Here is a 136,297-nt window from a genome sequence, read left to right on the forward strand (position 1 = left end):
GCTGGTTTCCCCAGGCCGGAACGCCACGTGGATGGAACTACGCGGCATCCACTCGAGTGTCAGCTTTCTCCTACTCAGCACAGTGTTTTTGAGATCCATCCACATAGTTGGACACATCAGTAGTTAATACTGATGTTTTGAAAATAAGTGTTGGATCAGTCTTTTAAATATATCCAACAAAATCTAAATATTATGGCGATTTAAAACCCACCGTCAACAATTTAAAAAAGACATTTCTTTAACAGGCATAAATTTTTTCTCCTTTACCTGTATTTTCATTCCACGTTGCCCAAAGGGTTTTATCCTAATGTAGTATATTTTGTACTTAAAAGACTTTCATTGATCACCCACCACACTTTCCTGCAATTAAAATATGTGTATAAAGTGAAATGTCACGTTTTATTCTTCAGACGACTTTTAATCATCTTCAAATTTTTTTCCTGGATTTAGTTATTTTTACAGCTATTAGTTCACCATTCATCAAAAACCACAGACCGAGATGTAAATAACATACATTTTGATTAACAGTTGGTAGACAGAAGAAGTAAATTTTCATTGAAAATGCATCTCTTGATGAAATAGATGGGGCTTTTTTCCTTTTGTTTCCACGGATGAGTATCACTTACTGTTAAAAAGACAGCATCAAGCATTGAACTTACCCCTAGTTTGGGGGTTTTAAAGATGTTAGCAGGAAGCAGCTCTGCTCACCTACTGAGTACATGGGGACAAAAGCTTTGTTACAGCGATTCCCAAACTCACATACCGGCATGACCAAAAAGGACCGTGGTGGTCGGCTGACCTTCAGAGCCTTCTGCCGCGCCCCCTCCCCCTGCTGGCGCCCACCGCGTGGGCAAAGGCGGGCGGGGTCGATGCTGCGGGTGGGGGAGGCCTCCCCTCCATCACTGGCATCACTGGAAGTCGAGGTGCTGGACCTCACGCCCCCAAAACTGCGGCGTCCGCCCAGCCCTGGGAGGTCTTCCTGGGCATCCCCAACGCGGAGACCCCAGCCCACCCCGCCTGATTCCGGTCCACCCGTCGGCGCCGACGGGCAGGGTTTTGCCTCCTCTCGCCACCAGAGGGCGCGCCTGGCCCCCAGAAGGACCTGCACCTGCCGGGACCACCCAGCCAACGCCCGGCCCCCTCATCTTAGTTGAGGGGCTCGGCTGGAGGTGCTGGCCAACCCCCTCCTCTCACTGGCCCCCACCCTGGGGCGGGGCCGCCGGGTCTGGGAGGACTGGGGACATCACGAAGTCTTGGAGCTATGGCCCACAGTGGGGGCTCCCCAGAGTTGGGTGGGCCCCAACCCCCACAAAGGCAGGAGCACTCCTGCTGGAACCTAGGCTTGGCCAAGAAGGCCCTGGGGGTGGCCAAGGGTCACGGACACCTGTGCTCCCTTCGGGCATTCTGCAGAGCACCCACCCCAAGCTCCAGGGAAGGGCTCCTGTGCCCCTTCAGGGAACGGCCTGGCTGCCCAGAGTGGTGGACAGAGGGAGGGCTGAGACCTGGGGGTCACCTGGAGCAAGCCCCGATGCGGCCAGCTAGGAGCTGTGTGACCCGGCCGTGGTCACCGCCCAGCCTCTGATGGCCTGTCACAGCTGCCTGTGGATCATAGAAGCTGGGCGGGGGTCAAGGGTGGCCCCAGGCCTGCCAGCCAGCACTAACCCACTCCTCGGCTGGGGCAGGCAGGGGAGTGCTTGGCATGTCCTGAGTCCCCTCTGGTCCCCACCCCTTCCACCCCAGTTGACAGATGAGGCTTCAGCCACGAAGTCTGGAAAGAGGAGGGCACTGGTGGGCGTCTTGGAGCCCATGGCCAAGGCCCAGTCCCCAGTGCAGCCGAGGAGCCATCAGGTGCCGTGGGCCTCTCAGGCCAGGGCAGGGCATCCCCACCCAGAGGGCCTGGGCGCCGGCCTCCCCGAGGCACAGTAGGTCTGGCCTCCACAACCCTCACCACCAAGGCCCTCTCCTTCACAGCCCAGCTCCTCCTGGAACCACCTCACCTCCCCAGGCCTCAGTTTCCCCCTCTGCAGAGCGAGGGTGTTGATGGCTTCTGGTTGGAAGACCAATGAGCCCATGTGCTCAGAGTGTCCTTGGGCTGCCAGCACGCAGGAGGTACCTGGGACAGGGTGTTTCTCCTGCATCACCTCGCCCAGCCCAGGACGCCGTCCAGGGAGGGCCACCAGCACCGTTGGTTGCCTTTGTCAGTGTCACTCCCAGAGGCTGCTGACCACCTTTTGACCAGACCAACTCCACACACCTCGGGGTCTGCCGGGCCCACCCTGAGGACACTCTCCAGCCCCTGAGCTTGTTCTGTGCAAAATGGGCCGAGTCCTCTCCATCCCGGTCAGTGGGGGACCTGGCAAAGCAGCATTTCTACCAGGACCGCGGGCCCCTCGGAAAAGGCCAAGGATGGAAATGTTGACTCCCACCGGCGACCTGATCTGCTGTCAGCAGCCCCAGGCCCACCCCTCCTCTGGAAGTATGTTGAGGCACGCAGAGCCCTGGAAAGAGCCAGCCAAGGCCTCGGGGACTGATTGGCCGGGGCAAGTAGAGCTTTCGCAAGTGTCCCCCACCCTACTGTTTGTGGCAGAAGATCCCGGAGGCCCTGGGAGAGAGGCCCAGCTGTGGGCCTGGCCCGGCCAGGGAGGGCCAGGTCTGGGGGAGCCGATGGATGCAGGAAGGGCAGGGCCCCCAGCCCTCCTGGCCCGTCATTCTCACTGAGCCCCCCCAGGTGAGAAGGGAGGCCCCCGGCTGGGAGGCGGAAGGCCAGGGTTCCCATCCAGCCCTTCCTAGCCTCGTGCACCTGTCTGTAAGATGGAAAGGAAGGCAGCCTTGCTGCCGTCGGAAAGCTTCCAGAAGCTTCCAGGAGCCCAGCACATAGGAGACGCTCATCCAGATTCACTGCTCCCAGGACGATGGTGCTAGCTGAAGGCCGGGCCCCGGACACCAGACTCCCAGGTTCCAAAACACCGTCCTCCGAACGATGCTCAGCTCCGTGCAAATGCACGTGCTCTTCACACACCTGTGCAAAGATTCACACATGGTCTCCACATTTCTGCCTGTAGAAACTTGGTGTTTCAGCCAATCTTGTCACTACAGTGAGGATGCTTGTGCCTTGCAGGGGGTGCCCGTCTGCTCTCCAGGGCGGTCAGCGAGGGATGCTCGCCTCCCCAACCGTTGCCCTCCCCCACTCCCCCCACCATGTGAACTGCCACACCCAGCCCGGTGTGGGGGGGGGGAGCAGGGGGGGCGGTACATTTGGGTAGTGGAAGCTGAGGTCATTTAAGGGTCAGCACCACTCCCTGCCCCGCCCTGGGCAGTCAGGGCTGCCACCTCGGGCTCCTTGTCGGTGGCCCCTTTTCTCCCACATGTCCACCTTGCACGGCCGATGTTTCCAGGTCCACCTGCCTCCCACTCCACCTCCTGGGAGCCCGTCCTCAGAGGGGCCCAGCCCTTGAGGGGTCAGAAGCTCTGGGGTTAGTGTCCCTTGCCAGTGGCTTTAGGTGACTCGGAGACCCAGGAGCCAGGAAGTTGGCTGGAAGCTCTCCACCTCCAGCCGAGGGAGACCGTTGTGCCGTGCTGTGCTGTGCTGTGTTGTGTTGCACTGTGCTGTGCTGGGCTGTGCTGTGTTGGGCTGGGCTGGGCTGGGCTGGGCTGGGCTGGGCTATGCCGTGCCGTGCTATGCTGCACTGGCCTGTGTTGCACTGGGCTGTGTTGCACTGTGCTCGCTGGGCAGACCTGTGGTCAGGGGCAGCCATGAGGCCGCCTCTCGGGTCGCCCCAGCAGCTCCACTCGCTCTGCGGCGTGTGGGGCCCCCGTGTGGTGGGCGCCATCTCCCACAGGCACCGCAGCTCCAACGGCCGGGCCGGGCGCCTTCCAGGATTTCCCTTCAATGTGTTTGGGCCTCCAGGGACCAGGATCCCCCAGGGGAGGCCACCGTTTGGGCAATTTGGAGCAGGCCTTGCAGACAGGGGACCCTAACGGTCCAGAGTCAGGGAGCAGGGGAGGGGGCCCGCGGCCTGGAACAGGGGCGCCCCTGCGGCAGGTCATTCCAGGCTGGAGGCTTGGCGGGAAAGACTCAGGAGGTGGGGAGGGCGTCCTGGAGGTGACAGACAGGCTCAGGGCCAGGCCAGCTGAGACCTCAAAGCTATCTCAGGGGACAGCGGCTTGGGCGACCCGAGGGCAAGGGGAAGGAGAATGGGTGACAAGGGACCGAGGCCCAGAGGCTCATGTCCTTATGTCCTGGCCTTTCCCCACCCCCTGCACTGTGCTCTGGATCCTGCTGACTGCGCCGGATTATCTGGAAATAAAGGCCACAGACCCTGAAACGAAAGGGAAAAGGCAGCCACCTTGTGCGGCTAGCAGGAAGGAGAGAAGAAAGCGTAGGTCGTCCTACACGCGGGCAGAAGCCAGGCAGCAGCCGCCTCCTCCTGCGGTGGGGCACCCCCTGCCGTGAGAACAAGTTTTTCCTTCATTTTCCCAGGTAAGGAGCTTGGAAAGAGGGCAGGGGACTCTGAATGCTTCTGATGATCCAGGCCTCCCCAGACGATAGGAGGGAAAGGAGGCCTGGAGCCCACAGTCCTTCGTTACCCCATCTCTACAGCCGCGGTGTGTCCCCACTGCCAGAGCACGACGGGCCCCTGCCACGCTGTCCTCACACTGCTTCTTCTGTCTTCGTTCCACAGGGAGGCCCCTGTTTACGTCCCCGCCTCCCCCCAGCAGCTGTCTGGAGGGTCCCCCGTGGAGTCCCGTGGAGAGATGGCGGGAACAGCAGCCCAAGCTCTCGCATGCTGATGCCGGAGAAAAGTGAGCCTGAGTGTCGGTCATTCCGGGTCAGTTTCCCCAGGTGTGGGCTGCGTGCGTCCTTTGCACACGTGAGCCTCAGATCTCTTCTGGCCAGGTAGGCTGTCTTGGCGTCTTACCTTCAGTATCTGTTCTGTTCCAATGCTTTCTTTTGTTTTTCCAGGAACTCCTATTAGAGGTATGGCGGTTCCTTTTCTTTCTTTTTTAAACACCTTGATTGAAATATAGTTCACCTGTCATAAAATTCACCCATTTCAAATGTACAGTTCAATGGTTTTTAGTGTATTTACAAGGTTGTGCAACCAAAGCATCACCGTCATCTTCTCTTAGAACATTGTCATCACCCCTAAAAGGAACCCATTAGTACCCGCTGCCCCTGGCAAACACCTGTCTACTCTCTGTGTCTGTGGATTTCCCTGTTCTGGACACTTCATGTTGTTAACCGAAATGAGCAGCTTTCTGAGACAAAGATGAGTTTTAAAGAAAAGAGAGGCTTTATTAAAAGTTTGCAAACCGGGAAAGTACACCTCAGCCCACAAGTTGAAAGGTGAGCCCCTCCCCCGGCCTAGGGGTGGCTGGGTTTTATGTGCAAAAAGGGCAGAGTGTGCAAGGTCCAGGCTGAGTCCTGTTCTGACGAGTCACCCCTCGCAGCTACGGCGTGTCGTGTGCCCGGGGCTTTCCAAACGACGTCCCTGCAGGGAGAGACTGCTGCGTTGTTCTCTGGCTGTCTGGTGATGGTCAAGGTTAAAATGGAATTCTTTATTTCCACCCACAGTTCAGCCTTGAGGCGGTCACAGTAACTGTCATGTCGACTCTGGCCTTGTTCTTATCTCTTTCTTTTATCGATATAAATAGAATCATACAGTATGTGGCCTTCTGTGACTGGCTTCTGTCACTTAGCCTCGTGTCTTCAAGGCTCTTTCGTGTTATGCTTCACTCCTTTATACAGCTGAATAATATGCCATTGTGTAACTACACCACATTTTGTTGATCAGTTGAGAACATTTGGGTTGTTTCCACTTCTGGGCTATTATGAATAATGCTGCTGGGAGCGTTCCTGTATGGGTTTTGTGTGGACGTGTCTTCACTCCCCTTGGGTAGGTCCCTGGGAGTGGAAAGCCTGGGTCATACAGGAACTGTGTTCAACCTCTGAGGAACTGCCAAGCTGCTTTCCAGACCGGCTGCCCCCTCCTACATTCCCACCAGGAGTGTACGAGGGGTCCGCCTTCCCCGCCTCCTCGCCAACACTCGTTACCGCAGCCGTTTTTATCAGCACCATCCCGGTGCGTGTGAAGTGCGCCCCCCATAGCAGCTCTGATTTGCGCTCTGCTGAGCGTGTTTTCATGTGCATGTCAGCGTTCAGACCTCTTATTTTGGAGAAATTTCCACTGGATCTTCATTGCCTGTTTTCTGTACTTGCCCTTTTCTCTTGAATTCTTTTCACGTCTTTCTCTCACAAGGTTTTCTTTTGTGTTTATCCATTCTCATATTCCCTCTGGTTTAATCTCAATTCTGAAATAATTTTCGTTTCATTGCTAATTCTTTTCTAAGTTCCATCACCTCTCTGAGTCTTTCTAATGCTGATGCACACTATTTTTTCATATACTGTATCGTTTTCTTACTGTCTTTAAGCTCCTTTTGAAGCATTAGGTTGTGTCTTCGTCTGGGTGACAGCCAGCCTCCAACAGGCCCGTGAGTCCTGGCTCCCAGCATTCCTGCTCTGTGCGGTCCCACCCACGTTAAAATCAGCCTGACTGGTGTGTTCAGTAGCAAAGGGGGGACGACACACTGGCGACTGCTGGCGCCAGGTCATCGAAGGCCCTGGGGCTTCCCGCGGCGTCTGGGGGCACTCCCACTGGGGAAAGCAGCCACTACATTGTGCAAGGACACTCAAGCAGCGTCACAGAGAAGCACACCCAGACCAGACCCAGCGCGCCCGCCGTGTCATCAGTCCCCTCGGACGGAGGCCCTTGAGCCTCAGTCAAGCCTTCAGATGACAGCAAACCTCTGCTCACCCGAGAGCCAAGGCCGAGCTCCTCGAATGAGCCGCCCCAACGCCAGCCCCCCGCAGCTGGTCACTGGTCGTTGCTGTTCTAACCCTCAGCGTTGGGGGCTGTCACGCAGCAGCAGGTAACCACACAAGCGAGTTTGTGGGCCTCTCTCCCAGCGTGCCGTCGTCTGCAGGGGTGTGGTCCTCCTCAGCGTCCTGTTTGTCTCTGACAGCGTCTCTGTGCAGGATCTGCCTATGATTCACTTCCACTGCTCATTTTCACACAAAATCGCGTTTCCTGGGCTTTGGAAGGGAGGCGTGGTCCAGCGGACTCTCTAGTCCCCGGCCTGGAGCTCCCTCTTGTGCTGCTCTCGGGAAGCGCTCCCCGACCCTGTGGCTCCCCATTCCCTTCCTGCCCCCTCCTGGCCTGGGCCCCTTTCACCTCCATCTGTGTCATCTCTCTGCTGCCCACTTTGGGCCTATTCCCGGCACTTTCTCCTCTGAGGGCCCACGGGGCCGGGCCTGACCCTGCTGATGCTCCCACGCACCCCACTGAGTGTATCCACACCCTACGTCAGCTGCTGCGGCTCAGATTAGCTCCTGAGCGTTTGAGGAAGTCCTTGCCCTGACTTTGAAGCCCTCTGGCCCACTAGATGCCCCCTGCTTCCTTCAGGTTCCTCCTACTCAAAGGTCACAGACGTCACAGCTGTCAGTGGTGTCCTCCTGCCCGCCCAGCCTTGGTTTCCCGCGTAGAGCTGGACTGTGGGACCTGGCATTCTGAGGCCTGTCCCTGACCTTGCTGGGCCCCCCTCAGACATTGACACATCCACAACCCACGTGGAGACCAGCAGGCCCGGCCCGCCCTGAGCATTGTTAGCTGAGGTCACGTGTGTTAGAAACGGCAGGATCTGCTCGTATCCTTCAGGACGAGACAAGAACTTCTGCTTTTATGGGCTGCCGTCTGGGAAGCCAGGGCGGAACCCGAGGCCCGGGGCTTCCTGCCCAGCTGTGGCTTTGATGGCTCACGGGCAGACCCACCAGTCCCCCGGCCCCCACTCTGAAGTCAGCCGACCCGGGGGCCTCCCCCCTCCCACCTCCCCCAGACGCACGGGGCGCCATCCTGGCCACTGCCAAGTTCCATCACCTCCACATCACCCCATGGCCACAGCACCCACTCCATCACCAGCCAGGGAGGCCCCCCCCACTCCCAGGGACCCTCGGCTGTCCCCTGTCTCGTGTCATGAACTTTGAGGGCCTGCCCTACCTCCCACCAAATCGGGCGTCCCTGGAGGACACCTCACAGGGAGGGCAACGAGCACAGGCTCCAGGTTCGCAGGGCCCTGGGTTCAAACCCTGGCCTATGTGCCCTCAGAAAGCTGCCACCCTCCCAGCACCTGCGTCCCTCTGTGAAGTAGGAGGAATGCCCCCCTCGGGGGGCCCTCCAGGACCAGTTCAACGGACCCCATCTCTTGTCAAAGAAAATGTGCAAAGTCACATAGCCAGAGCATGTGCAGAAGAGGAAATCTTGACCTGAAATGACCATGGACCACAGATCCTCCTGCCCACGGAACCCAAGGACCGTGACACGACCGGAACTTGAAAGTCGGACTCTCATCCGAAGCAGGGGGTCCCTCGTTCAGAAGATCCGGTGTTAAAACTCCTTCCCCAGCTCATCATAAATGTTTAGAACCCCGTCGTAAATGTTAAAACCTTACCATAAAAGTTTAGAACCTTACCATAAAAGCCTGAAGCCCAGCAATCAAAGCCGGCCCGCCAGCATTTCCGCGTCCAGCCTGTCCTCGCCGATCTCTTCAGCTTCACCCCAAATCCTGAAGTGGGGAGACAGACCTGAGGACACACACCCCCTGTCCCCCTGCAGATCCATCTCGCAGCATAAAGCTGATCTCTTTTCCCAAAGGCTGATGCTGTGATTAACTGGCTGTTTATCGGCATCGGGCAGAGAACCCCAATTTTGTGCAGTAACCTTGTGACTGACGTGAGCGCAGAGGCCCCTGCAGAACAGAGAGAACTCCAGAAGGCGGCCATCCGTGCCGAGCTTCCCACGGTGCCAGGAACACGACCGCAGCGGGAAGCATCCTGGTGGCACTGGAAGGGCCCTCCCGATCAAATGGGGGACACTGAGGCCCGCCGGGCCGCGACAGGACTTGCCCGTGTGGGCTCTGCAGTCCCAGCAGATGGTGGCAGTGGCCCCTTGTGGCCTCTCACCCTCCACTCTGGCATCCTCCCAAAGGTGGATATCAGCTAGTCAACCTCAGCACCCCAGCACCCGGGAGGAAGGGCCTGTGGGGGCCTCGGTCCCCGCCCCACTCCGCCCAATGCCCTGGGTCTTCCTCTGGCACCCTGACCTCTCCCACTGCCTGCTCTCCAGCTAAGGACCTGCTCCTCCAACGCCTGGTGTTTATGTACCTTAAAATCTGGGAGGAGCAAGCCCCCTTCACTTTTCTTTCCCAAAGCCGTCCTAGCTGGCTGCAAATAATGACAGGTGACCATGTGGGTCACCTTGGGAACGTCCTGGCTCCTCTCCAGGTGTCCCTCTGTCCACAACACCCTCCTTTCAGTTCTGAAAGCTCTCTCCCCCATCTCGCTGCCAGCCCCGGGGGGGGCACTACCCCGTGGGGGTCCCCTGCACTCTGCCCACACCTTTATAAAGCACCCCTTTATTGAGCCCCTCTGCGAGTCACCCAATCTGAGTGTGAATAGCTTTCCTGCAGGACCCAGATAGATCTCAGGGTTTCTCCCAGGGCTTCACATCCGAAACCAATCAGCGCAAATCCCGTATGAAGAGATTACGGGACAAAAGGCATATAATTTTCCCAGGTGATGCAGAGAGAGCATTTCATGCAACTTAACACCTATTTGCGACTTTTTAAAAAAAATCTCTCAGTGGGGGCCGACCCGGTGGCATAGTGTTTAAGTTTGCGTGCTCCATTTTGTGGGCCCAAGGTTCCTGGGTTCAGATCCTGGGCACAGACCTGCACACCGCTCATCAAACCACGCTGCGGTGGCATCCCACATACATAATAGAGGAAGATTGGCAACAGATGTTAGCTCAGGGCTAATCTTCATCACCAAAAAAAAAAAAAAGAGCCATCAATGCCTTTAAAAAAATAAATAAGTAAACAAAAACCATTTAAGAGGTCAGAGCATGGATGGAATGCAGACTATGCCGAGAGAATCTGACCATATCGCTGACGTATGAAACCACCTTACGGAAGCGGGTGGAGGGGAGGGATGCTGACCTCAATAACTTTGGAGACGAGTGGAAACCAGACTGTCAACCAAAGACTGAAGACTGCAAAACTAAAAGAAAAAGAGTCCACAGCACGGTGGTTTCCCGCGGGGACACAGGTTCACAGCTCTGAAGCCACGATCCACGTACACTGGAGTTTGACCACTGAGTGAGGACGGGGGCAGGTGGAGCCTGGTTTCCACTGCTGGAGACTAGAATGGCCGTGCGGCGAGGGGTTCGAGTGGAGACATCAGCGTGAACTCGTGTTCAGCTAAACATAGACAGATGGTCACGTATAGAAATACGCGTAGCGGTGTGTCTGCACGAGTTAGTCCACACACACACACAAACACACACTTCCTTCTCTGCCAGCTGAGGAGGGTGGAAGCAACAACACCCCAGCAGCAACAGGCACGGCTAGTGCCCAGATTTCGGTTCTAGTAGGATTTTTCAATAAAAGGAATCAGGGATCCCCGGAGAAATGGCTGATCCAGAGCTGGGGCAGGAAATACACAGGAGGAGCCCGGAGCTTCTTGTAGGGCCAGAAAGTAACAAAGCGCTCAACAAACACCCACAACGATGGGGCACATCAGAGGACATGGGGGCGAAGGGAAGGGGCTCCCCTTGGCCAAGGCTGGGACAACCTGAACAACAAAATAACATGGTATTGGGTTATAACTCAAAGTGTAAAATAATTAGCCATGGTCCATAAGGATATAAATAAACGACTGAATAAATAAATAATGGGGGCAGAGAGACAAATCTCCCTGAAGAAGAAACCAAATAAGTTATGCTGATGCTCCGCCCTCGCTAGAGGAGGTGGGCACAACTCCCGACTCCTTAGGTGTGGGCTGGGCAGGGACTTCCCTCCAAAGGGACAGTGTGGAAACGAGTCCCTTTACAGAGGGGGAACCTGACAGCACACGGCAGCCGGGTGATCCAGGGCAACGTCCACAGTGATAGGTCACGAGGATACGACGAGCAGGTGATGAAATGGCGCGTCACCTCTGTGGTCTTCCTCCCCAAAACCTGTGACCCCAGTGTAATCACGAGGAAAACAAGGACAAACCCCAACTGCGGGACATTCTCCCAACACCTGAGCCGTCCTCCTCGGAACCGTCGAGGTCAAGCCAGGTCTGAGAAAGAGTGTCTGCGTGAGAACCCTAGGGCAGCGTGGCATCCTGGACGGGTCCTGACTCAGGCTCCTGGCCGGGGGACAGGGCAGAGGGGGGCAGAGAGGGACAGGGAAGCCAGCAGCCTGGCCCCGCTCACCTAATAGGGTCTCTAGGGTTCAGTCTAAGCTCACAAAGGAAACGGACGCTTCATTCCAGGTCACACTTGCCTGGTTTCAGAGTCCAGATTCATTCTGGCCTCAGGAAATGAGCTGGGCAAACTGTTGGCGGCTGTTTTGCCTTCTATGTTCATAAACAATTTGTGTAAGAAAAGACTTGACTATTCCTTTAAAGTTTGGCAGCGTCACCGGTGAACCCGGCTGGGCCTGGCTGGGTCTTTTGGGCGGGGTCTGACTGCCTTTTCCATTTCTTCACTACCTGTTGGTCTATTCAAGGTCCCTGTTTGTTCTTGAGCCAATTTTAGTATTTTATATTTTTCAAGGAATTTACCCATTTCATCTAAGTTTTCAGGTTTATCCTATGAAATAGTAGTATTGTGCATTGTCCTCCTACGATTTTTAATCTAGTGTATTTGCAAAGGGGTTCCTGGACCCAACTCCAGCATGTGTGTGTGAAGGTTTCTCCACACCAGCAAGCTCTTCTCAGGTGACAGCAGAGTGGCCGAGGCTTCAGCTCAGCTCTGACACTCTCAGTCCCACAAGACCGCCCTCCACTTTAGATACCAGTCCAGGTGGTTTCCTGTGCTTCTGACCTCCTGGGGACAAACTGGAGGTTCTGATGACTCCCTCTGACTCAGGGAGCCATTCGCAAGTCCAGGTTGCTGCCTGTCCTTCTGACCAACTGCCCGTAAATCAGAAGTTCCCAGGACCCCCTCCTCGGGTTGTGTTGATTGGCTCACAAAACTCAAGAAAACCCATCTACTCACTAGATTACCTATTTATTACAAAGGATATTAAAGGATAGGGATCAACAGCCGGATGGAGAGACACATAGGGCAAGGTCCAGAACAAAGGAGCGTCTGCCTCGTGGAGCCTGGGGCCCGGCATGGTGGCACCTGGAAGCTTTCTGGTTCCTCTGAAAAGAAGGACCAACGGAGGTTTTTATGGAGGCTTCCAGATTGACAAAGTCATTGGACATTGGCAGTTGATTCAGCCTCGAGTCCCCCTCCTTCTCTGGAAATCAGGGAGTAGGACTGAAAGTTCCGATCCTCTGATCACATGGCTGGTTCTGCTGGCAACTGGCCCCCACCCTTGGATGGAGTCCGAAAGTCACCTTCATTAACGAAAACAAGAAATTTCAAGGATTTTGGGAGCTGTGAGGCAGGAACTGTGGATGAAGACCACACTTATGTGAGAAATATATTTTAATCACCTGAATGACTAAATATATGTATTTCTTTTTTTTTAATAAATGACTCTTTTTTATTTATTTATCTATTTATTTTGGTGAGGAAGATTGGCTCTGAGCTAACATCTACTGCCAATCTTCCTCTATTTTGTATGTGAGATGCTGCTACGGCATGGCTTGATGAGCGGTGTGTAGGTCCACACCCAGGATCCGAACCTGCGAACTCCAGGTTGCCAAAGCAGAGCGCTAACTTAACCACTGTGCCACCCGGCCGGTCCCTATATTTCCTATAAATCATAATATCACAGTATTTTATAAATTTCTCTCTAAGTTCCACACAAGCTGGATCTTACAAATCTTGGCACTTGGTGTGTCCATTACCTAATTCGAAGAACGTCTTATTTCCCCATCTGGCTTCCTGTTGAAGCCGGTGGTCACGCAGCGGCAGTCAGTCCTGCTGTGTGCGGAGGGCTTACCACACGGCGGGCACTTCCCCAAACTCGGGGTGTGCAGGCACTAAGCTCCCCCAACCAACTCTAGGAAGGGAGGTCTAATGTCACCCACGGTGTCGAAGCAGCAACGAAAGCCTTGCTCAAGATGCCACGGCGGGAGTCACGGGTCCTGCCCATGCTGCCCGGCTCCTCGGCGGCATTCACAACTGGGGGAACGAACCTTAGGGCAGGGGGTAGTGAAAATAACGATGTGACTTTTTTCCATCCAAGTTCATGGATGCCCTGGATTCCGTCATCAGTCCGTCTGGGTGTAGAGTTGACACCTGAGCGGATGAGTCCTTGCCTCCTTTCCCTTTGGTCCTCGACTTTCTCAGACCCCTGACACCTGAAGGAGGCATCTGATCGCCTCCCGCCCACCCGCCCCGTGAGCGCGCCTCCTGGATGCATTTCTCCCGGCCGAGTCTTTCCTCCCGGCAGGTTTTCCGCGGGCCCGTGGAGCCGACTTCCCGGGCTCTGAGGACATTTCTGCTGCTCCCTCGGATGTGAGTGGGGACGGAGCAGACACGCACCTCTAGGTCACGGCGCTTCTCCTCAACACTGTGAAAATACTGCTCCCCTCTCTCTCACATCCAGCATTGCTGTTGGGACACTGGGCATCAACCTGTTTTTGTCCTTTTGTAAGGAGTCCTCCCTCTCTTTTTGGAAGCCTTTAGAATTTTCCTTTAGTCTTCAATATTCGGCAACAAAAACATGCCTGGCTGTCCTCGCTTCTCCCACCGCACAGGCTGAGCCCTGTGGGCTCTCCCGACACCGATCCTGGAAGACATGTCTTCCTGATTTTCTCAAACACTTCCTCCCTCCCCTCTGGGACCCGATGTCCAGCCACCGGCACCTGCACTTTCGTCCCCTGTCCTTCAGCTGTCCTTCCACCTGTCAGTCTCACCCCACATGGCTTCCTGCTGTCCTTACCACTGCCCAAGTGCTCGCCAGCACCCATCCTGCTCTTTATTTCACCCACTGGGCTCTTTATGTCAACAGTTAAGGTTGTCAATCTTCACATATCCACTAGGTTCTTTCTTTCATGAATTTCTTCTTGCTTCTTCTTCTTTTTTTTTTTTTTTGAGGAAGATTAGCCCTGAGCTAACTACTGTCAATCCTCCTCTTTTTGCTGAGGAAGACTGGCCCTGAGCTAAAACATCTGTGCCCATCTTCCTCTGCTTTATACGTGGGACACCTACCACAGCATGGCTTGACAAGCGGTGCCATGTCCACACCCGGGATCCGAACCGGCGAACCCTGGGCCACAGAGAAGCAAAACGTGCAAACTTAACCGCTGCGCCACTGGGCTGGCCCCTCTTCTTGCTTCTTATTGATCACATCCTCCTTTGTCTGCTTCCATAGATCCACCCCATTCGCTTCATTTTGGTTGATGTCTCCATGCTTATTTATATTCTTGGTCCACCCATCCCAGTGGTAGTGGGGGTCCTTCAGGAGTTGTCTTTCTTTCTTCCCTGGTGTCGTGCACCTGGCCTGAGAACCCGTGTTCTGGTCCTGGTTCTGGTTCTTGTGGGGCTGCCCTGCCTCCTCAGAGCCCAAGCAAGACGAGTGATGTGCCCCCTGGGAGCCGGTGACTTACAATAATACATATTTGGCCTTTGTCCCCTTCCTGGAGCAGAGCCCCTTAAACCCTTGGAATGTTGTAAGTGAGGAGAGGGACAAAGGTGTGTTTTGTTATGCTAACAAGGTGACTCCTGGAAAGCCCCTAAGTCCCCACGGGATGGGGCTGGTTGCCTTGTGATCAGAGGGTTGGACAGTTCAGTCCCATCCTCTGACTTCAGGGAGGAGAGAGCCTGGAGGTTGCATCCATCACCAACCGCCAATGACTTCATCAATCACGCCTATGAAGCCTCCTGAAAACCCCCAGGACTGCTCCGAGAACTTGCGGGCTGGGGCCACGTGGGGATTTGGGGGAGTGGTGCCCCGGGAGGGGGCGTGGAAGCTCATTCCCCACACCTGGCCCTGTGCAGCTTTTCATCTGGCTGTTCCTGAGTAATAGCGTTTTATAATAAACCTGTGATCTAGTAAGAAACATGTTCTCCAAGTTCCGTGCGCAGCTCTCGCAAATTAATCGAACCCAGGGAGGGGGTCGTGGGAACCTCGGAACTATAGCCGGCTGGTCAGAAGCACAGGGGACGACCTGGACTTGGGACTGGCATCTGAATTGGAGGGGGCAGTCTTGTGCGACTGAGCCCTTAGCCTGTGGGGTCTGACGCCGCCTCCAGATGCATGGTGTCAGCACTGAGTTGACTTGTAGAACACCCAGTGCAGGTGAATTGCTCGGTGTGGGAGAAACCCCACATGGGAACTGGTGTCAGAATCACCCTTCCCCTGTACCCGCCATTCCAGCAAGCCCTCGGGTCAGGGCCTCGCCTCTAACCTCCGCCCCGGACCCCACCGGAGGGCTCGCCCACCCCCCACAGCAGCAGGGTCAGTGCAGCTGCCACACGCACCCCTGAAGCCTGGCTGTGGCACCCGCATCCCGGGAAGAGTAGGAGCAGAGCATCACAGCACCCTCCCTCCTCTCCCTGTGCCCACCCCGTGGGGGCGCCCTCCACCCCAGGGGTCTCCCCAGGGTCTCGCTTGTTTTCGCGGTCCCCTGAATCCCTCCTCGCCTGCCTTCCGCGGTTTCTCCGGGTTGATCAGGGAGCAGCCCTATCAGCCACGAATCCGGACAGGACAGGAGGACAGGCCCTGGGCCTGCCCCCGAGGGGGAAGCCTGCAGCCCCCCAGGAGCTTTGCTCTCCCTCTTCTGACGTCTCAAATGTCACCTTGTAGTGGTGTCTTGGCCTCAGCAGAGTAGGCACCTGTGTCTGGTTATGGGGGGACCTGCCCGGATATGTGGTTGGGGTTATCCCCCCATCCCAAGGCAGGGCGTGGGGAGAGAGAGAAGGTGGCGAGGGCGGCCTGCTGAGGGGGCCTGATGCCACCGCCTCTCGACACACACACACATGCACGCACAACCTTCCCCACTTTCCCGGCACCACCCCCCCCCCCAGTGGCATTTTTCCAAGGCGGGATTCAGGCCCGGAGATCTGGGCTGGAATCCAGGGCAGGGAGAGGCAGACACTCGCCCTGAGGCTTTCGTAGCCCAGATGAATAAATGAGAGCGTGAGAGCGGGAGGTGCTTACAGAAGGCGTTTTCAGGGTTCACTTGGAGCAGAGAAGTCATCCTCCTGCGGCCGGCGTGTTTGCTCTCAGGGTCTCTAGCCGGGCACACGTCCCAGTGCCAGTGGACACTCCGCTTCCAGCCAGCTTGGGCCCTCCCCTCTCCTCAGGCGCGCACCCCCCCCCAGGCCATCCCGTCTGTCCTGGGCTGAGTCATGTCCCACTACGTTCACCTGTGGAGGGCCTAACCTCCAACATGACTGCACCTGGAGATGGGGCCTATGGGGGTGATAACGGTTCACTGAGGCCGTCCGGCTGGGCCCTGATGCCACAGACTGGTGTCCTTCTAAGAAGAGGAGCAAAACTAATTCGGGCTGACCTTGTTTTTCCAAAAGGGCCTGACGTGATGTGGCCTGTGGAGCATGCATTGTACATCCGCAAACACTGAGAATGCCTCAAAGGCAAGAACGAGGCCCTGAAAGACACGGATGGACCTCCCCCCGATCAGAATTCCCTTAGGATGCGCATCTCTCCCTAAAAACTAAGGATTAATTACCAACCTGCTGTGCCCACCTTGTGGCCACTGACCTGCTGACCGCTGACCTGCTGTACCAGCAAAGCATCCCATGACCATTGTAACACAGACATTCCTGTCATACGTGATGTACGCTCTCTGAGGGTACAGAACCACTCTGCACACCCCACTTCTTTGGTGCCCTTCCTGCCTTAGGGAAGGAAGGCCCCGGGCTAGTCCCCAGACCTGGCTTGTAATAAACTCACCCCAATTTTGATTTATAGACCGATTATGAATTACTTGCATCAACAGTTGTTTCAGTCGCTGGGTCTGTGGGATTTTGTCACAGCTGCCCAAGCAGACTGAGACACGGTCCCTGAGGCCAACGGCAGGCCCAGGGGCCCGGGCACTGCGCTTTCCCCAGACTGAGCTCCTCTCTCTGGCCCTGCAGCCAGAGTCGGCCCCACCCTCGCTGGCCACTGCCCATGAGGCTGGTTACAAGTGCTCCCGGAGGCCACTGAGGCCCTAGCCGGGTCCTGAGAACTGGCTGACACGCCACCAGCAGCTCAGAAAGAAAGGCTTTGTGTCCTGGTGCCCCTCCCCCGCAGAAATGCAGCCCGTTCTCCCCTCCCACCCATTACAGGGCAGATGACGACCCAGCACAAAGAAAGGCCTTCTGTCCCTCTGGCCAGGTGGCCCAGAGCTGACACGAGAGCTGGAGGAGTGGCAGCCTCGAGCTGCCACGTGGCTCCCTACACCCCTCCCGCTGCAGGGCCCTGCCCCCACCCTCGCTGGAGGGCACCTGGCACAGGGAGGGGATCTGCGTGCTTTCCCACACCCACCCGGCCGCAGGGCCTCGGTGAGGAGAACCATCCAGGCACGCCTCTCGGAGGCCCCAGGCTGTCCACACAGCTTCTCTCTTCTAGCCTCGACGGACGTTTCCCTGATTCATTTGCTGTCCACAGTACCCTGTAGACCAGAAGGAGGCACGGAGGGACCTCCTGAGGCGGCGGAAATGCTCCCCATCCTGCTCCGGAGGTGGGTTTCACGGGTCCATTTATTCGTCAAACTGCACACTTTAGGTCTATGCATTCTGTTTATAAATCATACCTCAAAGAGACAAAGTCAAAAATAGTCCCTGTTAAAAATCAGAAAATACAGCAGCGATCACCCCCCGAGTCAACGGCTGTAGGATCAAGGACACCTCTCGGCGCAGACGCCCCTCCCCGCCCGCCATGTGCCCACAAAGGTGGCCACACAACATGTCTGCTCCAGATCCTGCCACCTTCTGTCAACAACAAAACACAGCCATGTTTCCATTCACGCCCCCGCAATATTTTTAATGCGTACATGACTTTATATGGTGCGAATAAACCAAATTTTTTTTTGAACAAATTACCTGTTATTGGAAATTCACTCCTTCTCAGGTTTTCCTTTCAATGTTCTAAATAGCACTGCCATCAACGTCCTGGCAGCCTGAGCTTCGAGCACATTCTAAATTCTAGTCTCAAGATGAAGTCTCAGGATTGGTATTGCTGGGGCAAAAGGCAATTGCATTTTAAAGGTTTGGGTTTTTCTTTTCTTTTGCTTTTTCTTAGTTCCAGCTGTAAAGCAGAGATTTCAACAGCTTCCCGTCTGGTCTCTCATTTGTTCTTTAAAACCCCAAGGAGGCTGGTGGATGCTGAGCCTGGAGGGCAGCATCAGCACCATTCTACTTTGGAAATAAGGCCGAACGACGGGGTGCAGACCAGAATGCAAAGAGCAATCAGTGCAGTGATACTTCTACGACCCATGAGGGAAGAGGGATCCCACACAGAGGCCATCACTCCTGCTGACAACAACTGGAGGGGCCGGGTGCATTACGAAAATCTGACTGCTGAGGATCAGAGAGCCCCAGGCGGCCGTGGGGCCATGAGGACTTAATGGCTGAAATTCCAGAAAGAGGAGAACCATCCAGGTGGCTGGTGATTCACAGCCGTCTGTTCCCTGGGGATATTTGTCAGTTCTGGGTGCTGGGCTGGGATTGGGCTTGGCCCCGGCAGGGAGCAGCTGAGGGGCAGAGCCCTTTCCACAGTCACGGGGACAAAAGTGGCAAAACAGGAGACTTCAGGTGTACCCTGGGTCCCAGAACGCTTGTAAAATCTCGGTGCTGTGTGTGGCAGGAGACTATGGCCTGCCAGCCTCTCAGTCAGATCTCCGAAGAGACCAGGCCCCACACCGAGGCAAGCCAGAGCAAGACAGTCTCCCCAACTCCGCCCTGTCCTGCCCCAGGTCAGTCCAGGCCAGCTGGCCGGCTGAGGCACCTGCCCCTCCTCCTTCCCTAATTGCCTGAGGGTTTGCTCCCAGGAACGGCCAAGTGGCTCCAGTTGGACCAACTCTTGTGCAGATAACAACTAGGTTGCTGGACTTGAAGACAACTGTCCAATGGCACCGGAGAGCAGCCCACAGCAGAGACCGCAGAGGATGAACACTGGGGACAAGGGGAGGACGGGGGGGGGGGGGGGGGGCGGGTTCCCATGTCTGTGGTTTTCCATCTGAGGACAGGTCCCGCCTGGGCCCTGCAGGGCGGCTAAAACCCTAATGGAACCCCCAGTCTTGATGACTTGAAAGACCAGAGGGTAGAATTTGGAGAGGCCACAGCAGCTGGAAAGTGAGGGGGAAGTCCCAGAACAGAGAGAGTCACAGAGAGGGAGCCCCTAACCCTGCTCAAACCTCTGGCTGAGTGTGAGCTGTGATTGCCCAGGACGGATTCCAAGAAGCTCAGCTAAGAGAACAGAGATTTCACCTGCCAGCCACCACAGAGAAGACAGCGCCTACAGTGTGAGTTCAGTAATCACTTAATAAAACGAAAATCAAACAGAAAACAAATTAATACTCTTAAACGTGGGGCCAGCCCCATGACCAAGTGGTTAAGTTCGCACACTCTACTTCAGCGGCCCAGGGTTTCGCCAGTTCAGATCCTGGGCACGGACCTGGTACTGCTCATCAGGCCATGCTGAGGTGGCGTCCTACATGCCACAACTAGAAGGACCCCCAACTAGAATATACAACTATGTACTGGGGGGCTCCAGGGAGATAGAAAAAAAAAAGATTGGCAACAGGTGTTAGCTCAGGTGCCAATCTTTAAAAAAAAATCTTAAAGAGAACATAACAGAATCCTGCCTGCCTACAAGATACCATCACAATGTACAGAGTACAACCCAAAATTGGTAGACATGCAAAGAAGCAGGAAAGGGTGACCAACACTCAAGAAAAGAAATGGATGGAAGCCAGAAGACAAAGGAACATATCTTTAATGTGCTGGAAGAAAAACACAGACAAACTAAAATCCCATACCCAGCAAAAATATCCTTCTGAGATGACAGTGAAATAAAGACTTCAGGAAAACACATGCTGTGGTCCCCTTTGAGGAAGGCTAAAACCAAACCAACAAACAACGGGGGCAAATAACACACGGCTGTCTTTGGGTAGGGCTGTTGATGTGAGGGGTGTTTGGGGCAGGGCTGGGGATGGTTTTCTTGATCCGCGTGTTGGTTACAGGGTGGGTTCAGTTTACGAAAAGCCATCGAGCTCTCTGTGTACATCAGAGGCACTTTTCTTTATGTCTATTACACCTCAATAAAAGTGTGCTAAGCATAAGCATTTAACCAGCACATTTGGAGACAGGAGGAGGGGAGGGGAGGAAGCCTGGGAGGGTGCCCCTCCTCGTATTTGCACAGGACTCGGTGGACCTCAACCACTGTAACATATGTGATTACATAAGCATCATGACCCTGAGAGTTTTAAAAACGACTATGGAAAACATACAGATCTTTAGGAATCAGTATCTTTTGTTGCGATAAACATATTTATCTGAAATTCAGCACTTCCTCCCATTTAAATCCAAATGAAATAAAACTTTATATTTTAGAGTAAAGCATTACAGTGTCATCCCATTCTGTTGTTCAATTATTTCCAGCCCCTTCTCTCTACATAGCTGCAAAGCAAGACGTCTGGAATAAGGTCGAGAAATTTAACAACGGTTTTCTCTTAGTGGTTGGGTTTACAGTGACTTTTACAGACTTTCTTTTCTGAAATTTTTAGCATTAATTGATTAATAACAAGTATTTTTCAAAAATATTAAAACTATTCTTTTGTGCTCCTGGTTTAGCCATCACTAGCTGGGTAAACTTGAGCAAGTTTCTTAAACTCTCTGAGCCTCAGTATTTACAACTTCAAAATGGAGAAAATATTACCAAGTTCATAGATTTTTATAGGATTGAATTAAATCATTTTCCAAAGTATAAATGGGTTCCCCATCATTCCCAAGATGGGTTGAATCAAAGGATGCGGAACCTGCGGGTACAGAGGGCCACCTGGGGGACTGGAGCATCCACAGATCTTTTATCCTCGAGGGGTCCTGAAACCAATCCCCCACAGATACGAGGGACGACTGTGCAAGTCCCAAAATACACAGTAGCTGTTATCATTGTGGCCAGGCACGAATGGTATAAAACAACGAGAAGACGGGGCTGGCCCCGTGGCCGAGTGGTTAAGTTCGCGCACTCCGCTGCAGGCGGCCCAGTGTTTCGTTAGTTCGAATCCTGGGCGCAGACATGGCACTGCTCATCAGACCACGCTGAGGCAGCGTCCCACATGCCACAACTAGAAGAACCCACAACGAAGAATACACAACTATGTACCGGGGGGCTTTGGGGAGAAAAAGGAAAAAATAAAATCTTTAAAAAAAATAAAAAAAAAAAAACAACGAGAAGACGAGAAGACGTCGCCCTACTCTTGGGAGATTACGCTCCAGCAGAAGGAGATGCGGCCAAACCCCAAACACAGTCCGACAAACCGCCTGTGCCCCAGGGGGGTGGCCACAAGGGGTGGAGGGCAGGGATAGCAGGGCCAGGAGGCCACGGAGGGATGGGCCAGAGGAAGGGGCTGCCCCAGACCTCCTGAGGACCCTGTGACCACACAGGCTTAGTGGAATCTGAGTTGGTGTCTTGTCCTGGGGGCGTGGAGGGCTCACGGCTGGGCAGGACCCAAAGACCAGAAAGTCAGGAACTCCTGGACCCAGATTCCCCCAGCCTTAAAGAGAGGTGACAGGACGCCAGGCTGGCTTGATCAGCGGAGTGTCCTCGGTGGGCCTGGCTGAAGGAGGGTGAAGGATTGGAAGGCTCCCATGTCCCCAGAGACTTGAATATTGCAAATGAGTGCCTTTGACCTGTGGCCACGCTCTGGTGCCATAGACAACATTCCAGAGAGACTTGAATTCATTTCCTTGCTATTGGAAGAGATTCTATTGGGGAAAGATATGGAAGGTGCAGACAAGAGGTGGCAGGATCGATGGATTAAGACCTGTGAGAAGATAGAAGATGTTTAGTGCACAGGTGGTTCCCTCAGCCAGGTGTGCCCCAACTCTCAGAGGCAGGAAGGGCTGCACCCTCAGAGCGACTGCGGAAGCAAATAGCACCCAGCATCATTTTACCAGCTGACAGTGAGCGCCTCAGGGTGCAGCTACCACAGAAAACACAGAACGCCCAGTTAAATCTGAATTTCAGATAAACAACAAAGTTTCAGTGTAAGTGTGTCCCATGCAATATTTGGGACATACTTATACCAAATATTGCACAGGACATACTCATCTAAAACAGTAGTCATTGTTTACCTGAAATTCAGATTTAACTGGGTGTCCTGTATTTTTATTTACTAAAGCCGGCACCCCTACTCAAAGGTGAGGCTGGGCCTTTGCTTCCCGGGTATAACCAGTGCCAACCCTATGCCCAGCACATGACAGGCTTTCAATAAATGTTGGATGGACAGTTGAATGGAGGGATGGATGGACAGTTAGATGGATGGATGGATGGATGGATGGACAGTTGGATGGATGGATGGAGGAACGGAAAGATGGACAGTTGGATGGATGGATGGATGGATGAATGGATAGACAGCCAAATGGATGGATGGATGGATGGCTAGATGTTGGAGTCTGTAAGGGTTTTAACACTAAGTAGCCTTAAGAATCCCATGATAGACCCAGGATGGGAGTAAAGGAAGTGCCTGCTGATGGGAAGGCCCCCAGCTCTAACACATCTCACCATCTCTGAGACTATCCTGCTCAGATTCTGTATCTGTAAAAGGGAATGCTCTGTTGTACCCAGGACACAAGGAAGCCCAGTGTGCTGGGGCATGGGTTATGCGTCCCTGACGTGGGAAGGGGGGACTTGCTTGCAGGCTTCAAAGCCCTGCTGGGGTCCAACTTCCCGGCCCCCACCCAACTTCATACAAAAGGTGACCTCTCCATTCCCAGCCCCAAGGAGCTGTTCCCAGACAGCTGACCACCCCCATGGCCAAGGCCAAGCTGGCCAGCACGTCCTCAGCAGCCCTTCAGAGGCCTCCTCAGTCCTAGTGTCCAGTCGGATATACCTCTCCCACCTGGGGGCTGGGAGCCACGGGAACCGCGCCTTTCCAGCAAGGCCCACCTCTACCTGCAGGGAAGGGCCACGTCCCAGGGAGGCCCACCTCTACCTGCAGGGAAGGGCCGCATCCAAGGGAGGCCCAGCTCTACCTGCAGGGAAGGCCAACAGCACCTGTGGACGTCCTGCTAACCCGCTCCCGCCTGGCCCCTTTCGGGGAACCGCCCCGTTTGTTGAACCGAGGCATTGTGGAGAAGGTCTTCTGTTCACAGCACCTCTCTCCTAGCCCTCCCACCACAGACACTGGCCAAGCCGGGGTGTGGGGCCCAGACTGTCCGTGAGAGTCGGTCCCCAGGATCCGTCCCACGTGGGGCGTCTTATCATCACCATCGCCCCTCCTCTGAGGGCCCCCAGGCCAGGAGCGGGGAGCGGCAGCTGCGGGCAGACATGGCGCCAGCCTGGGGGAAGACACGCTGACTGCGCAGAGCTGCGACAGGAGACCTGGAGGGGCTGTCCTGACGCTGGCTGCCTCCTGGTGACCTCAGCCGCTCAATTCCTCTTTCTCTCCTTGCCTCCACCAGATGGGGTTTCGGATCCTCAGAGCCAAAGGCTCCTGAATGCTTCCCGGTCCCTGCGAGGAAGACCCCACACTGCCCTCGCCAGGACTGGGCCCAGCCCTGCCGCATCGCCACGGCCCGCAGGGACGCCATCCCCTGACGTCTGGCAGCTGCCTGCTGGCTCTGACACGTGTCAGGCATGGCACAGGGTCACCTTGCACACCCTCTGCCCCTCCAGTCCTATTTTAGAACGGGAGCCCAAAGCCCAGAGAGATGGATACACCAAGAAACAGAGGGGACCCCGCCACAAGTCCGCTCCAGGGTGGTGGGCCAGGGAGGGCAGCCGAAAGCTCAGCTCCCAGGGGTTTGCATCTGCATGAGCTTTCACCTGAACAGAAGTTTCCACCGCTGACAGGCCTATCATCCACCCCCTGGAACCCACTGATCCAGCCCGGCCCCCGTTTTCACTGCTGGGATGCGACTTGAGGCAAGACAGGGGGGTCCGGGAGCCCCTTCCCCTCTCAGGCCTCAGAGCCCCATTCGCACTAACGTGATGGGGGAGACTGTCATGATTCCAGAAGGGTGGGAAGGCAGTGCAGCCTAGGGGGTTGCCCCAGCTACAGAGGGCATCCCCTCCACCCTCCACCCAGCCCCGTGGAGGGGGAGGGGCTGACACAGAGGCAAGAGGAGGGGCGCCCTGCAGAGTCACCCCACGCACACAGAGCCCCCACCTCCACAGCTGCCCAGAGGGGCAGTTCTCAGTAATGTGGGAACTCAAGGCTCAAGGCTGCTCAAAGGGGCTCTGAGCTGAGGTTCCCACAACCCCAGGGGACAGGGACATCGTCACTACAACATATCAGAGGAGAGGGGACCTGGTACTTGGTGCCCTGCATTGTGCTGAACTCAGGAGACCCTGCAGGTTCTGGGGTCTCTGCCCTTGGGCGAGGGAGTCCCCAGGGGGGTCCCCGAGAAGCCCCTTAGCTGGAGCCCCTGGTGTGGCCCAGCTTTGCTATGCAGAGCATTGCACACCCTCCCTGCTGATTCGTGGGGCCCCTCTGGGGCCTGAGGCCTCCCACCCCCACCCCAGTTAGGCCCAGGGAGAGGCAGGAAGAACCAGCCTGAGGTGTCCCCCCCAACCCCCCCAGCCCTGCCCTCCACCCCCTCCCCCAGCTCCTCCTTCTCCTCCTCTCTCTTCCCAAGGAGACAGATGGTGGTGGAAACGGCCTCCTCCATTTTCCGGAGCATGACTCAGACAGCAGCTGCCTCCTCAGCCCCACACAGCAGCCCGCAGCCTGCCCTCCCCCACCCAGGGCCCCCCCGGAACTCCACCCCGGGGAGCTGGAAAATCTCGGCCAGGACCCCCACCAGGCCTGGCTGACCCTGAGGGGGCCCAGCTAGACTCGTTCGGCCCACTGCCCTCCCCCAGCTCCACTTGACAGCTCCAGAAACTGAAGCTTGAGGTCAAGTCCCCTTGCCCAGGGCACAGAGCCAGGGATGGTCTGGGACCCTAGACCCCAGACCTCAGCATAGTTCCCTCCATGGGAACAACCACTCCTGTCGGGCCTGTGCAGGTGCCCAGGACCCAGGATGGGCCAGGCAAGGCCAGGCCTCCTGGTGGGAGGGCTGAGGCTGACCTGAGGGCGACGTTCCAGCCAGGAACACCAATGCTCACATGTCCAGGTAGGTCCCTGGTCCTCCTGTGCCCCCAAGAAGTCCCTATGACAGCTGCACAGAGCCCTGTCTCCCCCCAGCTGGCACGCAGACTCCAGCATCGGCCCACAGTTCCTTCCAGGTTCCCCTGGCCAAGCACGGCTCCCACTCTGAGCCTCAGTTTCTGCAACTGTAGGGTGGGGATAACCAGACCAACCAACCCCAGCCCTCCAGGCCCCCCACCCCCCACAGCTGGTTTTCTCCAAGATGGGAAACGCTTGGCCCTGCCCCATCCCTGCTCACACCCTTTCCATGCCTTGCCCCATCTCGGAGTGAAACGCGCTCTTCTGGCCCAGCAGGACCTCCTCTGCGCTTCTGCCTCTCTCTCCCCATGGCGTGTCCTGACACCACCCCTCCATCTAAAGTGGTTGCCCCCATCCCTGGACTTCAGCCAGTGACTGAAGGGCTGCTTTCCGGCTGCCCCACCTCCCGCCCACACCTGGACGCCACTGCGCTCATTTTTACAGACAACGCGGGCACCGCTCAGAGGGCCTCATACACCTCACCCCATCACCCCTCCAGGAGCACTAGGTGGGACCACCATCTCCATGCCCACTTTATGGGGCCCCGGCTCAGAGCAGCCAAGGCGCCTGCCCCAGGCCAGGCAGCACATCAGCACAGAACCAGGCTCTGGGCCCAGGCTGTCCAGCTACGGTGCCCCTGGGCTGGACCCCAGGGCCACACTGCCCACTGTCCACGGGGCATAACCCGCCTGCAGTGGGGCCTCCCCAGGCAAGCCAGGCCCTGCCAGGTCCACAGCTGTGGAATGAGGCCTGTGGGCGGCACTCCCTGTCTGCACAGGGCCCTGAGGGGAGTGGTCAGACCTCATCCATTTCCCCCACCTCCCATCCCCGAGCCTGCCCATCCCCCCACTAGCCACTCCCCCCTCAGCCTGGCTCCAGGGAGGTGGAGGATGACTCAGGCCTGAGTCGGCAGCTTGGGGAGGACGAGCCCACCTCTAAGCCAACTCAAGAGGGGTGTTTGCCAGAAGGGCCCCCTGGCCAGGACTGACCCAGCCACCCCCGTGCCGGGTACTGGAGCCCTCCTTTGGGGAAAATTTACACACACACACCCCGCCCTCCAGGGGGTGGGTCTGGACCAACCCAGCCCATGGGAGAGGAACCAGACAGTGAGGTGGGGTCTCCTGGCTGGAGGAGCTTCCCTCAGCTCAAACAGCAGCCCACCCAGCACCCCCCCCACCGGAAACTGAGCAACCGCTGACTCACTCGCTCACTCACTCACTCAGCAAACATCACTCTTTCCCTCCGCAGCCAGGCCGGGATAACAAACAGCTTGAGGGGTGTGGGGGGCGGGGCACAGCCGGCGCATCCACAGACTGGAGCGCGCCAAGAAATAGCAGACGCACGCTCTCGAGAAGCTAAAGCAGGGAGGGACGTCTCGCTCCCCCCGCCCCTCTGCACAGGCCTTGAATCCGGATCTCAGGAATGCATTCTGTGTTCAATAAATACATGCATCCAAGTTAGACTGCACCAAAGAGAAAAGAACGTCCTCTTGATAGCCATCGACAGAAAGCCTGGCGCCGCGCGCCTCCCTCCCCTCCGTGGCTCCAGCCATGGCGTTGGTTACAGCCCAGCTGGGCTCACGTGGGCAGGAGATGCGTCCGGGAAGGACGCAGTGTAGAGGGGACTCAGTTCAGCACCCCTCGCGCCCTCCCTAACTTGGCGAGAGGCGCAGCCGGGCGCGAGCGCGCGGTCCAGTTAGCACGAGCTAGCGGTCGCGCTCGGGCGCCGCTAGGCTCATCGGACCAGAACCTGATTTCTAGTTAATTACAAACTACGGCCAAGGTAATAAGGAATAGATGGATGAAAGGAAACAGTGGAAAGGAAATGGAGCGCCTCTCTGGGGAGGGGACAGACGCATAGCGGCTTGGAGAGCCCCAGGGTCCTAACTGAGCGTAGAGGGGGACAGTCTGGGGTTCATTCCGAGGCACCCCCTTGGAGGTTGGGTGGGCCGAGCTGGGGGTGGGGTGGGGGCTGGCGCTCACTGGTGCCCCCGCCTGCAACCTCCACACCCCCACACCCCTGCGGTGGCTCCCACACTGACCCTTGGCCACACCCGCGGGGAACTCAGTCTGATCAGGGAGACTAAGCATACACAGGCCTGGGCAAGGTCAACGTTCAGCGGGAGAGAGGGGAGCACATGTCCCAGAGCCAGGAAGGGCTCTGTGAAGGGGGGGCCTTGGGGGTCCAGAGAGAGTCCCTGGGGTGGATGGACACCCAGGCAGAGCCAACAGACCGTGCAAAGGCGTGCGAAAGATGCTGAGGTCTTAGGCCAGGAATCAACAGGGCCAGTGTATGTATAACCATATTTGGGTTTTGGTTTTTTGGTTATTTTTAACCCTCAAACCTCCTGGCTGCTCTACAATAGAAAAGGAGAACTGTGAAGGGCGAGCAGGAAGATGCTGGGGAGACAGCTGGAGGGGGCGCAGGTGACGCTGGGGACAGAGACCTGTCCCAGGGGCTTTGGGAGCCGAGGGTGCCCATGGGAGCTCAAGGAACCCCCTCCTCCGCCTCTGAGTGAGCTGAGGTGCGAGTGGAGTCTTTTCCACGAGGGTGATGAGGCTCAGAGCCTCCTTCAGGGATGGCTGGGGCAAAACAGAGCCAGACAGGAACACGGGTTATCCTGGGAGGAGCAGGTGGCTGCAGCGTTGGGGGGTCTGGAGTCGGGGCTGGAGGCCGGAGACAGGAGGAGTGGAAGGATTGAATGAGGCAGGGGGCAGGGACCTGCAGGGTCACAGCCACCAGCAGCATCCTCATTCCATTCACAGATGCTCCTGTGACCCACTCAGACCTACGCCGCGTCCCTAAGAAACAGGCCAGTGGCCAAAACCCCCAGCGACGGATTGCAGCCCTGATTGCCTAAGAACACCAGGGAGGGCCCAATTCTTCAGCCTAAAGGTGCCCCCCCGCCCTGCAATTGCATCTCTGCCCCTCAGCCCCCAGGTCCTTCTCCCCTGCCCCCAGCTGTGCCTCTCCAGAGGGGAGAGGGAGACCCAGCCTCACAGTCTGCGGCTTCAAGGCCAAGGGCAGGGTGAGTATGGTGCTGCTGCAGGAGTGCGGACACCAGGTTGGGGCACGGGGGGCTCAGCACCTCCTCACTCCCAGAACTCTAAGGAGCCCCCGAGGGTTCCATCTGGTGTGCCCCCCACACACAGTCCGCCCACATTCCCAAAGCCAGGCCGCAAGGCCCAGTGTTTTCTTGCCTCTTCAGCTGCAGAAACTTTCTTCGAGCAAACGATGCGCAGCGCCCAATATATGAAACCCTCACAGCTGAGCTGCTCTCCACCCCAGCGTGCCTAGTCTGTGCAGAACCAAGCAGAAAACCACCCATCCGTCTAGAACTTCACTGGGCGACAGAGGTAACAAGGGAGGCTGAGAAGGCGAGGGACAGCCCAAGCCTCTCTATGGGTCAGCAGAGGCCCCAGGCCACTGGCTCCCACCTAGCCAGGCTCCTCTCTGCTCTGCAGGCTGCGTCTCCAGCTGTGGTCCCCTGCACTCCCCAGGGCCGGGCGCTAACTGCCTGCAAGAATGCTGGCCCAGCCGGCTCAGAGACGTGCCAGAGGGGAGGCATGCCACAGACACGGGGACCCAGAGCCTGCACAGCAGCCAGCTTTGCCACCACCCCAGCCTCTGTGCAGTGCAGTTTCCTGAGCTGGCCAGGCCATACTGCCCACAGGAAGGCCATGGCTGGACGGGCCTGCAGACACAGGGAGGACAGAAGGAGCAGGTGCCCGTGTGCCGTGCACCCAGCTGCGGGGTCCACCTCCGACCTCAGCCAGCCCCAGGGCACGATGCTTATGGTCTGTAGTCACTGCTAACACTGAATTAGTGAGTATAGGGCCATCCATCACTCCTGGGGAAACAGGGTCAGGTCCTGCCAGCCTCTGGGCACGACACTTCCATCAGCCCATCAAGACCGCCTCATTCAGTGCTTCTGTTCAGACACCTTAGTCAGTACGGATGCATCCACGTCCAATTCACAGCCAGCAGCCTCCAACTCACGCTGCGGGAGGCTCGCCCGACACAGGTGTTTTCCCATGAGGCCCAGCCTGGACTTCCTGGGCTCGAGAACGCCGGCTGGCATTGCAGCACCAGGCCTGGGGCCATTTTAAACAGCGAAATCTCCAACAGAAAGCACCAAAGTGCAGAAAATATGGTACTAAATAGACCAGGAGGACACGTTTATAGTGTGAGATGGAACAAGAAGGCAGAGTGTCCCCTCGTTCCCCTCAGCTGGGGACTCAAAGTTTGTGCTGCTCTGCTCGTGTTGGCAAATCACTGTACAAGCAAGGAGTGACTTCAGGGTTACAAACACATTTTCGAGAGTAGGCTAGTTTCCAAATAAAGAATCTGCACATGATGAGAATCTTCTGTGAGTGTGTGTGGTATGCAAATGAAGAGGGTAGAGATTACTGCCTGATACTGCCTGAGTGATTGAGCTGCCCACTGTCCCTTCTCAGAGCATTTATCTGGTTCTGGCTCCTGCCTCCCTGACCCCAGACCAGGGATGGGCCCTCACTGAGGTCCACCTCCCACAGCCAGGCAGGCACACGTAGGCTGGCACTCAGATGCTCTCTGGAGTTTGAACTGAGAAATGCAGGAGAAATTTGGGGAACTCTGAGAGGCTGCCTGTAGGGTGTTGAGAACACAGTGGCCAAAGCTGCAGGCTACAGAGCAAGGGTGCTGAGGGAGAGGCAGATGTGTCATGAGGCCCAGAGTGGATGGGTGGATGAGTGGGTGGGTGGGTGGATAGGTAGATGGGTGGATGGTGGATGGGTGGGTGGGTGCATGGATGGATGGTGGATGGGTGAATGGAGGATGGATGAGTGGGTGGCTGGGTGGATAGGTAGATGGGTGGATGATGGATGGGTGGATGGGTAGGTGGGTGCATGGATGGATGGATAGATGGTGGATGGATGGATGGTGGATTGGCGGATAGGTGGATGGGTGGATGGATGATGGATGGTGGATAGGTGGGTGGGTAGATATGTGGGTGAGTAGGTAGATGGATGGTGGATGAGTGGATGGATGGATGATGGTAGATAGGTGGATAGGTGGGCAGGTGGATGAATGGATGAATGGGTGGGTGGGTAGATGTGTGGGTGAGCAGGTGGATGGATGGATGGTGGATAGGTGGGTGACTGGGTGGATAGATGGTGGAGAGGTGGATGGGTTGGTGGGTGGGTGGATAGGTAGATGGGTGGATGATGGATGGGTGGATGGGTAGGTGGGTGCATGGATAGATAGATAGATGGTGGAGAGGTGGATGGGTGGGTGGGTGGGTGGGTGGATGAATGGAAGGAGTGTGAATGGATGGGAGGGTGGATTCACTGACTTCATTCTGTAGCAGCATCACAGGTCATCTCAGGGCACCCCAGTAGGATACAAAAGAAAGAACACTTCAGAAGCAAAAAGATGAAGAGCATCCTGGGCGCTGAACTGACAGAGGAAATGAAACCCAGGGCCAGGCGGCTGCTGGATGGGACCTGAGTGGCCCCTCCCGCCCAGAAAGTGCCGGCCCACCCCACTCAGGCTGTCTGGGCTCTGCCCTCTGCATCAGATGCTGGGCTGGGAAGGCTTCTCTCTGAGAAGCGCGCACACCTGCCTGCCTGCTGCTAGCCAAGCTCACGCTGGTGGCGCCAAAGCCTGCTCCCCCTCATCCCAGTCCCCATTGTCTGCTTCCCAGCAGGAGGCAGGGGGCTCTCCCAGGCTCACCAAGTCTCCAGCCTGTCGAGGCGGGGGCACACTCTCTGCGGGTCAGTCTCAGGCCAGCACGTGGGCTTCTGCCGGAGTGTTGGAGGTGGCTGGGGGTGGCCATGTGTTGGACCTCCAACATGTACTTTGTCCTCGCACATCTGGGCGTCCAGAGCTGTGGTGGGTATGTGTGCACCCCCAGCTCCAAGGACAGACCCAGGCCCCTGGATGGGACCCGCCAGGTGGGCGATGGCTTCCTGAAAGAACTTCCGGAAGCCAGATGGGGCCCCATGTGCTGGGCAGTGGCTGCAGGAGGCATTTCTGAGGCCGAATGGGTCCTCCCCTCACCCTCAGGGACAGGAAACCCGCTCAGAATGGGGCTGGGATGGTGGGCTGCCTGGCAGTGCAGAGGGTCAGCAGTAGAGCCCATAAAAGAAATGGGGCCAGGAAGGGAGGTGGCTCTGTAGGTCTCAGAAATGAGTGGTTAGAGTGGGATGAGCTGTGCAAAGCTGAGACCCTGGGCATGGTGGGTCGGAGCCAGAGGCCTGAGGGAAAGCCTCTCTGAGACCAGTGTCCATGCCCACAGCCTGCCAGACCTCTGACTCCGGCCGCGCTCCACACGTGGACGCACGCCACACAGACACACACACAGACATGCATACACACACATGCTCACACACACACGCACCTGCCCAGTCACACACTGACGAACACACGCCCTACCAGAGGCCCCCTGCCGTCTTCGCCCTGCTCCAGCCTGTCACCTGTTGGCCTGTGGTGACCTCACTCACCCTCGGGGTCCAGCGTAGGTGTGCCTCCTCCCTGGCACCTTCCCAGGGCACCAGTCAGACCTAGAGAGCCTGGACTGGGGCCTCTGTCCCTGAGCCCCCACACACACCTAGCAGGTACACAGGGAAGAAAACCCTGGGCAGGAGCCTGCCGAGGGGGCACTGGCCTCCCTCCAGCCTCCCTCTCCTCCAGTCGGGCAGGGGTCCTCATGCCTGAGTCGGCCCCAGAAGGCTGGCAAGATGCCTGAGACACAGACCCTGGCCCACACCAGGCCCGGCTGATGGCTGGAAGGTCACTCCTCACCCTCATCCCTTGCATTTCTCCATCACCGGCTCAAAAACACACCCACTGACCATAGCCAGCTGCAACCAGGCGCCAGCTCGGGACAGTGATGAGTCAGCCACCCGTGCCTCCCACCCCCACCCCAGGTGGTGCCAGCACAGAGAGGCCTGAACCCCAGCTCTGGGGGGAGGGCAGGAAGGCTTCCAGGAGGAGCCAGGTGGGGAAGGCCTGGCCAGCCTTCCAGGCCGAGGCACGCCCCGCCCTTCAAGGACTCGGCGCATTCCAAGAATGGCAGGCAAGTCCTTGCGCAGGAGCAGCCGCCACACTCACACATCCCCAGGCTGCCCAGGCTGGAGGGTGCCCAAGAGTCAGCAGGCACCCTCCTAGGCCGTGCTCCGGGACACACCCGGCACTCAGGGGCCCTCACTGGGCACTGGCCTGTTGCCAGAAGCCGCTCCCAAACTGGGGCTGAGCCAAGATGATTTCCGAGGGCTGCTGGGCTGGGCAGGGGCTGCACTCGCTGGGAGTGGACATTTACAGGCCAGGAGTTCCAGGCCTCACCCCCACCCGACAGAGGGGCACACTGAGCAGCAAGATTGGCCACAGGACTGAAGCTGGAGCGAGCCTGGGAAGCCACCTGGACCCTGGTCTGAAGCATCTGCATCCCGCGTCCTTCCCTCTGCCCAAGGCCCTCCCACCCTCCCCAGCCAGAGCCCTACCCACCCACCAGCCTGCCTGCAATCTGCATGCCGCAGGTCTCCGGAGAGATTCATCAAGACAGAACCAACCAACGGCCACACTTCATCCACATCGGCTCATCTCACCCTCCTTACAACCCTCAGAGGTACTTGTCATCCTTTCACAGATGGGGAAACTGAGGCTTAGCAGTTCACGTCACGACTGAGCCCAAGGTCACACACTCAGAGGGCCGGACCAGGGCCCTCGGGGCAGAGGTTTGTCTCCTTCATCAGCCTGGGGCTGGACCCACCCCCTCACGCACCCATGGCCCCCTGGCCCCCAGGCCTGCTCCCTCTGAGCTCCAAGGGAGGGTTAGATGTCAGAAGGGACTTCCAGAGCTGAGGGCCTGGCTCTCTCCAGCCAGCCAGCCCGGCTTCCAGAGCCAGCTACAGGCAGACCCCACGCTGGGCAGTGTGGAGGTCACGGGTGGGTGGGGCCCTGGCCTGGCAGGATCGTCAAGGCAGGCAGTGAGAGGGGGCGGCAGAGAACTGGTCACAGCACTCAGGCTTCCTGGGGCATGAGCAGCTTCCTCAGGCCTGCTGCCTGCACTGGCCGGCCACCCAGAGACCCCCAGACCCCATCTGGGGGGGGAGGGTGTCAAGGAGGGCTGCAGGGAGGGGGCGTCCAGGGATGCTCCCCATCCCACAAGCCCAGGAAGAGCAATCTCCCACGACCAAACCTCGAACCCCGAGGTGGGACGGTGGAATCAGCTGGTCCCTGCAGGGGTCCCATGCAGGTGGCAGAGGGAGAGGAGTGACCACGCCTGGGAAGCCGGTCCCACCCGCCGGACTTTGTCCGGGAGCCTCAGTGGGCGAGCCGGTCAGAAAGCTCATTGCCAGTGGGCGGTGGACGCGGAGGAGGTAGGGTGGGGAGAGCAGTGTAGACCAGAGATGGAGGCAGCAGTTAGGTCAGAGGTGAGGAGACGGCTTCCAAATGTTTCCCAGGCCCCCGCTCCATGTGTGCCACCCCCAGGGCCACCCCGCCCACCAGGAGCCAGGCCGCCAAGGCGGGGAGGGGCGGACCTCCGGAGGAGGCAGCGGGGGACTTTACAGGCTTGGGGAGAGCCCCCAAAGCCGCCCCGCGGCCCCAGCCGGAGTGGGCGGGGCCTCCCCAGCACCCCCCCCCCCCCAACTCCGCCCCCGGCCCGCTCCCCACGTGGCCGCCGGCGGGCGGGGCGGGGCCGGGCGGCGCCTCCCCTTCCTCCCGCGTGCCCCGCCCGAGCCCGAGCCGAGCGGGAGCCGTGCGGAGCCCGCGGTGGCCGGCTGCCCGCGGCCCTGACCCACAGCACGGAGTGCTGGCCGCGCCCCCGCCCTCGGCCGCCGCCCCCGCCCGGTAAGTCCGCGCCCTCTGGACTCTCCAGGAGCCCCTGGGGAAACTGAGTCCAGGCGGGGGGGGAGGGCGTCTGAGGCTGGGGAGCGGGGAGGAGCAGCGGCGTATGCGCCCCGGTGGCGGCGAGCAACCCCGCGGCGCAGGGCGGCGGGCTCCCGGCTCCCGGGCGGGGACTCGCGGTGGTCGGCCCGGCTTCCGCCCCGCCCGGCAGAATTTCCCCGCCTCGCGGCTGCCACATCCTAACTGCGCATCAGCCACAGTTGTGAAAATAAACTTCAACTTCGGGTCTGCTGCCCAGGTGACACCGCGAGGCGCGCGCCGGCCTGGGGTTCTACCTGTGCTATTGGGTCTGTAGCTGCCCACGCGCAGGTGGGTGCACACCGGGTCCTGCCACCCTCCACAGGCAGGGCTTGCGGGAGCAAACTTCCACCCTGCTCTCTGTCCCTCCTAGGTGGGGCTGGTCGGCCTGGGAGTGGGAGAGGCTGGCCCTGTGCTCCTCCACTCCCACCTCCGGACCCCATTTTAGGGAGGGACCCGAAGAGTGACCATGACCTCAGGAGGGAAGATCCTGGGGAGCACAGGCAGGGGGATCTGTCTGCCTGGTCTCCTGAGGTCCGGCCGCCCAGGGCCCCAGGCTGCATAGTGGCTGGCCTCAGTGGTGACCACAGCGATAGTGCCCCGCCCTAGCTGGACACAGGAAGAGTTGGAGGGAAGATGGCCAGCCCTGCCCCACAGGCACATCCCGCAGGAGCTGGAGGTGGGAAGTTCCCTCCAGCCTGGCCTACTGCTCCCTCTGGCCCTGCGACCTAGACAGGACATTTGCCTTCTCTGGCTTCACTTTCCCCATCTGCACTCCGAAGGGTGGGGACAGTCACCTAGGCTTGGGCTTCCCACTAGTCACCCTGCAGCAGAGAAGGCAGAGACCCAGGGCAAACGCCCCAAACCCCTTCACGGTGCTGCCCACGGCAGGGGCCCTTGGTGGGGGGGAATGCTGCAGCCCTAGTGAGCCCATATCCGCATTTGGGTTTGGGTCTGGGGTCTGAGACCCCCACACTGTTCCCAGGTGTCACTAGGTCAGTGTCACCTGTCTGTTAAAGAAGCCAAGTTGACGCGGCAGGCCCCTCCTGACCACTGCCCAGACGCTGCGCCCCCATCCCTTCCTCAAGTGCTCGTGGCTCTGGGTCGATGAACAGGTCATCACGGGCTGGCCAGCAGACAAGGGGACGCCACCGGGGAGAGTGGACTGAGGTGGTCAAGGGGGGCTGCCCTCCCATGACCCACCCAGGCGGCCTGTCTGTCGAGAGTTCTGCTCGTTCACAGCAAATGGTTAACCGCAGGTGAGGCCCCCCACTTTGTGGAGGTGCTGACGGGCTGTCGGAGCTAATTGCTCCCCCTCACGTTCCGGGACCTGGCGGCTCCTGCCTTAAATAGACTGTGCTCCCCTTCCATCAGACTGCGGTGGTTTTCCCATTCGGAAGAGTCAGCGGGTCCGTGAGGGCTGCGGCAGGGAGGGATAGCAACTGGATGGTGACGGGGTGCTGCCTGTGGGTGCAGGGCCTGCCGCAGCTGATGTGGGCCAGCGGGCCTGGCTCTGGATGGAGCAGTGGGCAATCTCAGAGGAGAGCTCAGGCCCCTGGCTTTTGAGGGTGCCCAGAGGAGGACCAGGAGCCAAGTTCCTTCTCACCTGAGGGGCAAGGCCTGACTCAGCCGCTTCCCTCCGGGCTTGCACACAGCAGGTATCTAATGGTTGCGTGGTTCACAGCCCAGTAGACACAGTGGATTGGGGAAGGCATGCCTATCTGTTTCAGGAAAGTGTACAGGAGTGTATCTAGGGGAGACAGGCCAGGGGGGCTGGGAGGTCGAGGCCAGGCAGGAGCCAGTCTCTGCAGGGCTGTCCTCAGGGGACAGAGCCAGACCTGGGGGACCCCGGATGTCTAAGGTGAAGAGGCTGGTTTCAACCCGTTATGAAGACGTGAGTGCATGGGAGAGGGTGAACTCCCTGTCACTGGAGGTGTGAGAGCAGGGTCTGACGGTGTGGCCTCCTGTTAGGGAGGCCCCCACCCCTTCCGCCCTCACCCTAGTAAGGGGGTGTCGTGCCCAGTCCCCCTCTGAACCCCAGAAGGCCTCAGTCCCCGGGCACTGTGGAGTCGGTTCACACAGCTGTCCCACCTGCCCAGCACAGGGAGGCCTCCGTGGTGACTGCGCGCCGCCTCCAGAGCCAGGCAGGCTGGGCCTCTCCTCCCGGGAGAGCCTCTCCTCGTCCTCTCTCAGCACCCTCCCGAAGTGTGATTCAATAAGAGCCGGGGTGGGGAGCTGCCCAGGGCCCCCTCTGCCAGGTGCCCGTCAGCTTCCCGGTGCCCTGCGCAGGGTCTGTGTGCTGAGTGAGTGAAGGAATGAGTGAGCCAGCCTGCCGCGGTCCACCCCATGGAACTCACCCAGTGAGGTGTGGGTACCGCCGTTATCCTTGGCTTCACAGACAGGAAACTGAGGCACCGGGTGGTCGGGTTGTAGAATCAGTGCCGCCGTTCTGGCCAGAGGTGTTTATAAAGCCCCCGCTGCGTCAGCCTTTGCGCCCACCTGGCTGCTCCTGGGGGCCAGAGCCTGGAGCCTGCCGTACACAAGCGCTTCCCTGCGGTCAGATGAGGACTGGCCGGGCCTGGGGCAGCACCTGGAGGCCCACGCCGTCCCCCTGCCCCTCGTCACCACCACACTGCCTGCGGGAGCGGCAAACACGGGGGCGCAGCGGCCTCGGGGTCCTGGCATGGCTGCTCTGGGAGGAGAACTTTGTCCTGGCCAAGTAGCCGCCCACCCTACCCCGGCCTCCAAATAGGGGAGGGGTTAGGCGCCCACCTGTGTGGCTCCTGAGGAACCCACGCAGACATACAGACACACAGACAGCTGCCATGGGCCTGCTGCCCTGGATCTCTGGACCCCTGGAGCCGCTGGTCCATTGACAGTGGGCTCTCTTAGCCGGGGTGGGGGGTCACAGGCAGGTGGGATGAGTGACGCAAAGGCCCCCCCTCCCAGAGCTGTCTGAGGACAGAATGGCCCAGGACGAGGGCCCAGTCAGGGAGGGGGGGAGGGGCCCGGTGCCCGTGCCACCCATATGCACAGCCCTGGGTGGTGGTTTCTCTTTATTGCCTCTGAGCTCCCACTTGGCTGCTGTGGGCAGAGGCCAGCCCAGTCGCTCGCTGTGCCCAGTGTACCCGCCCCCTGCACACACATACAGGGAGTCTCAGCAGACCCGGCTGATGGGGCAGAGTCTCTCCCTCCCTGAGCCCCCCTTGGCCCTTGCCGAGCACTGGTGGATGTAGACGTGGATGCCAGCGTGGACCCTGGCCAGCTGTGTGAGAGGCGCTCAGTCTGCCCGCCTGTGCCTGGTCCCCTCAGGCCCTGGGATGTGGCCTTGGTGTGCAGCCTGCCTCCCCTGCCATCCATGTCCCCATGTCCCCATTCCTGCTCTGAGTACAGCTTGGCACTGCCACCTGCGCACATCAGCAGGGAGGCAGGCTCTGGCTCTCCACCCGCCCGGGGTGGGGTGGGAGCGCAGCCTGCCCCCACCTGGCTCTGTCTCCTCACATGCACAGACGTGAGTGGCCTGAGAATGGGAGCCCTGGCTGCCCAGATCAGATCCTGCCCACTTTGGGGGTCCCTAAGGCCCCCACTGGGTGCTTCCAGGCTGTCTCCCCGCAGGTGCTGGGCCAGGTCGTGGAGGTGGGGGCAGCAGAGTGAGGGGGCTGCCTGCAGGATATGGCAGAGCAACGGAGGGACAGCCAAGACCAAGGCCCAGGGGTGGGACCCAGGTGGTCACCTTTGAGAGGAGACAAGGGGGCAGCCGGAGAGTGGTTTTGTGGACCAGGCAGGCCCAGTGGCCATGCGGGTGGTACGGGCTCAGCCAACCCAGGGTCCCCAGGGAACATCCTGGCCATTTTATAGATGAGAAAATCAGGTTTGAATGGGCCCCGGCCCCTCGGCACCCAGCAGAAAATGCTACACAGCATCTTGCGCCAGACACTGAGGATCTCGCTCGCCCGGTCAGGCCGGGCTCTTGGCGCTGCCTGTCTGGGGCCAGTGGCCCCAGGATGCTGAGCGGGGGCTGGGGAGGCGCGTCTGCGTCCCAGCTCCATGCTGGCCCCGGCTCGGGAGACAGTGGCATGGACAGGCGTGGTAGTCAGGCACAGCACTTTCCTGCCCTTCTGGGGCCTGCTTGACAGATCTGTCAGAAGGCTGGGCGGGTGGCATTGCAGGCTTCTCTCCATTTGAGGATGGGAACCGGGGCCTGGGTGGTGTTGTCCAGGGGACATGGCCAGTCAGATGCAAGGGCTGGTCTCACCCAGCACCTGAGCTGTCCCCTGCCCTTTGGGCCCTGGCCACAGCCCGTGGCTGTGCCGGGTTGTGCAAGCTGTGGCCCCTCCTCCCCCCTCAATCTGCTGCTTTGTTCTCCCTCTCCCAGCAGGCAGCATTGAGCTAGGCCATGGGATGCATGCCGGGGGTGAGGACCACCTGGACAGGCAGTGGGCAGCCTCATGTCCTGCCTGGACGCCCAAGGCCTGAAGCCAGAGCCTGTCTCCAGCCTCCCTTTCCCCTCCCAGGCTGGGAGAGGCCTCTCCTGAGGGCAGCAGGGGGACAGGGGAAGGACACGTGGCCTCCTGAATTGCTTCTGGCCAACAGGGAGAGACTCAGGCACAGGGGATTCTGGTGGCCAGCCCAATGGAGCCCCACATGTGGAAGCTGTGGCCAGGTGCAAGGGCCTGCGGTAGAGCAGTGCCAGGTTCAGAGGCCGCCCTGCCGCCTGCGGGACCCACCACGGTCCTTGCCCTCCCTCACCCTCTAACCACAGGTCTACGCACGTCACACCCCTCAAGCATTTGCTGTCGGAACTAACCCAGCCACAGAAGGGAGAGGTGGCTGCTGTCATCCTTAACCCCCCAGGTCGCTCCCCTGTGCTGCCCTCCTAGCCTTGGGCCCCCAGACTCTGGACCTGAACCCCAAGAATGTCAGAGGTAGCCAGGCTCTCCAGGAACTCCACATTGGCCCTGCTGTTTGTGCAGCTGGGAGACCGAGGCCCAGAGACGGGCCCCTGGGGTGGCCGGGGCCCAGTGCAGATCCTCTCCCTGTGAGCCCTCAGTGCAAGTGGAAGCGAAAGCCTGGCTTCCTGGTACAGGCACCTCCACCCTTCCTGTCCTCCCCTCGCAGAGCCCGCCAGTCCACGGGGGAGAGGCCCACGCCACCCCAGCACATTCCCAGAAACCCAAACACACGCAGAGCCCGGCTCAGGGCTGCCCTGCGCGGACGCTCCTCCCAGGGGGCTCAGGGCAGGGGCAGCACCATCCCCCTTCTGGCAGGCATTTCCTGTGTGCGAGTCTGTCCTCGCAACCAGGGCCGCCCTCTCTGTGGCTTCCTCAGCTTCTATTCCTAACCCAGGGGGCGGGGTCTGGAGGATGCTGTTGTGCTGGGCCTGGGCATGGCACATCTGACATCATCCGACCTGCCCCCAGATCCTGGGGACACAGTGGGCCGAGCCTGGCTCCCTGACCAGTGGTGCCCCAGCTCTTGGCACTGACCAGCCGAGCCCGGCCCCTCTCCCCTGTTGGGGCCTCCACCATCACTTTGCTGCAGAGCCTCCGAGGAGTCCTGCACCCCGCTCTGCCCTTCCCTCCCTGGGGACCCGAGCAGGGACGGCTGCTCTGGGCCCAGACTCCCTCTGCGAGAAGCTGTGGGTCCTTCTTCATTCATTTGGCTCTTTCTCTTTCTCATGTTAGTATTGGGGTGTGTGTCCTGTGTGACACGTCACGTCTTAGGTGGTTGAAACCCACACCAGTGCAACTTGGTGTCCTGCTTCTCGCCTGTCCTTTAGCTTGACGCTGCCATCAGGGGCTTGGTGCCCACCCTCCTCCGAAGGCCCCTCTGTCCTGCTGTCGGATGCCACGTGGCCCGCCGACCCCATCCACACAGCAGGAACAAATTCAGGCGAGGGTGTGCGGGGCAGGGGCCTTGCACTGCATGCTGGGACTGAGGGCTGCAGGAGGCGGGAGTGCTCCTTGGACCTGAGACAGCCGGGGGACAGTGAGGACACTGCCTACCCAAGGTCTGTGCCTGTGGGTGGGGCGATGGGGGGACACTCAGTTCTGCCTCCTTCCCTGAGGCCTGCTGGGCACGGGGCACCGTACCTGGGATGAGCCCGTGCTAGGCAACCCACAGAGGTCCGTCAGGGTCCCTCGAGGACTCGAGGCCTGGAGGGGAAGATGACACATGTACTGGAGGTTCAGGAGGAGCTGAGATTCTGGGCGGGAGGTCATGGGGCATCACAGTAGAGCAGCCCCGGCTCCAGACCTCCCCACTCTGCGGGGCCTGGGCTGCCCCTGAGCTCCAGGATCTGCCAGGAATGCCGTGCAAGGGCTGCCAGGCAGTGGAAAAATTTGGTTTCTTGGAGGAGCTAAAAATACAGTGTGGCAGCCCCTGCCTCCGGGTTCCGGAATCCTGCTCCTGCCATCTCGCCCGCCCACCCCGTGGAAGGCGAGCTCGCTCTGCACCCCGCCTGCGCCCTCGCTGGCTCTGGGCCCAGAAGCACCCCAGCCCTGAGCTGATGCTGGCAGGGCCCCCTGCAGCTGTCTCCCCCTGGCCCCCCCCAGGCAGCTGCCCTTCTCACAGGTACCCACACCTTCCCTAACCTTCGCCCCCACCCCTGGGTGCCCCTGCAAAGGTCGAGGAACAGAAGGCAATGCCAGCTCCCCAACGGGCACCAAGCCCTAGCACCCAACCTGGGCTCCTCACCCCCCAACACTGCTCAAAGCCCCCGGCAGCCACACCCAGGACACCACTCAGTGCCCAGTGTCCACCTCGAGAGGCTCATCCTCTGACCCAGTTTCTCCACCTGGACAGCAGGGCCTGAGTAGCTGGTCTCTGAGGTCTGGGGGCCAGCCTTGACCCTGCCCACCCCCACCCCCCACCCACACAGCTTGACAGATGACTGTCAGGCAGGGGCAGTGGCATCTCGCAAGTCAGCACAGCTGCCCCGGGCGTGTGGGCGCCCAGGTGGAGGTGCTGGCATCGCCATGCCAGGCTGGCCAGGCACAGGCAGGGAGGCAGATGGGTGTCTGAGGAGGTGCCAAGAGTCCTGGACCAATGTCCCCGTTGCCTCCAGGTCCTCGAGGCAGCCCCTGTGTGGGCTGGGTGAGCACCCGTGAGCAGGACACCCCGATCGGTGGGTGGACCCCGGGAAAGCCCCGAGGGAGACACCCCCTTCAGGAGTCCCAGTCTGCCCGGGAGGCGTGACCCCAATCTAGTGGAAACCCCCACATTATGGATAGAAAAAAGTGACACTGAAGAACCGTGGGTGACATCCCACTAATGTCAGAGCCTCAGGGTCTTCCATTGATGCAGGGGGAGGGTCGGGCTGCCTGGGGGACATATGGGGGTTCCGAAGCACCCCTGACCCTTCAGTTGCCCGAGGGATGGGGTCTGGCCTGAGCCAGCTGTTGCTTGGACCCTAGGAACCGCAGATGGTCTTGCTTTTCTTCAGCCAGTCGTGCTGGCTGCAAAAAAGCTCTGTAAATGCAGATTCCTGCGCAGGCCCCACCCGGGGATGGGGGCACCGAGCCTGGGAAGGTCTCTGCAGTCCCCGCCCGGTCTAGGCGCCAGGCCTAGCTGCCAGCCGGACGCTCAGCCTGTGGGCTGGGCGGGGCTGGGCAAGGGCAGAGGGCCAGGCGTCCTTGGACAGGATTAAAACAGCCATGAGCATTCCTGAGCGCACGCTCCCTGCCCACGAGGTCCAGTTTATCCACGGGGAGCCCCACTGCAGCCTCTAAGACATGTGCTATCACTTTGCAGATGGAGAACAGAGGGGCAGAGTAACTTCCCCCGGGGGCACACAGCCAGTAAGCCCAGGAATGAGACTCCCACCTCCCACACGGGTCCGTGTCCTCAGGAAGGGGCGTTCCCTGCGCTCCTGAGAGCAGTAAGCACACGATCCCCTCCGGTGCTTCCTGCAGAAATACTCAACCACCGCCCAGATGGGAACAAGCAAAGGCTGAGTGTTTGGGGCTGCTGCAGCCAGGGAGTCACCAGCACACTTGTGTTTGGCAGAGACTCAGGGCAGGCGGGAGCGTGGGCGCCTTTGTCGTCTTATCACATGTACACATGTGAGTCCTTACTGTGTGCATGTATCATATATCCCTAGACGTGTCTATATGTACACGTGATACAAGTTATGTGATGTATATATTGATACGTTAAAATGTTTCCTATGTATAGAAAGCTTCTTTATAGGGAAAAGGGGGCTCAGGGGCACCTGATGGGGAAGCGGGGTGTCCATGATTGCTGGGAGAGCATAGGGCTCTTGTTAGTCCATCCTAAATCAGTAGTGGGAACGAAATCAGTGAAGCCGGCAGTCACTGACCAGGCCCGGAGGTTTGGGGCGATGCACGGGTGGCTGTTCACTCCCGGGCTGTCCTGGAGACCGAGGCCTGACGTCCTGCAGGTCTGAGCACAGAGAGCAGGCTGCTGCCCCCTGGTTCGCGTGGCGACGGCTTGGCTGCCTGGGCGGCGGCTGCAGGTGATGGTCATGGCTCTGTGCTCATGAGCGGTCTGGCCACTGTCCATTCGAGTGTTCAGTCTCATCCCAAGAAGAAATTGAAACATTCCTCAGGAGGCGTCCTTGGCCCCGGACCTGACCGGGTGGGCCTCCCAGAGGGAGAAAAGCTGCCCGCCCCCGCTCAGCCTCTGGGTCCCCAGCTGAGCTCACCATCCTGGCCAGATGCCCCATCCACACTGGGCCACAGCCAGCTTAGCCCTGCACACACCCGCTGCCCCACACGGCGCTGGTGGGCACGGCCGGCTTGTGCTGCTCAGCTCCAGAGAGCATGGCGCCGGGGCACCCAGCACAGGATCCTTCATGGACGCATGGAGGCGGGCAGATGGCCCGTCACCTCCTGCTGGGGTCCCACCCCATAGCCCGGGGGCACTCTGCAGGTGGGGTCTTTCGGGGGATTGAGCCCATGACCCCGGGGACGGAAGATGCACAGGGAGGCCTGGGCTGTGCTGGGAGATGCTGGTTGTCATCTCTAAGGGGTGGTTGGTCTGCGTTTAGGGCTCCCCGGGGCTCTTGGCTGGAGACAACACTTGGGATGCTAGCGGCGGCCTGGGAGAGTTCACGCTCCCTCCACTCAGCCTGTGCCAGGAAACAGGGACTTGGGCCAGTGGAGGCGGGGCGGGGACGTGAGGGTCAGTTCTGGGCGCCGCTTCAAGCAGCAGCTCCCAGGTGGGCGGCAGAGGGTGCGGAGCCAGCTGCCTGCTCTTGGGGGTGGTGTGAGCAGCCCCCTGCCAGCCACGGCGAGGCTGCAGCAGCAGGCAGCTCGGCGTGCAGCAGCCATGAGGAGCCAGGAGACTGTGAGGGGCAGCCCGAGGCAGGGCCTGGAATGGGTGGGCAGAGGCGGCCGGAAGGTCTTGCGCATCTGGGTGAGTGGACGGTGGGGGGCCGAGAGGCTGGGCCTGGGAGGGTGGGGGAAACCATGGGGTCGTAGGGAGGGCTCCGGGCTCTCCACCGACGAGGGCTGCACAGGACCTGGGCTGCGGGGCCCCCAAGGGAGGGCTGATGAGCACCCCAACACACCCCCCACCCACTGCTCTCAGGATGCTCCCGGCAGGCTCATGCTGGAGGTCCAGGTGGCGACGCTGAGGCTCAGGCAGGTGCGTGACTTGACCAGAGTCTGCTGGGGCGGACCAGAGCTGGGTGTTCATGCAGGTCGGAGCCTCTTCCCCTCAACCAGGCTCTTCCCAGGAGGACCCCCCAGCCCCGCAGGGCAGTTGACTAGGCAGGAGGATGGGGGCTGGGTGGGGGCCGGGCTCCTGGCATGGACTCACTGCAGGCAGAGGAGGCAACCCGGGCTGTTGTCTGTGCTCCCAGCAGGCTAGGGGGTGGGCCCAGGGGAGGGAGGGTGCCCAAGACCCTGACCAAGGCAGAGCGGGAACAGGCGCTCCAGGAGTGAGGACAGCAAGGGGACCCAAATCCAGGCCAGGGACAGGCAGCAGGGCTGTTGTCCCCACTCTGTGTCTCCTGCATGACCTCGAGTGGCCCCTGGGGTCCCTGGCCCTTAGAGTGAAGCTGAGCTGGACGCCCAGCATCTCGTGGGCTCAAGGCCACCCTCTGGGGTCCAGTCTCGCTCGGCTCTGCCGTTTCTAACTCTGGGGCTGTGGGCTCGTGACCTGGCTTCCCTGGTGCCACCTCTGCTTCCTTTCCCGGAGAGTGGGGGTATTCAGGGCCTGCGTTGGGTGGTGGGGGGCTGAGGGTCAGGGGTGGGCAATGCCGGGCACAGGCCCTGGGGGTGAGGCACAGTGGTGTCACCATGCCCTGCCTCTCAGGCCTCCCAGCAGCTCCACACTGCCTTCTCAGACGCTAAATAAAGACCCGAGCCATACATGGTTGCAGGAGAGCCTGGGCTGCCCCAGGCCTTTGAGGCCAGTCCCCAGGGGCTGTAGTTAGGGACACTGTCACAGCTGAGGGCCCCAGGGAGCTGTGGCCATGATACAGGCCCAGCCATCCTGTCCAGCTGTTCTGTTTTGGGGAAAGGAACGTGTTGGGGGGACGTTCTGGGTGGGGTCACTCCTGTTGCAGCTGAATCCGGGTAGATCTGCATATCCCGAGGGTCTGGGGGGGACACCCGGTCCTCCGCCCACACACAGATTGACAAAACTGAGGTCCAGGGAAGTGGGGGCCCAGCAGGGCTGCTCCCCCATGCAGCCCTGGTCTTGCTGGAATTGGGCGGACGTCGGGCATGACCCTCAAGTTGGCCGCCTTCCCCAGCCACGCTCCTGATGCTGTGGGCAGCCTGGAGGGCCCGGGGCCTGGAATTGCCCCCACTCTATGTCCCTATCTGACCCTGTCTGCTGGGCAGGGGAAATGCCCTGGGGGCAAGATAAGGGAGCCTCAGAGATGCTGTTTTTGTTGCATCATTGCCACTGGGTCAGTGGTGTTCCTGCCAGTGTAGCCGCCTCGAGGTCTTGGTGCTGCTGCCTCCTCGGTTGCTATGGTGATTTGGTCAAGGGCGGTTACGAGGAGCGCCTGGCAGGGGGAAGCTGTGGGCAGCGGCAGCCCTGGTGGGACAGGGTTTGCCAGCACAGTGTGTCTTCCAGGCAGGCCCAGGGGTCATCAGGAAGCACCTGTTTGGCAGGTGGAGAAACTGAGGCAGAGAACACTGCCTCCACTCACCAACTGGGGCCCGAGCTGGGCGCTGGCCTCGCAGCCCGAGGGCCCCCTCCGTCCCGGGGGTCAGGCTCTGGGCTGACACTCTGTCTCCCTCCGGCCCCACAGTTTGGCAAGATGTCAGTGAAGGAGGGAGCTCAGCGCAAGTGGGCAGCGCTCAAGGAGAAGCTGGGGCCGCAGGACTCGGACCCCACGGAGGCCAACCTGGAGAACGCCGACCCCGAGCTGTGCATCCGCCTGCTCCAGATGCCCTCCGTGGTCAACTACTCCGGCCTGCGCAAGCGCCTGGAGAGCAGCGACGGCAGCTGGATGGTGCAGTTCCTGGAGCAGAATGGCCTGGACCTGCTGCTGGAGGCGCTGGCGCGGCTATCAGGCCGCGGCGTGGCCCGCATCGCCGACGCCCTGCTGCAGCTCACCTGCATCAGCTGCGTGCGCGCCGTCATGAACTCGCAGCAGGGCATCCAGTACATCCTCAGCACCCAGGCCTATGTGCGCCAGCTCTCCCTGGGTGAGCCGTGGCTGCAGGCTGGCCCGCCCACCCCCACCCCCACCCCCACCTCCACCTTAGCAACTCAGTAGGAGGCTCCAGGCCATGGGAGGCCGTGGGCAGGCTGGGGGCACAGGAGGAGAGGTCTCCGCCGGGCAGCCAGGGAGGGCTTCCTGGAGGAGGGACCAGTTTCCCAGAGTTAGGGAGGGCACCACTGTCTGCCCCAGGTCTGAGATCTCCGAGTCTCCTTGGAGCCACCAGGTGCACCTGGTTGTCCCCTGTGTTCTGTGACTTTGCTCTGCCTTTCCACCCACCCCTGTGCTGGTTCTGGTCCTGCCCCAACCACGGCCTCTAGACCCCATCCCCACCTGGGCAGCTAGAGTCACCTGGGTCAAAAACACAAGTCAACCTGAGTGGCCCCACTCACACTTGGCCTGGCTCCAAGCCCCTCCCCCTTAGCCCAGAGCCAGCCCTCTGGTCTGACCCGCCTTGCTGATGGCATCCTCCACCTGCCCCCCATTGCCCTGTCCCCTGCTCCACCAGCTGGGCAAAGTTCTGCTCACCCTTTAAGTTCCGCTTCAATCACCCCCTCCAGGAAGTCTCCCCAGGCTGTACCCAGACTTAGTCTTCAACCCTCAGGAGAGACCCTAGGTGGCCTTTGGTCACCGTGTGTCCCTTGCCCACCAGGCTGTGCTGCTCCGTGGCAGCGACCAGTCCCACCGATACTTGGGGCCCTGGGGGTGGGCAGTGACGGGTGGGCTGGCCCATGGGGGCGGGCGAGGGCAGCCTCATTCCTGTCCAGCCCAGCCCAGGCCTGGCTGTGCCCCCCGTAGAGTCCCTTGTGACTTGCTCTCAGCAGGGCCAGCCAAGGGACACCCCAGAACTTCCCCAGCTCAGGGAATGAGGTGGGAGGCCGGGGTTCATGGGGACAAGGAGGCATTGTGGCTGTCTGTCATAAACACAGTTGGTGCCAAGTTTGGTGAAAACATGGGCTCAGCCCAGGGAGGTGTGCCGAGGTGGGCCAAGGGCCCAGAGCCAGCGGGGACCTCCTCAGAACTAAGAGGCAGCCCAAGCAGACCTGGGTGACTGGGCTGCCCCTGCCTCCATGGCCCTCCGTGCAGGGTCTGCCCCTGTGGTCCGGAGACCGGTCAGCACCCTGGAGAGGCCGGCACCTGATGTGGGTGGTGGCCAGTGCACAGTGCCCCCTGGCGTCGGCCCGCTTTTCCAGCCAAAGTGTGGGAGTTCAGGCCATAGGCGGGCACAGGTCGGGGAGCAGCTGGTGGGGAGGAGAGGGAGCCCCATTCTGGGGACGCTGGGCCCCACTGAGACACCCCTGGCCCTTGGCAGCTCTGGACACATCCAACGTGATGGTCAAGAAGCAGGTGTTTGAGCTGCTGGCCGCCCTGTGCATCTACTCGCCCGAGGGCCACGCCCTGGCCCTGGACGCCCTGGACCATTACAAGGTGAGCGGCGGGGTGGCCGGGGCCCCTAGCCGGGGCCTGGGGCGCACGCTGACCCCTGGCCTCCCCGCAGATGGTGTGCAGCCGCCAGTACCGCTTCAGCGTCATCATGAGTGAGCTCTCCGACAGCAGCAACGTGCCGTATGTGGTCACTCTGCTCAGCGTGATTAACGCCATCATCCTGGGCCCCGAGGACCTCCGCGCCCGCACCCAGCTGCGGAGCGAGTTCATCGGTAACTGCGCCCCTGGCCTCTGCTGTGGGGCCCCTTGGCCAGCTTGGCCCACACTGCCCTCTCTGGGGGGGTGCCCCATGCCCCCAGCCCCCCAGGACCCCAGAGAAAGGCTCTGCCACGGGCCTGGGAAGCCTCCTGCCTTCACCTCTCCATTCCGTGGACTCGGGGCCTTCAGGACCTCTGGACCTCAGGCCTGGAGGGCTCTCAGTGTGAGGCTAGCCGAACAGTGGAGGGAGGTGGGCGACCTGACCCCCGGTTCCAGCAGCGACCGCCTAATGAGCACCACTGTGTGTCCACTGTGATGTCTCTCCTCTGGAGCCTCGTGTCCCTGGTGTCCCCTGGGAATGGCAGGTTCCCATCCCACTCCACGGCCCGGTGCTCCAGGTGGTGAGAGTGAGCCCAGGGAGAGGGCAGAGGGGACGGCGTCAGAAGATGTAGGAGACCCAGGGGTCTTGGCCAGAGCGGCCTCCGAGGCCCGCTGACCCCGTCTGTCCGTTCCCAGGGCTGCAGCTGCTGGACGTTTTGACGCGGCTGCGGTGAGTTCCCACTGGCTGCTGCCCAGAGCCAGGCCCGCCTTCCCCTTGGGTCCCGAGCAGTGCCCCCCGATGGGCAGGGAGGCAGCTCCAGAGGTAGCCCCAGCAGGTCACCCCTCCTGGGGCCAGGTCCCAGCAAGGACCCAGCTGGCTGTCCCCAGCACTGCTGGACAGGCTGCTCCATGGAATTTCCCTGCCCAGGGTCTTGGCAGCTGCCCCTGGAAACGGGGATGGCCAGATATAGTACGGGACACCCACTTAATCAGGTTGTAGATAGACAAGGGGTCATTTTTGTAGTGTAAGTATATCCCAGATACTGTGTGGGGTATACTTAGACTAAAAGTCACTCATGGATTATCTGAAATTCAGATTTTCTTGGGTACCTGGGAACCCATGTGGCTGAGATGCCCCATCTCCGGCCTCATCAGGACCAGTCTTAGGGTGGGGAAATCACCCCCTGGGTGTCAGGGAAGTCAGCTTGAGCAGTTGCACCCCAGGAGGAGGAGCCGAGGCTGGTGGGACTGGGGCTGAAGTGGTCTAGGACGAAGGTCTGCTGGGTGCTGAGGGGCCCACCCTGCCGCTGAGGGCGCGGCTCATTGGCCAGGCTGAGATGACTGGCAGGTCCTGGGCCCAGTGAACCTCCAAGCTGCTGACGCTCAGACCAGATGCCCTGCCCCCCTGGTGGAAGCCATGCAGACCCCTTCAGGTGTGGTCTTGGTGCCATCCTCGCAGCACCCAGAGGAGGGCCTTCCCCCCATCCTGTGCCACTTCTAGCACGTCCTCCCCATCTCTGGGCCACATCTCTCCCTGTGCGTGTGAGAGCTTGCTCTTCTCCTTCCCAAGGGGCGTGGAGCTGCCAGGTGACCTGGGGCAGCCCAGTGGGGTACCAGGCTCAGACCTGTGAGCCCGCCACCCCCAGCCAGAGAGGCCAGCCCCAACAGACCACGGCGGCCCCTGGCTGCAGCAGCCACTGGCCCAGCTCAGGGTGTCCTGTATCTGCCCGGGGTGGGGGAGCCTGGTGGGAGCAGCAGGCTCAGCCCGCCTGGGACCCCCACTCCTCAGAGATCTGGAAGATGCTGACCTGCTGATCCAGCTTGAGGCCTTCGAGGAGGCCAAGGCCGAGGATGAGGAGGAGCTGTTGCGCGTCTGTGGCGGCATTGACATGAACAGCCACCAGGAGGTCTTTGCTTCCCTGTTCCACAAGGTGGGCTGGGGGCAGGGGAGCCCCTCTAGGGACTGTCTCTGGGAGGAGGGGCTGTGTGGGCTGTGGCCCAAGTCCAGGGCTCGGAAACAGCCACTTTCCCTGCCCTGGTCAGACCACCCCATGACCTGGGCAGTAGGGCCAGATCTGGAGCTGCACTCGGGGAGCCGTGAGGGCTCAGGGGGCTGGAGCAGGCAGCCTGGGGCTGGTCTGGGCTATCCCAGGGAGAGAGCCAGGGCCACAGGACCCGGAAGGACAGGATTCCAAAGGCCTGGCTGTCCAGAGGGGACTGTGCCATCCTGGGCCCCAGCGGAGTGGCCACCATCAGGTAGACTGAGAGGGGCTTCGGGACCAATGAGAGTCTAGGAAGCCAAGTTCAGTCCAGTTCAGACCCTCCATGGGTGGGCCCTCCCATCCTTCATTGAACCCAGTGGCTCTTAGCCCAGGCGAGTGTCCCCAGGGGCATCCAGAAATGTCTGGAGACGTTGTGTTGTCACAGTTGAGCAAGGGTGCTACTGGCTTCAAGTGGTTGGAGACAGGGATGTTGCTAAACATCTTACAGTGCACAGGGCAGCCCTCAGCACCAAGAGTGACCCGGCCCTGGATGTCACCAGTGCGGCTGTCAGGGTACCCTGACTCAGGACCTCCTAGGACCCCTTTGAGGCATAGAATGGTGATGGGTGGACGCTCCTGGCAAACTGAGGCTGGTGGTTGTCAGCCCGCCCCAGGGAGGGGGTGGCTGCTGACCGGCGCTCCTCGTCTGCCTCACCCAGGTGAGCTGCTCCCCGGCATCCGCCCATCTGCTGTCGGTGCTGCAGGGCCTCCTGCACCTGGAGCCCACCCTCCGCTCCAGCCAGCTGCTCTGGGAGGCCCTGGAGAGCCTGGTGAACCGGGCTGTGCTCCTGGCCAGTGACGGTGAGCAGGCAGGACGGGGCAGGGGAGGGGGCACCCCGCCCACATCCCCCTCCTTGACCTCAGCCTGGTGGGCAGACACTGGGGTCTCGAACCGTGGGGGGAGAATGCCCGTCCTTGGCCCCAACCCTCCCCTGCCTGCCTCCTCTGGCTCTCTGTCCTGACCCTGGACGCCCCCACCACAGCCCAGGAATGCTCCCTGGAGGAGATGGTCGAGCGGCTCCTGTCCGTCAAGGGGCGGCCCCGCCCGAGCTCGCTGGACAAGGCCCACAAGGGCATCCAGGCCGACCTGGGCCAGAGTCGGAGAGGCAGCTTTCCCCAGAACACGGGTGCCCCAAAGGCGTGGGTGGAGGACCAGCAGCCGGCAGGGGCCCTCAGCAGCCTGCTCGCTGTCAGCCCGCAGGACACCGGCCACATCATGGCTTCACAGCTGACAGCCTTAGAGCAGCGGGTGCCCACCCCACTCCCGCCTGCACCGCCCCTCCCCAGCGCCACCACTGGGCCTCCTCCCCCTCCTCCTCCCCCCCCACCCCCACCACCGCCACTGCTAGGACCAGCCGTGTGCCCCCCACCCCCTCCACCACCCCCATTGCCAGGACCAACCGTGTGCCTCCCACCCCCTCCACCACCCCCATTGCCAGGACCAACCGTGTGTCCCCCACCCCCTCCACCACCCCCACTGCCAGGACCAACCGTGTGCCTCCTACCCCCTCCACCACCCCCATTGCCTAACTCTAGTGGGACCGCACCTCCCCCACCCCCTCCACTGCCAAGCGTGGGATGCCCACCCCCACCCCCACCGCTGCCCGGCACGGGATGCCCCCCTCCACCCCCACCCCTGCCCGGCACCTCTGGGCCCCCTGCGGCGGGTGGCATGGAGGAGGTCATCGTGGCTCAGGTGGACCACCGCCTGGGCTCCGCCTGGGTGCCAAGCCACCGACGGGTGAACCCGCCCACGCTGCGCATGAAGAAGCTGAACTGGCAGAAGCTGCCATCCAACGTGGCACGAGGTGAGGACGCCCAGGTCCCCGCAGGTGGCTTCTCTGCAGGTGGCTCCCCCTGGGGGGCAGGGTTGGACCCTGTTGAGGAGAGTGGCAGGCAGTTCCTGAAGTGTGTGTACTCACATCTGAGCCCAGGGCCCCCAGGCATGAGCCCCCCGAGCTCAGCTCTCGCATGGTCTGGGGCAGGGACGCTCAGAGGTCACCTCTGAGGGCTCTCTCCTCCTGCACGCAACCCTGCAGGCTGGTGTGTGTCTCTGATGCCGCAGCCCCTGTGCTGCCCAGGCCCCTGGGGGCTGGGGGTGCTGATGCTGAGAAGGTCAAGGGCAAGGCTGGCTGGAGGCCGGATCGCCAGCCAGCCTGGACACGTGCGTGCATGCATCCACGTGCATGCACCCGGCATGACAGCAGCTGGAGGGCTTCCTTTGTGAGGCCCACCTGCTCCTCGGGCCCCTAGGTGGGCATGAGCCTCACAGGGGCGCCTCGTCCACAGAGGGCAACTCCATGTGGGCCTCGCTGAGCAGCCTGGGCGCTGAGGTGGTGGAGCCAGACTTCTCCAGCATCGAGCAGCTCTTCTCCTTCCCCGTGGCCAAGCCCAAGGAGCCAGCTGCGGCCCCGGCCAGGAAGGAGCCCAAGGAGGTGGGGAAGGGGCTGAGGCTTGGACCACGGAGGGGCTCTGTGCCCACCCTCCAGGTAGCAGCCCGATGGACGGGGGTGTTTTCCAGATCACTTTTCTGGACTCCAAGAAGAGCCTGAACCTCAACATCTTCCTGAAGCAGTTTAAATGGTGAGCAGCTAGGATGGGGGAGGTGACCCTGTCTCAGGGCCAGCCCCTCCCACCAACGGCCCCCCATCTTGGGCTCGGCAGTGCCCTCTGCAGGCCGTCCCTGGGAAGTGCACATCCTGTCCCTCGGACCGGAGACAAGTGGTGGGTGTACCATCCACAGACAGCCCCAACCTGGGGCCCCGGAGACCACCAGTGCAGACTCTCTGGGGAAACTGAGACCCAAAGAGCACCTGGGAGCCCCCTAAGGCCACAGAGAGGTGGCGGACAAGCCACAGTGAGGACCTGGCTCTGCCTCTCAGCCCCAGAGGCCTTCCCTGCAGGTGTTGGGCACTGGCCCCAGCCAGGGAGCTCACTTGGTGTCACCGAGCCATCCTGCCAGTGTCCTGAGCAGCCCCCTCAAATGGGGAGGCAGAGGGTGCTCTGGCAGATGCCGAGTGTGTTATTCACCCCCAGCCTCATTACTGTGTGACCCTAAGCAGGTGGCTTACCTTTTCTGTGCTTCTGGCAACCTCATGGGTGTGGGAGGGGACCCTGATTTGACCAGCAGAGGTGTCCTGGGCCGAGGGCCCTCCCTGGTGGGCAGGGTCCCGAGGAGGCCAAGGGGGTCAGCTCATGCCTCCGTCTACCACTCCTTCCCACCCGTCCGTCCTCTCACCCTCCAGCTCCAACGAGGAGGTCACCGCTATGATCCAGGAGGGAGACACCACCAAGTTCGACGTGGAGGTGCTCAAACAGCTCCTCAAGCTCCTTCCTGAGAAGCACGAGGTGAGCGGGGATGGGAGACTGAGGTTGCGGGCTGCCCTGAGGGCTCCCAGCAGGGAGAGGGGAGTGGCGGGGTCCCAACTCTGCCCCCGCCCCCTCCCTGGGGCCTCACGGGCTCTGCCCGGATGTGAGGTGCTGGAGTGAGCAGTGGAGGCCGCTGGGCATCTGGGTCTTCCTGTGGGGCTTCTTGGGGGGGGCCAGAAGCTGGAATCCCACGTGTGGGCCTCCCCTCCACAGATCGAGAACCTGCGCTCCTTCACTGAGGATCGAACCAAGCTGGCCAGTGCCGACCAGTTTTACCTCCTCCTGTTGGGCATTCCCTGGTGAGCTCGGCTGCCCTTGGACCCCAGGGCCCGCCCGTGGGGAGGGGGCAGGGGGTGATGGTGGGATCTGGTCCAGACCTGGAGGGGCGAGCGGGGCTGTGCAGACAGTTCCCCCACGGCTCTGTGAGGAAGGTGGCAAAATCACTGGTGCACCTGCAGCCGTGGGGCCTCTTGAGGGGACCGTGTGGGGCTAGGGTCTTCATCCAGGCCAGCGGTGGTGAGGGTGGGGCTGGCCAGGGCCCCTGTGGCCTCCTGAGGCTGCCCCAGGCCCTCCTGGGAGACCCCAGCCCAGACTCCCACCTGTTCTAAGAGGGAAGGTGCCCCCCAGGGAGCCTCTGCACGTCCATGGCCACTAGGGGCTTGTCTGAAACACCCCGTCCTGGGCCCCACCCCAGTCCTGCCAAAACCACTTCTGGGGTCCGGCCAGGGATGTGCATGTTGAACAGGGAGAGGCCATGGGATCCCCCACCCCCCAGCTCTGTGCTAAGTCGACCCTCGGCCTCGCCCCTGAGCTGCAGGCCCAGGGCTGGTGTGTGTGGAGGGCCCAGCCCCTGACCTGCTGTGCTGTCCCAGCTACCAGCTGCGGGTCGAGTGCATGCTGCTGTGCGAGGGCACGGCCGTCGTGCTGGACATGGTGCAGCCCAAGGCCCAGCTGGTGCTCGCCGCCTGCGAGAGTGAGTGAGGCTGCAAAGCCCTGGGGTGGGGGGGTGCCAGGAGGGGCGCCCATTGGCTCCTGCTCACCCAGCATCAGAACAGCCACCGAGAATGCCCCTGGGTGCTGACCTTCCCCACCTCACTGTGGACCGCCGCCCCTGGCTCTGAGGCACACACCACGCATGCACACTCATGCATGCACACGCAGACACACTGCACGCACATGGTATACTCATGCCTACAGACACACTGCACACACATGCACATTCATGCATGCACACACACAAACTGCCCACATAGGACACACATATACACAGATCTTTTTCTCCGAGCAGGGAGTCAGCAGGGTCTTACCGCAGCCATGGGGCAGGGACACAGACAGGCCTGACCTCCGAGGCGCAGCTCATTTCTCCTGGGGGCACACACAGTGGACGTCTCCTCCTGTCTTGGCCACAGAGCCAGGAGGACCGCCCTCCCCAAAGCCCTAGGGATGGTTAGCTGAGAACCAGGGTGGCCACAGCTTCTGGAAGGTTCCTCTCAGCATCCTCAGCCACAGAACAGGGCGGCAGTCATCTGCCCCAGGGCTGGGAGGGTTCGGTGAACGCTGATGTTGGGGAGACCTGCTTCCGGGGCACCTGCTTCCGGGGCTTCAAGCTTGTGGCAGGGGGTTCCAGCCGCCCTGCCCACCTCTGGGCTTAGCCTGGGAGGGATCCTGGGGGAGGGGTGTGACGAGCGCTGGAGGTGGGCCCAGACCCCATGCCAGGCCCTGCAGGCCCCGTGCCGCCAGCCCTGCCCTCAGCCCTGGTGCCCTCCACAGGCCTGCTCACCAGCCACCAGCTGCCCATCTTCTGCCAGCTGATCCTGAAAATCGGAAACTTCCTCAACTACGTAAGTGGGCTGTGCCCGAGCCCACCCCCACCCTCCGGGAGGCAGGGACACTCACCCCTGTCCCTCTCAGGGCAGCCACACCGGTGATGCCGACGGCTTCAAGATCAGCACGCTGCTGAAGCTCACGGAGACCAAGTCCCAGCAGAGCCGCGTGACGCTGCTGCACCACGTGCTGGAGGTGGGCGCGGAGGGGCCCGGGGCAGCCTGGGGGGCCCCGCTGCTCCAGTCCTCCTCGGGCCTCCGCGGAGTCCATCCCCTTCTCGTCCCACAGACCCCTCGTGGCCCCACCCCCTCCTCGCCCTGCCTTCCCCCTGTAGAGCTCACTTGCTCCCCCCGCTTCTGTTCCCCCCCCCCACCGGTCCCCCCAAAAAGCCAAATGTCCCAGAATCACACCAGGCCCAAGGGAGGGATCGAGGGGCCCAGAGCACTGAGGCCATCCGAGGGGCGTGGACCTGAACTGCCGAGGTGGGGCAGGCTTGGGCATGCCCGGGGCCAGGGTGTGGCCGCAGCCGCTCACTGGACACGTGCCGGTGCAGGAGGTGGAGAAGAGCCACCCGGACCTCCTGCAGCTGCCCCAGGACCTGGAGAAGCCCTCCCAGGCGGCCGGGTAGGCGCCCCTGCCCCCCGCCAACACCCCCCCACCCCGCCTCACCTGCAGGTGGCAGAACCAGGCTGGGTCTCACGGCTGCAGCGCAACCCGGGCCCCCAGGAACTGCTTGAAAGAACGCCGACTTTCACTCTGGGACAGGACCTCGTGTCCACCGTGGCCTGTCCCTGTGTGATTCAAAGGAAGCCTAGAAGGGGCAGCGAGTGACCTGGCCACAGTCACGCCAGGGAGGGTCTAACATAGCCTCTCTGCAAGGTTGACCCCTGAGCAAGGCCGTGCCACCCCGTGGTACAGATGGGGAAACTGAGGCCTAGGGAAGCAGGGCCACATCCCTAGGCTCACACAGACTGGAGAGGGCAGCTCCGGGAGGTCTGACTCCAGGGTCCACACCGCCACGGAAGGTGCTCTGGTCCCGGAGCTGCTGCCCCTCAAGGGTCAAGCGCGGAGGGTCAGGCGCAGACGGGCTGAGCCGCTAGGTCGCAGTCTTCACGCTGCAGACCCAGCACCGGCCGTGGCGGGCCCTTCTCCTGACACCGCTCGGCCTGCCCCACAGCTCTGATAGGATTCTGGCAACCTGCAGTGTGCAGTCCAGGGCCCCCACTGTCCTAGCAGTCTGGATGCTAGCTGTCACCTGATCCCACCCGGCCCTCTGTGCCTTTCAGGATCAACCTTGAGATCATCCACTCGGAGTCCAGCACCAACCTGCAGAAGCTTCTGGAGATGGAGCGGAAGGTGTCCTCTTCCATCCCAGAGGTGCAGGAGCAGTATGCCCAGCGCCTCCAGGCAAGCACCCGGCGGGCTGGCCCTGGGCAAGGGCAGCACTGCCGAGGGTCTCTGGGGGGGCAGGCCCCTGCAGGGTCCAGGGGTCTGCCAGGGGTCGGAAGGGAGGAGTGAGCCAGGCGGGGGCAGGCAAGCGTGAGGGAGGAGAGAGCCCGAGTGAGGGGCCCCTGCAGGAGAGCGGCTCGTCGTTCCTGCCCCAAGTTGATTCCTGCGGGTGAGGGGCCTCCTCTGCTCCTGGGGGCCGAGGTGCCCAGACTCCTGGTCCTGCACAGACACCACTGCTGCAGGGCCTGTGCCGGCGGCTGTGGGCCCTCACAGGGCTGTGACTGCCCCTGTGTTCCCAGGCCAGCATCGCAGCCTCCCAGGCACTGGAGGAGGTGTTCCAGGCGATTGAGCAGAAGAAGCTGGAGCTGGCCAGCTACCTGTGCGAAGATGCCCAGCAGCTGTCCCTGGAGGACACCTTCAGCACCATGAAGACGTTCCACGACCTCTTCATCCGTGCCCTGAAGGTGGGCCGGCAGGATGGGGCTGGTCCCATGGCCTCTCGCAGGGCAGGTGGAATCTCCTCTTAGGGCCAGGCCTGCACAGTCATTCGAGGGCCCGGGCTCACGGGGCTGTGTCTGCCCTCTGCAGGAGAACAAGGACAGGAAGGAGCAGGCGGCGAAGGCCGAGAGGAGGAAGCAGCAGCTGGCAGAGGAGGAGGCACGGAGGCCACGGGACGAGGACGGGAAGCCTGGTGAGGCTGGGCCCCGGGACAGGGTGGGCAGGGGCCGGCTGTGGTGGGGCTGCCACACCCGTGCTTTGGCCATTCTCCTCTCTCCTCAAAAGTCTTGGAGCATCACCCACCCTCTCTGGGTCGTCTCCTCTCAAGGCCCCCCGGGTGGGCTCCAGGACCCCCATGAGCACTGTCTCTGAGGGTCTCTGGGGCTTCTCAGTCAGGAAGGGAGGCAGGAAGCAGGAGGAAGTGTGTGTCATCGATGCCCTGCTGGCCGACATCAGGAAAGGCTTCCAGCTGCGGAAGACAGCCCGCGGCCGAGGGGACGCAGAGGGGGGCAGCAGGGCGGCCGCTGCTGAGCCCCGGAGGGACAGGGCGCCTGGTGAGACCCTCGCCCAACTCTTGCTTCATTTCCTGCCCACCATCCCCGCCCTTGGGCCTTCCTTTCGGCCCAGTGCCTCCCTTCCTCCAGGAAGCCCTCCCTGATGGTCTCCCTGCTGCCCTGAGATGTGGGACAGCTCTGAGACGGGGCCAGACGGTGCTCCTGCGTGTCTGCTGCAACAGAGGGCTCCTCACTGGAGTTACAGCTGCATCCAGCCTCCAGGGCTGATAGGAGAGTTGGGCCAGTGGGCCCACTGACAGATGCGCTGGGGCTCAGAGGGGGCCTGAGGTGGTGGGAGAGGCAGGCCTTGGGGCACTGGGGACAGGATGGCCTTGGGGCTCAGCGTCCCCTGCTCTTCCACACTGTGGACAGACTGTGGATGCTGAGGCCCTGGCCTGCCCTGTGGGAACTCATGCTTGGAGGCCACCTGGGGAGGGTCCTGAGGGTGGGAGGCTTTCCAGGGCTGGTGGCATTCGGGTAGAAGCTGAGGTGGCGGGAGGGCACCCGTTGGGATGTGTGCTGAGCAGGGTGCTATGGGGACAGCTCCAGGCGGGCCCCTGCCCTCCGCTGACACGTCCTCCATCCACAGTGACTACCAGTGACCCCATGGGAGGTCCCAGGGCAGGCACCAGCTGCCCACTCTCTGAGCCTGGTCTTGACACTGCGGTGGCCACAGAGCCCCGTGGCTGGGACCTTGTGGATGCCACTGTGCCCAGCCCGCAGCCCACGGTAGACCCACCGGAGGAGGGCGGCCCCAGGCCCCTGGAGAGGCGTTCTTCCTGGTATGTCGATGCCAGCGACTTCCTGACCCTGGAGGAGCCCCCGGGCTCCGAGCCCTCTGCGGGGGCCTGGCCAGTAGGACTGGGAGACGCTCAAGCCCTGAAGCCCCTCCAGTTCGCCAGTGACAAGCCCCCCGGGGCCATGGGTTCAAGCCAAGACACTGAGGACCCCACAGTTTCGCGGGGCACCGACCAGGCCGAGGCTGACAGCACAGGCGAAGGGCCAGAGGACGCGGCTGCCCATGGCCACAGTGCTGGCCTCTCTGCGGTTGTCCCCGGGGGGGATGGGGACGAGGATGAGGAGGACACAGCCCCAGATTCCGCGCTGGACACATCCCTGGACAAGTCCTTCTCGGAGGATGCGGTGACTGACTCCTCAGGGTCTGGCACCCTCCCCAGGGCCCGGGGCCGGGCCTCGAAGGGGCCAGGCAAGAGGAGGAAGAAGCGGCCCACCAGGGGCCAGGACGGTAAGTCTGGGCTCTGCAGCCTCCTCGGCCCCAAAGCAGAGGGCCCAGTGGGCAACCCATGTAAGGCTTGGGGACATCAGGGTGTGGTCGAAGCTTGTCCTTCCTATGCCAGAGCCCTGGACCCCTCCCTGCGGTCGGCCAATCCCACCCCCCCAAGAATGGGTGGTTCCCGGGGCATCCCTGTGTCCCGCAGGAGAGGAGGCACCCAGGAGGGGCAGCTTTGGGGGGCCACCGCCTGGATCACTGTGCCCCTAACCTGCTAACTCCTGCCCATGCTGGCTGCCTCCAGCAGGGACTGGCAGGTGGCCGCTGCAGTGTTGGGAGTGGCGCATGGCTGTGCTTTTGGCGCAGCTGCCTTTTGGTTCAGCATCCTCCTCGCGGCGCCGGCTCTGAGTTCAGGGTTGCTCACTAGCGATCAGCTGTTGAGTGCATTTCTTTTATTTGAAAGCAGAGGTTGCCCCTGACTCTGACGATAATAAAACAAAAAGGCTGTGTGCGATCCAGTAAGGTACGTACACGGCCTGGCTCGGCACTAACGGGGCGCGGAGGTGCGGCTGCACCCAGCCCCTCCTGGACACTAACCCAGCTTCCCGCCAGCCCGCCCTGGCGCAGCAGCAGGCGTGCCCTCCCCCGTACCTCTGGTGGTGGGTTCTCCTGGTGCCCTCTCCTCGCTCTGTCCCCCGGAAGGGCGGCCCTGCCTCGCTTCTCTTGCTCTCCGCTCTCCTCGCTGTGGCAAGGTGCAACCTCAGAGCTGCCCGCCAGGCAGGCAGGCCTGGAGAGCTCAGGGAGGGCAAGCTGCCCTCCAGGAGTGCGGCTCTGGGGCTTCTGAGGATGGGGTGCTCTGGCCTCTGGAGTCTGGCAGGACAGGCTGAGCTTGCCTGGCTCTAATCCAGGCCAACCCTGGGCTTCTGTGACACCCGGCAGCCCCCGGGGCATACACCTTTACTCTGCATCTGTCCACAGGGCACACTCCAGCCCCTCACCAGCCTTGGTGCTGGCCACATGTGTCCCCAGAGAGGCAGTGAGGGACAGGGATGGTCCCAAGGGCCACTACCAGGAGCAGGCAGGCCACCATCCCCTGCAGTGGGGTGCACATGCCGCCTCTTCCTGGAGGCCAGGTCCTGGAGACAGTGGGGGTCTGTTCAGATGCAGGCGCCTCCCAGGGAGCGGCACCGGGCCCGTGCGAGGGACTATCAGGGTCTTTGATGTGGCCCCAAGAGGCCAACAGATGCACCAGACAGACAGGCCTGGGTCCCTGCCGCACTCCAGCCTGTGCTGGGTGGAAGGGGCTCCAGGGCAGGGATCCACCGCCCCACCCTGCCCAAAGGTGAGCCCCGTGGGCACAGGCTGTCTGGGTCTCCATGCACCTGCAGCCTGGCCCAGGGTGGGCCCGGGCCTCTGCCTTGGGCTGCAGCGCTGTGCTGACCGACTGGGTCTGGGGCCTAGGACCAAAGGTGCAGAGGGGAGTTCTGGCCGGTGCCCAGACGGGGCCGGAGTGGCAGTGAAGTCAAAGGTGCCCTCTCTTCATGGTTTAGCTTCACTGTGGGCTCAGCTTTCCCTTCGGGTCCGGGGCGTCCTCGTGGAGTTACTTTCTGCGTTTGGTTGTGTCTGTTAGAATGATGCTGGCACGTCCCTTAGGGGCTGCGATTTGGCCTTGCGGCCCCGGCCCCAACTGCTGGCCCAGGTGTGGGAGACAATGTGCCGTGTGGTCTTTGGGTTCGGGGGGCTGGCAGCCACCTGTGGCCACTGTCCCGTGAAAGATCAATGTACCCAGTGCGGTTCTGTGCCCACAGGTCACTCCCCACCAGGCGTGTCCCTCCTGATCTGCAGCCAACGGGTCTGCTGGGCTCGCTCGCTCCGCCCTCCCTGGGTCCCACCATCCTGGTAGCTGAGGGCAGGAGGACCGAATCGCACCCTCCTAGTCTCCTCAACTTTTTATCTCTAAAAACTTCAGCCCAGCAGGACATTTGCAGAGAGATCATGATGAGCGCCACCTACCCTTCACCCCAAAATGGCAGGCACTTGCAAAACAGAGCAAAATGGTTAACATTGTTACATTCCCCCCCTCCCCCACGACTTTACTGAATGATTTGAAAGTGACCCACAGACATCAGGGCACTTGGTCCCTGAATCTGTGCCCAGGAGTCTCCTGAGAGTAGGCCGTTCCCCCCGACACCCAGCATGTTTCACGGTTCCCCACGCAGCCCGGCAGACGTGCCCAGCTGTCCCCACCACATTGTGTCACAGTCATTGCTTTGGGTTTTTACAAACGAGACCCTGCCCAGGACCACACCAGTGTGTGACACTGACATCAGGGGAGACACCTTCACCTTGAGTGTGTCCCGCTGCTCCCTGGCTCGGTCCAGGCTGCATTTGGGGCAGGAATTCCACACCCGTGATGCGTCCTCCCAGAGCATTGTGGGAGGGCTTCAGGGGCCCATTTGCCCTGTGGTCGTGGCCTTGATGATAGCGTGGTTGAGGTGTGGTTGCGAAGACCCCAGCTGCACGGTTCTGGTCGGCTCAGTGGGTAGTCAGCGGCCTGTGGGATGCCCAGGAGCTACCCCAGTTTCCGTGGCAGTTGCCACATGGAGATTTCTGTTCTGTTCCCTGCACTAACTTCCCTTCTTCCCCCTTTTTGACCTGTGTCTTGAGTGTGTGGTGACCCATTATCCTTGTCCGTCGTGATGTCCCTGTGGCCAGTGGGACGAGTGGGGCCGCCACTCTGGCTCCTCTTGTCCCCTTCTGTTCCTGAGGCTTCTTTTCTCTGGCTCAGCCCACCGTCCCGGCTCCCCCGGCCGTTCCCCCGAGCCCCATGGTGGGAGAGGCACTGAAGCCCTGCCATGAGGGTCCTGGTGACCACCCTTTTCTGCCCCACTTGTTTTCATGCCCAAGACTCACAGGGCCTGGGTCAGTGCCTGGCTCTGGGGTGGTTTGGGGCCAGGGTATTTGGGGGCACCGGCCGAGCGAGGGCCTGTGGACTGGTGAGCACAGAGGGCGTTGGGTGGGCATGGGCGTACAGGGCCAGCCGGGGGCTGTGCAGGTGGCAGGAGCCATTGGGGCAGGACCCTGGTGCCCTCAGGACCAAGCTGGAGAGAGACAAGGCAGGAGGGTCAGCATGGGGGGCGTGGGAAGCGATTGAGGGAGCTCCAGGGAGAGGCAGTGACGGGGATGGGAGACAAAGAGCAGCCAGGTCTGAGACGGGGGAGAGTGAGCTGCAGAGACCCCGCCTGTCTCAGAGATGGCGAAACACACCCTGCCAGACCTAGCCTGGACAGGTGGACCAGGGCCAGCTTGCTGGGCTCACCCCAGCACCTTCTGCCTGGATGAGCTTTGCTGTTCCGGAGGAAGGGCGTGGGGTCAGAGTGGGCTCAGGGGCACATGGTACAGCCCACTGGGCACTGGTGACAGGGGATACCAGGAGCCTGGGGACCCAGATGTGGGCACCCTGGCACTGCACGCAGCAAAGCTGCTCCTGACCATGTCATTTCATCTCCCTCCCCACAGGCCTCAGGCCCAAGCCCAAAGCCAAGTGAGAGAGCCTGCAGGCCGCCAGCCTCCGCGCCGCCATGGGCCGCTGGATATGCTGCTGAGCGGGGCTTCTCTGGGGCCAGGCTGGGACGGGGCCCCTGGGAACCCAAAACTCCGTGCCTTACCCAGCCAGGGGCGGGGCCTCCCAGCCTTCCTGGGGTGTTGTGGCTGGGACCCCAACAGGCACTGGGGCCTGGCCAGCCTGGCACCCTCCTAGACCGCCTGCACGCCCCCGGCCCCTCACGGTCTGCTTCCTAAATGCCGATGCCCGAGCCGACCCCGCATGCACCGAGGCACCCGCCCACGCAGGGAGGGGTCGGGTAGCTGCATCCCCTGGGGGTCCCTCTGAGCTTGCACCCCGCTCTCCAGTGACCCGGCATCCAGGTTCTTCTGGGGACAGCCCCTTGCAGACCCCTCCCCATGAAGCCATGGGAGCCAGGCAGAGCTGAAGCCCCCACTGCCCCGTGAACAGGCCCCAGCTCTGCCCCCCAACCTGCTCAGCTGGGCAGGTGCCAAGCGTGGTTTTTAACCAAAATATGATCACTTATGCATTTCTCCTGTTCTGTGGTGGCTGGTTGGGGGTAGGAGGGTGGGTCAGAGAACCCTAGGGCCTTGGGTAGAGGCCGACTGGCCGGCAGTGCCATGGGCAGGCCAGGGTCCCCCTACTCAGCATGTGGGTGCCCACCCACCCCCAGGTGTGTGCTCCCAAGCCTGGAGCTGGAGAGACTTGAACTAATAAAGAACAAAGCTGGCCCAGCACGTGGCTGTGTGGTGTTCAGAAGCTGTGGGTGGACGTGGGGGCTGGACGGTGCCTTGAGGGGTCTGACCCTCACAACAGCTGTGATGATGTGGGTGGGTGGATGGATGGATGGATGGCGGAGGGAGGGAGAGGTGGGTGGATGAATGGACAGGTGGATGGATGGAAAGGTGGATGGATGGCTGGATGAGCGAGCTGGTGGGTGGGTGGAGAGAAGGAGGGGTGGGCCTGATGAGATGGTGGTGTGAAGATAGGCCCCGCCACACAGAGCACGCAGAACAGGGCCAGAGCAGATGATGAACAGCCCCCAGAACAGTGTTGAGGTGAGCTCCGCTCTATGGGGTGTAATTTAGATACATAAAACTCACCCACCCTAAGCATGTGACTCTGATTTTTTTCTTTCTTCTCCCCAAAGCCCCTCAGTACACAGTTGTACATTCTAGTTGTGGGTCCTTCTAGTTGTGCTATGTGAGACGCCTCCTCAGCATGGCCTGATGAGCGGTGCTAGGTCCACAGCCAGGATTCGAACTGGTGAAACCCTAGGCCATCAAAGCAGAACGTGCGAACTTAACTACTCAGCCATGGGGCCAGCCCCAGTGACTCAGTGATTGTTTTCAGATTTACAAAGTTATGCAATTATCACCATGAGCCGGTTTTAGAATATTTCCATCATCCCAACAGCCCTCGCACACCCAGTAGCACTCACGCCCCATTCCTCCTTTCCCAGCCCTGGCAGCCACTACTCTGCTTTCTGTCTCTGTGGATTCACTTTTTGTGGACATTTCATATAAATGGAATCATACAGTATGTGACCCTTTGTGATGGGCTTATTTCATTTAGCATGCTTTCAAGATTCATCCGGGCTGGAGCATGTGTCGGTCCTCCATTCCCTTTCATTCCGTGTGTGGACAGGCCACATTTTGTCATCCATTCATCTGTTGACAGACACTTGGGTCATTTCCAGCGGGAGGCCTTTGTGACTAGTGCCGCTGTGAACACCTGCATGCTGGTCTGTGTGGATGTCTGTTTTCATTTCTCAGGAACAGATTCCTAGGAGGGAAATGGCCAGGTCATATGCTAAGTGTATGTTTAACTTTTTAAGAAACTGCCAAAGTGTTTTCCAAAGCAGCTGCACCATTTTTCATTCCTGCCATGCAGTCTTTCACGTTCAATGATGTGAGGGTATGTGCAGCCTGTGTGGTGTCTGTGTCCTGGGTCACTGTGCACGATGTGGCCCCAAAGGGAAGTGCGACCCCCAGAGAGTGGAAACCCCAGGTGGCTGAGCCCACCCCTCCCTGAGTGCTTGCCCGAGGTCATACAGAGGGCCCCCAAACTTGGTGACTTGTATTGCCATGGCCCTGGTGACAGGCCCACTGCACAGGGCCACTGCAGGGGGCGGGGGTGTTCTAATTCGGGCTGGGCGTGTGACTGGCAGGGCCCCAGCTGTTGGGCCTGGACAGGCTGTTTATAGAAAATCCCGGCTCCCCCAGGCCTGCCGGCTATTTATAGGCCCAGGCCTGGGGGAGGTGGTGCCCCGGCCAGCATTTGGCCTTGCAGAGTTTGTCAATCTCCATGGCGTCCCTCTGGTCCCCTTGTGTCCCCACCGCACACCTGCTGGCCCAGAGCCCCGGGTTTCCCCCAGGAAGGGCTCAGAGCCAGCGCCCCCTCTTTGGGTCTTCAGCACTGCCCCAGGGGTGGACAGAGGGAAGCACCCACTCATCGGAGCTGACTGCAGCAAACTCTCTGTGGCTCCTGGGGGGCATTCAAAAGACTCGACTTCTTTCACCCGGAATCGAACAAAGAAAGAAACCTCCGTAACCCTCTTGGTGCCTCCCACTACAATCTCGCCTTTTCTTCATCTACAGTCAGCTGCTGTGCCCCACATTCCCTCCCTGAGACCCCCAGGACCCCTGGCCACCACCCCCTCCTGGCTGCCAGCTCACGGTGCGCCCCATCCTCAGCCTGCTCAGCCTTGATGGCATTCAGAGCCCAGAGTCGGCCCGCTTGCCCCTGCTCCAGCCACTTCCCAGGGGCTGGTAGCTGGGGGGCTCCTCCCTCTCCCCCCGCCCCACTGGCTGTCACCACCACGCTTTCCAGCTGAGGATGTTAGCTTACACAGGACACCTGCATCTCCTTCCTAGGGACAATGACGGACAACTTGAGATGTCCCGTGACTGCTGGTAACTCACATTATGGCGTTTATCCCACAACAATGCTGACGTTGATGTCCCGGTGTGAGAGAAGACGGACTGGGACACAGAGGGGCCAAGCGACCTGCCGAGGGCACAGCCAGGGCTCCCATCGGGGGGTGCTGGGGCCAGGAGGGTGGCTGGGAGAGGGAGAGGAGAGTCCAAGGGGGAAGATGGACCAGTGCAGTAGTCCTCTGTGGCTGCTTGAATTGTTAACTCTCCATGAGTGACCCTTGGGTGACAAGCCCTCCTGCCCCCAGGGGACCATCCCTGGCTCCTTATCCTAGCCATGGTGCTAGCCATGCCCAAGCCCAGTCCACTTGGTGGGTGGTGGGCAGGCAGTGCACCCAGCTGGGAACACAGGAGCCCGGCAGACAGACCATCATGCACCCTCTCAGCACCCAGTCCTTCCACGAGCTGGGGCAGGAAGGAGGTCTGGTGTGGGGCTTCTTGGAGCCCCTGGTCCTGGGCTGCTGAGCATCCCTGGCTGCTCCCCTGCCTGGGCCAGGTGACCCAGACAACACGAGTCCGTCCGCCCTGGACTTAGGGCCCTGGGGACTGAGGGCAGCCCAGCTCCCGGATGGAGCCCACCTGCTGGTACCAGCAGGCAAGGCTCCACAGCGTGCCCTGCGCTGGACACCAGGCCCCTGCGCATGTGGGAGGTTGGGGGTCCGGGTGCCGAGTGTGGGGGAGCGGGAGAGGGGGGACACAACACGCTGTCTTCTCTCTGCGGCCACCAGAGGGCGCGCACGCCCGTCCAGGTGGCGGGGCTTCACCGCAGGGCAGGTGCGCACCCCGAGGGTGCGGACCCTCCACGTGGGGCACAGAGACGCAGCTCCCCTTTTGCAAACCGCACTCCCGCCCCGGAGGGGACCCCCCGCAGTTTCTGGAACCCCGTGGTCCTGGACCTGGCGGGGCCGGGGCAGGGTGGGTGCGCAGCACCCAGGCCCTGCTTCGGGGCAATCGAGAGCAAAAGCCCCGCACTAGCATTCATGGGGCGCACCCGGCCAGGCCCGCTGGAGGCACCCCGGAGCGCGCCGTCTGTCCGCGCGCCCCCCAGAAGTGCCCGCGGCCCAACTCGGCTTCCAGGGGGCGGCGCGGGGCGGGGACCCGGCGCCCGGAGGTCACCGAGGCGCGTCACGGCGCCCGCCGGGCCCGCCCCCGGCCCGCCCCCCGCCCCGGGCCGGCTCCTTTTAATGGCGCGGGCGCGCGGGCCGCGGCGGGCTCTCGGGCGGCCCGGCGCAGCGGACGAGCGAGCCAGCATGTCGGGGACCCGAGCCTCCAACGACCGGCCCCCCGGCGCGGGCGGCGTCAAGCGGGGGCGGCTGCAGCAGGAGGCGGCGGCGACCGGCTCCCGGGTGACCGTGGTGCTGGGCGCTCAGTGGGGGGACGAGGGCAAAGGCAAGGTGGTGGACCTGCTGGCCACGGACGCCGACATCATCAGCCGCTGCCAGGTGCGGGCCAGGGCTCCGGGTCCCCCCCCCCCCTTCGACCCAGACAGACCCTGTTCCTGCTCTCCCGCGTCCCGACCCAGACATGCCTCTTGGATACCTTCCTTCCTGGGGACACCTTTCCCAGGGGCCACCCCCACCCACTCACACACGCACGCACCACCCACGCACACAACCCCCCTGCCACTCAGACCCGCACACCCTTCCTTCCCGGCACCTGACACCCCTCGCCCACTCCCTCCCCCAGGGACCGCCTTCCCCACCCAGCCCCACCCTCCAGGGCTGTGGGCCAGCGGCAGAGCTATAAATACAAGTCGCTGAGTTGGGGACACCCGATCCTCGTGGGGTGGAGTGTGCCATGAGTGTGACGCTGGCTCTCCAGCGTGTTGGGGTGGGGTGGGGCAAGGACCACCCAGACATCCCCCTTCCTCATTCTGTTTGGGTCTGGGTCAGGGCTGGCTGACTCCACATGGGGATCAGTGCACACTGGTGAGGGGCTGGAGGGTGAGCTGGGGAGTCAGCCAGGAGGAGGCAGAGGCCAGGGCAGGACAGGGGCCAGGACCTGAAGGAAGGCAGGGCAGGGACAAGGAGGGTCCTGGCCAGACACAGGGAGAGGGAGGAGCCACAGACTTCTGGCCAGAGTGACCCGGTGGCTGGCAGTGGCACTGAGGAGGCCGGACACAGACTTTGTCCCCTGAGGGCCCAGGGTGGGGCCCTGTCTGTTCTGACCGACACGGGGCACTCCCTCCTGCCAGGGCCAGGGAGCCACGCTTGCTGCTGTGGGCTGACTTACAGCTCAGGGGACAAAGGGGTCAGCTTTGGGGTGCACGCTTTGGCGCTGCTGGGGTTTGGAGCCACGCCCCGAGATGCTGCGAAAAATGGGGAAGGGGTATCTGTGAGCCCCTTCTCCCATATTCTGTGACCTCCTTCCTGACCTGCAGCCAGGACGGACGGCTGGGGCTCGGGGCATGCCCCCGAGAAGGGCATGGTCCCAAGGCGTTTGGCTTGGGAACATGAGCCTCAACAGCTGTCTGGACCACTCCTGCCTGATGCGGACAGTGATTCCTGGAAGGTGCTTCCTGGGATCGCGGGAAGTCTCCCACCCTCTCTCTGCCCTGAGCCACAGCACCCAAGCCCACTCCTCTCCTAGGGCCCCCAGGTGCCAGAGGTAGCCTCCAGAGCCCTGCTGCGTGAGCAAGGGCCCTCGTCCCCCTGCAGCTGGGCGCCTGGCCGGGGGGCTGCCACTCCTCTCCCCCACAGCACGAGGCGTCCCCTCCTCGGGCCTGTCTGCTGCAGTGCTGCCCAGGGCCCTCCATGTAAACGGCTGGCTCTGCTCAGCCTTGCACGCCCATCTTGGCTCGTCTCCCCTCCTGAAGTGACCAGAGGACTTTGCACTTACCCTTAGCCCTCATCTTGAGGCTGCCCAGCCCTCCTTCCAGCTGTGGAGATGGTTCTGGAACCGGGCCCTCCCTGTTCTGCCACCCGAGTCAGCAGGCCAGGCCCTGCCCACTCTCTGTGCGCTCTGTGCATAGCCATTCGGCTGGGAGCTCTGCCCACCCCTCCTAGAAGTCCCCACACGTCCACCGGGCTCCCTCTTTCTGTGTCTGCCCAGTGTCCTTCCTGCTGCTTGACCCCCACCCCCTCCCGATAGGAGCCTCTGGGCTGCTTGCCTGGACTGGCCGTTGTGGCCTTGGTCTCCCCTGCAGCGCCCTGCCCCAGGCCCCAGGCCCCAGGTCACCAGCCCTTCACTCCCAACCCTCCCTCCGCTTCCCAATCACCTTCGTCAGAGGTGCTGGGCCCCTCGACCGGGCTGGCCAGGTCTCAGCGCTCGCTGGCTGGGATTGAAAATTCCCCTCCTTCCAACGGCAGAGCAGGCAGTGCTGGGCTCTGGGTGCTGACCACTCTCAGCACAAGTGTACCGGGGTGGGTTTCTCTTGGTTTCCACTGTGAGCTCACATGCCACCACCTCGTCTAGCCAGGGCTGTCTCCCACCAGGGTGGCCCCCCAGGAAGGGCCAGCCAGCCTCGAGCTGCTGCTGGAGAGCTGTGGCGATGCACACGGTGGCCTCACTCATTGGGGGCCTCATCTTGCAGCTTGTCAGTGCTCTGGGACCTCCCTCCACGGGGGTATTAGGAAATGCCCCACTGCAGACCCCGGGCCGGTCCAGGGGCCTCCTGGGGGAAGCGGGGCGGCTGCCTTGGGCTGGAAATGCCGGGTGTTGCTTCTAGAAGCAGCCTCCCCTCCACGTCTGTGCCCTCTGATGGCTCTGGTCACCCAGCGGTGGCTGCAGGGGAGGCCGGCTCCGGGGCTGCACAGCGGCTCCTGGCTGCAGGGACATCTGCCAGGGCAGACCACCCGGGGCCCAGGACCCCTGCCTCCCAGGCCGCGCCCCACCGCCTCACGGGGCAGAGAGCAGCTCTGTTTGGGTTGGATGAATGAATGAATGAGTGATAGGAGCCTGCCAGCAGGTACCAAAAGAAGGTGAGGCACTGCATGGGCGGGTGAACTTTGGGGTCCCACTCAGACAAGTGAGTCATAAGTGTGTCCCCACCCTGAGAGCAGCCCCTTGCTGTGTGATGTGCATGGTCCTGATAAACATGCAGCAGCTGCTGCCAAGAGGCCTCCTCCCCCAACCCGGCCACAGCCACAGCCCCCGAGCAGCCTGCCCCACCCCCAGTTCACCTCTTTGCTCCCTCAGTCCCGTTGTCCCGCCCACAGACCAGGGCTGGAGATGGACACAGAGGCAGAGGAGGTGGTCCCTCTCCCAAGTGAGCTGGCCGGGGGAGGCGGGCAGGCTCTGTGCTCTGGGGGAGAGACGGAAACAGCCCAGGAGCATGGGGTGCAGGGCTGTCAGAGACAGTCAGGGGACGTGAGGGAGAGGGGGTCTGGGGCTCGGAGGCCTGGGGCTCTGCCAAGGAGATAACTGTCCTTGGCCCCCCAGTGCCGCCGATGGCAGAGGCAGGGGGGCTGTGTCACAGGGATGAAAGGCCAGGCTAGGTGCCTCCCTGGGAACCTGGGGCCAAAGGAGCTGTTCAGAGCAGAGTGAGGACCGTGTGGTGGGGGTCAGGGGAAGAACAGAGAGGGTGGTGGCTGAGCGGGTCGTGAGGGACGGGGGCCCGGCCAGATCAGAGGAGGTCAGCGGAAGGACTCCCAAGCAGATGGCAGGGTACACGGGCCAGGGGTGGTGGAAGGGGCAGGAATGGGCAGATGCAGGAGATTGAGGCAGGGGACATGCATGGGGATGAGGCTTGCAGAATGTGCTCCATAGGGAGCAACACGGAGCCCTGTCGGAGTCCCACATGGAGGCGAGGAGGGTGTGATGAGGCCTTTGGTGGAGAGAGGCCCTTACAGATGCTGCAGAGCAGGCTGGGCTGGGGGCGACAGTGGCATCCGCATCCCTGGGAGGCTCAGAGCTGTGCCTGAGCGCAGGCTCCATCAGAGGGGAGACCCTGGAGGCAGGCAGAGCTCCGAGGGGCCGATGCATGGCCTGCCTGTGTGCCCAGCTCCCAGCCTGACTCAGCCTGTCCTCCAGGGCAATGGAAGGGATGAGCAAGTGTGGAGCAGACGGTGAGACAGCCCAGGAATCCCCCAGCCACCCTAGGTTCAGGACGATCCTTACTTACTCTTGCAGGGCACCAGGCACGTGGGCCAGGGAGGCTGAGAGCAGCCCAGAGGCAGAGGCCCCACGGGGGCAGCCAGACTGGGCTGCGGACAGGCATTCTCCCCCACGCTCCCATGGGGACCCTGGACAAGCTCCCCCCTCCAAGTGGCTTTCCAAACCAGGCCTCAGCCCCGAGCAGACTGCGGGCTGAGCTGCAAGTCTAAGGAGGGCAGCTGGGGTGCTTCTGCCCCGACCCCACTGCCTGCTGGCATGTACCTGGGGGAGGACATGGGGTCTCTGGGACAGGCAAGCTGGACCTCTGCAGAGTGGCTGGGAGGTGTGTCTGCAGGTCAGCAGGCCCTGGGCTAGGCCTCCAGGGCTGGCTCCTGTCCCTGGGAGTGGCCTGTGGCCTGACGCCTGGTCCCTGCAACTGGAGGGGTCATCTGACACCCACTGGCCCATGACACCTGCCCCTGTCCCCAGGCGCCCGTGTTTACCCCAAACAAAGCGGGGATGTGCTGGGCGGCGCTCCTCGTCTGTGTGTGTGTCCTCGGCCAGCTGACGCTGGCACTGGGCACTCAGAGCGCAGGGGGTGGGAGGCGGGTGTCTGGGCTCATCTGGCGGCCAGCCGTGCCGGCCATGGCAGACAGAATGCGGCCTTGGGGGGGCTGTCTGGCACATAGGAGAGAGCGTCTGCAGGGAGGCAGTCAGCCTGCCATCAGGTCTAGCCTGGGTTCTGCTACAGACCCCTTCTCCCAGGGCCTCAGTTTCCCTATCTGTCATGGAGCCACGCCCCCCGGGTGCAAATGTGGTTGTGGGTGTGAATGTGCGCAGAGAACCTCGAGTGGGGGGATCCCCTCAGGTGTGCTGAGGCGAGGGCAGAGCAAGCACAGGGTGTGGGAGGGTGCCATGACCCCAAGCCCGGGGCCTGTCAGTCACCGTGGGCATTTCTGAATTACTGGCCGTCCCACCCTGACCGTCAGATGGGCTGAAGCAGCATCCAGGGGCAGACTTGGGGTCTGCAGGAAGCGCCCAGCCCTTCTGACGGTCAGGGCTGGGCCGCAGTGGCTGCTGCCCCTCCTCCCCCCACCTCATCAGCATCAGCTCCCTTCATCGCCCTTCCCACCCGAAGCCCCTGTGGTCCCCTCCTGTCTAGTGTGCTGTGGGGCACCCCTCCTTGGCTCCCAGACCCACGCCGCCTTGTCCTTCCTGCCTCCCCCATCATTTGCTCAGAGCCTGCCGTTGGCTCCCGCAGCCAACCACCCGGAAGTCCCAGGGCCGGCTGGACCCCGCCGGGGAGGGGGCAGGACCGCCTGCCGGACACAGTCGAGCTGTGTGGCAGGGCGAGGAATGCAGACCTGGATCACGGAGACCCCAGGAGTCTGTTAGAGACGGCAGACCTGCCGCGAAGTCCTCCAGCTGACCTCTGAATGACCGTGTGTCAGAGGCGTGGGGAGCAGACCCAGGCGGCCTCGCACACCCATTCCCCAAGCAGACGGCTCGGGTGTCTAGGGACCTCGTGGAGCTGGTTTCTGGCAAGGCCATCTCGGGAAGCTGGAGCCCATCGTAGGGCCTGAGCCCGGGTGACGGGCGCACCGGAGAGGTTGCAGGATGTACTAGGGCTCCAGCCCCACCTCTTAATTTACTGATGCATGAAGTGGGGTCCAGGAGGGGGAGCCCCTGGCCTGGGGTCTCCTGGCATCTGCACCTCGCTGCCCCCAGCACCCCACCTGCCCCCACCTGGGGCTGGGAGACTTGTAAATCTCCCCCAGACCATTGAACAGGTGGAGGGGAGGGGAGGGACCAACAGCCTGGGGGGCCACAGCACCCTCTCGTGGCGGGAACCTTCCCAGGCACCCCCACCAGGGAGCTCCCCCCACCCCCCAACCCACCTCAGCCATGGTCAGCAGGAGTTCCAAAAAGAAGCGAGCCTGTTGCCCAGGTGTCCTCAGATCCCAGCTGGCGTCAGAATTGTTTTTTCATTTTTGTTCTTAGTGGGAGGCGTGGGCCCAAAGGGAGGGGTCCCTCCTAGGGGGGTGAGGGGCGCTGGCCCTGCTGGCCCGGGATGGCACCTGTTCCCCTCACCCGGCCCCAGAGGGGCGGTGCTGCCTCGCCCGGCCTTGGCCACCACAGAGTTCGGGCTGTGTGGCACATGGCAGCTCAGGCCATGGGCACCTGAGTCTGTACCTCCCGAAAGGGCGGCCCCCTCATTCCTGCATCAGGGGGCCTCATGGGCGGGCGGGGCTCCGAGTGTGTCCCGGCTTCAGAACCTGTGCTGAGCCAGCCTCCTTGGGGCATCAGCACATGCCTGCGAGATGGTCCCGGATGTTGGGACCAGCCTGGGCCAGCCCCTCTCCTGCCAGTCCCCTGGCCAGGCCCTGTACCCCATCCAAGGGGCAGGGCACTAACCCAGCACGGCCCAGACACACATCAGAGCCGACCACTTAACCAGACTTCCCGAGTTCAAGCGTGGACGGTATCTCACGCACCCTGGGGGACAGAACCGCCACCCCAGGCAGCACAGAGGCGGCTCCTGAGTGCCTGCGTTTAGAGCTGGCCTGGAGAGGCTGGGCACCCTGCAGGCCCTTCCAGGGTGGGTCCAAGTTCCCGGGCTCCTGGACACTCAGCCGGGTTTCTGTCCCCAGGGGGGCAACAATGCTGGCCACACCGTGGTGGTGGATGGCAAGGAGTACGACTTCCACCTGCTGCCCAGCGGCATCATCAACACCAAGGCTGTGTCCTTCATTGGTGAGTGCCCTGCCCACCCGCGCTGGGACTGGGCACAGACACCCAGATTCCAAGCATGTGAGCGGGAAGGCCTGGGACATCATCCAGGCCAGGGGCCCCATGTGCAGGGCTGCACGCAGGGGGAGAGCTGGGCTGGACCTCGGCCTGCCTGGCCTGCCCAGAAGCTTCTGCAGGATAACCTGCTCGGCCTGGGGGTGGGGGTGGGGAGGGATTTGAGGTCTCAGCTCCCATGTGGGAGCCCTCGCAGAGGAATCTGATCTGGGGGCCTGTCCTCAGAGCCCAGAGCCCAGGATGCCCGCCCAGCCTGGGCAAAAGGGAGAGAGGACGCAGGAGCCTCCACTGAACTCTCAGAACTCAAGTGTGTGCACGTGCCTGTATGCACGTGCGTGAGTGAGTGTGGTGTGTAGGGGGCTGTGTACACACGTGTGTGTGAGCACATGAGTGCATTGCATGAGTGGGTGAGTGTGCGTGTGTTTAAGTTTCTATGCATGTGTGTATGCAGGCATTGTGTGAGTGTGCTTGTGTGTAAATGTGTGTGCTTAGGGGACTGATTGTGTGCGTGTGCATGCCTGTGAGTGAGCATGCCTGTGCATGTGTGAGCAAGTGTGCATGTCTGTGTGTGTGTGCAGGCGACAGGCCCGGCTTCCTGCTGCGTGGATGGAGGCCGAGCCTGGGTGGAGGAGCTGAGCCCTTCCTGGCCGCTCCCGGGGCCGGCTTCCCAGAGGCCTCCCTCAGCCAGGCCAGGCCCACGCTGCAGAGGGGCCACCTCGCTCCCTGCTCCCAGCCCTTCCGCATTGCCCTCGCGGCAGCCACCCTCTCTCTCTCTCTCTCTCTGTCTCTTTGTCTCTCTCTCTTTCTGTCTCTCTCTCTCTCAGTCACAAGGCCCGAATGATCATCCTGGCCTCAGCTCATGGCCTCCTTGCTCAGGAGCTTTTCCTGGTCCCCTAGGCCAGGCCAGGCCCAGGGTTGCCCTCTCAAAGCTTCCAGTACTTCTCCTTCCAGCTCTTTCCACAACTTAGCAAGACCTCCCTGAGACGTATCTATGCCCACCCCTCCCAGGTCGGGACGCAGGGGCTGCAGCTGCTGGGGTGCGCCCAGCGATACACAGTGTCCGGCCCACTCCCTGGGAGCACAGGAAGGACAATGTCGGCGAGGGCTGCGGGCTGCGTGCAGTCAGGCTGAGCAGGAGGAGGGCCGCCCAGGGCCTTCTCCACAGGGTGCAGACTCGGCCCGGCAGTGGCTGAGGACAGTGCACGACGACCCTGGTTCATGTGAGGGGCCCTAGCCTGCACCCCCGGCCTGGAGCCCAGGAAGGCTTCTCCAGCATCAGCCCCATCGGCTGGGGGCCTGGGCCCACTTGGCAGGAAATGAGGCCAGGGAGGCACCGCTGGCCCAGGAGGGCACTCTGCCCAGCCTCCAAGGAGCTGGGGATGGGTCAGGGCTGGTGGCTGGAGCCCCCGCTGGGCGGTCCCCAGGGAGCATCAGCAGAGGGTCGGCTCAGCCCTCCGTGCGACAGACAGCACCCTGAGGGGCTGGCTTAGCAAGAGCAGGACGTGCCCAAGTGCACGCAGCTCCCTCAGCCTGGGGCAGTCCCCGGGTCCCTGCCACATGGCATTTCAGGACGCCATGGCATTTAGGTGACCTTTTGTGCTCAGTGTGGCTTGCATAGTCTCTGAGTCACTCCCAACTGGACTGATGTCCTGTCTCCCTCGGCCGAGCTGTGACACCACCAACCCTGGCCAGGACGCACAGGAGCAGAGTTCGCCCCAGGCAGGCAGCAGGCAGCCTGGCCCAGCTGCTTTTGGTCTTAAAGGAAAGGGCCAGCGCCCGGCTCTAAGCTGGACCGCGCGCTATGGTGCTATGTGACCGCAGGCGAGTCTCTGCCGTGCAGAACATCCGCACAGACCCTGCGTCTGCTTTATGTGTAGGGGACGCCCGGCTCCCTGGAGGCCAGCTGGGTCCTGGGCTGCATTTCTCCGTGCCTCCTGCTTTCCCATTTTCATTCCTTTTAAATAAAATGTCACAGTTTTATCAAGGTTTAATCTCTGTGCCCTGAAACGTACCCACGGTTGTGCAGCTGTCACAATTCTGTTCTAGAACTTTGTCATCACCCCGAGAACTGCCCTCGTGCCCATGTGCTGGTGATCCCCTCCCGCCCAGCCCCAGCCACCGCCAGGCTGCTCTCCGACTCTGTAAATGCTTCATGCTGGCTTTTGTTTTGTTTGGGTCATTTCTGTTATGCGACGAAATACATAAATTTATCATCCTAGCCATTTTTAAGTGTCCACTTCAGTGGCATTAAGTACATTCACATGTGCTGCCATCCCCAGCGTCCATCTCCAGCACTTTTCATCTTCTCAAGCTGAAACTCTGTCCCCATTAAACACTGACTCCCTGTCCCCTCCCCCAGCCCCTGGCACCCACCATTCTGCTCTCTGTCTCTATGACTCTGACGACTCCAGGGATCCATATGAGTGGAATCATACGGGATTTATCCTCCTGTGACTGCCTTATTTCACTCCGCATGATGTCCTCAGCACGTGTCAGGATTTCCTTCCTTATTGAGGTGGAATAATACTCCATCATGTGGATAGACCACATTTTCTTTATCCGTGCGTCCCTCGATGGACCTTGGGTTGCTTCCACGTCTTAGCTCTTGTGAATAACCCTGCTATGAACACGGGGGTGCAACTTTCATGCTGTTTTGAATGTATGTCCCCAGTGTCTGCGATACGATGCGGTCTCGTGTCTGTGTGTTGCAGGGAACGGGGTGGTCGTCCACTTACCAGGCTTGTTTGAAGAGGCAGAGAAGAATGAGAAGAAAGGTAGGTCTGAGTCCCTGCAGACTCACCCTGCCCTGGGCAGGTGAGTGTTCCTAGCGGCAGTGCTGGCTGGCGCCTCGCTGCGTGGTTTCTCTCGAGGGCAGGCGGGCGGGCAGACACGGGGGCGGCTTCCACGGCTGCGCCCCTGCCCGCCACCTGCTGGCTCTGCCTGTGCAGAAAGCCAGGTCACCGCTCAGAAAGCAGAGAGTGGGGCAGCCCCGCGGCCCTAAATTCTGGCTGCGGGTCGTGGCCTCGGCATCTCAGGGGAGCTTTCGTGACACTAGGGACAGGTGGCACCTGGAAATGTGGATTCAGGAAGTCCAGGAAGGGGCCCCAGGACCTGGAATTTGACAAAGCTCCTCAGGGAACGCTGATGTCCAGCTAGGATTGGGGACCGTGGGGCTGACTATGCCTACAGGAAAGGATGTGGTTACTGGGCGCTCCTTGGGGGCAGGAGGCAGTGACCGGGGCCACCGGCCAGGATGTCTGGGCCAGTCAGACCCTGTAAAGGTTGTCTAGAGGCGGGCCGATGACACAGAAACCCTGAGACCCCGATAGGGTCCATGGAGGAAGCAGAGCCTTGGCCTCAGGCTCAAGTTCAGGGCAGGCATGAACAGAAAGAGTGGGAACCTGACCCTCCCTGGGACATAGGCCCCAGGAGGTGCCAGGACGGAGGCCCCACAGGGAGATGGGCCAGCCCACAGGGATGTGGGTGGGCGTCTCCTGGGAGTGAGGGTCCTGGACACCCAGCCGAGGGAGAAGCCACCAGGGGTGGGCCCCTCGCTTGCCACGCACCAGAGGTGACTATTTTGGCCTCTTGCCTGGTAGGATCTGGGCCAGCTGGCTGGTCCTCCCCCTGTGAACACTGACCACGTGTGCCATGTCCCCACAGGTCTGAAAGACTGGGAGAAGAGGCTCGTCATCTCTGACCGAGCTCACCTCGGTGAGTTTCTCCCCCGGGGCCTGGCATGGGGCTTGCCCCTACCCCCGGCCCCTGAGCAGCTGACCCCACCGTGGCCCCCTCCACGGCCACCCAGCCCACACGGCTCCACGAGCCCGTCTCAGAGAGCTTCTGGGTGGGTGCTAGGTGGGGATCCAGGTCCCCATGACAGATGGGGAAACAGGCCCAGGGGGATTCGGGGTCACAGTGAGTCGGTGCCGAGTGGATGCCGATGCCAGCGTGTCCCCTTTCAAACTGGACCAGCCCTCTGGGAGGCCGGGCGCGCACGGCGAGGCCCTGACCCCGTCTGTCTCCCCTGCACCCTCGCCTGCCCGCAGTGTTTGATTTTCACCAGGCCGTCGACGGGCTGCAGGAGGTGCAGCGGCAGGCCCAGGAGGGGAAGAAGTGAGTGTCCGAAGAGCCGCTGGCTGGTGACTGGGCGTCTGGTCCAGCAGGATGGGAGGGAACATGGATCCATGGAATCCCCTCAAGAACAGCATCGGTTCACCCGAGGCCACCCCAGTCCCAAAACCCCAACAAGCCCACCCCTCCCCGGGGTCACGCCACTGCCACCCCCGAGGAGTACACAGGCCCTCCCGGCCGCGCCCACCATGACTGCTGGAGTCCTGGGCCGGCCTTGACCCCACACATGGGCAGCAGCTCCCACCACAGCACCCGGACCCCGCTGGCACCCAGTGGTCATGTGTTTGTCCTTCAAAGACAGTTGTCAGAATATGCCAGGACTGTGGTTCTCAAAGCCGGGACAGGGGTGAAGCAGAGAAGCACCCTGCCTCATGGAGTCATGTACTTGCACATGCAACACACATGTGCATGCGTGGTCACACATATGTGCACAGATATGTGCATACACTGCACACATTCACACACCCGAGTGCACATTCATACACAAGTGCACACTCGTGCTGACACACGTACATGCACTCATGTGTTTGTGCACACGTGTGTGTGCGCACACACGGCCCAGCCAGATGCAGGTGGCAATACTGAGCATGCTGATTTGCTGGGGGGGGGGGTGTGCCCAGGGGAGGGTTAGGACTGGGACCTGCCACTGCCTGGCCGCTGGGTCCTGAGAGCTGGCCGTCCGGGGGTCCTGGCGGTTCTCCCAGACTCCAGGGTGCCGCTGCTAGGACGGCACCTTAGATGCCGCCAGCTCAACCCTTCACCCATAGGGGCGGAAACTGAGGCCTGGGGCGCCTGGCGGGGCCCCAAGTTTCCAGGCTCCTCCCCGGGGTGCCCGAGGCTCGTCCCCCACCCCGCCCCCATGCTCACTGCTGCCCCCATCTCTCAGCATCGGCACCACGAGGAAGGGGATTGGGCCAGCCTACTCCTCCAAGGCGGCCCGCACGGGCCTCCGCGTCTGCGACCTCCTGGCAGACTTCGACGAATTTTCCACCAGGTACCCGAGCTGTCTGCAGCCCAGGGGGACTCCAGCTAGTGGGAGGGCACTTGGGGATCCAGGCAGGGTGAGGGGTCACGGTCCTTGTCACTTCCGCAGATTCAAGAACCTGGCCCACCAGCACCAGTCCATGTTCCCCACTTTGGAAATAGATGTTGAGGGTCAACTCAAAAAGCTCAAGGTAGAGCTGTGGGGGCGGTGTCGGGGGGCCGGTGTCAGGGTGGGGGTGGTGTCGGGGGGATGGTGTCGGGGCACAGTGTCGGGGGGACGGTGTCGGGGCACAGTGTCGGGGGGACGGTGTCAGGGCGCAGTGTTGGGGGACAGTGTCGGGGCGCAGTGTCGGGGGGTGGTGTCGGGGCGCAGTGTCGGGGGTCGGTGTCAGGGCACAGTGTCGGGGGGACGGTGTCGGGGCACGGTGTCGGGGCGCAGTGTTGGGGGGACGGTGTCGGGGCGCAGTGTCAGGGGGAAGGTGTCGGGGCGCAATGTCGGGGGGACGGTGTTGGGGCACAGTGTCAGGGAGCGGGGAAGCACAGCAGTGGGACCCACCAAAGTGTGACATCTCACCTGGCGTTTATGGCATGCTCGTGGAGTACACCCATCATGGGGCATTACTCTGGGATGGCTGGCCTTCTGGGGACCGTGGACCTCCTGTGTGAGCCTCCGGCCAGCTGAGGTCAGGGCAGTCCTCTCCAGGAGCAGGGGGCTCAGCTGCTCCACCTGGCTCCTTGCCTCCTTTCTTGGGAAATTGCCCAGGACAGGCTGGGGGAAGGAGGCGGACCCTGTCCCATCTGGAGCAGGAGGTAAGGGGTCCCAGCTCATTCTCAGAGGGGCGGAGCGGGGCGGGGGACAGGATGATGTCAGTGCAAAGTCCTTTCAGAAGTTTCCAAGGCTGGGATCCCAGCCCATCCAGCCCTGGTCTGGGGCTGTAAATGAGGACAGAGATGGGCCGATGCTGCCACAGGGGCAAGACAGCGGCTGGGGAGCTCCGTGCACCGCCACACGGAGTCCATGGGGCACACACAGATGCCTTGTCCTCAAACAGCAGGGCTCGGGGGCGGCACCTCCGCTCCCAGGGGAGGTGGGTCAGCAGGCCCACCTGGGGAGTCTGCCCCGGACACAGGCCCTGACGCATGTAGGAAACGTCACTGAATCGTCAGGCTGTCCGGCTCGTCCCCCCGCCTTCAAGTAAGGTCAGCACCCCAAGTTTCCCGTGGACACGTTCACACTGTCTCAGCTCAGGCTGCTATAAGGAAGAACCACGGACGGGGAGGATGAATCAGGGGCGCGTGGTCCTGGAGGCCGGACGTCCGAGAGCAGGGTGTCAGCAGGGCGGTTCCTCCTGAGGGTTCACTCATGGGCGTGTGGACGCCGTCTTCTCCCCGTGTCCTCACGTGGTCGTCCCTGTATGCGTGTCTGTGTCCTGATCTCCTCTTCTTATGAGGACACAAGTCGTACTGGATTAGGGTCCCCCTTAATGTCCACATTTTAACTTGATCACCTCTTTACAGACCCCATCTCCAAATACAGTCCCATTCTGAGGTCCTGGGGGTAAGGGTGTCGACAGATGAAGTTGGGGGATACAATTCATCCCGTAACAGCCAGCGAGAGGCTGGTGCTGAATCTCACAGACGCGACCCAGCCAGCGCCTCAGTGCTTGCGCCCATCTCAGCACAGCTTTGCAGACCAGGCCCCTCGCTGGGAAGGAATGTGCTGGAAGAGTGAGGCCGTGGGGTGGAGGCCGGGGCCGGCTGGACGCAGCCCTGCCCCGCCGTAGCCCCATTCCTCCTTCTCACAGGGCTTTGCCGAGCGGATCCGACCCATGGTCCGGGACGGCGTTTACTTCATGTACGAGGCGCTCCACGGCCCCCCCAAGAAAATCCTCGTGGAAGGCGCCAACGCGGCCCTCCTCGACATTGACTTCGGTGTGTCCCAGCCGGGCTGATCCCAAGGAACCCCCATTTTCTTATCTGCTGGGAGACTGGGCTGGCTGCTGGCAGGGCGTGGCAGGGCCACCAACCACGGTCACGCTGCTGTCCCTGCCCATGAAAATGATCAGGCTGCCCCAGGTCTTCCTAACTTCAGCCAGGAGGGGAGAGAAGAGAGGGCTGAGCTGGACAGGAGGGAACAGGGCTGTCAGAGAAGCACCTCACCAGTCCTAGGGACACACCAGCACCAGGCAGCCTGGTGCAGCCAGGGGAGGCACCCTCCTTCTCCTCTCCTCACTCCCCAGACTCACACATGAGCCACAGAGGGCCAGCACACAGCACCCCAGGCCGGCCACTCCCCCAGGGTGGTCCCTCAGACCGCCAGCCCTAGAGACCCCACTGAGGGGACATGCAGGGGCTGAACCACCCACTGCCTTCTGCGGCGAGGGACCCCTGGGCCAGGGCGATCTGCGGGATTGGCAGGCGGCCCCCCGACCGGCTCTGTCTTGCAGGGACCTACCCCTTCGTGACGTCATCCAACTGCACAGTGGGCGGCGTGTGCACGGGCCTGGGCATCCCCCCCCAGAACGTGGGCGACGTCTATGGCGTGGTGAAGGCCTACACCACCCGCGTGGGCATCGGCGCCTTCCCCACCGAGCAGATCAACGTGAGTCCCTGGCCCCGAGAGCCATATAGGGGCACGGAGGCAGGCAGGGTGCCCAGTGGTGGGGCGAGCAGTGGCACACAAGGCGGGCGGGGGTGACAAGATGCTCCCCCTGCATCACACCACGAAAGCTTATGCTAAGGACATGCTGTGCACACACATACCCATGACCCAACGCCCCTGGGAAGTGCCGCAGGTGAGCGGGTACCGGGCTGAGGGGGCTGCAGCTCAGGGCCCCATTGACTCGGGAAGGAACCCTCAGGATGCCACCAGCCTCCCTTCTCAGCCTGGCCTTGTGCCCTCGTGGCCAGTGAGGACACGAGGCTCTGGTCCCAAGCACTTTTGTGTGAGGGCCGGAGTGGGAAGGGAAGCGTGCCGTGTCCAGAAGTGTCTGGTGGCTTTAACAGGGCAGGGGGCGCAGGGATGGGACCCCCCTGAGAAATAAACACAAGCCTGGTCCCAAAGCTAAGCTACAGACCAGGTTCTGCCTTCACCTCCAGGCACCTAAGCGAGGGGTAAGGGGGGAGGCGAGCAAGGCTGTGCCCCACCCCCATGAGGCCGCATGTTCAGGAGGCGGCTCTCGACAGGCGGCACCCCAACCTGCCATCAGCAAGACCCTACCCGTGGGAGCCTCAGCTGGGGCCGTTAGCCAGGAACACGGGATGGGGGAAGCCAGGCATGAGGAGGGGATTCGTAGGGGCTGCAGCCTCAAGCTTTCCCCTGAGCCCAGGCTGGGGGGAGGGGGCGGTGGAGGGGAGGAGGGGTGGGGAGGACGAGCGGGGAGGGGTGAGGTGGCTGCGGCAGAGCGGGCAGAGGCAGGGCAGGCAGAGGCAGGGCCGGCTGGCTTTCCTGCCACACATGGTCCTGCTCTGTTCTCACTAGGAGATCGGGGACCTGCTGCAGAGCCGCGGCCACGAGTGGGGGGTGACCACAGGCAGGAAGAGGCGCTGCGGCTGGCTGGACCTGATGATCCTGAGATACGCCCACATGCTCAACGGATTTACCGCGTAAGCAGCACACTTGTTACTGCACGGCCATCCGGTGCCCGTCCACACCCGGGACATCCCTGACTCTCTGACAGCACGGGAACACGTGGAGTTGGGCATCAGGGCTCAGAGCCACAGTCTTCCCGTGCGGGCTGTGCACCCCATCTAGAACCTTACGCACGGCGGGGCCACAACGGGGGTGACGTGGAGACCCATCCAGGGCACGTCGGAGCCGGCCCTCCCGTCTGCTCCTGCACATGTGCTGGGAAGGCGACAGGCTGAAGGCCAGAGGGTGCCCGGTGCCTGTAGGAGGTTAACGTGGTTCGTCCAGGGATGAGGAGTAAGACCAGACATTGGTCCTCACAGACCCGACACTCTGCTAAATGGGAACTGGGCTGGGCTTGGCTGAGCCAGACTGTCAGGATCCCTGTCAGGTCTGTTAGGGTTCGGGGCCGGGCCGTGGGAGGGACACGCCATCCCAACACAGCATATGACCATGTGCTTCTGCGCTTGGAGCACTGACACCCCAGAGAGGCCCCTTGAGCTGGGAAGCAGGCTTCCTGCAGGGTCGGGGGGCCAGCAGACAACATGCAGCCCCACGATGCGCCGAGGGCCACGGCAAAGCACAGGACGGGCACTCTGGCCACCACGGGCTCCCGGAGCACAGCCCCCGGGAGGCCTCGAGGCCTTGCCCACAGAGGGCGCATCAAAGGAAAAGGGAAGACACTGCGGGAAAGCCCTGCGCTCAGGAACTGCTGCCCCGTTGTTGGCATCGGTGGTCTCGGCACTGTTGCTGGTCTCTGAGGGGCGGCTGGGGGTGGGCGGGCCACAGGAGCATGAACGAGCCACAGGCACGAGGCTCATGCACTGGCCACTTGGGAGTGCTAAGACCCTGAAGGCAGCCGTGACAGAGGGCAGGTGTGGCAGGAGCCACTGACCGGTCCTGAGGGGTATTCGAGGTGAGGAGAGCTTGCTCCGGCAGAAGTTGCACTCCTGGCCCGCCAGTTGACTGCGTCTTTGTGAGACTACCTAAGCTTTATTTTCTCTCCACTGTAAATGGCGGAGGAGAGGCGAGGGGTGGAACCCAAACCAAAGGGTGAGCAATCACCGAAGGCATCCCCCATCTGTCTCTGTTGGTTTTTGCACAGGCTGGCCTTAACAAAGCTGGACATCCTGGATGCCCTGGATGAGATTAAAGTCGGCATCTCGTACAAGCTGAATGGGAAAAGGATCCCCTACTTCCCAGGTACGTGGGCATGGCGGCTCTCCTGTCCATTGGGCGGTCTCCGCTGGGCAGCTACACGGGATGAAGTCACTGTGGTTCCTGGAGACGAGGGGATAAGGGTTTGCACTTAAAATATGCTAAGAGTGCATGCTCATCTCGGAAGACTCGCCGCACCTCGCAGGTTCGCACCCCCACGGGGAGGCCTGGCTAGTCTCCGGGCGGCTGCAGGCGTGTCCCATGGTTTTTGAGCTGCTCAGAGGGACGGGCCCAGGTTTGCAGGAGGGAACCAACTCTGCGACAACCCCGGGAGCCTGGGGGACCCTCAGGCACCTTGGTGTCAAGGCCCACCTCCTGGGAGCACTGGCAGCCCGCCTGAGTTAGCAGACATGGACTGCTCTGGATAACGGAAGTTCTGTGCAAGTGTGAAGATGACGTTTTACTAAGAAAGCACACTTTCGGTTAGACTATTTAACCCTAACTGGGGTTTCTGGTCCCACATGTCCCTTCTTTTAAAAAGTGTGAGGGCGATGCTGCGTCCCTGGATTTCACAGTTCCTGATGCGTCTGGACTGGGGCACGGGTTCCGGCCCACGCCCACGGGCAGCTTCCTCCCCCCGACCGTGCAGAGCTGCCCTCACTCCCCTCCCAGCACACGAGTGTAGACCCAGCAGCGCCGCTTGGCTACAAGAGCCGCATGTGCCCTCTTGGCAGTGTCCCCCAGCCCTGCTGACCCCTGAGCTTTGAGAGGGCACAGCAGGAGTGTGGCGTGACCCCAGGGGATCCAGGGCCCAAGGGAATGTGCAAACTCAGAGCACATGGAGGCTCTAGGGCCCTCGCAGTGGACAGCTTGTTCCAGCATCTTCAGTCAGCATCTGCTGTCAGCTTCCAAGTCCAGCCGAAGAGGAGGGGTCCCTGCCCTGGTGGGGGAGCAGGGACAGGTCCTTCAGCATCCTTTAACACTTCAGGATCCTTGGGCCCCTTGGAATTTCCCATGGGGTCCTTGGAGTTCCTCCACCGAGTCACCATGGATATTCCAGCAGAATGCATAGTGAATCCATGTCCAGGGTGGACGTGTCCGCCTGGTCTGGAAGGGGGACAGCCTGTGTCAGAGAACCACTCCCCAACCCCGAGAACACCAGTCAGGGCGACTCACCTTCCTCGCCGCTGAGCCCCCGGGGGAAGCAGGCCCTGGGCTGGGGGTCCTGAGCCACCCAGCGTCTGCTCCAGGGCTGGAGTGCACGTCTGTGGGCCACCATCCGTCCCACCGTGTGTCCCCCCAGCTAACCAGGAGATGCTGCAGAAGGTCGAGGTTGAATACGAAACGCTGCCTGGGTGGAAAGTGGACACCACAGGGGCCAGGAAGTGGGAGGACCTCCCCCCGCAGGCCCAGAACTACATTCGCTTCGTGGAGAATCACATCGGAGTGGCAGGTGAGTGCCCCGCGGCAGCCCGCCATCCCTCTCCTGGCCGCGCGCGCCCCCCGATGACAGACCCTTTGCCTTTTCAGTGAAATGGGTTGGTGTCGGCAAGTCAAGAGATTCGATGATCCAGCTGTTTTAGACAAAGATGGAGCCGATCCCAGCGGGCCGCAGCAGGTCCCCGTCCCACTCAAACAGCGGCCGTCGTGGTCCTCACCGACAAAACCGGCGCCATGAACAAAGAAATATGAAAATTCGTTCCTGTATTTGGTATTTCTCTCTAAGCCTTCAGCCCAACCCGTTGATTTCTGCAATGATTTTAAACATCTGAAAGCCAGCGTTGTGTACATTTTAAAAAATCCTGCTATTTGAAATGAGCTGGAGCGCTTAAAACACAGACCTCCTAGGGCACGTTCATTGTCCCGTGGTCGTGTGTCCGGTTGGAGCAGTTTGGTAATAAACACATCCAACAGCCACTGAGCGGTGTGGTTAGCACGTGTTTTGTTCTGACGTTGTCATTTTGTTTTGACTTTTAAACACCAAAAGGTGCCACTGACGCTCAAACAGTCCGGGCGACGCACGTGTTTGGTGGCCCAGGGCCAAGGCGTTCATTTGTTCAGATGACAAAACAGAACCAGCCCGTGTAAGAGGCACGGGTCCTAAATATGTTTTCCCAAATTACATGCTTAAGTCAACGTCACCCAGATCCCTGAGCCCTCCGCCCCGGGGAGATGGAGTCATGCCAGCAGCCTCTTTTCGCTTCGATTGGGTACCCTCTGCCGTCACCCTCCGAATGTCACCAAAGAGCTGCCGAGAGCTTATGGTGTCTCAACCAGAAGCTGTGTAGCTTCCCTCAACACCTCCTCATTGTTTGGGGCAAACTTAGAAAAACTGCCCTTTCAACATTTCAGAGAGGGAAGGAATTATATGGAGAGACGCAGAGTCCGCCAGGGTTAAATCCTGGCTTTTTAGAGCTGAGAACGTCAGCTGGCGTCACTGAAATCGGTCAAGTGCCTGCTCGGCTGGCTTCCTGTGGACCCACTGGTCCAGGAAGGTCTGGCTGGCTCACACCGTGGGGACGCTAACTCATGTGACAGCATCTCGGGGGAGTGGGCCAAATTCGGAAACTCCTGTGACTTCACGCTCGCTAGCAAACTTGTCCAAACAGTGCCCAGCACGGCCTCCAGCGACTTGAAGGAAGGCAGGAAAACGAGTTCGCTATGCACCAGCTTCCACCTCCTTCCCAGCGCGCAGCGGCGTGGCTGCTTGGGGGCACAGGGCAGAAGCACAAGCAGAAACCGTTCTTGGAGTTTTCTGAGAATTCTTTCTTTCTGTGATCCAGCAAGAGGGACGACAGGAGAGAGCCCCGCGGCAGGGTAAGTTCTCAGGGAAGGAGGCGCCCCCTCAGCAGCACGGGACCCCACGCTCCTCCTCGCCGCCTGGGGACGGGCTTCTCCTTGCGAGATGACCATCTGGTAGCATGTTGTACAACAGACTGATGCACGCTCCTGACAATCAACCAGAGCAGGCATTTTTTTCAAAAGAAAGAGAAGTCATTTCATTCTACATAAAAAGCTCCACACCTGAGTTCACCTGCAGTTCAAAGCAGAGAGCTGCAAAGAAAGGCGAGGTTTACACACTGCCCTGGGGTGTGTGCAGATGGTTCACGGGTGGAAGACGTGAGCTTCGAGCGGAAATAGTTCTTCCCCGGTGCCTCTTCCTCACCCGCACACAGCCAGGCGCAGGACGCTCTGCTCTCGGAGGGAAGGGTCGGTGGAAGCAGCCTCCTTCTTTCCGGTACCAGATGTTTTGAGGGTCTGAGTAATTACAATAAGGTGCTCTCTACATTGCACCAATAACACAACCTCAGTGTAGACGAGCTTGTAGTGGTAAAGACAGGTGATTGGATAATGTTGTTTGATAAAATGTGTTTCCAAGAACTTTGGAAAGCTGCCAGTTTCCTTAGAAGTTAAACCCCGTCTACCCCACCACCCAGCCCTCCACTCCCAGGTGCCTCCCGCAATGAATGAACAGGAAGGTCCAGAAAAAGCCTTAAACAGGGATCTGCAGAGCAGCCGTCTTCATCATAGCCCAGACTGGCACCAGCCCAGGTGTCTGTCGACAGGCAGACAAGCTGAGGTCCATCCACACATGGAATACACTCAGCCCCAGAGAAACGGACCACCCAGGGCTGCGAGAAGGTGGAGAGTCCCAAAGCCGGCATGTTGAGAGAAGAAGCCAGACACAAGAGCGCGTGGAAGTGCAGGATGGGCCTGCACGTGTGAGGCTCCAGGACAGCAACGCTGCCCTGCAGGGACAGAAAGCAGAGCAATGGTGGCTTCTGCCAGGGTGGGGAGGGTGACTGGGGCACCCAGGCATGTGCATTCATCCTAACGGATGGAACTGTACACTTACCCTCTGGGCATCCCACTGGCTGTAAATACAGTTTCACTATAAGGAAATGATGCCCCAGTTTAAAAGTTACTGCAAGTAATACAACCACATTACACAACCTTGGAACAGTTGAGACCCTGTCACTCAAAATTCTAGGACTCTGAGGCTACTTTGACTGAACCCTTTAATGATGCTCTTCCTGCTGGCCTCATCCTCTATGCCTCTGTTGCAGGGGGAAGTGCACTGCACTTCTCGTGGGAAAAGAGAAAGCGTGTTCCTTCCTCAACCTGATAAATAGTCACTTCCAGAATGTCCAATTTCTGAGGTCAAATCATGCCATTCAAATGGCAAATGCTTCGCATGAGCCCAGTTCCTTGCCAGCCAGCTCCCCTGGGCTATCCCCACCCTCGGCAGGGCAGGTCTCCTCCCTCTGTGCTTCCACAGCCTCTTGCACTTCCCCTTTCGTGACATTTGTCCCACCAGAGGGCAGGGACCCAGGCTCTGTCAACCTAAAACACAGACTCGCCTGTTATTTTATCTCAAAATGAGCTTATGTGGGATAGCCAAAATAATTGCAATTTGGGATGTGCACACTACGGCAAACCATGGGCAAATCCAGAGAACAAGGCAGGGAGCTGCTTTTATGGAGAAAAAAGGGGAGCAGGGAGGGGCTGTTCTGATGGAAAGGCCATTGGGGGAAAGTAGCAGTTTGGGGCAGCAACTGCTTCTCATTGGCTGAGCTGAAGCGTTTCTCGTTGGCTGAGCTGAGGCGTTTCTCATTGGCTGAGCTGAGGCATTTCTCATTGGCTGAGCTGAGGCCTTTCTCGTTGGCTGAGCTGAGGCGTTTCTCATTGGCTGAGCTGAGGCCTTTCTCATTGGCTGAGCTGAGGCGTTTCTCATTGGCTGAGCTGAGGCATTTCTCATTGGCTGAGCTGAGGCGTTTCTCATTGGCTGAGCTGAGGCCTTTCTCATTGGCTGAGCTGAGGCCTTTCTCATGGCTGAGCTGAGGCCTTTCTCATTAGCTGAGCTGAGGCCTTTCTCTTGGCTGAGCTGAGGCGTTTCTCATTGGCTGAGCTGAGGCGTTTCTCATTGGCTGAGCTGAGGCCTTTCTCATTGGCTGAGCTGAGGCCTTTCTCATTGGCTAGGCTATTACCACGAAAGGAGAAAAATCTTCCTCCAGTAGTAAAGTGGTTGTACTTCCAGTGGGAGATGCGAGCATCAGTCTCTTTCTGTTGGGTGTAATTGATGATGTGATAGGGTAGGGGAGCTCCCCCTACACCCCGTCTTGACTCCAATTTAGTTAAGGTTTCTTTTAGTAATTTCCACAGCTCTACGCAAGGCCACCCCCAAGGGCTTAGCACAGAGTTTGGCACTTGTTATGGGCTGAATTGTTTCCCCCTAAAACTCAAATGTTGAAGTCCCAACTCCCAGGACCTCAAAACAGGACTGTGTTTGGAGACAGGGCCTTAAGGACATAATTAATTTTCCCCCCAGCTTTATTGAGATATAATTGACATATAACATATTGAGATATAATTTTCATATAACATATAATTGACATATAATGTGTACCTTAGTTGTACATTAAGGTGTATAATGTGATGATTTGATACACATATATTGGGAAATGTGGGTTTTTTTAAAGATTGGCACCTGAGCTAACATCTGTTGCAAATCTCTTTTTTTTCTTCTTCTTCTTCTTCTCCCCAGAGCTCCCCAGGACACAGCTGTATCTTCTATTGCAGGTCCTTCCACTTGTGCTGTGTGGGACACTGCCCTAGCATGGCCTGATGAGCAGTGCTAGGTCTGCGCCCAGGATCTGAAGCCGTGAAACCCTGGGCCAGCCTTGTGAAATGTTTACCACAGTAAGGTTAGTTAATACTTCCTTCTCACATAATTACCCTTTTGGTGTTGCTGTTGTTATGGTGAGAACACTTAAGATCTACTCTCTGGGGCTGGCCCGGTGGCACAGTGGTTAAGTTCGCACTTTCTGCTTCGGTAGCCTGGGGTTCACTGGTTTGGATCCCTGGTGTGGACATGGCACCACTTGGCATGCCATGCTGTGGTAGGCGTCCCACATATAAAGTAGAGGAAGATGGGCACAGATGTCAGCTCAGGGCCAGTCTTCCTCAGCAAAAAGAGGAGGATTGGCAGCAGATGTTAGCTCAGGGCTAATCTTCCTAAAAAAAAACAAAAATCTATCTCTTAGCAACTTTCAAGTACACAATGTGATATTGTTAACTATAGTCACCATGCTGTACATTAAATCCCTGAAAATTATCCATCTTATAAGTGGAAGTTTATACCCCTTGACCAACATCCCCATTTCCTCCACCCCCCAGCCCCTGGCAACTACCCTTCTACTCCGTTTCTATGAGTTCCATGATTTTAGATTCCACATATAAGTGAAGTCATACAGTATTTGTCTTTCTCTGTCTGACTTACATCACTTAGTATAGTGTCCTCCAGGCTCATTTGCAAATGGCAGGATGTCTTTTTTTATGGCTGAATAATATTCCATTGTATACATATTGTCAACCTGAAAAACAAAGCAGCCAGTTATTTTATCAATAAAATGAGTTTATTCAGGAATAGCCAAAGAATTGCAATTTGGGATATGCATGCTATGGCAGACCATGGGCAAATCCAACAATCAAAGGAGAGGAACATTATCTTATAGGGAAAAAGGAGGAAATTGGGAGGGGTTGTTTTGAAGGGAAGTCCATTGGAGAAAAGCAAGAGTTCAGGATGGTGATGGTTACTCGTTGGCTGAGTTGCTGGGGTCACTGATTTCTGCTTGTGATGCAATGTACATTTCTTCCAGTAATTGATGATTCTTTCCTCTAGAGGACTTCTGTTGGGGCCTGTAATTGATCATTTTCCTTTCCTATAATTGACCAAGAGTGGTACTGCATAGGAGATCACTCTTCTGGCTTCCTGACTCCATTTTAAATGAGGTTTACCTTTTCACAATATATATATGATAATGAATTCTTAATCTCAGGTCTGTGTGCTGGATGCCCAGTAAGCCAATCAGTGAGACACCAGTGCTTGGAGATGGAGAAAGGTTTATTAGAATTGGCCAAAACGAGAAAGCAGGAGAACAGGTTCTCTCAGATTCAGTTTAACAAAAGAAGGAAGCAGGGCTCCTTTTAGGGCTGAGGAGCTTGGGAGGTGGAGTTTTTGGGAAACAAAGGGGAAGTCCTTGTTTCTTTCACTTCACATAAGACCTTAAGCTACTAAACTTCTTGGCACCAGTGGCAGCTGGGGTCAGGTCATCTGGTGCTCATAACTTCCTTAAAGGCATTCCTTTTCTTCTTCAAAACGAGCTGATAAATCTTTGTGCCCACTGAGTCACCCCTCAGGTTAAACAAGAAAACAGCAAATTAACAAGCTGTAACAATGTGTGGGCTGCGAAGAAAGCATTTGGGCTCAACAAATACATCTAACAGGGATTGAGGTTATTTATCTAGGATTTTCATGAGAACTAACTTCTTTTCATCTGTGGCTGTGTTGGGAACAAGGTCAAAGGGTAACCATGTTCTTATGGAATATTTACAGTAACCCTCAGGTACCCAGCTTCATATACACCACATCTTCTTACCCATTCATCTGTCAATGGACACTTAGGTTGTTCCCATGTCTTGGCTATTGTGAATAGTGCTGCACTGAAGAAGGGGTGCAGATATTGCTTCTAGACCCTTATTTCACTCCCTTCATAAACTCAGAGGTGGGAGTGCTGGATCACATGGTAGTTCTATTTTCAATTTTTTGAGTAACCAGGAGATAAGTTTTAAAGAGGTCGTATGGGTGGGCTTTAATCCAATCTGATGGTGTCCTTATAAGAAGAGGATATGAGACACAGACACGCACAGAGGTACGACCATGTGAGGACACAGGGAGAAGACGGTGTCTGCACGCCCAGGAGAAAGGCCTCGGGAGGAATCAGCCCTGCCAACACCCTGACCTCGGACCTCCAGCCTCCAGGACAAGGAGAGAAGGTGGATGTAAGCCGTCCCGTCCGGGCGCTTTGTTATGGCGGCCCTCGAAAACTCCTACAACACAGTGGACCCTCCACACCTATTTCTTAAACTGAAATTAGATCGGAATGAGAGAGCTGACAAGATTCTCTTTTAATGTTTTGCATCTATTTGCTGTGTCTTAAAAGATCCTAAGGCATTCTCAAATCTGAACACAAATCTTAAATAATTCCCAGACGTGTAAGACTAAAAGACTCCCAGGCATTCATCGATTTCTGAGACAAAACCAACCAAGTGTGTGTTTCGGCACAACTGACTCTAGAACCGCACACCCTTCCAGTCGTTTTCTAACAGCTAGATCTTAAGTTAGCACGAGGGAGGCCATTTTAGGGAAAGGAAGCAACATTGTAACTGTACAAGACCCTGACTCACTTGTCTCTGTGGATACATTCTAGCCTGCGCGGAGCCTAGATGATCAAGCACCTCTCACTTTTACAAAATAGGTGATCTCTAGTTCTACGACTCTTGCTTACCTATATCTCCCAGCTGTGATAAGACGACAACTTTGTCCCCTGAGTTCCCCAGGAACGTGACGCCCTCCAGAAATAAAATTCTGCGTTGGTACCCGTCACGAATGACAGAAGGAAGAGATCCCTAAACCCCTCCTTCCCCGCCCCTCTCCCCTGTGTAACCGCCTCAAGATGCTGTACGCTTTTAAGATGGTTGTTTAGGACACTAGTCCAGCATCTTGCGATTATGCTAGCTAATCCTATAAACTTTCCTTTCTGAACCACTGGCTTGTTTGCAATTGATTGGCACCTGATTGCAGCGAGCACAACCAGCCCCTATTTGCTCCGTTACAGTTCGCCTAGAACAGAACAAGCACGATCGTGCGGGCGACGCGGCAACGAGACCCTGCGGAGCCCCTGGCGGCCTGGCCCCCGGGAGGAGGGCGGGGCGCGCGGGGCAAAGGGCGGCGCTGCCCGCGCGCGGGGCCACCGAGCACGTCCCCGGCCGGGACGAGGCGTCATGTGTGACGTGGACTCCGTGTGCGACGCGGTGTCGTGACGTGGACGTCACGTGTGACGTGGTGTGTAAGAACGAGGCATCCAGCCTTCGTCTCGGGAAGCGCAGGGGACAGAGGAGCAGGCTGAACGGCAGCGGCGGGCTGGGGCCGCGTCCGCCTGGTCGGCGGGAGCCCGGGGTGGGACGCGGGACGGCGGCCGGACCGCAGGAACCGGCTGTAAAGAGCACTTCCGGGCCACCGAGGCAGCGCTCATACGTCACCCTCCACTTCCGGGAGGGCTGGGAATCCCTCCCAATTAAAAGTTAGGAAAAAGTGAATCATCCTCGAACTTTGGTGACTTAAACGAGGAGATATAACCAGTTTCTATACTTGTTTAGGGACCGAAAAAACCAGGGGAGACACCCCGCGTGCCCCCGCGCCGCCGCGCCGACTTCCTAATCGACGTCGCCCTCGGCCTTTCCCTCCCCGCCGAGCTCCGCCCCCGTCTTCGCCTCTGGCCAATCTCGCACCGCGCCACGCGCGAATCCCGCCCCCGCCCGCGGCCTTTCCCGCGCCTCCGAGTCCCGCCCCCCAGCGCACAAGCCCCGCCCTTTCCCTCACCGTCGACCTATCCCGCGCCGCCCGCGAGTCCCGTCCTCCCACTCGCCCCGCCCCCGACGCGCCGCCTCCGGCCCTCGACCTCGCCCCCGGCCTTTCCCGCGCCGCCGAGTCCCGCCCCCGGCGCACTAGCCCCGCCCCCGCTCTCGCCCCCGGCCTATCCTGCGCCACGCCGGCCTCAAGACCCGCCCCCTCCCTTGCTCCCGGCCTATCCCGCCGCGCGCCGCGCACGAGCCCGCCCCCGACCCCCCGCGGGGGTTGGCGCGCGGCTGTGGCGTCACCAGTGGCGGCGAGGCGCGGCCGCCGAGCTGCGCCCCTCCGGCCCCACGGCCATGCCCAAGCGGGGCTGCCCCTTCGCGGACGCGGCCCCGCTGCAGCTCAAAGTCCGCGTGGGCCAGAGGGAGCTGAGCCGCGGCGTGTGCGCCGAGCGCTATTCGCGGGAGATCTTCGGTGAGTGCGGCGTTGGGCGTACTCGCCGCGGCGCGGGGCCTGGGCGGGCGGTCTCTGCAGGCCGCGCCCCCGGGAGCCGGGAGGCCTCGGGGCCGGCCGTCTGGCCGGGACTTGGGAGCAGTGAGTGGGGCGTGAATGCGTCCGCATCCACCCGTTCTGGCCACAGGAAGTGCTCCTGCTCCTGGCTCCCCTGGCCCCTTAAACGTGCTGCCTCAGGGCTCTGTCCCGCGGGAGATGCTCGACCTGGTCTAGCCCTGGTCTCATTGGCACTAGGGTCCCTCAGGCCCAGCGAGAGGTCATGGGGCGGGATGTCCTGGATGGAGTAAGCCGGCAGAAGTACCGGTTCCAACCTCAGAAGTGTTTGTGGAGCGCGCCCTCCCTGCCAGGCACTGTGGCCGCGCGTACACCCTGCCTGGTGGGAGCTCCCCGGTCCAGTGGGGGATCAGCAGGAGAAGGAAGTTTCGGTGGCCATCAGGGCACAACCCCCTGGAGGGCTGTCAGAGGTGTCATGGAGGAACAGAGACTAGCCGAATCCTGCAGTGAGTAGGAGTTAGGCAGAGAGGGAGAGAAAGGGAATTCCAAGCAGAGGGAAGGGAGTATGCAAAGGCCGGGAAGCGGGAGAGTGCGGCAGGACTCAGTGTGGCTGCAACGTCCAGTTCAAGGTGAGATGTGAGGGCACTGAGCTATCGGAGGCCTTCTCATTGGGCTTTCTCATGCATATTTTTAGGGGCGTTGATATTATTGATGATCATTTGGGGGTGATTAATACCCTGGGGCAGGTACAAAGGGGAGTTTACTTACCTAGTGGTTGGGGGTATTAGTTTCGTACCCACAGAGCACTTAGAAAAGGACCTGGGTGTTTGTAATTGAGTGGGGCTGCTGTGCTTTAGGCATGTGGGGAAGAACCCAGCCTCTGGAGGCCCCGGTTCTCTTTCTCCTGCTGCTCCCCCCATCAGATAAAAAAGAGTGGAGCCGTGGGGACTGTGGCCTGACTGCAAGTGTGTGCCCTGTCAGGATGTGCAAAGCGTGTAAACACGGAGCAGGCAGAAAGAAGAGTTACAAACAAGCGGGGACTCAGTCAGTCTAGCTTTTCACCCTCTCCGTTAACCACACCATCCTGGGGTGTTTGCAGAGGGTTGTCACTCCAAGCCCTAACCCTGACCTCTTTACTTTGAATGGACCACAGGCCCTTAAAGACAAGCATTAGCCTCACCATGTGACGCCCCCCCCATTCCCATTCCATTATAATTGGGGGGGGGGGAGGAGCTGGGTGTGGCAGGGCTGTCGTCAGCCACTCGGTTTGAGTTACCTGATAACTATCATGTAGAGCCAGCAGCTTCTAAGATGTGCACCCGGGCTCTGTTGGGACAAGGCAGAAAACCACGAACAAAGCATTTCTGGGGCTGGCACCCGGCTTTGGATCTTGTGAAAGCCCCTGCATGACTGACATATAGTCCGGTGGAAAGCCACCGCTCCGGATGCTGAGCAGCCACTTCAGCTCCAGGGGTTGGGGGTGTCCAAGGCCCACAGAGGTCTGGAAAGTTCTGGGATACCTTTATCGGGAGCTGGGTGCTGCCTTGTCTTTTGCCAGTAGCTCTGCAGGAGAGGAAGGGGGTGCACATGGCCTGGAGTCACAGACCCAGCTCTGAGCTGCCTCCGGCTGTGAAGTAGTGCCAGCTTGCCGGGTGCTGGGGAGGAGAGGAACAACAGTGAGGTGAGGCCACTCGTCCACAGAGCCGTGTGGAAAAGGAGCAGAGTGACAGGAGAGGGAGCCCAGGTGGGGCTGCAGGGTCCAGGAGCTTCCTGCAGGAGGTGGCAGCTGAGCTCCGGTAAGGAAGGGTGGGAGGGCAGAGTGGGATTCAGCTGGCCAAGGAGCAGCCTAGGCCGGGGTGACGGAATCACAGAGCACAAAAGAGGCCTCACCATGCCCGGCTTGCAGGATGAGCTGGCTGCGCGAGGGCTTCCACTCTGCAAAAGTGTAAACGGGAGGAATGATTTGTCTTCCCCAGAGAAGACCAAGCAACTCCTTTTTCGAGGGGCCCAGGCCTACATGGACCACGCGTGGGAGGAAGACTGCGCTATCGTTGACCTGCCGGAGTCCCCAAAGCCCAGCCCCACGGAGGCCTCTCGGGCAGCACGTGGACAGATGCTAATCGGCCCGGATGGCCGGCTGACCAGGAGCCGGGCCCAGGCCGCCGAAGCTGGTGAGTGAGGTCCGCAGCAGACCTTGGAGCTGTGTGCCCAGGATGTGGCAGCAAGTACGGTTCCCTCCATCTGTGACACTGTCTGCCCAGGGGCTTTTCCTCCCCTGGCAAGCGGGAACCAGGCCAATACCAGAAGGCTCCTGACAGTGGGAGGCTCTGCCCCTACCACCATCCAAGTCTGGGAGTTGTGAAACAGCTTCTATCTGTTGGGTCAGAAAAGGAAAACAAACCCACCTGGGGCTCCCGCCTGCTCACCACCTGCAGCTCCCCCCCAGAGTCCCGTCCAGGTGGGATCAACCCGATTAGGTCCCTATGCAGTGTAGTCAGCTCTGTTGCTGGTTAAAAACCACAGTCCCCGGGCCAGCCCCCTGGTCTGGGCAGGGCCCAGGAACCTCGTTAACTGGTGATGCAGGGGCCACAGTTTGAGACACAGATGCTAGACACACAGGGGAAGGCCATGAGGGCTCTGGTGCAAGCCGTCGGGGGCCGAGCTGATCCTTCCAGTCCGACAGCTCGGTGGCGGGAGGTGTAGGTAGCAGTGATGGAGGAGCGCTCAACTGGAGTGAGTCACAGAAACCCTGGTCATGTACTCCGTGGGCACCTGGGACCTCTCCCGACTCAGGTCTGTTTGCTATCCTTGCTCACAGGCTGTTCTGAGGACCTGGTGGTCCATCAGATGGGGGAGGTGGGTCAGCCCTCTGTCCTCAGGTCAGGGAGGCGGTGGTCCTGCAGCACCCAGCATTTCAAGTCCCCTTCCGGGCCTGACAGGTGGCGTTTCTTCCTGACAGACCCGTCTGGGGCAGCATCCGGAGCCTGCTCCTCGTGCGTGCGAGCCGTGGACGGGAAGGCGGCATGTGGCCAGTGTGAGCGTGCCCTCTGCAGGCTGTGCGTGCGCAGTTGCGGCGGCTGTGGGGCCGTGGTCTGCGCTGTGTGTGCCCTCGTGGAGTAAGTACTGGGCTGCTGGGGCTGGGTTGGGGGCCAGGCAGTTGGGAGAGTGGGCCCATTCTGGCATGGCCTATGGGGCGTGGTGATGGTGGTGAATGCCTCACCCAACTTGAAGCTCTTTTGAAGTCTGTCATCCTTTATAAAGGAGATCTGGATCTCGCAGGTTGCCAGCTCTGTGCCGGATTGTGGTCTTCTATCTTAAGCCATTCGTGGTATGGTCCTTTAGGCCCTCACATTAGGACCGTCTCCCGTGGGTTTCCTCCGTTGGTGCCCGTGGCAGCCGCACCCCATCTCTGGGAGTCTGGCAGGGTACGGGCTGTCTAGAGCAGGAAAGCCAGTGTTTGTCAGCCTGTCCTGTGAGTGTGTGCCTGGATCCCGTCCCTACTCGTGAGGTGTCGGGCAGCGGCTGCAGCCAGTGGCCAGTCTTGGCTGACAGGTGGGACAGGCAGTGCCCTGTAAGAAAGGCGAGTGCCCCAGACAGACTCGGAGCTGGTTCCGTAGACCCCAAACTACCTGAGTCCCAGCGGTCTTTCAAACCGAGCACAGGAAGTTGAGAAGGCCCGTTAGGTGGGTGGCGGCAGGGCCTGGCAGGGGGACACGGGCCTGGGGAAGTCTCGCGCCACCCAGCTCAGGGCTCATGTGTTGGCAAGTTATGAATGTGGAATTCTTCTTTCGTCTTCACCAGCTTCATCCTTCTCTTCCTGTTTCTGTGTGAGCTGAATAGGGCAGGGGCTTCCCAGTGCCCACGGCCTTCTTGCGTGGGGGCGGGAGGGAGGGGGTGAGAGGTGGCACCCTCCTCCCGCTGGCCCCACGCTGGAAGCTTGGAACCTTCCTCCTGCCCCACACAGGTCTTCACAGGACTTTCCACACGGTTTCCTCCTACCTCTGCTGCTTGCTTCCTTCTCCCCAGCTACCCACAGAATTCACACTGATGTGGCTGCACCCAGGGCCCGGGGCTCTCCGCCCGTTTTGCAAACCCACGGCCTACTCCACTGTAGTGGTCACAGGCCTCCTGCCCTCTCCTGGTGCACTCAGGGCTGTGTGCTGAGCCGCGGTCCAGAGCTGGGCTTGTCACGGGGCCTGCAGGTAGGTGCCACAGCTGCAACCCCCTGCGGACGCAGCTCAGACGGAACATCCCGCCTCATGTCTCCTGTAGCATCACCAGTTTCCGGTCCTTTCAGGATCTCTGACAGGTTTCCCTGCGACTTGTTGAATTTCCTCGTCCTTATCTATGTGACATGCTTCCACTGGAACCATCGTGATCCAGTAAATCCTAACTGGACACCTGGGAGGGTTCTAGGGGCTTCCGTCTGATTTAAAACCTGGGTTGGGCCCCAGACGAGCTCTTCAGCTGTCGCTGTCAGCCCAGGCTGCTCTGACACACCCACCGCTTAGCGGCTTCAGCCATAGACAGTTCTCAGCTCCCAGACCGCGGCGTCTTGGGGCTGGCTCCTCTTTGCCATGAGGCAACCTCCTGTGGGCCTTCTCCCGTGGCCTCACCACCTTCCCTCTGTGGCTTTTCCTCCTCCTGTGGCCTTCTTCTTCTGAGGACCTGGCCCTGTGGGGTCAGGGCCCACCCTGCTACAGTGTGACCTTGTCCTGACTCGTTAGACATGTAGCCAGTGGCCCTGCTGCCACATGAGGTCCTTACGTCGGGGTAGCACCTCAGCATAGACACTGGGGGCACACTCCTCAGCCTAACAGCAGCTCTTCTCTGTCCTCCCTGTGATTTCGCAGCTGTGGTGACGTTCACGAGAAGGTGCTGTGTGCCAGCTGTGCCATGTTCGAAGCCTGAGCCTGCGCGTGCGTGAATGGCAGCCCCGCCTGGACGGCTGCGCCTGTGTCAACGTGGAGAAGCCGGGGAGCGGCCTTTCGTTTTATATTTTGTACTCCTGAGGACAGAAGTGAATAAACCCTTTATATTTGGACAAGAGGACTCGCTTGGTAACAGGTCCAAGGGTGTCGCCTCCTGGAGCGCGTGACCGCCGGGTGCGGTGGTGTGCGGGCCTCTGTGCCGGCTCTCACACGTGGCGGCTCAGTTAGTGCCCACCAAGCTCCATGTGAGGTTCATGCCCATCACCCCATCTCACAGACGGGAAAGCTGCAGCCAGGTGGGCTGCTTACCGTGACCAGCCAGTGATGGTAGGACGGATGTGAAGCCAGGTCCTCTGAGCCCACAGTGCAGAACCATTGTGCCAGCACACCTCGGGAAAAGGGCTGATGTCCCCAAGGTGCCACTGTAACACCCCCATGTGGGTGTCCGCTCGCTTTTCTGGATGTATGTGTGAAGGGGGACCTGGGTGACCTGACAGTCCCTGTCCTCCAGGAGCATTGCCCATGGGGGTCATGTCCTCGCTCGTTTTGGGACAGTGCAGTTTGTGAGGCCTGAAGGGAGAGGAGTTGAGAGAGGTGGTGGGGTGGCCAGGAGGATGAGGAGGAGGCACAGACAGAATCTTGGACAAGCAGGCTGCAGGTCCTCCTTGGCTGGCACTTGGGTTCTGGTTCCCACACACAAGGGTCCCCTGCAGGGTCACCTCAGCGCTGTGGGCCCTGTGCCCCCCAGGGACGAGTCAGAGGGTAGATGCTGATTCTGAGAGGCAGCCAGGTGATGGGTTGAAGCCGGGCCCGGGGTGGGCTTTGCTGTTGTGGGCGGAGCGTAGAGCCACTGAAGTGGGGATGGGGACCCACAGCGAGGCATCGGGACAGCAGGTTGCTGGTGGCGGTCAGGCTGTGGAGTGGGATTGCAGATGGCTGCCTGGGGGCTTCCTGAACTGAGAGCATTCTGAGGCTGCTCCTGCCCAGCTGGCCTGAGGGCTGTGGCTGACAGGAGGTCTGGGCCAGGAGCACCAGAAACAGTGAGCTGTCCAAACAGTGAGCCATCCAGTGGCCACCTCATGGGCTTGCCCACCTCCTATCCCCTGGCTTCCTCTAGGGACCCTGGGCCTCCCTCCAGGTGTCCACCTGCAGCCCACAGCCCCAGTAAGCACCTAGAAAGATGCTCCCCATCACTAATCCTTAGGGAAATGCAAGTCAAAACCACGAGGACATGCCACCTCACGCCCATCAGGATGGCCCCTGTGAAAAAATAGCAGCCAACGAGTGTTCGCAAGGATGAGGAAAGACGGGAGCCCTGTGCACTGTTGGTGGGAAGGTAACACGGTGCAGCCACTGTGGGACAGGATAGTGGTTCCTCCAAACATGAAAAATAGAATTTCCATGGGTCCTAGCACCCCCCTTCTGGTCTGCACACAAGAGGACTGACAGCGCAGACCAGGACAGTGATCTGCACAGCCACGTTCACAGCGGCACTACTCACAGCAGCCAAAAGGTGGCAGCACCTAAGTGTCCATTGACTGAAGAATGGCTAGACAAAATGTGGTCCATCCACAGTGGAATATTATTCAGCCCTAAAAAGGCGGGAAATTCTGACACACGCTTCAACACAGCTGAACCTTGAGGACCTTAGGTTCAGTGAAATAAGCCCATCAGAAAAAGACAAGTTCTGTGTGATTCCACTCATGAGGTCCCGCGAGGAGTCAGCTTCATAGAGACAGAGGGTAGAATGGTGGGTGCCAGGGGCTGGGGGAGGGCAGGGGGTGTTAGTGTTTAATGGGGACAGAGTTTCAGTTTGAGAAAATGAAAAGTTCTGGAGATGGATGGTGGGGATGGCCGCACAACAGTGTGAATGTGCCTAATGCCACTGAACTGCACTCTTAACAATGGTTAAGATGGTAAAATTTACGTATACTTCACCAATAAAAAATATTTGAAATGTTAAAAAGACAATCGACTATTGAAAGTAAAAGTAACAACGGTGTATTTTGGGGGTTTTGACGTGGAAATAAAATTTCTGACGACAGCACAAAGACGGAAACGGAAGGTACTGTTTGAAGGGTCTCACCTGCGAAGGGCTGAACTGTCGCTGGAAGGGAACAGTTCCTGAGAAATAAGACAGATCCCAAAGCAGCCAGGCTGGGGCTGCGCTCCTGCAGTCATTCTACATGCAACGCAGCGTCCTGGATTGGATCCTGGGGCAGAGAAGGAACAGTGGTTGGGAAAAGTGGTGAAATTGAAATGAGCGAATAAAGGAGATAAAATGGGATGTTTAAAAAAATACTCATTTAATCCAAAATAAGGCAGAAAAAGAGGAAAGAAGGAACGAAGAACAAATGGGCCACAGATGGCAAGGTGGTGGTGAAGCTTTGCCATGTATGTTGGGAGCGTCTGAACAGCTCAGGGCACACTATTCGATTGTCTGAAACAACAAAAAAGCAAGACCCAACTCTGTGTTGTTTACAAGAAATGCACCTTAAGTATAAAGACACAAATAAAAGCCAGAGGATGGAATAAGTATCTTGAACGACGAACTGCTGCTTTGAGCAACATTCCCTGGGGTGGCGTCCACCAGAGGGTGGGCCCAGCCATGCTCCCTCGGCAGTGGGACCCCACGCCCGACCTGGACACCAGCCTGGGCTTGTCAGCCCCTCACTGGGAACTGCCCATCCAGCCCACAGCCCCAGCTCAGGGCCTCCTTTACTCACACCTGCCCACATGTGGGCAGACCAAGTGCTAAGGTCACTTCTGTGTCTATTTCCCTGTCCCCCGCCCCATGTGCTGGGAGGAGCAGATGTGGGTCTGTGGGACACAGGTGTGGGCCCTGGTTACAGGACCCTGGCCCCGCTGACCCTCACTGTGCCAATCTGCGACTCACCAGGCCCTGGCCATGGCCGCAGGGCCTGGCGCTCCCAGTCTGCTCTGGCTTTCCTGGCCCGGACAGATGGCCCTCAGTTTTCTGTCTGAGGTGCCTGTCTCCCGCACCCCGGGGCGCTCTTCCCAGGCTGCTGCAGGACGTGCCTGCGCAGCCCCCATCGTGGCCTCCTGGAAGGTGAGGGCTTTTCTGCCCCTTGCTCATCCCCTTGTGGCCCTCCCACCTGGGATGGGGGTGCAAGATAGGTCCATGCTTGCGTCCATGCCCAAGACCTTGAAGCGTCTCCACAGCCACAGGAATGTCCCCAGCGCATCTCCCATCACCCAAGGGGGTCCCGTGGGAAGGAACAACTCCGCCCCTCGGCCTGACAGCCCAGCTCCAGCTTCAAAGGCACCGCCCCATTCTCCACATCACATCTGCCACTTTTTTTGATAGCCATATGCTCAAAATTTGAGGAAGGGGATTGCTGTATTTTCTGGTTTCTATGATGTACATTTTTTCCCTTTTATTGTGTTAAAATACACAAAGCATAGACTTCACCATCTTGACCATTTTTAAATGTACAGTTCAGTGACATTAAGTACATTCACATTGTTGCAGAGCTACCAGCACCATCACCCCCAGAACTGTTTTCATCTTGCAAATCTGAAACTGTCCCCATTAAACACTAACTCCCCAGCCCCTCCCCCAGCCCCTGGCACCCTCCGTTCTGCTTCCTGTCTCTCTGAATTTGATGACTAGGGACCTCCTACGAGTGGAATCACACAGTATTTGTCCTTTTATGACTGGCTTATTTCACTCAGCATGATGTCCTCAGGGTTCATCCACGTTGTAGTGTTAGGATTTCCCCCTTAAGGCTGGCTAGGATTCCAGTGTCTGGGTGTACTGCGTTTTATCTGTTCGTCAGTTGATAGACACGTGTTGCTTCCACCTCTTGGCTGTTGTGAATAATGCTGCTATGAACATGGGTGTAGAAATATTTCTTCGAGACCCTGCTTACCCAGAAGCGGGATGGCTGGATCACATGGTAATTATATTTTTAATTTCTTGAGGAATCTTCATACTGTTTTTTCTCAGTGGCTGTACCATTTTACATTCCCACCAGCAGTACACAAGGCTTCCAATCTGATGTGCATTTTCATGTGTCTGAAATCTGGGTGTCTCTTACCTCCAGAGCATCATTTCGTTTGTAACATTTGTTGTATGTTTGTAATTTCCAAAATAGCTTTGTAGTGGTGACATCCTTCACAGCCTGTCAAAACTGAGGCAATAGGGACCAGCCAGAGGAGAACTGGGGGCCCCTCCAGAAGTGCCCCCAGGCCCAGACTGTCCCCCACCCCGTGTTCCTCGCAGGCGCCCCCTCCAGCAGAAGGGGGGCAGCCACCCCACCCTACCCCAGGGAATGCCAACCACCCAGGAGCCTGGAGAGGCTGTCTCGTTCTTCAGGCCCAGGCCCTATAAATGTCCGGACATCCGGCCACACCTGCGGACTGGTGGACTGGAGAGATGAGGAAGCTGAGGCACCACTGCCCCACCCACGCCTCTCACTGGACCCAGGCCCCCAGGGATCCCGCCTGTTACTTGCCGCCCGCCAGGCGTCCACCAGGTGGCGCCCACAGCACGTCCTGCTGGGCTGCTAGACTCAGGGCAGGTCCCCGTGTCTGGGGGCATCATGGGCCCAACGCTGGCAGCCCCTCCTCCCAGCTGTCCCAGACTTGCTGTGACCTTCAGCAGGTCCTTCCTGTTGGTTAGGATCCACTGGACGGATAGGGCTGTGAGTAGATGGCCATGCTCTGGGTGGCCTTCAGGGTATGGGGCTGGGGTGAAGCCAGGTGGGGACAGGGACAGCCAGAGCCTCTCCTCCCTCCAGCAAGGCCTGCCAGAGCTGGGAGAGAGACATCTCCCCTCAGAGGCTGTCCCTGGGCCTGGGGGCAAGCTGACCCACGCACAGGCCAGGCAGGAAAGACGGGTGCTGCCCACGAGCCAGCCAGCCCACACGATCCTTCACCCGCCACCCAGCAAAACAAGCCACCAAGTTGAAAAGCAATCTTTATTGAAGAATTTAGAGGGAGAGTCTCATATTATAATAGTAAAAATACTAAAGTTGAATGTAAAAAACGCCATGGTGCAGGGCAGCGTCTGGACGGGGCGCGGGGGGGCGCAGTGACGGCCCCTCGGGGGTTGGGGACCAGGGGGCGGGCGGGAGAGTAAAGCGTCTATAAGGACAAGTGCTACCAGGGGCAGCCAGAGGTGAGCCGTCCCTCAGGGAGAGAAGGCGCGGCGGGAGGGGCTTTCTCCTCACTACGATTAAAAACCCCAAGATGCACGTGAACAGCGTAATACACAGCAACAGATTTCAGCCTTGTTCCCCTGTCTCCCGGGGCCAACCCCGCCCAACCCAGGCCCAGCCCCATCTCAGGGCCACTCTCCTCCGGCCTTGGTGCCAGGGGCTGCCACATGCCCCCACCACAAGGGAGAGGGCGCCAGGCCAGCATGCCACAACTAGGTTGCTTCTAGCGTCCCCAAGTGGGACTGAGATAAGTGGGAGCCAGGGACAGCTGGCGAGAGGGCCTGAGGGGCCACAGGCAGGGCCCGCGGACCCCCGATTGCACGTGGCTGCAGAAGTCCTCAACGTTTTCCTACGTGGATCTAACTGTTCTGAAGGCCGAGGCCACACCGGATGAAATAAATTAAGAAAAGCCGCAGGACAATTCTCCTCCCGACCTGGCTGGTGGGAGGACGCCGCCTCCAAAGTGGGCAGCCCTGCCCGCAGCACAAGACGCTTTCCCATCCACAGAGGAGCGCGTGGTTCCTCTCACGCATCCAGAAATAAAAAACGTTAAATACAGATCATCCGAGAGCGAGACGTCCTCGCGATCCATCGAAGCCGACATCTGGAGCATGTGGCTGCCCAGGCGGCGTCCACCAGCACGGCCAGCTGGCCCTCCTCAGGCCGTGCCGCTGGCCGAGTAGGAGAACTGGGGGAAGTGGGGCCTCCGCTCGCTGTCCACACCCTCCATCGTGTCGTCTGTAGGCAGGCAGGGGCAGGAAGCAGCTCAGACCCCAGAGCACAGCTGCCACCCATCAGGGGAAACCGAGGCAGGCCCCTGCAGGCCAGCCTCCCAGACTCTATTTGGTGACCCCCGACCCTCACAATGCCGGGGCAGGAGGACAGCGGCCCTCCCACCCACATCAGCACTCCCCCGAGGGAACCTTTTTCATCAAACGTGGACCTGCAGGCCTCCCGCACTCTGTGGCCTGGAGAGGAGGGAGGGACAGGCTGGGGAGGGAGTCAGCAGGGAGCCCACCCCTCACCTTGGTCGGGCGGCGTGATGGTGATCATCTGGGCCGTGAACTCCTCATCAAAATACCTGGTGTCTGTCTCCGATGTGACCTGGGGCTTGAAGGGTGGGCTGAGCTGCAGGACAGGGCAGGGGGCCAGTTACAGGACTCGCTCTGCACTGCCCAGCACCCCGACCCAACCGCAGCCCCAGGGAGCCAAGCCCCAACTTAGGAAGTACCTCACGTCTCCCAGTGGACTGTGCCCAGGCGGTACTGATGCCCCAAAAAAGGGGCAAGGCCACCCACGCCCAGACAAAGCTCTGGGAAGGAGACACAGGGGAGGGGCAGTGGTCTGGGGCCTGAGCAGTCGGACAGGCTCCTCAGACCAGGGCAGGCCCTGCTCACAGTGGCCCCTGCAGGTGACAGGAGGGAGTGCAGCCCAGCTTTGCTGGACCTCCCATGCCTCCAGACATAAGGGGACCGGCCCACTTTTCTTTTTTCTTTTTTTTCTAGCTTTCTTAGTTTTCTTTCTGGTTTTCTGACAAACTGGGAGGGGGATGAAAAGGAACACCATGGAAGGTATCTAGGGTGGGCTCCTGGCCCTACCCCCCCAGGTACCATTCATACCCCTTCCTGACCAGAGTGGCTCAGCCCAGCTGCCAGGGACTTCCCTGGGGCCCAAGAATGCCCCTCTCGAGTAAGGCATGACGGAGGACTGTTACGTCCCCTCAGTCCCTTGACCCACCTGGGCCAGGAGTGGCATTCCCACGCAGTGGGCCTACAGGACAGCCATGGCTCCCACAGGCCCAAGGAGCAAAGGCCAATGACAGCCAAGTGGAGGGCAGGGCTTGAGGGGCCCGCTGCCACCCTGCAAGGGGACCCAAGGAGCAGCCAGCCCGTGTCCAGTGGCCATGGCAGCCCCAGCCAGGGGCCTGGGGTAAAAGGGGAACTGCTCTGCCCAAGCCCTGCCTTTACCTGCCCCCCAAATCCACAGGGGGCTCCTGGGGCGCTCCCTGCCCAACCTTCCCCCCAGGAAATGAGGAAGGATTGAGGTCAGACAACCAGAAGAACTGGGAAAGTGGGGCACTGCCCCACTCCATTGCCAGCCTCAGGCACGCACCATTAGGGAAGGGAACTCTGGTACTCAAACCCGACGGGGGCGGAGGTGCGGGGAGTCCACACGCACATGGCTCCTCCTGGGAGGAACGAGGACCCCGGACGGTGCCGAGGAAGAAACCTAGCAGTGCAGACCTTCTGAGCCCGGGCAGGGGCATGGGTGGGTGTGAGCGGGTGGGTGTGCATCAAGCCCCACGCACCTTCTTCTCATACACGTCCTGCCACACGATGCTGGCAAAGAAGCGGTGCTGCATGATCTCCTTGGCGTCCTCGGAGCCCCCGCCCAGCCTAGGGAAGGACACAGGCCGGTGATGGCATCGCTACCTACCCGGCCCCTCCTCCCCCTTGGTGAGGTGGACAGCCTGGTCCCGGGGGGTGGGGGCCCAGTGCCGTGGGGACAGTGCAGCCTCCCCAGGAGACTGGAGGACGGGGTGCTGGCGCGGCTTCCTGCCAGCCCAGGGCCCGGGCAGGGGGCGCACCTCTGCTTGGGGTCCTTCTTGAGCAGCCCCGAGAGCAGGGACTTGGCCTCAGGGCTGAGCGTGCGCGGGAAGCGGATCTCCTCCATGAGGATGAGCTCGAAGAGCTTCTCGTGGTCCTGGTTGTAGAAGGGCAGGCGGCCGCACACCATCTCGTACATGACCACGCCCAGCCCCCACCAGTCCACCGCCCGGCCGTAGTCGTTGTCCTCCAGCACCTGGGGGACGCAGGGGCACGGGGTCAGAGGGTGCCCGGGACACAGGGGGCATGGGGGAACTCAGGGGACCCGGGGGGACTTGGAGAACAGGGGGACATGGGGGAAACCAGGGACACAGGATCACAGGGCACCCAGGACACGGAGAACATGGACACAGAGGACAAGGAGACACGGGGACATGGGGGGACGGGGACATGGGGACACAGGGGACATGGGGAGACACAGGGGACTCAGGGGCACATGGCAGATGTGCACCTCGGGGGCCAGGTACTCAGGTGTCCCGCAGAAGGTCTTCATGGTGGCCCCATCCTTGATGCCCTCCTTGCACAGCCCAAAGTCAGTGATCTTGATGTGCCCGTCCTTGTCCAGCATGAGGTTCTCCAGCTGTCGGGGAGGCAGCCTCCGGTCAGCGCCTGCCCTCCCATGCCCCAGGCCCCAGGCCCCGCCCCCAGCCGCCACGGGCCCACCTTGAGGTCACGGTAGACGACATTCTTCTCAGAGTGCAGGTAGTCCAGGGCCGACACGATCTCGGCGCCGTAAAAGCGGGCCCGGTCCTCGGGGAACACGCGCTCCCGGGACAGGTGGAAGAAGAGCTGCAGGACCATGAGCCTGAGCAGCGGCCAGGCCAGGTGCCCTCCCCGCCCCAGCCACCTCCACCAGGGTCCCCGGGCGAGGCGCACGGGCAGGCTGAGACCCTAACTCAGTAGGGGGCACTGGGAGCCTTGTGGGGGGAGCGGGGCAGGTCACCCACAGGGCAGGCACCCCACACAGCTGGGGCAGCAGCACCGTCCCCGCCCTACCTCGCCCCCATTGGCGTACTCCATGACGAAGCACAGGCGGTCGTGGGTCTGGAAGGAGTACTTGAGAGCCTGCAAGGAAGAGGAGCTGGGACCTCGGCCTGGAGCCGGGCTGGCACCTGCCACCAGGCTGCCCCACGCGCCTTGCTGGAGGGATGGTCACTGGAGGTCTGGGCAAGTCTGGGGCTGGGGAGGCAGGATCTCAGAAGCCGGCAGGCTCCGGCAGCTGTGCGGAGGCTCCCCTGCAGGGCAGGCCGAGGCCACCAACTGGGAAGTGGGCCGGCAGCACGAGCACCCCCAGCCAGAGGAGAACACATCCTCCAGGGCAGAGTGGCCGGGCGCCTTCCCACCTCAAACCACAGGTGGCCTTGCTCGACGAGGAGCACCCCCAGAGGACCGACTCTCACCCACAAATGCTGACCCTGAACCTCGACAAGCGGCTGAGCCTCACTCACAGAAATACGGGACAACAGGCTACAGGCCTCAGGCAGCGGGGGACCCGTGCCCACAATGCTCCAGCCCCCACACCCCGTCCCCCGGAGACCCAATATGAGGGTGCATGGGCAGGGGGACACCATCGCCAAGACGGACACGGGTGAGCTAGACTGGAGGGACCAAGGAGTTTCTGTCGAATGCGACACGGTGTTGGGTTACAGGGACACACGGAAGGGTGGGAGGCAATGACACAAAGCCTGGGCTTTTCCTCAGAATCCTTCAGCCAGGTGAAGGGAAAGGGGCGAGATGGAGCAAAGGAGGCAAAACCACAAGAACGAACGAGCTGGGCGAAGAGACACGACGCCTGGTTTTAACAGCACCTGACGTTTCTTGTGGAAAAGGTTTTAAGGAACCAAAATGCCAGGGAAGTGCGACGGCTTCCTGCTTTGCCCCTGCTTTGGGCAAGGAAACCGTGCTGGGCAGAGGAGACGGCCTGGGGTGGCCCCGGGGAGAGCCCATTGAGTGTGGCCCAGCAGATCCCCAAGGCCTGACCCCCAGGGGCACAAGGCCCATCTGCCCGACTGCCAACCAGCCTACCCTGCCTCCAGGAGTGAGCCGGCTGGGCCGCCTCCTGGGCGGAGTCATCCCACCCCCAGCCCTGCCACAACCCCCCACCCCTCCCCAGGACAGGGAGCCCCCAGCTTGAGCCTCCTCGGAGGGGAAGCAGCCAGCGGGCTGTGTGCAGGAGGCAGGGCCTCGGGCAGAGCCGAGGGAAGACCCAGGTCACCTGCCCTCACTGCCAGCGGGGCAGCCAGCACAACCCCACCAGCCCCGCATTGGACACCTCCACCCTGACCTCCTCGGAGCCTGCCCACTGCCGGCTCAAGTTGTGAAGCACAGGGAGCCCTCGGTCCCAGGAGAACAGACATCCATCCTTCAGTGACAGGCTGGTGCGAGTGACCGTCTGACCCTGTGCCCCACTCCCGTGCCACCCACCCAGGGCACAGAGGGGACGCCCCTGAGGTGGCCAGAGGCTGCTCACCGTCAGGAAGGGATGCCGGGAGTTCTGGAGCACGCGGTTCTCCGTGAGCGTGTGGGCCACCTCGTCCTGGAAGACAGGTCCCAGTGAGCCGCCGCCCCTGCTCCCAGCCAGCCCCTCCCAGCCCGGCACCCCACCTTGGCCACGATGACTTCCTTCTTCAGGATCTTCATGGCGTAGTAGCGGCCCGTGGCCTTCTCCTTCACCAGAATCACCTTCCCAAAGGTGCCTTTGCCCAGGAGCTTCAGGTACTCAAACTCGTTCATGGTCTGAGGGGGCAGAGGGCAGGCACCCAGGGTCAGGGGCAGTGGGGTGACAGCCTGCAGCCCGACAGCAATGTGGGCGACAGGGGCCCGGGGCCACCACAGCCGACCTTGGGGCTGGGCACAAGCAGGTCCCCTTCCTCACCATGGACCTGGGGGGCCCATGGGGAGCCCGGGGCTGGGGGAGAACACAGAGCTGTGCACCCCGACTCAGAGCTCTGGGGCTGGGGGACGGTGGGAGTCCAGGGCTGGGGGAGAACGCGGAGCTGTGGGCCCCGACTCAGAGCTCTGGGGCTGGGGGACGGTGGGAGCCCGGGGCTGGGGGAGAATGCGGGGCTGCGAGCCCCAACTCAAAGTGCTGGGGCTGGGGGACGGTGGGAGTGACAGCGCCCGGGTCTCTGGAACCTCACTTCCGACACAGGGCTCTGAGGGTCAGACTGCTGCCCACTGGCAAGGCCCAAGAGGGAGCTAAGCTGGGGCGGGGGGACCCAGAGTAGTGTGGGGGTTCTCCTGGCCCCGCCTGCTGGGACCCCGTGTCCGCCAGACCCCCCAGAGGCAGGGGACAGGCCTCACCACACGGTGTTTGGGCTTGGCCAGGGACACCTCCATCTCCTCGGCCCCAGAGTTGTCACTGGGTGAGCCCGATCGGAAGTCCATCTCTTCCTCCTGCCTCTTGAGCCCGTCAGCCACTGTCTGGATGGCAGTCGTCCACTCCTCCCTGCAGGGTGGTCAGGTAAGGCCCCCGGCCCCCAGGCCAGGGTCCCCTCCCTCCGCAGCCCCAGCTCAGAGACCCCAGAGAGAGAGGCCCAAGGAGACCACCCCCCTATGACCTGGGCCGGCCACACCAGGTCCTGGACACTGGCAACCCGGAGGCCCAGCCCCCCAGCAAGGTCGCATCCCCTCCCCACTTGGGGCCTGGGCCAGCCGTTTCTGGAGCAGGCTCTGAGGAGGCCTGGGAGCACCAGGGAGCAAGGGCGGGGTGAGCAGGAGTCCACGCGTCCGTCTCGTACCGCTCCTCGGGCGTTTCCACGTGGAAGGTGCGCTCGATGACCGTGGTCCACTGCAGGCAGCGGATGATGAAGGTGTTGGGCCTGGGCCGCTCGGTCTTCATCAGCTGGCATTCTGGGGGTGGACCAGCAGGTGGGCATCCTGTCTGCACACATGCCCTCCTGCTCGGCCCACCTGTCCCACCCGAGTACCCCACCCATGGGGTCCTGGGAAGCTCTGTCCCATCTCCTCTCCAAGCCTAGTTTCCCTCTATAAAATGGGGCTGGGACCCCTATGGCGGCTCGGACCCTGCTCTGGAGCTGCGATGCAGCCCCATGGGTGTGTCTGAGGCGAGGTCAGGCCAGGCCCAGCTCATGCCTTCATCTCCTCCTGCAGTCCTTCCTGCAGTGTTTGACCCCGCTGCGCACCAGACCACAGCCCTCGACTGGCCACAGGGTGAGGATATGGGGGTCTCAGAGAGGGGGCTGGCGGGAGGGGGCCTCGTGGGAAAGCAGCTCGCCCCCCGAGCAGCGACGTCCCGCCATTCTCCCAATCACACAGTGACTGCCAGTCCCACCGCCCCCTCTCCACACAGGGCCAATCCCAGGGTGGTGGCTGGTGGCGACTCGCCCTGCAGAGAGGTTGGCTGTCCTGCAAGACATGACCCCTGGAGGCTGCTCAGGCCATACGCACCCTACTCTGATGCCCACCCCTTCCACCACCACGGGGACTGGGGAGTCCTGACACATACAGGAGTATAAACAGGCTGGCAGGCCCGGGAGTGGGCACACACCTGGAGCACACACACCTGGAGCACTCACACCTGGGGCACACGCACACCTGCAGCTGAGGGACTGTGGGGATGCACCAGGCCCACAGAGAGGCGTGAGTGTGGGGGACTGCTGAGGGCTTCTGGGTGGGGTTCTGACCCAGCCTGTGGGAGGTGAGAGGGGGCCGCAGGGCCAGGAAAGGGGCTCCCAACATTCCAGTGTGTGGGCCCTGGCAACCGCGAGGGTCCCCAGCTGGGCTCAGCCAAGTGCAAAGGAGCTGTCTCCCAGGCCTGGAGGCCAGGAGGGGGCTTGGGGCCGGCCTCATAGGGAAGGCTGTGTCAACACGGGGATGGGGGGGGGGTGGGTGCGGGTGTAAAACATCCTCCTCATCGGCTTTCTCGGTCCCTGTACACCCACCTCCCACTCACTCATCAGGGACCACCAGGTGCTCCAGGACCAGGCACCCATCCCAGAGGCTGGCTTCCCTGGCCCTGGGATCCATCCCCAAGGAAAGGCCCCCGATGCAGAGGCCCCAGCACAGCCACCTCCCTGACTGGCATGGCTATGCCCCTGGGCCGGAGCTCCGGCTGGCCTAGGGGCTGGTCCAAGGCCCCAGCACCCCCTCTGCTCAGGCAGCCCCTCTGGCTGGTGCTCACCTCCCGTGTGCCTCTGGAAAGCCCGCCCCACCCCCCACACTCACCCTGGGAACACTCCTGAGGGGTCTTGCCGCCTAGAAAGGCAGCACCCACCCTGGCTGAGCCTCCTTCCTGAGCCCTGAAGCCCTGGATCCCTGCCGAGCTGGCACTGGGGGGTGCCCGGACACCACAGTGAGGTCTCCCGCTCTGCCCCAAGGCTGTGGGGATGGGAGTGTCTGCCTCCTTGGTCTCCCCCTCTCCCCAGGGCCGCTGCCCTACCAGCAAACGGTGGCTTGAGGAGGTGGGGCGGGGGGTAGGGGGAGGCAGGAGGAAGGTTCAGGTCTCACAGGAACTGGGTCCCCGTAAAGCCCCCCACCCCAGGAGCCTCGCGGGGCAAGAGCTCTGCTCCTCCCCAACAGAAGCCCTGGGGAGAGGTACACTGGCTGCGCCCCTCGCCCCTGCAGCGCAGGGCCAGGCAAGCTGGGGGTGGGCAGACAGTCAAGGTGCCAGAACTGCCCACCTCTGTATCTGCAGGCACAGAGGCTACGAGTCCTTCCCTGTCAGCCTACCTCCTCCTATGACCTGGTCCAGAACCTGGGGTCTGGTGAGGTGAGGGTGCTGGGGGACCCCAGGCTCCCAGGCTGCATGGCAGTGAGGGCAGAGAGGTATGAAGGAGGCTGGGGGGAAGCCTTGGACTCCCACGGTGGGCACTGCACCCCACACCCAAGATGGCAGCCCGAGACGGACCCTGGGGGTCTGCCAGCTTATAAGGCCATCACTCACCCATCCACCCAGGCAGAGCTGGGCTCCAGGCGGCCGTACTGAGAACGGGGACCCGGCTAGAAGGCCCACCTGCCCAGCACCCCACCCACCGGCCCATCTCCACACCTGGTCTCCACAGCCCCGTGGGTAGGCCACGCCTGCGGCCCCCTCACAGGTACGGAACGAGGCCACAGTAACACATGGGTTAAAAACTGCCGGGTTGTCCAGCTTTGCGAGATGCCCCAGGCCAGCCATGCCACACTTGTCTATCCTACGTGGGGCACCCCTACCCCAACCCCAGCTGAGGGTGGAAGCAAACGCACCCCACAGGGGTCCAAGAACCTTCACCGGGAGAGCCACGGGCTCCGGCTGGGGGTGACACGGCACCCCAAAGCTAGGTGCCCCTCAGCACTCTCTCCCTGCCTCTGCACCCAAGGGCTGCATGGGCCCCCACTGGAGGAGGGGCACCCCGTTGGCTGCCTGCCCCAGGCCCGGCTCTGTCCCGACTTGGCCAGGCCCTCCAGCCCCCAGAGCAGGAGTGCCCAGGGGCAGGTCTAGGGTCGCCAGCCTTGGGACTCGGCACAGAGACCCCAGCCAGAGGCAGCCACTAAGCCATCCCCGAGGTGACTCGGAGCCAGTGCTGCCCAATCCGGCCCCTGGTGGGCTGCCGGCCCCAGACACGGAGGCTCAGGGGCCCTCAGCATGGCGGCTGCTGGGCACAGAGGGCTCCCACCACCCTGCCGTCTGGGGCCAGGGCCGACCCCAGCGCCCCAGTTCCCAGGCCGGGCGGCCGCGGCACACTTACGTGCCACCGAGAAGTTGTTGAGGGGCGACTCGCGCTGCTCCACGTCCTGCGGCCGCTCCTTGTAGCCGATGAAGGTGCCGTCGTTCTTGAGGAGGAAGTACCGGGGCCGCCAGGTTTTGATGTACTCTCCTGAGGACACGAGGGCAGTGAGGGCTGTGCCCACCGGGCTGTGCTCCCAGCCCCCCGCAGATCTCCATCCTAGTGGCGAATCAGCAGTTGACTCTACCCAAAGGCACAGGTACCAACCCTGATTGCCCCTGGGTGGCAGGTGATGGGTGGGCAGGCAGGGCTTGCCATGTGGAAGTGCCCACATCTGATAAAGAGCCCACCCCACCTGTGTTGGAAAGGGGGCCAGGTGGGCACCTGGACATGGGGGGAGGGGCACGACTGACAAGAGGCTGGCCTAGTCCAGAGAGCCTTCCTGGAGGAGGCGGCACCAAGCCGGTGGGTCTCCAGCAGGCACCAGCAATAGCTCAGATACCAGCTATGGCAACCTGCCGGGGCTTCAGGGCTGAGAGCTCTCCCCACTCACCCCGGGTCCAGCCAGGGGGTGGCTGCAACAATTACTGTGATGACAGTAGCAGTGGCTGCCCACCACAGCTGGCCCCTGGCTGAGAGGAGGCAGCCTGGCATCCAGTGGTGAGGGGAGAGCCCCACACTCAGCCTGAGACTGAGGGGCTCCCCTGGCAGACACAGGCCCATCTGTAGCCTGCCCCCTCGGGCTGGGCCTCAGGACAAGGCCCCCACCACCGTGTGACAATACTCGCTGCCCAGGGGCCCAAACACTGTCGTGGGCACCATGGTGAAGCCAGACCCCGGCAGTGGCCGTGCGGCCTTTGGGCTCAGATCTGCCACCCTGGCCCCCACAAGTCACCCAGGTACACAGGAAAGTTCCCCGAAGTTGTGCAACACGAGCCGCACGCAGGGCTCCCGTGCAGGAATCCGAGCAGATGTCCTCTGCCATATTCGAGCGACTGTCATTTTTCATACTGACACCCGGAAAAAATGTTCCATTTACATTTTGCCGAGCAAGGAGTTTGAACAACAACAGAGAACTTACTAATTAGGCAACCGCTTCATCAGAGGAGCCGCTGGGCAGAGGGCAGAGAGGGGCTGGGGTCCCTGAGCTCTGGATCCGGGCTTTCCAGCCAGGCTGAGCCGCGGACATGGGCACCTGCAGGGACGTGGGGGACCACCTGCCACTCGGTCAGCTCCTCCTCCCCAAGCCGCACTGCCCAGACCCCTTCCAACAAAGCGCCCTGGGCGTGGCCTCTGGGGTCCAGCCCTCACCCTGCATGATGCACGGCTGCTGGGGGTATGCTGGGAGATGGGAGCTCCAGCCACTCCCAGCATCTGTCCCCAGGGGGCCCACCTGCAGACCGTGTCCCTGGCTCCAGGCGGGGGTCACCACCAGCCCAGACACCGCCAGCACAGGGAGGACCTGAGTAGCAGCCAGTAAGCTGCCCCAACCCCAACAGCACTTAGCAGGGTCTCTGCCGGGCCCTCCGAGCCCCTGGAGACAGTCAGCTGGGAAGGCTGTGGTCCAGCCACCTTCCGATGCTAGCCCCTGGCCCTGGCCCGGCACCCCCCACGCCATGCCACGCAGTCCCACCAGCCTCCCAGGCACTCCTTCCCCATCGGTGCAGCGGGAAGGCGCAAGAAGACTAGGCTCCGGGGGCTGTGTGCGCCCCAGCGCCCGCGCCGTCCCAGGCCGCCCGCTGCTTGCTCCCACCCGCCTGCATGCCAGTCTGGAGCTGTCGGCCCCTGATGGAGTGCCTCCCATCCCGCCAGCTGCCGCTCCCCAGGACGCTAACTGAGTGAGGAGAGTGATGAGCGCCTCACCCGAGCAGCCCTGAAAATCCATCTTGATTCACCAACTGCCACGGGCCCCCACCGTGCCCAGTGCGGCCCCCCAGCGCTGCACCCCGCACATGCAGTCGGCATGTGTGCCCCACACGGAGGGTCCACACAGGTCCCCCATTCAGCAGGACCCACACACCAGACTGCGTGTCAGTTTCCCCACCATGGGTGAGGCCGTCAGTCCACTGGGGTCCAGGATCCCCTGGAACAGGGGTGCCAGAGCCACTAAGCACTGAGGACCTGCCCGGCCACGTGACCCTGCACCTGCCATCTACCAGCTTTCACACCACAGGCCCAACCCCAGGGCTGGGAAGGTTCAAGAACCCAGAGCTGGAAGGGAGGGGCCCAAGGGAGTGGCACTCGCTCTGGCTGGGAGGAGGCTGAGAGGAAGGAGCCCAACCCCACCGAGCCCACAGGGAGGGGCCGGGGATGGGCCGTGAGCCTGCGGGGCCTTCCGCCAGGCCCCAGCCCCAGGGTACTGCAGGGGGGCAGCTCTGGCCGAGCTCTGCCTGGCCCCACAGGCTGGACCCAGGAACCGGGTGTCACACAGGTGAGAGCAAGGACCAGGGAAGGCGGTCTCACTCGGCCCCTCGCCCTCAGCAGCCAGGCACAGACCCCTCGAGGAGGAGAGGCACCCTGGGGGGGGCCTGGGGGGGCCTAGGGAGGCCGGGGCCAAAGCTGTGAGACACACAGACCCCTTTCTTCAGCATCTCGGACGCGCCCGCCTGCGGAGGTCCAGCCAAGCGGTTACTGGGGGGCCACCAGCAGCGCCAGCTGCGGCCTGGGCCGTGACCTGCATCTGAATGAGTTCAGCCCAGACGGGATGCCCGGCAGGCAGGCGGGCAGCCGGCCCAGACAGACGGGAGCCCAGGGCCCTGCTTACTCCCAGAGCTGGGGGTGACACAAGAGGGGGCGAATAGAGGAGACAGCGATCCCTGTGTAACGCCTGTGCCCGGCCACCGATGTCCTCTCGGCCACAGGGTTCCTGGGGCCATGGGGGCCAGGCATACACATGAACCAGTGCTGGAGGGGGAGGGCAGCCTTCACTCCGGGCACAGATATGGGCAAGTGACAAAGGAGGAACCCAAGTCTGCCCCTCAGGACACTGCTCCCTAAACAGGGGTCCCCCCTGTTCCCCAGGGCCAGATGCCCACCCACAACCAGGGTGATCACCTGGCAGCAGCCACTCGGGTGGACACCAGGACCTGGCCTGTACCTGGTTCCAGGCCGTGTCTCTTCTGTCCCTGCCACTCACGCCCATGCTCAGCCTGGGACCCCCACCAGCCACTCCATCCTACCCGCTGCAAACACTTCAGACCAGCACCCTGGAGGCCACACAGGGCCTCAGCACACCCCCGGGACCAGGCCATGCAGTCCCACATCGCAGTCGGCTCGGGTCCCCGCACGCAGGTCAGCAGCCCAGCCAGGAGGACCCCCACACCCACTGCCAGGAGACAGGAGCCACGGCCGAGCTGGGGGCAGGCGCTAGGAGGCACTGGGGGTCTGGTGCCCACCCCCACCCAGAGGGGCTGTCCTGGGCAGGCAGGCAGGATGGGGGGGCAGATCGGTTCCCCCTCAGGGTCCTCTCAGAAGCACAGCTGGGGGTGGAGGAGGGACCCACACTGCCCTGGGCCCTGCGGCACCACACCCACCCCTCCGAGACCACCTGCTGCCCAGCTGCCAGGGAAAGGGACACGTGCCCCATGAACCCTTAACCCCCAGGCTGGCCCACCCGCAGCAAGGGCTACAGGCCAGAGGAAGCAGTTGCCCAGGGCGGGGGGCAGTACGCAGGCTTAGCTGGACTCCTGTGCCTGGACCGAGGCTCCCCCACCTCTTCCTGCCTCTCACGGCCCCTCAGCTCCCAGCCCTGGTCCCCTCGGCATCCCCGTGTGCCATCCACCAGGAGATCCCTGCCACCAATCATGCTCATCCCGGGAGCCAATTCCTCCCAGGGAAGGGGCTGGAGGACCTCCAAGGAAGGGGGATTCCTCGCCAGCAGCCCCAGCCTCCCACAGCCCAAATCACCCCAATGGGGCCACCGAGCCGGGGCTTGGGGACAAGATGAGCACAGGCCAAGCACCTACCCTCTCCACGCCTCCCAGCCACATGTCCAGGCCACACCATGGGTCACTGGGCCTCGGACTAGGGGGCCTGGACGGGGTGCTGTGGGTGGGACTGGGGCACACAGTGTGCAGGCTCCCTCAGTATGCCACAGCCTGGGCCTGAGGCGTGAGTCCTCCCAGCTCCCTCGTGTCTTGGCCCCTGTGAACTATGCACACAGCCGGGAGGCCACCGAGCCCCTGCACACAGCCACCAGGCCACTGAGCCTCTGCACGTGGTCACCAAGCCATTGAGCTTTTGCAAGCGGCCGCTAGGCCACCGTGATTTTGCACGCGGCCACCAGGCCATGGCGCCCTGAGTTCCAAGAGCATTCTCCTCAAGTCCCCGGTTCTTGGCGAAACTGCTGGATAAACACTTTGCCGCAGTGGTGGTGGCGGTGGCAGGCGGCGGCTGGCGGGGTGCCAGGCGGCACCGAGCTGTTTCTCCACAGCAAAGCGAGCCCCAGCAGGCCCGGGGAGCGGGCGCCAGCTGACAGCGGCGACCGCGCGGTCCCCCGCCGCCGACACATCCATCGCGCCGACAGCTGCAGGGCGCCCATCCACTTTCTCCAGCACAGCGAGCACACGGCCGGCTGACGGCGCCCATCCATCGCCGCCCACCAGGCAGGGGCAGGCAGCGGGCATGGGTCACCTTGGGGGACCCAGCCTACTAGGCCTCTGCCTGTGCCCAGGCCGGGGTCCCACGTCCCTGTCCCATCAGCAACTGACGGCCAGAGCCCTGAAGCCCCATAAAGCAGACCCAGGGCAGGCAGGAGGGTGCAAACCTCCAGGGCCCCCTCCTCGGGCCTGAGCCTTCCCACGGGCGGCACTCACAGGTCAGCACAGGTCAGGGCACGAATGGCCAGTGTGGACGAGAGAGGAGAGGAGAGGTGTCCACTGCTGGCCCAGCAGAGGGCTGACAGGTGGAGGAGGACAGACGTTCCCCGACTGGGCCACTGAGCTGTCCAGGCCTTCCCCCGGCCCATGATCCAGCCCCGCCTTCCTAGAAGGCCTGCCTGGCAGGCAGGGATCATTATGCCCACTACTCAGGGAAACTGAGGCCCAAGGGGGAGCACTCTCAAGCTCACAGAGAGGCAGATGGTGACCAGAGACCCAGGTCCCGCTGCCCGGGCTGGGCTGGCTCCTTGACACAAACCGAGAACTCTTCACGAGTGTTCAGTTCTACCATCAAGCAGGTGTGCCCAACACATAGACTCGGGAGCAGCCGGGGCGTGCAGGGCGGGAGGCAGGGTCGCGGTCAGGGGGTACCGCCGTGCCCACTTCCACCGCCATCAAGGCACAGCAGAAGGTGCTGGGGGCCACTTACCCGCTTCAGCTGCCCCAGGACAGCGCCTGGTTTGGGGCCTCTTGCCGACTGCCACCTCCAGCGCCCCTCCAGCTGCAGCCCCCTGCAGAGGACCTTGGTCTGGACATACCACCCAACTGGCCGTCTTCCCGGAAACTCTGCCTCCCCCTCAGGCACCAAACTCACCCTCCTGCAGGCCTTGACCCCAGCCCACCACACACCCGACCTGTCGCACAGCTGGCTGATGCTGAGTCCCAGGCCACGCCTCTGGCCTGGTCCAGCTGGCCCCCTGCCTCACTTCTAGTCTCCCTGCCCCAGGCAGCCCACTCACCTACCCACGTCACCGCTTCTTCAGGGACCCTCCTCAGACAAGGCCACAGCCCCACTGCCCAGTGCCCCCGCTCGTTCTCCCTGCACAGGGCCCGACAGGCCTTGTCCGGCCACCCAGGGCCTGCATAGGCGCCCTGCCCACAGCCCAGTCCCATGGACTCCTCCTTAATTGAGCCCGCTTCTGGGTCACCAGCCTCCCCTGCCCTCTCCACACGGCATGTGCCCGGCCTCACCACAGCGGGGTATGGGGAGCTGGGCTGGAAAGACCCAGGCTGGGTCCAGGGTTCAGCAGCAGCCACAGCCACACACACCTCCACTTGAAGAGGCATCCTGTGGGTAACACTTTCCTGGGGAGTCAGGGGAGGGTAGCAGACAGCCCCCGGGGCTGTCAGTCCACCAGCTTCCCCCATCTGCTGGCCCCTTGGGTCACAGGCCCCAGGAGAGGGGGCTCCTGACACCCCTAGCCCTGGCCCAGGCCCTCCAGCGGCCCCTGCCCAAGGCCACACGACATGCGAGTTCTGGGTTTCCAGAAGATTTCCCCAGGGACACGCCTGACTCCTGTGCCAGGAGCCCAGGATGCACCCAACCAAACCAAGGAAGGTACCAGGGCGGGAAGGAGGCGGCCAGGAGGGGCCAGAAGACAGAGAGAAGGGACAAGCAGCACAGCCCCAGAGTGGGTGCAGGGACAGCCAGCGAGCCCTCCTGCAGACACAGCCCGCGGAGAAGGACAGGAGCGCCACAGCAGGCCCCTTCCAAGCTCTGGATGGCGGCAAGGGGCCTGCAGGGCCAGGACAGGGACACCGTGCAAGTTGCCGTGGGCGCCGGCCCACATCCCCTGCCCGCAAACACTTGAGAGGGGGCAAAGGCCAAGACCTTGTCGTCTACGGGACCCCAGCCTCTGTCGAGCCAGGGCCTTCCCGCTGGGGTGAGGGGCCCCAGCACTGACGGCGGACACGGGCCTCACTCCCAACACCCCCAGGAAAAAGCAGCCCTGTGGGCAGGGACCCGAGTCTCCCAAGCCAGGACGGGACACGCCCTGCACAGGGAGGGCCTTCACAGCGCTGTGACCGTTTCTTACTTATTTTTGCCGGAACTGGGAGCCTCTCCCTGCAGTGGGAGAGCCCCGAGGGCAGTGAGGCCGGCTCATGTGGCCACCTCTATCACCCCCTTTCCTCCTGTGGCACAGAGGCAGACGGTGTCCTCCCAGCTGCCAGCCCTGTCACCTCACATCCCTGGCCACACCCATTCGGCCTCGCCCCCCATGTCCCCACCGAGCTCATCACAGGCCCCCAAACTCCGGCCTGCCCTGTGTCCTACAGAGGGCTGGCCACCCCGACTCCCCCTCCCAAAGCGGAGCACCAGCCCCCTGCCAGCCACAGGGCGCCCCCCAGTGCAGGCCTCCCGCCCCAGGCTCTCCTCAAAAGCAGCCTCCAGTGCTGGAAACCCCCACCCCTGATGGGACAACCAGCTGAGGCCTCTGGGCTGGCAGGACCACCTGGGAGATTACTGGGGGATCAGTGACCCCAAACCCAGCCCAAAGGACCCTGCCCCAAAGGTCCCAGGGCTGGCAGAAGCAACACCAAAGAACCCCCACCCTCAATTTCAATGTTTCTGAAACACAGGGCCGTTATCTCCTAGGGTTGAAGAGACGCACCTGAAGGCTGGGAGAAAGGCAGCCAGGGAGGCGGGAGCTGGCCTGGGGCCCACCCTGACCGGCAATCCCAGCCTGGAGCCCCAGGGCCCTCTGCCCACCTGCACATGGCCAGGTCTGGGCTGCGGGCCTTGACGGGGGGGACATGGGCAGGGGCTGGGCAGGGCGAGTGGGCGGGAGCAGCGGGCGGCAGCCCACCAAGGGGTGGCCCTGGGGAGCAGGCTTCAAGTGACAGCTGCTGGCTCTGCTCAAGGGAGGCCCACGGGGAGGGCGCTGGCCCCGAGCCTGGCTGGGTGTGCCCGGGCGGAGGGGACGCCAGCCACGGCCGAGCCAGCTCCCTCCCCACACTCCCGCAGCCCTTCTAGGAACCTGGCGGGACCTGGGCCTCTCCTGAGAAGTGGCGGTGGTTTGGGTGCCAGGCTCGGGCCTACGTCACTGACATTCCAGCCTCCTCTCATTCCAAGCCTCAGTTTCCCTTCTGTGTAATGTGCACAGTGCTGCCCCGGCCCCGCCCCTCCTTCCGGCCCCCCATGAGTCAGGCCCCCAAGGGGCAGCCCTGTGGAGTCAGCACTGCCTGCTCGGGGGCCCCCCAGGCGCAGGCCCAGGGACCAGGGCCAGGCAGGCGGTGACCCCACACCCCCAGCACGGGGCAGCTGAGCTTCCTCTTTTGTTGTTTGTTTTGAAGGGAGAACTCAACACTCACAAAACAGGAAACAGCCCCCAAACCAGCCGCAGCCTCAGTCACAGCCACAGCCACGCGCCACATCTTGGCCGTGGCCCAAAGACACAGGGGCACACCTCCAGGACAGGTGCCCTTGTCCCCAGCCCCGGCCCAGGCCCTCAGAGCAGAGGCCCTGCAACTGCTCCCGCCTTGGGCCCGGCCCACAGTGACCTGCCCCGGGGCAGTTCTGGACCCTTGTGGACATGCGGTATTGTATGTATGAGTGGCCTTGGTGAATGGAGGGGACTGCCGGGACCCAGTCCGCAGCCACCATGGCACAACCTGGCCAAGAGGCAGAGCTGTCCCTCACCTGACAGCCAGGGAAACCGAGGCACAGAGACCCAGGGCAGCCCTGCCCCTGCACCCGGGCGTGGGGTGAGGTGAGTGAGCCTACGGGGTGCCCAGAGGCCGGCATCCCCCCTCTCTACCCAGGCCAGGCCTGTTCTCACGAGCCCACACCCCCTTCCGCCATCCTGTGGCCCAGCATCTCACTGCCCTCCCGCACTCTCCTGGCCCACCTGGTCCAGCTGGCCTGTCCGTGGGTTGGGGACACCCAGGAGGATGACAACCACAAGCCTGGCTGGGTAGACGGTGCGCATACCAGGAGATCCGAGAGCAGGACCCGGGGGCTCTGCCAGCACAGCTCTCCATGGGCTGGGCTGCAGCCTGGGCGGTGGCGGCCCGGTGTCATCAGAGCAAGTGGGCAGAGACGGGGAGGCCTGAGGGGGACACCCCAAAACAGCTGCGCAGACTCGGGCTGCAGCCTGAGCAAAGAGCACACAGCGTGAAGACAAAACCGGAGGCTGCAGGTCAAGTTCAGCCAGACCTACTTCCTGGAATAGGGTTGGTGTTTTAAACTGTCAACCTTCAAAAATCAGCAGAGTGCACATAATAGACCAAATCTTTGAAAATGCAAATTTCTGAGCAACACTGAGCCCACCAGCCCCCAGCATCAACGGCTGGTGCCGAGCGGCAGCTGCTGATCACTCGGGGTAGCTGCTCATTGCTTGAGGTGTCTGCCTGTCACTCAGGAAGTCTGTCCATTTCTGGGGACACCCACTCCTACTCGGGACGTCCGCCTGTCATGCAGGACATCTGCCCAAGGTCCAGGCAGCCCCATGTGGCCCGGCTGCCTCCTCGCCCTATCTGAGTCTTCAGCAGCTTGATCTCGCTCTCCTGGGGACATGGGGATGCTGAGGCCCAGAGGGCTCTCCGGGGTCCCGCAGCAGGTCAGTGCTGGGCTGGAACGCAAGCTCCAGTGTCGGCTGGCCCAGGCCTGGCCCCCCTCTGCCCTGTGAGACTGCTCTGGCCCAGAGCACACGGTGTCTGGTCACCTGGGAAGCAGCCAGGGTCACTTCCCAGAAATAGGTGCCCACTTCCCCAGGAAGTGGGACAAGGAGCCGGTCTGCCCTCCACTGACCGAGCTCTCCCAGCCCCCTAGCTCTCATCTCAATGTCCACATGGCCTCTGAAGGCATCGCCACCCCTCGTGTGCTGGGCCTGCGCTGGCCACGGGGCAGGGCAGCAGAGCGGACAGGGGCAGGCCTGGCTCCACAGCAGCTCCCTAACCCCCAGGGGCAGGAAGGGGCGTGGCAGGCGCCGAGTGGGGCCTCAGGGGTCTGCACAAGGCTGGGCCCTGGAGGACAGTCACAGCTCCCCCCCGCAAAGAACCAGACCCACAGCCAGGGGAGGGGCCAGACCAACCAGCCAGGGACACGGGGAGGGGGCTGGAGCCTCCAACCAGCACTGCACTCGAGCCCTCTGCCCACTCCCAGGCCCTCCCAGCCCAGGGCCCCCCACTCCACCCAGAGCTGCCCCCCGGGGGCGGGGGGGCCTCATCTCCCTCCTGCAGCCCCATCCTCCAAGCCTTCCCGAGAGGTGGGGGCAGGGCGGGGGTCAGCCAGCAGAGGAGCTCTGCCCCGCTGGAGGAGGAAGCCGGCCCCGAGGCAGTCAGGGAGGCTTTTTGGAGGCGGTGGCAGGAAGGCAGGACCTCCCTCAAGGGCTGGGTGAGACAAGGAAAGTGGTGGGCAGCCCAGCACGCACATGGGAAGGGTTTTCGAACCGTCGTTCTCCTGTCTGCTGAGCAGGCTCAGACCTGGACATCGGCCTGCCGACCTGGCAGGGACGCAGTCCCCACCCCGAAAAGAACACTCGCTCCGGCCCCATCTCAGGAAATGGCACTGCCAGGTACCTCCAGCCCCAAATCAGGGGTCGCTCTTGTTTCCCCAACATCTAATCCAAACCACCCATTCCCCACCCCCCTCCAGAGGGACCTCTGCCCTCTCGCCTGGTCACCCCAAAGCCCAGCACACAGGAAGAGCCCAAACACTTGTGGGTAAGAACAGACTAGTGAAAGGACAGATGGACGGACAGAGGAGGGATGGCAGGAAACAGCACAGCGGCAGGAGGGTTTGGGGGAGCAGCCAGCTGGGGGCAGTGGGACGAGCCTGTGACACACCCGGGTCGCTGGGGTGCACCGGGAAGGAGGACCGGGGGGGACGAGGGGCGCCCACGAGGGCAGGCAGTGCAGGCAGGACACAGGCCCGACCCAGAGCAGGGCACCCACCCTCACAAGGCACGTCCCCTCCCAGGCTACGTGAGGGCCCAGGGCCACCCCCCACGCAGCCGCCCCACCACACCACATGCTGCCTGGGTTGGCACATGGGCTGGGGGAGGAAGAGCAGGCACGCGGGGACATAGGACCCTCCCTCCTGACCTGAGGCTGCTGCACCCCGATTTAGGCCCCCCCACCCCCAAAACACACTCCTTCCTCCACCAGGCCTTTCTCTGCCACCACTCCCATCATACAGATGGGGAAACTGAGGCCCGAGGAACTCAACAGACTGGCCCTTGAAGAGGGACACAGTGACGGGGAGCCAAATCAGTTCAAACCCAGGTCTCTGGATGTCCCCCTAGGCCCGACACCCCATCCCCCCAGACCCTTTAGAAGCCCTGCACCCAGAGTGGCAACCTGAAATTCATCCAGGCACTGGGGGACACTCCTGCCCGAGCCTGGCTGGCCAGTGACACCCCAGTAACTGGGGCAGGGGCCCTGGCAGCCCTGAGACCCAGGTATCTCCTGGGTGGGTGCTTAATCTAACAGTCAGTCAACAAACATTTGACCAGGATTAGGAGGTACAGCTCCCAGGTAGGAGACCTTGTTTTGGTGCTGCCACCAGGCATAGAGAAGAACAGGGGCCAGGGCCAAGGGGTGGGGTCCCTGACACCAAAGACAGCGATGAGAGGAAGCAGAGAGGATCTGCTGGAGGGGCTACGGCACAGGAAGCAGAAGTGCTGGGGAGCAAAGAGGGCGAGCACTGGGCAGACGATCGAGAGGGCAAGGGGGCAAGGAGGGCTTGCGGGAAGCCAAGTGGAGGGGCTCCCCACAGACCACAAGCCCCGGCGGCCTCCTCGCCTCCTTCTCAAGGCCCAGCACACTGTCCTCCCTATGGCCACCACAGTGAGCTCTGAAGACACTCTGCTGACCACATCCTGGATCCCCTGCTTCAAGCCCTCTGCAGCCCCCCTGGTATCTCTTCCCTGCTTTGCCTCCCATCCCAGCTCCTGTGGCTTCCCAGCCTGCTCTGCTGAGGAACTCCTATGCATCCCACAAAACCCAGTCTCGTGACACCCGCTTTTACGGTACCTCCCTGTCTGCTCCATCTGTGTCTGAGGTCCCCCTTCCCAACAGTCTGTGAGGTCCTGGGGTAGGGAGGGGGACAGCCTCATGTCATCTGCCGGAAGGCACATTTGAGGAGTGGCTAGTAGCTAGCTAGCTGGGATCACCAGAACTTTGGGAGGGAACAGGTCTGGAGAAAGAGGAAGTCAGGAGGGAGAGAGGTGGCTGGCCAATCCCCGCCCTGGGGCAGGAGGGAGTGACTGGCCCCAGGCACCTGGGGGTGAGGCTTGTCCATCCCCTACTGCTGCCCTGAGCAACAGAGGGCGGCGGGGCAGGGGGCCATGAGGGGCCTAGGGCGCAGCTCCTGTCCTGCCAGCTCCCTGCCTGGCCCCTCCCTGGGCGCGGGGCCACGTGAGCAAGGAGAGAGGAGGCTGGGCAGGCACCGGGCTCGGCCAGGTCTGCAGCTCCAGCACAAACAGGCCCCGGGCCCGGGCCCCCGGGGGGTGTGCAGCCCCCCCTTGCCCGCAGCCCAGGCCTGAGGCCGGCATGGGGCCAGGCCAAGCAGCCCTGCCCTGCCCTCAGGAGCCCTCGGGCAGTGCCCTGGGTGCCAGTGAGCCAGGCCTTGGAACGGCCCCAGTGTCCTCACTGCCTTCCAGGAAAGCGCGGAGGGAGGCAGCAGTGGCTCTCCACGCCCGTGGGGCCCGGCCAGGCAGCCACACAGACAGCCACACGGGCTGCACACCAGGCCTTGGGCCCATCCTGCCACCCAGGGGGTCCCATGAGGCCGTGCCCTCCATGCCAAGGGGACATCGGGCCCTGGATGCTCACCTGGGCTGGTGGGTCCAGGAGCCCCAGGGAGATTTCTCCGGCCCAGCTGGCTTAGGCACGGCCCCAGGCAGCCGCCACCTGAGGGCAGCACACAGGCCGGCTCTGGGCCCCCTGCCTCAGGCCCCTGGCCCCAGGCCCAGCCCCCAAGGGCACTGACCTCGTTTGTGCAGCCAGCCCTCCTTCACGATGGCCACGTCGTTCATGGTGCCCGGGCTCAGTGGGCTGCGTGGCCCAGCCGTCACTTGCTCCTCTCAGCAGGGTCCCCAAGCCCAGCGGCGCCCACAGCCTCTGGAAGAAGCGAAGGAAGTGTGTGAGGCTGTGTCCCACTCGGCGCCACTCACAGGAGCCCAGGAGGCCCGTCACACCTGGGGTCTCAGCCCAGGTCTGCCTCCCCTCGCGGCCTGCCTGCTCTTAGCCCTCCGAGCACGGCTGCCCCTCACCTCTTACCGCCACAGCTCCTGATACCAAGTTCTTGTTACTCAAACTGCTCCCTGGGCCCTGCCATCACCCCTCCTGGACCCCCAGACCCTCAGAGCTCACTGCCCTTCCCCCTCAGTCCCACCTCCCCTGGCCTTTGTACACTCCCAACCCCAAAAGTCCCTCCCAGCATATCCCAGCCTCCCTAACCTGCCGACCCAGCAGGGGCCGCCTCCTCCAGGCAGCCCCTCTGACTGCTTCGGCCCATGCCCCTCAGCCTCCCCAAGGCCCTGGTGAGGGCACCCCTGTATTCCCTGTCCGTGGGACTCCCACTCATGCGCTGGGGTTCCCGGGGCAGGGTGCTGGCTCCTCCCCCTGTCCCAGACTGGGAAAGGAGAGAAATTCAAACACGAAGAAGGCAGGGCTGGGCGTGCAGGCGGCTGGCGCAGAGGAGCCGTCCGGGGTGACATGAAACACCTCCCCCGAGAAAGCCCAGGCCCCTCCTAAACCACAGCGCCCCTGCCGGTCTGAATCTGGCTCATTCATTCGGCCCCCGTGTACCAGGCATCTCTGGTTTTGCCAGGCTCAGGGCTGGGCGCCGGGGACAAAGAGAGGTTCAGACAGGCCCTGTCTGTAAGGAGCACCCCGTCCAGGGTGGTTACAGACCCATAATTACGGCATTCATGAGGCAAAAATGGGGGGCGGCAGTGTAGAGCGCAGGGGCACTGGCGCCTGCCCCACAGCAGCCCCCTGGCCAGCCCTCACCTGAGCAGACACTCAGCCATTGATCCCGCACAGCCCTCCCCACTGCTCCCCTGCTGGATGAACTCCTAGGCACCCCTCAAAACCCAGTTCCCCCATCACCCATTCTGGGCATCCTGGGAAAACGCCCTCACCCCATGAGCAGTCCTCTGCTACCCCTCCAGACAGGCGCTCCCGGGGGCAGGCCCAGAGTGAGTCCTCTCTGGGACCTTCAGGCCAGGGAGAAACCCCTGAGGACCTCTAGAATGGATCCCAACATGGGTCTTCCTACAGCCATCTAGACATCCTCCCAAAGGACACTTGACTGGCCTCTTGAGGCAGGGGCTGGGCACCCAGAGGGCCGTGTTGCACCCATCGTCTTAGGCTGGATTTAGAAGGCAGGATGACCCCTCGGCCTTGCGCCTGGTGCCAGAACCGGGAAGGCGTACTTGGTCCAGAGAAGAAAGTGACCAGCGAGCTCAGCAGGCCCATGGGCAGCGACAGGAAGCAAGCGAGACTGGAAGATAGGCCAGAGCCTGGGGCACAGGGGGCTCTGGTGACATGAGTGGGCGTGGCCTGGAGGCAGGGGGCTGGACTCAAAGACCTCTGGATGGCCCCCCACCCCCACCTGGGCCTGAGCAGGGCCTGCTGCTGACAGAGCCAGACAGCTGTTGAGAGCCCCATGTGTAAAAATATATCTGTGCACACACACAGGGTGGTGTGCATCTGCACAGAAACGTACACACCACCCCAGCGCCTGGGCGCCTCTCGGCGCAGGGCCGGCGGGACGAGGGACCTCTGCTTCCCGCTGCTTCCTTACTGTGAGTGCCTTTACCATAAACGCCTATTACCGCGATTATTATTTAAGCCACAACTTTCATAAAAATAATCTGTGCTCTGAAAGGCCCCCATCCCTCTGACTTCAAAACACTGGTTTGTGACCTCTATGCTCAGCTCAGGGGCAGGGAACGGAGCCCCCAGAAAGCACGCTGCCCTTCACCTGCACCAGGGGCTCAGAGCAGTCAGGAGTGGCCTGGAGCGAGGGGGGCGGCAGGAGTGAATGTAGGGGGCCCTGGTCACAGAGCACAGGCCCATGCCCCCCACCCTGTCCACCAGGGCAGTAAGCAGGAACCGGTGTGGCCGCGGACCAAGCCCACCAGCTGCCCTGGCTCCCCCAAACTGGGGGCAGGAGGAGAGGGAGCCCCATCGCCCTCCGGGCCCCAGTCTCTGGAGAGGGTGGGCAGCACCTCCACAGCCCTCCCGGGTCAGGAAGCAGTTTCAGGGCCCAGGAGCTTAACAGCCCTTTGTGGGCTGGCCCGGGCACCTCGCCACCATGTACAACTTTTTGTCTATGGGAAAATGAGGTCTCCTTCCAAGGGCCCACCCACAAACTTGACCGAGGGCCGGGCAAGCCTTTTCCGACGGCCCCTGGGCGCCTACTGTGCGCCGCGGCCGCGCTGGCCAGGCGCCCGGCAGCCCCCGAGCAGGGGCCTGCGCCCCCGCCCGCGGCCCCGGCGCCCGCCGCGCCCCTCCGCCCCGGCCCCGGCCTCGCCCGGCGGGGCCGCTTCCCCAAGGTCAGGCGGGAGGCCGGGCGGGCGGCCCGCACCCCCGGCGCCGGCCCGGCCCGCGCCCTCCCCGCCCAGGCCGCGCTCGGCCACTTCCTGCTCCCGCTCCTCCATTCCGGCGGCGCGCGGCCCGCGCCCCGGCCCCGCGGCCGGGAACAAAGCGGCCGGGCGCGGGAGGAAATCCGGGCCCCGGCGGCGCGGCGGCGGGCGGGACTCACCGGGCGCCGCGTCCGGGCGCGAGCGCGGGCCTAGCCGGGCCGCGGCCTCCGGCGCCCGCCGCTCCGCATCCCCGCGGGCCGGGCCGGGCGGGCGCGCGGGCGGGGCCGGGCTGGGCGGCGGCCGGCTGCTCGGGCGGCCTCGCGCGCCTCGGCCGCTGCGGTGCGCCCGCCGGCTCGCGTCCTCCGGCTGCGCTGGCTGCGCTGGCTGCGCTGGGCCGGCCGCCCGCCGCCCGCCGCGCTCGGTCCCGCCGCCGGCCCGCCCTCTCCCCGCCCCGCGCCGCCCAGCCCGCCGCCCGCCCACATCCGCCTCCGCCGCCCGGGGCGCCCCCACCGCGGCCCGGGCGAGGGCGCGGCGCCGGGAGCGCGCGGCGTGTGGCGGGCGGGTCGGCGGCTCCGGGGGCCCGGGCAGGGCTGGCCCGCTAACGGAGCCGGCCGCCGGCCGCCGCTGGGGCCGGGGCGGGCTACGTCCCCTCTGGCCTCAGTTTCCTGGATTGTCCAGGGAGCCCGCACTTCTCGGCCCGGTTCTGCCACGAGTCTATTAAAAGGGCCGAGCTGGGACCGATCCCGGGCTTGAGCCTCCATTGGGTGGGGGTTGCAGTAGGGGGTAGGTTAATTGGACTTTCAGATTGCGCCCCAAGTGGGCAGTCCCCTGCTGGGGGCAGGGGAGGGAGCAGCCAAGATTTTCCTAAAAGACACCGCCCAGGGCCCCTGGCCGGCCAGCGCACAGTGCCGGTCCCTGAGGGCGTGCAGGTCCCTGAGGGCATGCAGGAGGCTGGACAAGGTCAGGTTTGAGGTGGGCCTGGAAGGCTGGCTGCACCGTGGACAGGAGAGGGCAGGCTAGGGAATCAGTCATCTGTCTCTGTGCTGAGGGCCTGCTGTGGACCTGGCCCTGGGCGGAGCCCTCAGGCCCTGAGGGGGATCTTCCAGGAGGCCGGCTCCCCAAGAAAGAAGATCTGACACACGGCGGCTACAAAAGTGGATGGGGACTTCACGTGGTGACAGAGACGGCCACAGGGACCAGTGGAGGGGCGTCCACCTGGCACCTGGCTTCATGAAGCACACCTGGCCTGGGGGGCCTGCTGGGGCCTGAGCACAGACACTCTGGGCAGGGCGGGGGCTGGGTGGCAGACTCAGAGGGGCTGTGGCTGCCCAGGCAGCCTGGACCCTCCCTGCTGTGTGAATGGCCCTGGGCACCCACAGTCCACTGGCTGGCAGCTAAGGGCCGGCGAGGCAGAGGGACTAGCCCCCTCCTTCGGATTCCCAGGACTCTGTAGACAACTGCCCCCCACCCCCACCCCTCCCGGGCCCTGGCCCTCAGCTAGAGCCAGCAGTTTCTCCAGCAGCCACCCCTCCCCCCAACCCTGAGGCCTCCCAGTAGATAGTTGTCTTTCTGTGAAAGGAAGACTCCTGTGAGTTGCTTTCCTGGGGTTGGCATGTGTTGCGGGGAGGGCGGGGATTTTTGTTCTTCATCCAGGGTCACAGTTCAGCCTGAGGGGGCATGGACCCTTCATCTGGGTCAGAGGCAGTCCAGCCCAGCTGAGCATCCAGGACAGTGTCTTCAGCCGAAACTGGGGCCCCATCCCTGCCTCTTGGGGCTGACCCAAAGAAGCACGCTCCTCAGAGAAGGACTGTCTCTCCTGCTCAGGGGACACTCGCTCCTCAGGAAGGGGACTCCCAGTTCCCCGCCTCTCCCCTTGGCGCTTCTGCCCCCCACCTTCCCACCACAGTGCAGCTGTCCCAGCTCTGATTGTGTACCCCCAGGCAAGGCCCTGCTCCCAGGGGGCCAAGTGAGAGGCCCCGACAGTCCATGCCGCTGGGACCAGACGCCAGACCTGAGGGTCACCCCAGATGTCCGATGTCTGTCCATTGCTCACCCTGCACACCTTCCATGGACCCCCCCCACCTGCCCACTGCTCTCCCAGGAAGGGTTTCCGTGTCCACCCCGCATCCTGGTCTGGCATTACTATGGAGAAGGCTGAAGAGGCAGAGGACCAGAGGACAGGGCAGGGTGGCGGCCAGTGGCCACTAGGGGACCAGGAGGGCACCGTCCTGTGGAAAATGTGTCAACTCCCCAGGCGCTCCTGGGCCTGCTGGCCATTTGAGGAATGGCATCTTGGCCAGGAGGCTGCATCTCGGTGGTCCAAAACCTCCCGGCTTCTTGGCCGCTGGCCGTCTCCAGGAGGCCTCCTGCCTACTCCATACCAAGCTCTAGCGCCCCCGCAGTGCCCGTGACCTGCTGTGAGCCCCACGCCCCATCCACGCAGCGCCAGTCCTGTCTGCGCGGAAGCCAGCTCAGTGACTGGGTTATTCCTGCGCACAGGGCCAGCGCCCTCCTCCTCTGGCCTCCCGGAGAGAAAGCAGAGCCCCTCTCCTCCAGAACACCCCCCTCGCCCCCCTAGACAGAATGGCAAGGAGAGGACCCAGCGCATCAGCCCGCCCTGGCCACTGCTGCAGCTGCTGGGGACCCCCTTGGCCAGATGTTTCCAACAAAAATTGCTGCACTGGCCCCTGAGGAGGGTGGCCGCCTGCCCCCTCCCAGGGCACAGGCGCCTCTAGCCTGTCACCTTCTGCAGCTGCCGGCCTTCGAGCAGGACTTGTGGGCCATTGCCCCGGGCTGCCTAGTCTCTGCAGCAGCTGCAGGGCGGGGCCTCCGGGCAGCTCCCAGGCCAGATGGCCGCCTGGTCGGCTGCATCCGGGAAGGCTCTGCCCACACCACTGCGACAGCCTCCTGTCATCCCTGTGGCTGAGACCACACAGGGCCAGAGAGGGGAGCCGAGGGCTGAGGGATGGCCGGCTCCTGAGTGCCATCTCAGGGCTGCCTGGGACAGCCCCTCCTGGGGGAGCAGGTACAGAGACAGGACTTACTCAGACCTTCCGACCTGAGAGGCACAGGGGCCTCTCTCCCACTGTCCCCTCGCCCAGTGACGTGCCTCCCCTAGCCCGCCCCTACCTGGGCCGGCCTCCCAGCCCCAGCCCCAGGCTCTTGCAGGCAGTGTGCTAACTTGCTTCAGCCTCTGTCTGGCCCCCAAGGAGCACTTTGTCCCACCAGCCAGGCAGGGACTCTGCCTAGCCCAGGCCTCACTCCCCGCCAGCAGCCTGTGGGGGGAGCTGTTGGCCCAGAGCCCCAGCAAGGCTGGCCTCTGCAGGCTCAAGGTCCAGCCCGGGGAGGCTGCACTGGGCACATGTGGTGCCACAGAGCAGTGGGAATTCAGATGGCAGCACCCAGTGGATGTCCCTCACAGAAGCCACACCATGCATTCATGCAAGAGACATTGACTAAACCCCACTTTGTGCCCAGCCGGCTCCTTAGCCCCAAGGGTACTGCAGGGGAGCCGTGAATGGCATGGGCACATGGCATGGGGCATGCTCTGGAGAAGGATGAGGAATGGAGAACATGGGCTCGCGGGACCTTGGCAGGGTGGTCAGGAAAGACCACTCTCGGGGTGCTGGTGGAGCAGAGACAGGAGTGGGAAGAGCCAGGGGACTGCTGCCTGAGACCCTGAGGTCTTGCTTTGGGCCATGCCCTGCGTTGAATCTGCCCATTTTGCAGATGAGGATATTAAGGTTCAAGGAGGTTAAGGGTCATGCCCGAGGTTGGGAGGGGGCAGGGGCAGAGCTCTGACGCTGGCAAGACCTCTGGGTTCACTCTGACCCGACTCGAAGTCAGCTCCTCCTGCTGGGGACTGGCGAGGGGGTGGAGGGGTGGCCCTTCTCAGAAGGGATCCCAAGAGGAAAGGCAGCAGTAGCCAGGGATGTCTCAGTGGCTGGGTGCAGGGTGAGTCCAGAGCTCCACACTGAAGTTGCCAGGTTTATTAAGAAGCAAAAAATACAGGATACCCAGTCAAATTTAAATTTCAGACAAACAAGGAATACTTTTCTAGGGCAAGAACGCGGCTTTCCTTCTTACAGACTTTAGATCCTAATTGTGGTGGGCTCCAGGGCCTGGGGCCACTCCTCAGGCCCCCAGCCCACCAGGTCTGACCAGGACCCCTGGACGGCTGCCCCTCCACCATCTCACACTTACACCTCGGGAGCGTCAAGGAGCACGGCTGGAGGGCTCCCCACTCCTCTTGCAGCTTCCTCTGCCCAGGTACACCTGGCCTACTGTTGTCCCATCCTGTGTCATCCAGGCCCTCCCCCAGTGCCACCACCACCCCCGCCCCCTAATCAAGGTCTCCTTTCTGCTCCTGGCTGGGGCTCCCCCTCCCCAGCCCGTCCTGCATCTCCAGGGCTGCCCGACAGTGCAGGTGGGAGTTCAGGAGCCTGCTGGGCTTGGAATCCTGGTTCAGCGACTTACTGCCTGCTGTGTGCTAAGCACCTTACCTAACCCGCCCCACCAACGCAGGTGTAGTAGCAAGGGCTTCTAACTAACGGGACTGTCGGGAAGGTACAGCAAGCAATGGTCCAGAGGGCCGCAGTCCTGCTCCATCCAGGGCAGCACCATTCCTTGTGTCCCTGGGAAAAGACTGCAGCCAGCCAGATACCCACCTTGGGGGCCCCAGCTTCTCCAAGATCATTGCTTCCCATTTCTCTTGGGCTGTGTCCATCTCCCTGCAGACCTAGCTGTCCCCTCCCATCTTCACGGCGCTCTTGCACCTGAAATACCCTGTCCCCAGCTTGCCAACCTGGCCCCTCACAGTGTCTTCCCCCTCCTTGAATCCTTTCCCACCTGCTCTGGGCTCTGGTGGTGCTTGGCCCCCGTCTATCACAGCGTTTATCCCCCGGGCCCTGCCACATCTGCTGGGATGTGCCCTGTCCCGGGGCCTCTCCGGCACTCAGCTCCGTATGCCTGGACCCCAGCAAACACTGAGCTAGGGTCTGCTGAGAGGGTGAGAGTGCCCTGTTCTGGACTCCAAGGTCGAGATCCAGCTTGTGTGTTTGGAAGAGGGCCCCATCTAAATTAACTTAAATTAAAAAGAGGCTTTCAACCAAGAAGGGAGTGTCACCTCTTCAAAATTTATGACTTTTCCCTCATGTGCCCCTCTTCCATCCCAGGGCCAGCGCCCCGCGAGGAGGCCGTGATCCCGGCTGAGCCCTCAGGTGACTGCCCCAGCGCGGGCCGGGAAAGGAGCTGGTCTTCAGAAAGGGTCCCTTAGCAGACGGGCGCAGTTGGCACCCCGTGGGGGGGACACCGAAGCCGAGGCGGCAAGTATCGCGAGACAGCCCCCTTCCCCGCCGCGCCCCGCATCCGCTCCCACCCCAGCGCCCCAGCTGGTGGCGCGCGGGGCCCGGCCGGGCGGGGCGGACAGGGAAGGGGCGGCGAGAGTGACCTCAGCGGTTCCGTCGCTCCGGGAAGTCGCCTCGGCCCGCCCCCTCCAGCCCCCGCCCCGAGTTTCGCTCTCTCCGGGGCGGGGCGAGCGGCGGGCGGTGCCGGGCCGACCAAGTTGGAGCGCGCCCCGCCCGGCTCCCTCCCCGTCCCCGCGCCCTCCCCGCCGGGGCGCGCTGCCCGTAGCTCCGCGCGCGCCGGTACCACACTGGGGAGGGCGCGCGGCGCGAGCGGCGGCCGGAGAGGAGCTCCGGGCGGCGGAGGTGAGCGCGGGGGGCGGGCGCTTGGCTCTGCCCGCCCCGCTCGCTGGCCCGCTCCCCGCGGCCGCGCTGCCATAAATGGGGCCCGCAGCGGCGGCGGCGGCATCTGGCGGGCCGGGCGGCAGCTGGAGGCGGCGTGGAGGCGCGGGCCGGAGGCGGCGGCGACTCCGGCGTCGGGGGACGCGGCGGGCGGCAGCCCGAGAGTGAAGTTCAGGGGCGCCCGGGCAGGGAGGGGCTCCCCGGGCGGAGGCAAGCGCAGGTTCTCGCTGCTCCGGCCCCCTCTGCCCGCGCCCCGGGACCCGCCCCCGCGGCAGCGGCTTCTGTTTACTTTCGATCGAGTTTTTCCTGCTCGAGGCAGGTGCCCAGGGCGGCTCGGGACGGGCGGTTACGCACGGCGCCGCGCGCCCCTCTCTGCGCGCTGCCTGCCCGCGGGAAGGGCGCGTCGGGCGGCCGGGGGCGAACGGCGGCCGCGGCGTCTCCAGGCGCGCTCACGGGCGTCCCGTCTATGCCCAGGTGATGACGGCGGCGGCATGGAGTTCCCGGAGCACGGCGGGCGGCTGCTGGGCCGCCTGAGGCAGCAGCGCGAGCTGGGCTTCCTGTGCGACTGCACCGTGCTGGTGGGCGACGCGCGCTTCCCGGCCCACCGCGCCGTGCTGGCCGCGTGCAGCGTCTACTTCCATCTCTTCTATAGGGACCGGCCCGCGGGCAGCCGCGACACGGTGCGGCTCAACGGCGACATTGTCACGGCGCCCGCCTTCGGCCGTCTGCTGAACTTCATGTATGAGGGCCGCCTGGACTTGCGCAGCCTGCCGGTCGAGGACGTCCTGGCCGCCGCCAGCTACCTGCACATGTACGACATCGTCAAGGTCTGCAAGGGCAGGCTCAGGGAGAAGGACCACGCGCTGCAGCCGGAGACGCCCGCCCCTGGAGCAGAGCCGCCTGGCCAGTCCCCATACTCCCTGCCCACCTGGACGCCAGAGCTCTGCCCAGCTGCCCAGAAGGCCAGGCTCCCCCAGGCTGGGGTCAAAGCAGCCCTCCCTCCACGAGCACTGGGACCTCCTCCCTGGCAGGCCCCAGGAGAGTCAGACCTGGCCCTGGACCTGTCAGTGAAGCCCAGCCCGAGGCCAGAGCTGGTCCACCCACCCTTCGTCCTCCAGACACCCCCCTGCAGCCAGATGCAGCCAGGGACCCAGCAACTAGTGAAGGACGAGCCGGACTCAGTGTCAGAACGGGAGGACAGCAGCAGCCCTCAGAGCCCCCACAGCCCCCTGCAGCCACCCTGTGTTCCTGCAACTGAGTGCCAGGCAGGGGGCCTGGAGCCGCTGCCTGTCAGCATGGCGGACAGCGGGCAGCTGGAGCTGGATGCCCAGCGGGGAGCAAGCAGGGCGGAGCTGGGGCCTGCCGGGCACCTCTGCCTCTGCCCGCTGTGCAGCAGGCTGTTCCCCAGTGCCCACGTGCTGCAGCTGCACCTCAGCGGCCACTTCCGCGAGCGGGATGGCACCCGGGCCCGGGTCTCGCCCGACGGCGCCGTGCCCACTTGCCCGCTCTGTGGAAAGACCTTCTCCTGCACATACACGCTGAAGAGGCACGAGCGCACACACTCTGGCGAGAAGCCCTACACGTGTGTGCAGTGCGGCAAGAGCTTCCAGTACTCCCACAACCTGAGCCGCCACGCCGTGGTGCACACCCGTGAGAAGCCGCATGCCTGCCGCTGGTGTGAGCGCCGTTTCACGCAGTCCGGGGACCTTTACCGCCACGTCCGCAAGTTCCACTGTGGCCTGGTCAAGTCCCTGCTGGTGTGACGCGTCCCTGTGGGGCTGAGGATGGAAGGGAGGGGCGGGACCTCCCCAGAGGGGCACTGGGATGGAGAGCAAGGGACTGGGCGCTCAGCCCGGTGGAAGCCCCTGAGGCTGGGCTTGCCCACCAGAAAGAATCCTCCTGCCCCTGGAACGTGGCCCCGACCCAGTGACCCCGAGGGACACGGGCAGCCCTCCTCCATGCCTGCTCTCCCACTCTCCAACTCACTCCTGTCCCCAGGCTGTGCCCTCACCTGACGCTGTCTTCCTCTCCGTCCCCTCTTGCCAGTTCCAAGGGGTGTCGGAGGGGCCCACGAGCATGGGCCCAGGCTTCTCGGGGCAAGGCAGCACATTTGTCCTCCCTCCGGGGCTTCCCAGACCACCTCACTTGCACACTCAGGGGTCCCCTTCTGAGCCTGGCCCCACGCGTGGTGAAGGATGCACACGTCGCCGGAGGCCTTGGTGTGAGTCCCTGACGGGGCTTGGACAGAACGGGTCACTCCTGCTGGGGGGCAGCAGCAGCTGTGCGGGGGAGGCCCCGGGCACCGTGAGTGCCAGCAGGGGCCATCAGCGCACAGCTGGTGTTGCAGAGGGGTGCAGCCCCCCGTGGGGACCCCAGCGTGGCAGGAGCAGAGCCAGCCAGAAGCTGAGTGGCTCCGGAGTTACCAGCCCTGGGGTGGGAAGTGGGTGTCTTGGAGCTTTTGGTCCTGACCGCACTGTAACTCGGAGCAAAGAAAGTCGGGATTTGGAAATGATTCTCTAGATGCAGAAAGAGCCTCCCCGAGGTTGCCAGATGTCTGCCTGTGGGCAATGGGTTGTGCTACTTCCCCGCCTGCACACAGGGTCCAGGGCGCCTCAGGGTCCCCAGGGTGGGCCAAGGGGGCCTGAGAATGCAGCCATCTGCCTGGAGTACCACAGGCTACAGCTGGGCCATGGTGGACCTCACCCTCAGGGTCCTTCTCCTGTTGGGGTCTCTGTGGAGCTGCTGGTCATTTCCAGAGCGCCGAGCAGGGAGCCAGAGGCTGCTCTCTTTACCAGCAGTATTGTTCGCAGGCTCTTCCTGCCTTACAGTGGGGTGAGGGTGAAAGTGGCCATCGTCGAGGAAGGGGACGGGGAAGGCAGGCGGCTGCTTGCCTGGGGTCCCAGCCCCCCTCTTCACCCACAGCCTTGGGAGGCTGGCTCTCCTGGACCCTGCAGGGCTGCCTCACATGCAGTTGGCTCGGTCACCCTCCTTGCCCGCCTGCTCACTGGGCACATCCCACTGCTGGAACCTCAGTAGTTGTGGCCAGGGGGTGGGCACAGGGGGGCTGCCCAGCTTCTGCGGGTCCTGCAGGTGGCAGAACCGCTGGGACTCCTGGATTCCTCAGACCATGGGGGCTATTTCTGCTTTAACTGGAAGTGGCACTGAGGACAGAGTCCACCAAGTTTAAGTTATTATCTCTCCTCCTGACAACACTTGATGTCATATTTATTCCTCTGCCCTGTCTGGAGTGAAGGGACCACTGGCCTTTGCAGCAGGTGGACAGACGGCTCGTCTCCCTGCGTGCCTCACTCTCCTGGTGGGCATGTGGCCAGCCTCATGGCACAGCGCCTTTTGGTGATACTCGGGGCTCAGAGGCCCTGGGCTGCCTGCGGACCAGAGAGAGCACTGGGTGAAGGGGACCCCCCACCTCGAGAAGGGCTGCTGGGACTTCAGGCTTGGCACGATCGGGTGTCCGTGTG

At 61.7% G+C, this 136,297-nt stretch overlaps 5 protein-coding genes and 2 long non-coding RNA genes across 15 annotated transcripts in view; 4 read left to right on the top strand and 3 right to left on the bottom strand.

The window, feature by feature from the left end:
• The first annotated feature begins 32,469 nt into the window (after positions 1–32,469).
• On the top strand, positions 32,470–62,626 carry INF2 (inverted formin 2). 8 transcript variants are annotated; one of them, XM_044774407.2, is made up of 23 exons: positions 32,489–32,948; positions 45,480–45,879; positions 47,206–47,321; positions 47,392–47,551; positions 48,054–48,087; positions 49,147–49,288; positions 50,059–50,200; positions 50,383–51,207; positions 51,689–51,834; positions 51,921–51,982; positions 52,645–52,747; positions 52,982–53,067; positions 53,641–53,741; positions 54,539–54,609; positions 54,680–54,787; positions 55,146–55,216; positions 55,879–55,999; positions 56,341–56,505; positions 56,630–56,732; positions 56,932–57,093; positions 57,683–58,339; positions 58,791–58,847; positions 61,844–62,626. In XM_044774407.2, the coding sequence occupies exons 1-22, from the start codon at positions 32,583–32,585 to the stop codon at positions 58,844–58,846; spliced, it is 4,197 nt and encodes a 1,398-aa protein (XP_044630342.2). In that variant the 5' UTR covers positions 32,489–32,582; the 3' UTR covers position 58,847; positions 61,844–62,626. The 8 variants fall into 8 exon arrangements, with proteins under 8 accessions (XP_070370547.1, XP_070370540.1, XP_044630342.2 ...); XM_070514440.1 differs by lacking the exon at positions 32,489–32,948 and adding an exon at positions 34,038–34,174; XM_070514441.1 differs by lacking the exon at positions 32,489–32,948 and adding an exon at positions 35,886–35,907.
• An 800-nt stretch (positions 62,627–63,426) lies between these two features.
• Positions 63,427–67,866, bottom strand: LOC123287272 (uncharacterized). Its single transcript, XR_006530472.2, has 2 exons — positions 67,664–67,866; positions 63,427–63,674 (listed from the first exon to the last, which is right to left on the bottom strand). It is a non-coding gene; the product is annotated as an uncharacterized lncRNA (long non-coding RNA).
• ADSS1 (adenylosuccinate synthase 1) lies at positions 65,994–84,485 on the top strand. The gene is made up of 13 exons (XM_044774408.2): positions 65,994–66,267; positions 72,511–72,613; positions 75,376–75,438; positions 76,328–76,378; positions 76,714–76,780; positions 77,685–77,792; positions 77,892–77,973; positions 79,588–79,714; positions 80,230–80,384; positions 81,264–81,388; positions 82,516–82,613; positions 83,872–84,021; positions 84,099–84,485. Exons 1-13 carry the CDS (start codon positions 66,010–66,012, stop codon positions 84,149–84,151), a joined length of 1,440 nt encoding a protein of 479 aa, XP_044630343.2. The 5' UTR covers positions 65,994–66,009; the 3' UTR covers positions 84,152–84,485.
• A 3,404-nt stretch (positions 84,486–87,889) lies between these two features.
• On the bottom strand, positions 87,890–91,635 carry LOC123287273 (uncharacterized). The gene is made up of 3 exons (XR_006530473.2): positions 90,917–91,635; positions 88,849–88,942; positions 87,890–88,583 (listed from the first exon to the last, which is right to left on the bottom strand). It is a non-coding gene; the product is annotated as an uncharacterized lncRNA (long non-coding RNA).
• Positions 91,636–92,255: 620 nt separating this feature from the next.
• SIVA1 (SIVA1 apoptosis inducing factor) lies at positions 92,256–97,537 on the top strand. Its single transcript, XM_014854428.3, has 4 exons — positions 92,256–92,457; positions 94,467–94,661; positions 95,450–95,606; positions 97,344–97,537. The coding sequence occupies exons 1-4, from the start codon at positions 92,340–92,342 to the stop codon at positions 97,399–97,401; spliced, it is 528 nt and encodes a 175-aa protein (XP_014709914.1). The 5' UTR covers positions 92,256–92,339; the 3' UTR covers positions 97,402–97,537.
• A 4,813-nt stretch (positions 97,538–102,350) lies between these two features.
• AKT1 (AKT serine/threonine kinase 1) lies at positions 102,351–127,392 on the bottom strand. Its single transcript, XM_044774409.2, has 14 exons — positions 127,254–127,392; positions 124,470–124,600; positions 111,900–112,028; positions 108,951–109,062; positions 108,514–108,658; positions 107,815–107,946; positions 107,681–107,746; positions 106,207–106,275; positions 105,874–105,999; positions 105,662–105,790; positions 105,192–105,406; positions 104,913–105,000; positions 103,630–103,732; positions 102,351–103,342 (listed from the first exon to the last, which is right to left on the bottom strand). The coding sequence occupies exons 2-14, from the start codon at positions 124,513–124,515 to the stop codon at positions 103,263–103,265; spliced, it is 1,440 nt and encodes a 479-aa protein (XP_044630344.1). The 5' UTR covers positions 124,516–124,600; positions 127,254–127,392; the 3' UTR covers positions 102,351–103,262.
• A 5,250-nt stretch (positions 127,393–132,642) lies between these two features.
• The window catches only part of ZBTB42 (zinc finger and BTB domain containing 42), a 4,238-nt gene continuing 583 nt past the window's right edge, over positions 132,643–136,297 (top strand). Inside the window, exons 1-2 of one of the 2 annotated variants that reach the window (XM_044774412.2) lie at positions 132,643–132,782; positions 133,471–136,297. The exon at positions 133,471–136,297 is cut by the window's right edge and continues 583 nt beyond it. In XM_044774412.2, coding sequence (XP_044630347.1) covers positions 133,556–134,581 — 1,026 coding nt within the window. In that variant the 5' untranslated portion in view covers positions 132,643–132,782; positions 133,471–133,555 and the 3' untranslated portion in view covers positions 134,582–136,297. Of the gene's footprint in view, positions 132,783–133,292 lie in introns of both variants that reach the window. The other variant, XM_044774410.2, reaches the window with a different exon arrangement.

The sequence above is a fragment of the Equus asinus genome, chromosome 7, assembly GCF_041296235.1.
Source record: "Equus asinus isolate D_3611 breed Donkey chromosome 7, EquAss-T2T_v2, whole genome shotgun sequence".
NCBI lineage: Eukaryota > Metazoa > Chordata > Mammalia > Perissodactyla > Equidae > Equus > Equus asinus.

What these genes read in the sequence shown, in the direction of transcription:
- INF2 (XM_044774407.2), top strand. Translation starts at nt 32,583, where the DNA reads ATGATTTCCGAGGGCTGCTGGGCTGGGCAGGGGCTGCACTCGCTGGGA. An exon ending in TGTGCTCCTGGCCAGTGACG is followed by an intron (nt 50,201 to 50,382) that starts GTGAGCAGGCAG and finishes CCCCCACCACAG; the next exon opens with CCCAGGAATGCTCCCTGGAG. An exon ending in GGTGCTCGCCGCCTGCGAGA is followed by an intron (nt 53,742 to 54,538) that starts GTGAGTGAGGCT and finishes TGCCCTCCACAG; the next exon opens with GCCTGCTCACCAGCCACCAG.
- ADSS1 (XM_044774408.2), top strand. Translation starts at nt 66,010, where the DNA reads ATGGCGCGGGCGCGCGGGCCGCGGCGGGCTCTCGGGCGGCCCGGCGCA. An exon ending in AGAGAAGAATGAGAAGAAAG is followed by an intron (nt 75,439 to 76,327) that starts GTAGGTCTGAGT and finishes ATGTCCCCACAG; the next exon opens with GTCTGAAAGACTGGGAGAAG. An exon ending in TCCCCACCGAGCAGATCAAC is followed by an intron (nt 80,385 to 81,263) that starts GTGAGTCCCTGG and finishes TGTTCTCACTAG; the next exon opens with GAGATCGGGGACCTGCTGCA.
- SIVA1 (XM_014854428.3), top strand. Translation starts at nt 92,340, where the DNA reads ATGCCCAAGCGGGGCTGCCCCTTCGCGGACGCGGCCCCGCTGCAGCTC. An exon ending in GGCCCAGGCCGCCGAAGCTG is followed by an intron (nt 94,662 to 95,449) that starts GTGAGTGAGGTC and finishes TCTTCCTGACAG; the next exon opens with ACCCGTCTGGGGCAGCATCC. An exon ending in GCTGTGTGTGCCCTCGTGGA is followed by an intron (nt 95,607 to 97,343) that starts GTAAGTACTGGG and finishes GTGATTTCGCAG; the next exon opens with CTGTGGTGACGTTCACGAGA.
- AKT1 (XM_044774409.2), bottom strand. Translation starts at nt 124,515, where the DNA reads ATGAACGACGTGGCCATCGTGAAGGAGGGCTGGCTGCACAAACGAG. An exon ending in GGGCTGGCTGCACAAACGAG is followed by an intron (nt 112,029 to 124,469) that starts GTCAGTGCCCTT and finishes TCGTGTCCTCAG; the next exon opens with GAGAGTACATCAAAACCTGG. An exon ending in CCCGGCATCCCTTCCTGACG is followed by an intron (nt 106,276 to 107,680) that starts GTGAGCAGCCTC and finishes TCTTCCTTGCAG; the next exon opens with GCTCTCAAGTACTCCTTCCA.